Genomic DNA, 104,490 nt, shown 5'->3' with positions numbered 1-104,490 from the left:
AGCTAAAGAGAAGAAGAGCGCATCAGTAAGAGAAAAAAAAAACAATATAGAGCTTCTATGAGCAAAAATAATTTATTCACTCCCTCTAAAAAAGGCAAGATAAATCTGGGCTCTGCGATCACCAACCTCACAACATCTCTTCTTTGATCTCGGATTGGTCTCACACTCCATTAATTTTCGCTAACAATGATATCAGAGCAAAGGGTTGTTATGATGATCTTGGTGCTGTTGTAATTTTCTCAATCTCAATCCGGCTTTTCTTTGCTGTCTTGTGTGCCTAAGCCGTGGGTTCCTTCCTTGATCTTCTATTTATTTATTTATTTAGTTAGTTATTTATTATCGTTCCTTTTGGAAGGTTAACTACATAAGGGCCATCATCATATTTTGCTCTCTCATCGTCTCTGTTTTAGGAAAGTCCCACTGTGTTTTCAAAACTGTAAACCTATGTTGGTAATATTGCAATGAATTTCAGTGCATACCACTGAATACACTACTGTTCTTTTTTTCTTTTCTTTTTTCATTTTTTTCATTTCTTTTGACTTTATACTCGTAGAATATCTTGCAAGCACGTAAAAGTCACTTGCTATTTTACTCGGAATACCTTGCATTCTGATAAACGCGTAAACTGAATTGTTGTTTTTGGACTTTATACTCATAATATCTTGCATTATGATAAGCACATAAAGTCACTTGCTAACTTTGTTGTTACATTATGATAAGCACGTAAGTCACTTGCTAGACCAGGACCTTGTTTAAGATATTGTTGAAAGTCGTTTCTAAGATACTGTTTAAAACATTGCTGAAAGTCATTTCTACGATATTAATGTGACAAAAGTTCGTTGGTATTTGATTGGCTAGACCTTGTTCAAGATATTGCATAGAGCTATATTTTTTTTGATATTGCGTGTTGCCATAGTTTAAGATATTGCGTGCAACCATATTTAAAAGATGGCTTATGATTACAAAAAGATATAAACGATGGGCAGCACCTTTTTTTTTAATCTAAGAAAGTTGTAAATATTTTGGTGGGCCCCAACCACATGTATTAGTTGCGTTCAAGGCATTGCAACCCCACCATTAAATCGCACATAAATCTTATCTTTAATAAATATTTTATGGTAGATTATATGTTATAGAGATACAACCACTCTAAACATATATCTTGTCATTCTGTTGCCTTATATATTGCTCATATTTTTTTTATTAAAAAATTAAAAAATTTATAGAAGACTTATTTTGCTCAATCTTGGTAGTGTTAGTTTTTTTTAATGCACTTACTGTCTTGGTGTGATATAGAAATTGATTTGTCTTCTAAGGTGAATAACATACTTGATATTTGCTCTTTTATTATATGTGCTCACACACCCTTGATATTGCTCTTGCACCCCAAATGAATAATATAAAAGAAACTTTTATCTTCGATAATTGTAGTACTTATAGATTGAGAAATTGCTTATTTCATTTATTAAGGCATCAATTAATAACTGATATTGTTTATGAAGTAATTGCAGCTTTGTCTGTACAAGTATTGACCACATATTAATTTGGTGCCTTGTTTAGCTTCTTTAGAACTTAGAAAATATTTGTTTACTCACATAAAACTTAGCAAAAGGGCAGTAGAATAGTTATGGCTGAGTTTTCTAAAGTTGAAAATTTGAATGGAAATAATTTTAGGATGTGGAAGAGGAAGATGAAATATCTCTTCATTCAAGGTAGAATCATGTATGTACTAAAAGATGTTCCACCAATAGTTGGTGATAAACCAATTGAAGAAGAAAATAAAATGTTAGAATTTTTTTTAGAGGATGACTTCATAGCAAAAACTTCAATGTTAACTTTTATGCAAGTTGGCCTTATTAAGGTTTTCGAACATCATGAAACATCTAAGAAAATGCTAGATGCAATAAAACTGAAATATGAATCAACTTCTGAAATACACCTCCAATTGCTAGTAGAGCAATGTAACTCATTTAAAATGAAGGAGGGTAATAATGTAGTTAAACATGTTAACACGATGCTCGTTATGGCTAAGGACTCAACCATTGCTGGGAATGAAGTCCCCGAGCATATGCAAGTTTCCACTCTCTTAAATAATCTTCCACCTTCATGAAGGATGATAACAATTGCACTTAGGTTGAATACAAAATCTCTTACATTAGGGGACCTACCTATGCAACTAGCCTTAGAGCAAGATTATATGAACAAAAAAAAAAAGAGTGAATTCATGCTTGCTCAAAGACCTCCCAATTTTAGCCAACCCAAGCCAAATAGCCAGAAATTTCAAAAGAAGTTTAATAAGATGGAGAATAGGTTAAAAAATAGAGGAACTAAGCCCTACAACTAAGAAACTAAACAAGGATCGCCAAAATGCTTCTTATGTTGTCAATCAGGTCACTTCAAGAACCGCTGCCTAAATAATAAAAACCCGTAAAATCCACAGAATAGCGGAAATGGAAGCAAGAGGCGTGAAATTATTTGTATAGTTTCTAAGTGCTTGATGGCAGACCACGAAATCAAAGGATGGTGGGTAGACTCAAGTGCTAATTGACATATTGCAACCTCAAAAGATCTCTTCGAGGACTTCAAAGAAATAAGAGCTGAGGAAAAACGCATCTACATGGGAAACAACACCTATTCTGATGTGTTAGGTGTAGGAACCTGTAGGTTATATGTAGGCACAATCGACCTTGTATTGACTGATGTATATTTTGTTCATTGCATGAGACGAAATATTGTATCTGTCCCCTTACTTATTAGAAAGGGCTTTGAAGTCTGCTTTCGATCATTAAAAGAATCAATCGGAAAGCATGGACAAATTTATGCTCGGGGACACTTAGTTGATAACCACAACTTGTTCCTACTTCTTGTAAATGAGAAAGTTGATAATAAAATTTCATCTTATTTTGGTTATATTGATTGTGCAATGGTTATATTGAATGTGGTCCACTCAAACATTTGTGGGCCCCTCAATATTAAAACTCATAGAGGGATGTCATACTTCATCACTTTTATTGATGATTTTTTTAGATTTGGATATGTTTATCTAATTTACCATAAATCAGAAGGTTTAGAAAAATTTAAAATATATAGAAGGGAAGTAGAAAATCAATTGGGTAGGAACATCAAAGTTCTTAGAACTGTTAAGGGAAGTGAATACAAATATGAAACTTTCAATGCTTATTGCCAAGGATATGGTATTAAAAGAAATACCACTATACCTTTTATGCCACAACAAAATGGAATAGCTGAAAGGTGTAATAGAACCATCTTAGAAATGACTAGATCTATGATGACTCATGCTAATATACCCAATACCTTTTGGGGAGAAGCAGTAAGCACATCCACGTATATTCTTAATAGGGTTCCAACTAAAGTAATATATTCTACCCCTTATGAACTATGGACATGTAGAAAACCTGATCTATCAAACTTAAAGAAGTGGGGGTCGACTGCACATGTCCTAATTCCATATCGGCATCGAAATAAGTTATAAAACAAAACTCTAGTTTGTAATTTTATAGGATACCCCGAATGATCAAAGTGATATCGATTTTACAATAAAGATAAGGGGCTCATTGAAAGCAGAGATGCTGAGTTTTTAGAATATTTTATTGAAGAAAACATACCTGTAGTGGATAATGATAATCCACTTAATATCCTAAATGACTTAGAATCACTACCTACTGTAGATATAGATAACCCTACTCAACATGATGATGTTGAAGTCCAATGTTTTCAAAAAAGGTCTAGAGCTCCTCCATCGTACCTTGATGACTTCTATGTCTATATGAGTGAAGACACAGACAACCTTATTGACCTAGATAAAATCCATGGCCCGTTTGACTTCAATGATACTATGAAGTCAAAAGAAAATTAAGAATGACTTAATGTCATGAAAGAGGAATTGGATTCTATTGAGAAAAATAAAGTTTGAGATTTATGTGATTTACCATCAGATAGGAAACCTATATATTCTAAATAGGTACTTAAAAATAATTTAAAATCTGATGGATTAATTGATAAATTTAAAGCTAAGTTAGTAGCAAAGGGCTTCACCCAAAGAAAGGGAGTCGACTATGGTGACACTTATTCCCCAGTTGTAACATTTATATCAAATAGAATAATTTTGACAATCGTTGTATATTATGACCTAGAACTTTATCAAATGGATGTAATGACTACATTCTTGGATGATGAACTAAAGAAAACCATTTACATGAAGCAACCTGAGGGCTACATAATTAAAGGTCAAGAAAATAAAGTATACAAATTAAATGAGTCTTTATATGGTTTAAAACAATCTTTAAGACAATCGTACTTAACAATTCATGATGCCATCCTACAGATGGGATATGAAGTAAATAGATTGGACCACTGTGTTTATATGTTGAAGAGTGGGAGTAAATTCACAATACTCTCATTATATGTAAATGATATCCTGATAGCTAGAAATGACTTAGAAATGATTGATAAAACTAAGTCATGGCTTTTTTCTCGGTTTGAGGTGAAAGATATGGGAGAAGCATATTATGTCCTAGGCATAAAAATAACTAGAGATAGATAATAAAAAATGTTGTGCTTGTATCAAGATAGATATCTTGGCTCTGTTATTAAAAGATTTCAAATGGAAAATTGTAAGCCATTATCTACTTCTGTTGCAAATGGATAAAGTTGTCTAGGAAGGATTGTCCAGTAGAAGGACAAGAAAAACCTAATGTTCCCTATGCACACTTGTTAGTAGATGTATCAAAGTAATTTAGGCATAGTTTATTGGAAAGCAGTAAAAAGAATTTTAAGGTATATTAATGGAACAAAACATCTAAAATTGTGCTTTCAAGCAAATAAGTTTGAAGTTATAAGATATTTAGATGAAGATTTTACTAGGGATAAGGATGATAGTAAGTCCACCCCAAGATATATTTTTCTCTTTGGAGGGGCAGTTGTTTCTTTGTCTAGCAAGAAACAAGGGTGTGTAGTTAGATACACACAGGAAGTAGAATACATTACATGTAACACTGCTTGTACTTTCGCCGTCTGGATAAAGTGCTTCATAGATAGCTTGAAGCTGTAAATAATCGACAGATCGATCCAAATATTTGGTGATAATCAAGCTACAATTAAATTAATTCAAAGTTGAGCAAATAGCTCTAAAGGAAGACATATAGATATCCAATATCACTACATTCAAGATGTAGTTGAGAAATGTGAAGTAACCGTTAGTTACTTGCTCTCATCAGATATGATCACTGACCCATTAACAAAAGGTCTGAGTGTTGAACTACTGTCTAAGCACACTACTTTAATGGGACTTAAAAATATCTAAGTCAGTCAATTTTTTTTATGAGTGACAAGATCCGCATAACCGTGAAAATCCTCATGATGGATATTTATTATGAGAAGCATATCTGCGAAAGCATGAGAAAAACCTCTTGACAAGAAATTTTTTAAAAGGTCATACTCAAAAGTGGGAGTATGCATGTGACTGATTATTACACTCGGCCGTCATGGCCAAGTGGGAGATATTGACACGTATAGTCATAAGGCCTCACGTGACTTTACCTATAATTGTGGGATGGGAAGCCTACAATTGTAGGAGGAATGCTATGGCTTTTTAATGTTCACATAAACTAACGTTCATATGAACGTTGGATAGATATCCCTAAGATCATGAAAGACCCTTCTCAGAGACCCGTTGGAAAGATAACTGTTAAAGCCCTTTTCTTCTTCTTATAAAAAGGGAAGCTAGAGAGAGGAAGAACGCATCAGCAAGAGCAAAGGAAAACACAGAGCTTCTGTGAGCAGAAATAATTTATTCACTCTCTCTCAAAAGGGTTCACTCTTTTTCAAAAGGGCAAGAAATATCTAGGCTCTGTGATCACCAGCCTCACGACATCTCTTCTTTGATATCGGATTGGTCTCGCACTTCATTAATTTTCACTAACAGAGAAAACATTGAAATGTGAAATCGCTAACACATAGAATCACCCTAACTCTTATCAGATTCAAAGAAAATTTCAAAATACTAGAAATTTCGAATGTATATTAACAAAAAAATCACCTTCACCATAGTCTTTAAATAGATCATTAGAAAACCTAGATCTGCCAAAATTTCACCCAAAAGCTCTTGAAAAACACTACAAATCCTAATCTGAACAAATAAGCCCTAGATCTTACCCAAAAAAAAAAGCACAAAGAGGGGGAATATCTCAGAAAAGGGAGATATAACAAAAATGTGCAATAGAACCAAAGGAAGAAGGGGAAAAAAACCAGAAAAAAGAGGTGAAAAGGAGCATACAAAAGCTCACCTTGAGAGTTAGAGAACTTTTTCTCCTTGTCTTCAGGGGTGAAGGAAGAGAGAGAGGCCAGAGAGAGTGACAAAAAGGAGTGGGGAAATGAGGCTTACATAACCCAAAACCTAGTCTTACAGATCTGGGGTCATCTTCTTTGACCTTTAAAAAGTATAAAAATATGAAAAAAAAGAACTCACTGTATTTTTCTCTAAGCTCCAAGTTTGCAGCAATGGGGGCGATGAGGGCAAGAGACCTGGGAGAGGAAGAGAGGATGAGTTGCTTATGATTGCGAGGGTGATGATGGCAAGAGACCTGAAGAGAGGAGGACTGTATTGGGGCAAAACTTTTATCGGGGGTGAAGTTTTATAAAAACTTCCCATTTCAAGTTCCGACCGTTTGGTTGAAGCTTTTTTAACACACAAAGAGGGGAAGATCAACAGTGAAGTGATGTTCCTTATTTAACTTCTATTTTTTTTATCAAACACCAAACATGAACAATAATAGGTAAGTTCCAAGTTCTTGGAAGATACTTCCTGTTATCAAACAGGCCCGAAGAGCGAGGGTGCACAACCATAAAGGCATGGTTTATGGGCTTGTGACTTAGAGCTTGTCTATGAACGAGGTCCAATAGCTTCACCCCAGTAATAAGCAACCCACTTATATGCATTCTATTTTTCACAAGAGCTTTCTGGGTAGGCATCAAATCAGTTCTAATATAGGATATGCATCTTAGCTCTACGACTACGGATGCATCCGTATGCCAACTACACGCCTGATAGATGGGTGTAGTTTGTACACGGTTGCATCTGTAGGAGTAGAGGTAAGATGCACCTTCAAATTTTATCATGGTATATAATTTTGATGTAAAATGTTCTTAGGATTATCTCAAAATCTATTTTTATATCTAATTATAAAATTTAAAATTTAAAAAATGGTTAAAATCAAGTAGATCTATAAACATATGAACATCTTGAAAATGGATGGTGTAGATAATATGTTGTAAAATGTATTATTTCTATGTCTTAAAATCTTTTTATTTTTTATGCTCATACATCTCGATGTCAAGATGATCAATCAAAAGGATTTTCAACATTAAAACTATTTTTCCGATGGATTTTTTAGGGCATCCGTAGTTGGCATCTTTATATAATCTTTTTCCCTCGTAGAAACTGTGTCCTAAGAAAATGTATTAAAAAAACACTCAAGGGATACATTCGTCTGTCTAACGTAGATGGGGCCGTTTCGGTTGTTTCATTCCCGCCATACGCTGAGGTGTATAAATAGAGAAGGTTAAAGCCGAAATTCATTTATTTCTATAGCATCAGTACTGAGAGAGTTGGTAATGGGGTTAACCGCACTGTCCAGCCCAAAGTTCTTTGAGAAAAAACCGGTACTCCCTCTGTTTTCTTTGAGTTCTATCTTTTTCTATTTCTCAAGTTTTTCATTATTCCATTATATCACATTTCCCCCCTCTCTCGCTATACTATTCATCAAGTTCTTGATTCTTTTTTTAATCCATTGTTGACTGAGTTTTGCAGGTTGTTTTGAAGAACTGGTACCTTATGAAGGTACCCAGTGAAACTTCTGGCAAGAGATTGGCTGTTGGTGGTTTTCATTCGAAAACGTGAGTTTTGAAGGGTTTCTGTGACATTGTATAATTGGGGTTGTTGGGTCTTGGGTCTTGGGTCTTATGGTTTCAGTTACGTTTGAACCGTATTGATAACTCAATAATTTATTACTTCTCGAATAATTCTGGTAAACTCCAAACAAAGAGTTCACCTCTTCTTTTTCCTTCAATTTTCAAGAATGTTGTTTCTCATTGGATATTGGGGTTATGAGTGCAGAGCTAAAAGTGGGTTTCAACATCTTCTCTATTAGCCACTAGGAAGGTTTGGACGTTATCACCTGGTTTTTGGTGGGATACATGTATAATTGGATATTAGTTGTGTCCTAAATTGCTCAATTTCTTTAGCTATTTGGGGAACTAATAACTTTTTAATGACTCGCTACAATTTATTGTTTCACATTGAGGATCAAGTTTTGGCTTTAAAGTTCATTGTTCATTCCTGAATGATTTGCAATGTCGCGTTTGATATTTTAACATTTTATTGGGCCTAGTTTGTTTCTTCCCGAGTATTTTATTAAATATTTTTGAAATATTTCCCCTGAAGATAAATTGTGTCTAGATTTATAATTTGCATAATGAATCAGATCGTATTACATGAAAAAAAAAAAAGCCTCCGCAACTATTCATTTGTTGACTTTTCTGGTTGTAATTTATGTTGTTTCATGCTGCCTGTAACTTTGGTTGCTACAGGCACTTCCACTCTTGCCCCATTGAAGAGAGAATCAGTGCATTCAGGCTTAGGACTTCTGATGGGGCAATACTATTGCTTGAAGGATGTATTGATGAACAATGGACTCTCGAAAATGGTTTTCCTTTTGAGGTATGATTGAAAATTCATTTTTCCTTATAATTTTCCTTTGAGATGTCCTTTTGCTGATATTTTTAGTGCTTGTGAATTCTTAACCAGATCAGTGGCCTTTTCCGGATAGGATTCCCTTATACTTGGAAAATTCTTGTTTCCCAATTTCTTTCTGAGGACTCTTCAGGTATATCTGCTAATAAATTGTCTATGTTGTAAGTGATTAATTATCGGTGTTTTCATTTGCCTATCTATATGTGCAGGCTTCTCCATTCGTGAAGTGGAAACAAATAATGGTTCCAGTACATTCTTGCCCATAACTCATCTCTTTGGTAGAAATCTTTTCCCAAGTGAGACAGAAAGGTTCCATAAACAAAATGAAGAAGAACGAAAAGCCTGTGAGAGTGAGAGACAGACAACTAAGTCAAAGTCTAGTTCAGTGGCCCGCATTCAACAATACGAGGTTTGCTTGGGTCAAGCAAATGTGAATGTGAATGACTCGAGTTCAAGTAAGGTGAGATTTGGATCAATCAATGAGGAAACTATATCAAAAGGAATTGACAATGAACAACCCAAATGTGCAAAGGGGTTTGGCTCTCTTTACTCTAATAGCAAAGTTGATGTAGTGATCACTCCCGAAGGTGTAAAATATCATGGTACAAAGTTGAGTGATTGGGATGTTCCCTCTCCTTCTGGTGTTTCTTTGAAGGTGCTTGAAAGTAACAAAAAAGCATCTCAGGTGGCTGGTAGCAAGGTTAGAAGAAAGCGCACTGCTGCTGTATGTTTTTTAATACCTATAATTTATACATGGTTGTTTCAATGCTTATTTATGAGAAGGTGTGTTATATTGCACTAGGATATTATCATAAGAACATTTTCAATTGTATATTTGGAGCTTCATCTTAGCATCACATTGGTCTTACTTGGAGCCAAATTTTATTCGTTTTTTAAAATTAGAACATATACATATATATATATAGATACACATATGGAATGCATAAATACAGACATAGATATATGTGTATGTCCTGTATGACTTTGTTCCTCAGAGGAGATGGTGTGAAATGTGCAGATTTGTGGTTGTTGTAATTGTGGGCGTAAATAATTGTGAAGCATATATACATCTTACAGAGTAACTTTTATGATTATAATGAACATTAATTCAAACCTAGAATTTTACATTGACATGATTATGTGATTCAACAAAAAATTTTATCTATGGAAATGTATAGAAAAAGACCATTTATTTTTGGTATAAGTCACGATCATTATCAGTTATTAGATGCGAAATTGGGTGGCTGGGAGTGTGTCATTGAAATAGTTGTGGGGGAAGGGAACGGGAATGGTTCACAATGTTTCAAAAAGCACTAGGCGGGTCTTAGGCGGCCTGGGGGGTCCAGGCCGCCCAACGCCTAGGCGGGGGCCCATAACCTGGGTGGCCCAGTTGAATCCAAATAAGGATTATGCAATTATGTCAGTATCAGTTGTATGTATTGCAATACATAATTCAAATTATACTACATACTAGCATTTAACACACACTTTATAAGCATAACCATAATCTATAAGTTGATTCATACTCCATATCCAATTAAAACTTAAAATTTTCCAACCAACCAAGTTATCAAATAGTATCACACCAGTACTGTAGTACACCACCATGAGGAAGAAAACAAAACTGAATTAAGAAACTATGACAGTAATACTTGAAGACTCAAAAGAATCTTCAATAGTTCAATACACAATACTTCAATCAAAGTTCAAACTTCGAAGTTTAATAATTATTCAACAATCAACATTCATCATTCATCCATCATTAGAAAATCTTAGGTCAGCTGCATTGGCATCATATTCATCGGAGTCGATGGAGTTGTCACTCTCCTCGACATATTTGTCGTCCCTGTCATCCTCCGTCTCTTCTGAATCAACCTCTTCTTCGTCCTCTTCCTCCATCTTTGTTCTCTGTGCAGCTGATGTCCCTGAAGAATCCATGACCATGTCCCATGTCAATCCTTCATGCCTCTTGACCTCATCATCATCAACTAACCACTCCATAGTATGGTCCATATTTTTTGATCTGACGGGGTCTCTCTTATCTCGCTTAGCAAACCTGTCTTTCAAGAATAGATTGTACTTGACATAGACTAGGTCATTGAGCCTCTTTGATTCAAGCCTGTTCCTTTTCTTTGAATGAATCTAACAAAATCAAATGAAACTAATTAAAATCTAATATCTATGGTTCATGTATTATTTATAAAATTATACAAATTACCCTTACGGCCTTCCCCTTCAAAAGTACTCCAATTGCGCTCACAACTGGATGAAGAAGTGGTTAAGTTTAAGATCCGAATGGCCAACTTTTGTAAATTTGGAGATCTACACCCATGTTGGCTCCACCACTGGGCTGCAAAGATATAGAAAATATCATAAATAAATAATAGAATTACTTGATTACTTGAACTTGATGAAGATGAACTTAAGAATATTATTAATAGCTGGATTAATTTTGGTCCTTTGCCTCTTCGCCATTGGACTCCCAAAAGACTTTAATGAGCACTTGTAATTTATCAGCTCATCAGCACATATAATATCCTACATATCAGGATCAGGGACTAGCACCTCTACACACTCATTAAATCCATTCATAATTGTGTCATTTATTTGTATATCCTTGTCAATATAAAAAAAACTGGGTTCAAATAATAACCAGCTACATGCAATGGCCGATGTAGCTGCCTATCCCACTTCTCATCAATAGTCTCTCAAATAAGCTTGTAGTGGGTTTTTTCATCATTGAAATTTTGGGCTATCTCTCTTTTGCATTTCTCCATAGCATCATATATGTAGCTCATAGAAGGCTTGTCACTATCAACCATGCGAAGGACTTTGACAAGAGGAAAAAATACCTTAAGAGTGCCCTTCACCCCTCTCCAAAAAGCCTTAGAAAGTATAATATCTCTCACCTTCTTCTCAACCTGATCCTTTGACCACTTGCATGCTTTCCACTCATTCGAGATAAACATTTGCCTCAACTGCACTCTCCTCGAATGTATGCTATCTAGGCATAAGTACCAGGTCGCAAATCTTGTGACCCCAGGCCTCATAATCTCTTTCTTCTTTGTAAAAGTACGCATCATGCTGAGGGTGAGATGGTGGCTATAAATGAAATTTATAACTAACTTGGCCTTCTTCACTGCACCGGATATCTCAATCAAACCGCCAAGAGCCTCAAGCATGAGGTCTATACAATGTGCTGCACATGGTGTCTAAAAGATTCTAGGATAAGCTATGCGCAACAAATTAGATGCAGCAATATTACGAGCAGCATTGTTGCTGCATATCACTTGAAATATGTAATGGGCATCATGGATATGATCAGAGGCATCATGGATATGATCAAAGGCATCAATAGATCTCAAAAAGACAGTCCCTGCAGGACAATTCACAAGCAAATTCATATGACTTCTTCTCTTCCTATCACTCCAAGCATCAGTCATAATAGAAACCTCATACTGAGCTCATGTATCCTTTTTAAGTTCTACAGCTTCCGTTGTGGCACTCATTGCCTTTTTTAAAAAAGGCTCTGAAAGCTCATATGGGATTGGGGGTTTCATCCCAGGGCCAAATTGGCCAACGGCCTCTATCGCAGCATAGAAGTTGCTTAAGCGAGTGGTATTGAAAGGAATGCCTGCCTCATAAAACCATGTACCAAGATAATATGCAGCTTTATCTCTCTCTTCCTTCTTGATTCTATTTCAATGGTGGTTTACTTTTTTGTTTTCTCTCCTGCAACCTCGGGATCAGGTCGAGGTAAAAAGCTATTCATAGGGTCTCTAACCCGATGCTTCTTAGTCCCAGAACCAAAAGCAATTACAACTCCCTTCCCCTTTCCCTTAATAATGGATTGCTCAACCTCTTGACATCCCTCTCCAATCCTTTCTTCATTCTTCATCACTATCATCATCATCAAAATTGGCCCGAACTCCAAACCTGATCTCTGCTATAGAGGCAAATCTCTCATCTTTTTTCATTTTCACCATGTTCAAAAAATTATTTATTTCCTCTTTAAAGCATCAAGAGTCTTTTTACATGGGGCAACATCCCCCCTGATACCGACAAGATGTTTCTTGAACCAGTTTATGCCCCTTTTTTTATCCTTTTCACAACTTGCATCTTATGCAATTTTTATCATTAGGATTTGGGTTATAGCCATTTTTCCAACTGGGATCACCACTCCTATTAGATCTCGAAAAAACATCTTAAAAATAATGCAAATTACTAAAGCAATAAAAAAAATCACTTATTTTGAGTTTGATTTATCAGTCTTCAAACTTCTACCTCAAAGATGCTTCTAAATACTAAAAATTTCTAAAAAACCCTCTAATAACTTTGCAAAACATCACAAAGTAAATTTAATATCAATGGGTGATGTTTTGATCAATTTTAGTTAACTTCGAGAAACCCTTCGATCCTAAAAAATTCACAAAAACTAGATTTTTGGGAGCTCTCTCTCAAAAATTGGCTCCAACAAGTTTTAGGGTTCAAATGAACTTAAAACCCTAAGTTTTAGCCTTTAAAAACAAAAACAAAAGACCATAATTGCCCCTATCAAAATCAATTTCCGCCCCTGGGCGCCCGCCCAGGCGGGTTCCGTACAGCCTAGGCGCCCGCCCAGGGATCGACCGCCCAGATTGGCCGCCTAGGCCTGAGCAATGCGCCCAGGCCTTTCCGACCGCCTAGGCGTTGGGCGGTCCGCTTTTTGAATCATTGGTTCCGGGATCGGGGGAGGGTCGGTGGATCGAAGCTATACTGAAGATCCTTGTGTTAGGGATCGATGCTCGTACAGCCTCAAAAGTAGGGATCGAAGTCCGTGTGTGTTGGCGATCTAGCCCCTTTTTTTACATAGGATCAAGTATTATTATATAAAGGTGCGAGATCCTATACGTAAGAAGGAAAGTTCCCAAGGGCATCTTTTTGAGTTTCTTAACTCAAGGAGTGCATAAGTAAAAGTGCTCCAACATATTATGGAGCGAGGAATAACTTTAATAGGAGTGAGCTTCATTTTCTTTGAACACGAGTTCCTCATGTAGGTTTGAATAAGGATCCATGGCTTTAAAATGTAGCTCTAGTATTGTTGACCAATAACATGTAGGCTTAATCTTCTATGAAATAAATAAGGAACTTCAAACTAGTCCCTTGTTCATTATATTAGTATAGTAGATAGATCATGTCATTAAACAAATTATGACACTCTAAATAGTTGGGTAACGAAATACAACTCAACACCATATGTGCATGGAATAATTGTGTTGTTAGTATTGCTTTCTAAAAAAGAAAATAAAGGTGAGTACTTATTATTGAGGATCACGAACAGTTATTTATTGCTATAAACTTGCCATAAAATATCGTAACTATTGATGAAAAATTATGATAAAATATTAGTGGGTGAGGATTTGGTGTAATTGTATGGTGGGGGGGCGGGTTTTATGGGGGGGTTGTACACAAGGAGGGAAGGAGGGAGGGCATTGTATAACCTTGCAGGAATGGAGGGGGGAGAGAGAGCAATGTCCAAAACCTTGGCTTTGCACCTTAGCATCCAATATCAGGATTTAACAACCACTTGAAGGGGGGGAGAGAGATATTCCATCATTTCACACTTGCGATCCCATATTGGTGGGATCTGGATGCCGTATATGGCGATGCTTGTGATCCGTTATTTTGGAATCTAGATCCCAATACACTTTGGAACGTGAACCATAAGACTAGGGAACTAGATCATGTAATGTTTAGGAACGTGAAATTAAATTGTAAGGAACTCGTTCCCTTAGAAGATGGAGCGAGATCCCGAAGACACTAAATTGAGTTTCAGACGAGATCCACTCGGGGAGCGTGAGAATTGAGGTTCTGCAAGGGATCTCCAAGCAAGGGAGGCAATCCCGGTAACTATGGTCATTGACTGGGCACAATATCCAAGATATAATTTCTTGAATTATGTGACACATGTAGCTGTGGATTTTCATAGCTGATGGCTATGAGTGATTGTGACCTCCTTATACGAAAAAGAAATGGTCTTATAGTTTATTATCCCTTTGTATATTTCGTTAATACATGATATTCATGTAAAATGTTGACTGGCAATATGTGGTTCAAGAGAATTAAAGATTGAATGTTGTACCACTGGATTGAGGACTTAGGTTTAGTCTTTCAAATGCTTAAACGAGCTGCCGCTTGGCTAGATCTTTTGAGGTGGATACATTATCGACAAATGGGTCTGGTTTGTATAAGGTATCGAGCAATCAAAGTAACGTACACCTCTAAATCTTGCTTCAATATGCAGTTCTGGTGTGGCAAATCCTTACAATGACTAAACAATCTATTTTCACCTCTAATTATGAAATTTAAAACTCCATAAATCTTATAAATCCAGTAGACTTATAAGCAAATAAATTTTTTAAAAGTGGACTATTTAGATAATGTGTTACAAGGTTCACTATTTTTATGCCATAAATTTTTTTTTGCATATCCATAAACCTCGAGGTCGAGATGATCAATTATAGGGCTTTTCGACATTGGAACCTTTTTGGGTGGATTTTTAGGCGCACCTTACTTGTATAGTATAAGGTTTACACCTTATATAAACTTTTTTCTTGACAAATATTGGTTTACAAGTGGATGTTGTGGCATTGCTCATGGACACCTGCTAATGGAGCTCTTACTTGCTAGCATGCTCTAGTTTTTATAATAAATTTTGAATGGTCAAGGTTTTGTTTATTATATTGTTAGTTTTAGTATGTCATTCATCATGGTGTGTGGGCAATATGGAGCATGGAGTTTAAGACAAAGAAATCACAGAGATTAGCCATGTATTCGTAGGTATCAATACCATTATCTATAATCGGATTTATGGGCACCTCACACGTCAACATTGTCATCATCGTCATCATCATCATCATCATCATCATCATCATCATCATTCGTGCCTTCTCCCAACTACTTGCGGTCGGCTCCAAGAATCCTATATCGCTATTCTGCTCTATCAAGGGCCATACCCCTAGTTAGACCATAAGTCACCATATCTCTTCTTACTACTTCCATCTAGGCCTTTTTGGGCCTTCCCTTTCCCTTTTAAAGCCCTCCACTTGAACTAAATCACCCCTCCTAACCAGTGCTGTATTAGCTCTATGCTGCATACGGCCAACCCATCTAAGTATACTTTCCATCAGTTTATCGCCTATTGGAGTCACCCCTAAGTTCCCTCGTGTGTATGCATTCCGAAGTCTATCCTTTCTTGTCTTGCAACTCATCCATCTCAACATTCTCATCTTCGGTGCACTCATCCTATGACTATGTTGTTTCCTGACCGCCCACCATTCCGTTCCATAAAACATGGCTGGTCTTACAGCTGTCCTATAAAATTTTTCCTTTAGAGTTTCATTCGTATGCAGGGATCATATAAAACTTCGGATACACATCTTCATTTTACCCTCCCAGATCTAATTCTATGCATGACATCTTCCTCAATCTCTCTATTCTCTTGGATTATCGACCCAAGATATCGAAAGCAATCTCTTTTAGGTATTTATTGGTCATCAATCTTAACTACTTCATTTTTTCTATTCCTATTATCAATGTTCAAAAATTCACCTGCCCAACCACCTAGGCGGTCGCTTAGGCGGATTTTTTCAAAAAACGACTAGGCGCTCAGGAGGCGGGACTATTTGGCGTCCTGCGTTTAGGCACCTGCCTAGGCGGTCAAGGTGCCGCTTAGGCGCTACAGTCTAGGTGCCTACCTCGTAACAACTTGCAAAAAGGCGGAAAAGTGTCTCGGTGAAGCTTAAAAAAAGTCATTTTTTCCCCTATAAAGGGGGGAAAAAGGTTTTGGGGGTATTCTAAACCCCAAAACCAAAACCTTGCCTTTTAGGGAGAGAAAAACTCCTCAAAAACCACTCTTTTGTGATTTATCGAAAGATTGATAAAGCTTTTATTTTTTTGATTTCTTCCAAAAATAAAGGCAATAGTTCGTGGGTGGATTTGAAGCTTCTAGTAATTGATTTTGAGGACTTTGACAACCCAATAGTTGAGGTTTGCACCAATATCAATTTGATTTTGATATTTTAAAAGTATTATCATATTTGAAACAGGGTTTTGATTTGATTTTGCTACAACGTATTATATTGTGAATCATTTGTTTTTTCTTTTATTTTTTTTCCTTTTACGATATATTTACATATTTGTAGTTGAAAGATTGATTTTTTTTTTTGTGATTAATTGAATTTTTCCTCATTTGGATGATGAAATTAGGCATATATCGTCTTGTTTTATGAATAGTTGATTCCTTTTTTGTACAATATGTCATGTTTTTATATTCTTATTGGATAAATTATTGATTATGTGATATCTTAATGAGTTAAGTATTATGTGAAAGTGAAACTAAGATCGTATATATTCATTTAAGTGAAACTAAGATCTTATATATCCATTTAAGTCTTAATGTGTTAAGTCTTTTTTGTACCCTGTTTCTGGGCGGGTGCCTGGGCGCCTAGTCGGCCAGGCACCCAAAATGCATAGGCGGGCGCCTGCGCTTTCTTGAACACTGCCTTTTATTACTAAATTTGCATTCCAAATGTTTTGTTTTAGTCCGTCTAATTTTAAAACCTTTAGAGTCTAGAGCATCCTCCAAAGTTCTAACTTTGCGTTGACGTCGACTCTGGTCTCATTAATCAAAACTACATCATCCCTGAAAAACATGCACTATGGTACCTCATCCTGTAGACGCCTAATTAACTATTCAAAACCAAAACAAAGGGATATGGGCTCAACATTGACCCCTGATGTAAGTCTATTATCATTGAGAACTCACTTGTCTCTCCACTAGTTGTTCTTATATTGGTCAGCTCTCCCTCGTACATATCTCTCACCACGTCACACATGATGAACTTAATTCATTCATCATGGAGTATGGGCACTATGGAGCATTGAGTTTAAGACAAAGAAATCACTGATATTAGCCATATATTGGTAGGTGCCACTACCATTGTCTATAATCTGATTTATGGGCACATCACATGTGATGAACTTGAGAAGTGGATAGCCATGGGCTTGATATGATCTTGTATGAGTAACATATGTGACTGTTTTATAGAAAATGATGTAAATGATTCAAGAGTGATCTATATTATAAACTATATAATATAAAAACAGACTTTAATTTACACAAACGTTTCACAAAGATTGAAAATATTACAACGTGTCAATGGGAAGCTCAACAAAATTGCAATTGGCATTTATAACTTGTGAACCTATATCATTAGTTAATGTTATGCATTTGATGCTTATTTCCTTAGGATTTGGAGCCTTCACTAGAATTAGGAATTTCTTCTTCTTTTTTCTTTTTCCCATGATTTCATGTTTACTATCTTCTTTGTCAGATACTGGATCCTGAGCTCAATTGTTCTGTGAATTTAGTGAAGAAATCACGGACTAGTTCATCTAAAGAATTGAAGGCATTACAGACCCCTTTATCAAGAGAATTCAAGACATTATATTCTCCATCAAAAGAGCTAAAGGCATTAAGGATTCCTGTATCAAAAGAATTCAAGACATTACATTTTCCATCAAAAGAATCAAAGGCATTAAGGATTCCTGTATCAAAAGAATTAAACGTATTACAAACTCCATCAAAAGGACTAACGGCATTACAGACTCCATCAAAAGAATCAAAGTTGTCAATATCAAGATCAGGTAAATATGTGGGATTGTTTTAATAAAGATTGTCTCTTAGAGATTATTCAAAAAAGAAAAAAAAAGATTCTCTTAGAGACTTTGATCTTTCTATATTTTGAATTTATTGGTTTCTAACCATTGTTTTAGGGTCTGTTTGGATACATCTCTTATCACTAATAATTCACTTCTACAATAAAAATTATTCATTATAAAGCATTATTTGTTTTCTGAAGTGTTTGTTTTCTGGAGTGTTCCTTGTAATTTTATTTGTGACATACATTTAGTTTTTAATTTTGGCATAACTTAGTCTCTTTCTAAACCTGTTTTTACTTTTGCAGTAGAACATTATCTTTTGTTATTGGGGTCTTTTCCTTTGGTATTCAAGCTCTCTTTGAGCAATTCTTTGGCAACCCAATCTCTCTCCCTCCCTCTCTTTCTCTGTCATATTGTATTGTTGAGGTGTCAAGAGTCAGATCTCATTCTGCAAGCAAGGAAATATGTTCTACATTACAAGTTGTAGTTGTCTCGAAACTTGGTTTTCAGTTCTAGTGAATCTCATATTTCTTGAAGTGTAGACTAACGGGAACATGATACAAGTTTGAACTTGAAATGTAGAATGACTGACATTTTGTCAGTAATATGAGTAGAGCTCAAACTGATAAAAAATGAGTAGTGTATTTCTAGAATTTTTTGTCATGATTCTCCCCAATGAAACTCAATCCTAAGCTGGAAATGGTTCTGTTGACTGCAAGACTAGCCAACTTATGTTTTACGTGTATTTAGATAAAGGACTTAGTTTTTGTGCGTCAGGGGTCGCACCTGTAATGGCGTGGGCCCTGAGTCTGCACCATTCATAGAACTGGATGGTGCAGACCCTAAAAACTAGGGCATGGATGACAGGGAACCAGGAGCCCCAATTGCCCTTTTCCCCCCACTTTGTCCCCAATTTTCCCCCTCTACTCAAATTCTCCTCTTGTGTTGTCCATCTCTTTTTCTTTCTGCTCCCAGATCTCTCCAGTCCCGATGTCCTTTTCCCATGATCCCATGTGATCCCCTATGTCTATCATATTCCCTCTTTCCTTCCTAAATCACACATAGTAAAGAAATAAAATTCTATGTATAACATTCACTTTATTTCTATTATCTGTATAACATTCACTTTCTCCTCTCTCTCTTCCCTGCTAATTATGCACAATAAAATATTAAAATCAAGAGAGGAATTAACTGAATTTGCTCAACAACATAGAGGCATTTCCAAAATTTCTTCCTTCCTGTGAGGCTGAGGAAGAAGAAACAGCAAAACATAAACCCATTTCCCCATTACTTCCCAATTTAAGAAAAGCACAACCACATGAAAAAAGAAAAAGGAAAAAGAAAAACCCATGTCTTATATCTAACCAGTCACCTCAAATCCAAATTTGGGTGAACATATTAAGAAAAAAAAATCCAAATTCCGGTGAAAATTTGAGCCAAAACTCCAGCCAGTTGCAGAAGATCCATAAATTTCTTTGATCCTTTGTACTTTGAGAATGAGAAATAGGAAGCTCTTCAATGAAAGGTGACCTTTATTTCATCACAGCAGAAAAATGAAGTAATGTCCTCTTTGATGAGGTTGATGATGTAGTTAAAAGGCTCACACGGTTTAAATGCAGAGAGAGAATTCGTTTTGTGAGCTTTGAAACCACTAAAACAAAAAGAAAATCAAATTATGAAAAGCCAAGGAGAGGGGACTCCGAGATGAGGCAATAAAAGATTGGTTTTCATGACAAAAAGAGGGCTTAGGTCAGGGATTTCACGGCTATAATTCATCTGAAAATCAAGCAATACAACATCAAATGGAAATAAGTAAGGACACGGTTTCTATGAGTCCATGTAGAAATGAGTCACCTTTTAAAAATATATTTTTGAGATGGATTTTTGGACCTAATTTTTAAGGACATGTAATCTCTAACATGGAGATCATGAATATGAAAAATAAATAAATTTTGAAAATTAAAAATAATAATTCTATTAAGAAAACATTTGGACCGTTCGTTTCAATTGTTTTTAGATGGACCACCTATTTGCATCCATCTTTAAGATGGTTGCTTTATACCTCGGGGACCGCAAATGTGGAAATGCGGTCCTCACTGCATGAAACAATTTTCCAATAAGTAAAGCACTCATCAAGCTCTGCAAGCCTTTGGGTCTTGATGCTCATTCCTTGACCATTTTAGCACCATCACCATAGAGAGAGAGAGAGAGAGAGAGAGAGAGAGAGAGAGAGAGAGAGAGAGAGAGAGAGAGAGAGAGAGGTTTTCGAGCAAAGTGGCGGTGGGAGGGTTTGGCAGTTTTTGAGCGAGAGATTTAGGACCTTCTAGACAGAGTGAGAGGGGAGAGGGGGACTGGGGGCTGCCCATCACCGATTTCCCTTTCTCAATATTCTGGGTGCAATCTCCACCGTCCAATTATTGAATGGTGTAGCACTCAGGGACCACACCTGGTGGGGGCCTTGACGCACCAAAAACTTTTCTTGGACAAATGAATCCATCTCATTTTCTAAAGAGCAAATTTTGAGGGAATTTTCCTCCTATTTTATGTCTTATTTCCTACTTAATTTTATGGTCTTTTAGCTCAATCTTAAGTGAATTCATTATCATGAATGGAGTTTGCCGGTGCCCTTCATGCCAAAGGACTTCTGCTACGATATTGTGACTTGTTTAATGCAGTAGTATCTCAAGTCAATATACCTGCGGCACTTTGTGTTGTTTTAGTTTCCATTTCACTTCGTTCCACTGTTTTTTTTTAATGTATTTTCTCAACTTTAACTATCAGAGTATACAATCTATAATTGCTATTTGTCGTGCCAAAGAGTGTTTGAACTCAAATATCTAATATTTGTCTCTAGCTGGCAGGTTGGTTGGTTTGTGCATCTCTCTATACCCTGTGAACATGGAAATCTATGATAAAGTAAATGGTCTTGCAAATTGTTTTATGGTGCTATTATATTTTATTTGGCAAAAGCATATTGACGTCCCCTTCCCTAATATTGACTAAAGGTTTTGTCCTTGTATTGTTATTTATTCTTGCCACTTCTACACATTTTTGCTCACTGCAATACAAATTCTTCATATTGTGATCCAAAAATATGCATCCATAAACGCACATGGTGGTATGGAATTCAGACATGTATCCTGGACCTTCATGTCACTAGTCTGTGGGGGTAGAAACTCGATTGGTTCCCTTTTTATAATCATTTTCATTTTTTATAACATTTCTTTGCCTTAAATTTTAGTTCTTTTACATCTGTATCAAGTTCTTAGTTATATTCATTTTTCTCCTGGGATAGTGTAATCATCCACTTCATGTGGATTACTTAATAAAGCTTATAAAATGAAGTTTTTGAACTGAATAAAGTGTATACTTGATTCAAGCTTATTAAATGAACTTTTTCGGTCATGCAATGCAAACATTAACCACTGTGGGTAGAAATACTAAATTCCTCTTGAATTTGAGATATTGGTACAATGACTACCTTAAATGGTGGAATGACTTCTGAAATGTTGATCTTTATTGGCACAATAGTATTTTCCCCATTTGAATGGTTATTTCCATTTTACATAATGTGCTATAATGCAATATTGCTAGTCATTTGATTCTTAGTAGGTCAGTGCCCTAACCTAACTTACCCTATCTCAAATTCCCATGACATGATCTCAAGGTGATGCAGATGTAACAACTCTTTTATTACTAATATGATCATATTACTTGTTTTCACTATGCCTAGGATGTTTTCTACTAGAATATCTAGTAACCATTTCATTCTAGTTTTATGAAGCATCCTATTTGATCTTGTGCTTGTGGTGTTGAGGCTTTGACATTTATTTCAAGATCATATGGGGTATCAATGGAGCTAATTGCATTAGCTAATACTCACATATGTAATGTTTATTTTGTATTGGAACGCCAATACCTGAATGTACCTGTTGGCCCCATAACTTTTTGAATGAATAAAACACATACCATTTGATCAAAATACCCTCACCTTTTATCCAGCTGCTAAACCATCCAAAGAAAGCATTGTTATTGTCATCATGAGAAAAGAAAGAAAGAAACTGATATGGTTGATAAGTAAACATGGATTGTAGAGTATAGAGATACTTTTTTCTTATTTTTTCTTACACCTGGAAGAGACTAAGTAATTGGCCAAACACGTAGATCTAATTAAGGTTTTTAAGCCATACTCTTGTATATGTAGGATATGGGCAGTTTCTGCATTGGCTCTTGTGGGAATAGTTTAAGCTTGTGGTTTATTTTACAATAATTTGAGTTTACTTTGATAGAAGGGCTTCATCATCATCATCATCTGAACCTTATTCCAACTATCTGGGGTTGGCTACATGAATCCTATTCTGCCATTCTGCTCTATCACAGCCTTACCCTCAATCTGACCATAAGCCATTATATCTTTTCTTACTACTTCCATCCTTGTCCTTTGAGGCCTTCTCCTTGCTCTTTTAGAGTCTTCCACTTAAACGAATCACCCCTCCTAATTGGTGTTGTTCGAAGTCGATGTTGCACATGACTAGACCACCTAAGTCTACTGTCCCTTGTTTTATCATCTATTGGAGCTACCCCTAAGTTCTCTTGAATGTAGTCATTATGAATTCTATTCTCCTTTGTTTTGCCACTCATCCATCTTAATATCCTCATCTTAGCTATTCTTTGTTTGGATATGTTGTTTCTTGACCGTCTAACATTCCATCCCATAAAGTATGATTGGACTTATAGCTGTCTTGTATAACTTACCTTTTTAGTTTCATTGGTATGCTACGATTAAATAAGTCTCTAGAAGCACATCTTATTTCGTCCACCCAACTCTAATTCTATGAGGAACATCTTACTCAATCTCTCATTTCTCATGGATTATCATCTCAAGATATTGAAAATAAGCTTTCCATGTACTTGTTGGCCATTAAACTTAACGAACTCCTCATTTATGCTCCTATTACTATTAAAACATTCCTCCAAAGTTCCCTATATTCAGTCTTAATCCGATTAATTTTAAAACCTTTAGATTCTAAAATGTCCCTCCAAAGTTCTAACTTTATGTTTATGCCGTCTCTAGTCTCATCAATCAAAACTATGTCATTTGCAAACAACATACACATGGGACGTTGTCCTGTAGATACCTAGTTAAGTCGTCCCTAACCAAAGCAAAGAGATATAAGCTCAACGCTGACCCCTGATGTAGGCCTACTGTTACTGAAAACTCAGTTGTCCCTACTAACCTTAATTTGATTTATACAAATCAAAGTGATGGAGATAACTGTCAATGGATAATATTATCTTTCTGATCTATCTCTACTTTCTATTTTCTCACTTATAATGTGGTTCATGCTGCAAAAATTTGAACTTATTTTGATTGTTGGCTTCTTGAAGTGCACATTTTTCGCATTTTATATTCTATGGAAATTTTGATATGTCTACAACACATATACTGTTTAAGTTATTTGGTGTCACATTATCTATGCTTCTTCATGGCATGCATTGCCAATAGGTTCAGTATGCTTCGTTTTTTTCATTGTTGATGACATGGGATGTATTTTAGGCTTTCTTTGTCTTCTTTTAATTTTTTGTGAGTTTGTTTCACCTCTAAAAGTATGTTTAGTCCGTTGTTCTTTCAATAGTATCATGGATTTTTTGTTATTTATGTTCATCTCTCTTGATTTGCTGGTGATATCTCTGGTATTTATAATTTGAGTAGATTTTCTCTTTCTAGGATTCATTGAAATACCAACTTTTGGGACTTTATTGCTGCTTCACTCGGTTAAAATTTGTTCATTTCTCTCTAAATTTCTTGTGGGTTTCTTATCTTTATTAGAGTTAGTTATTATTGGGCTTTTTCACTCTTCGTCGTTCTTATATAGGTCTATATATCTTTAACATGGTATGATGGCCTCAGCCAAACATCATATGACATTAAGTTTTTGTATATTTATGATGACCTTAGCAAAAACACATAACATCAAGCTTCTGTATATAATGGTGTCAGCCAAAGAACTAACAAATTTATGTTAATCCAGAATATACTAATCTTAAGCAGGATATAATATATGTGAAAATAAACTTCTTTTTCATCTGTACAGGCCCTTATCATTATCTTAGGTAAGTTCCTAACATACCTTTGCTTCTTTACTCAGGGCGGATTATTGTTCGTCCCCTTGCATATTGGTGCAATGAGCGAATTGTGTACGGAAAGGTTGGTGAGATAGTTTTTGCAATAGACCTGCTCTTAGTTCACTATTTTCCCAATCAAAGTCTTGCAATAGCTTATTCATGAAAGTGGTCTTTTAAATTTAATTCTGGTTCTTTACACCATTTGCACAAATTGCTATATACTCTATTTATTGAAATCTCGATTAAGTATAAAAAACTCATTTTGATATTTTTGTGGGCTCACAAGAAAAAATGAGCCCAATAGCCTAGATTGAATTTGGGCCGATCTGACGATCACGGATGTCCGATAGTGTTTGAATTTTTATTTTTTTCCTACAAATCCAAATCACTTAAAATTTTAGGCGTGAGTTTTTCTTATCAAGCCGCACCTAATAAAATATAAAAAAAATAATTTTTGATGAAGTTTACGGGGGTATTTTGGTCAAGTTTTGTCATGTAAAATAGTTTTTTGATATTTTTCAAAGATTCACTTATTTTTGATGAACACATGCCTAAAATTTTAAGTGATTTGGATTTGTAGAAAAAACATTAAAATTCAAACACTATCGGGCATCCGTGATCGTCAAATCGGTCCAGATTCAATCTGGGCCGTTGGGCTCATTTTTACTTGTGAGACCACTGGCTCACAGGATCATTTTCCTATATATATATATATATATATATATATATATATCGACCAATGCCATATATTGGTTTTCTTTACCCATTTATTACTTTTTTGCATGAACTTTATTGACACATTATCAGTCATTGAATCAGAAAAGGCCACCCTCCAAGGGTTGGTGGGCTTGGCCTAGAAAAAGAATACAATAAAAAATAAAAATCAAAAGATCCAAGTTCTAATAAAATGAAAGTTTATTTTTCAAAGAAATTCTTGAACTGATTTTTACATGTTTCGTTTATTAGTTTAGTGCTACATCTAAAAAATCATAAAAATGACTAAGCACAAAAAAGTCTAATATGTATGTTTATAATTCATCCTTTTGGAGTTCAGTATTCTGAAAAACTTCAAAAGAATTTCACTGTGACTCCCATGTTCAATAAAGGAAATTCCAAGAATCACTGAAAGTATCTTATTGACAAGTGATGATAACAGAGGCCTACATAAATTAAGTTATGAACTGAAATATTGATTGAGGCTTAAGCTTTTATGCGATTTCTTATTAAGATTTTTCTTGGGGATATGCTATTTATTCATGTGGTGCATGTTGATTGCGGACGACGTAGTTTTGATCGGTGAGACCCAAAGCGGTGTTAACACAAAGTTAGAACTTTGGAGGGATGCTCTAGAATCTAAAAGTTTTAAAATTTGCCGGACTAAGACAAAGTATATAGAATGCAAGTTAGTAACAATAGGAGTAGAGACAATGAAGTAGTTAAGATTGACGGACAAGAAATACAATAAAGAGTGCACTTTCGACATCTTGAATTGATAATCTAGGAAAATGGAGAGATGAAGTGATTGACGAGGATGTCGCACATAGAATCAAAGCTGGGTGGCGAAGTGGAGATGTGCAATAAGAGTTTTATGTGATTGTTGCATGCCAAGGAAGCTGAAGAGCAAGTTTTATAGAATAATTATGAGGCTAGATTTGCTTTATGGAGTGAAATGTTGGGCGGTTAAGAAACAACATATGCATATAATGAGTGTAGCTAAGATGAGGATGTTGAGATGGATGAGTAGCAAGACAAGAAGGGATAGAATTCAAAATGAATACATTTGGGAGAACTTACGTGTGGCTTTAATAGGTAATAAGATGAGAGAAAGTAGACTTAGGTGGGTTGGCCATGGGGAGCGCAGACCCAATACAACACCTGTTAGGAGGTGCGAGTTAGTTCAAGTGGAAGGCTTAAAAAGGGTAAGGGGTGGCCAAAAGGATATAGTTGGAAGTAGTGAGAAAATGTGTGGGGACTTATGGCCTTATTGAGGGTATTACTTTTGATAGAGCAGAATAGCGGACTAGGATTCATGTAGCCGACCCCAAATAATTGGAAAAAGGCACTGTTGATGTTGATACTGATGGTGATGACGATGCTATTTATTCCTGTTGCATTGGACATTTCTGGTTCTCTAGTCTTGTTAGTGGAAGTCTATTTAGTCTTCCAACAAGTGTTGGTTAGTTAGTGGGTTCCTCATATGGTTTGTTTCATCAATTGGTAAATGATTTCATAAATTCTGCTTGGTTTTGGTCGTAATAGTCTGCTCTTTGTTAAATGGTTCATTTCATATTTCCTTTGGGATGAAGTCCCTTGGTTTGCCTTTGAGTTGGCAATCTCAATTCAATTAGACCTTACTTGGAGCTAATGCTGATTTTTTCAATGCAAGTTACTTTTCCACTCCTAAGTTCCTTGACTGTACCATCTGGGAACTGGTATGTCATTCATTCATTTGCTAGGGTTTCCGACAAATTGGAAATGATTCACATTTGCTTTGTGAAAACCAGCTTTCTACATCGCATTGCTGAACTTCCAAACTGAACTTGCTTTCTTTGAGCTATGAATATTTGAAGGCCAACCATTTGTTCGTTCTTTAGGACAAAGGAGCTCTTGTTTAGACTACAAATAACCCGTTGAAATTTTGATTGTAGTCAGGGTGGGACTTGAATATCCATGTAAGCTTCCTCTAGATTTCCATGTAAAATGTATTTTAATGTCAAGCTGCAAAATGTTAATTTCTTTTAGAAAACTTGCTATTTGGCAGCTAGTGTGAATTTCTCAAGGATACACATTTCAGAGGCCTGTGTGTTATCCTTTGGTGTCCAATTTCGTCTTGTATAATCTATGGTGCCATCTGACTTGGATTATTACATTGTATGCCCACTTTATCGTCTGTCGCTTTTCCTTTTGGGAAATGATGAAGAAATAAGAAAGTTTTGTTGACATTTTGTGGGCTGCATTTTCTCTATAGTTTTTGAGGGGTATTTTGGGTATTTTTTTTGTAATGGACATTTCTGGAATTTACAGAAAAGACAGGGGGTTCCATTTAAATTTTGAGTATGGGAAAACTTAGGAGGGAAATATTAGAATTTGAATTTAAAGTTTTCCTTAGGAAGTGATGTGCATGGAGATAGTATCTATTAATACTCCTAGAAACTTTAAATGTGCATGGCTTGGAAAAGGTATTTCGCATGACTTGAGAAAAGGTAGAGTCCATTATTGTTCCTAGGAAAGTTAAGAGGGCTTTGACTTAGAAGCCAAGCCAAGTTTATTAAAAGAGGGACACATTACCCTGCTGGAATCAATGTGTTTTGCTGTAAAATTCCAGAAATTAGGAACCAAGTTCCCATTTTGGGGTGCTTTTTTGGACCCTTAGACAAGTCATTGAAGCTAGGCTTTGTTAGCTTGAGCCCATGATCAATGAATCGTAGTTGAGATCAACCTGATTTTGAGCTATTTCTCTCTCTTTTCTCTCTGTTCTACATCAAGTTGTATAAGAACAGGAATCCTCTCTTTTTGGACCTGGAGATATGGCCAATAGAGGAAGGCGTGGAACCATGGGGGCTGAGAAAGAGGAAGTGCTGTGCCAAGGGCAGAATATGAAGAATTGTCAAGGAGATTCCAATGAAATGGAGCAGTTGGTGGGTCGTCTAGCCCACTTTGAACAAGACTTGGTTACACATGAAAGTGAAGAATCAAATGAAGAAAGTATAAGTCCTTTCCATTACAAAAGGGACAACCCTTCATTGGGGGATAGGTTGGTTTGTGCCCTAGCCGGATTGGATCAAGGAGTGAGAGTGGATGCCCCTGAATTTTTTGGGAAATTTCAACTGGTGAATTCTCGGATTGGCTAGACAGTGTGGAGGTTTTTTTCGAGTGGAATGATTTACCGGAAGAAAGGAAAGCAAATTTTTGGCTACTCTACTCCAGGGGTATGCTCAAATATGGCGATGCAGGTCAGTCGAGTGCGAGGAGGGAAAGAAAAGACTTGGAGGACAATGAAGTCGTCTTAAGGGGCAATTTGTATCTACTGGTTATGCACAAGAATTGTCTCAACGGTTCCATCATTTGCGGCGAAAGGAGGGTGTCCAGGAGTACACAAATGAATTCTTCCTCCGTATGAGTCAAAACAAAGTCAATGAAGGTGATGACCAGCTCGTTGCAAGGCAAATGGACTGAAACCTCAAATTCAAACCAAACTAATTCTACACAGGATTTTTCAGTCTTGATGAGGCTTATCAAATAGCCTTAAAGGCTGAAACCAAGTTGAAAAAAAGTCAAACTAGTGGCTGGAAATGAACCACAGTTCAGAGGGGACAAATGGAAAATCAAAATCCATGAGAAGTTGGATCTAACTCGCACCCAAATGAGGCATCTAAGGGGAAAGCTTCAGCTGCCAAAAGGCCCCTACAAGCCAGAGAACAAGGTTTGCTATAAATGTGGCGAGACTGGTCAGCGGTCGTATGAGTGCTAGAAACGGCAAGCTAGAACACATCTCTTAGATGGGCATGATGCAAATGAAGGAGACCTTGTCACGGGGCCGGTATTCGATGAGTAGCCAATCAGGGAAATGAGTAAGATGTTGCTGAACTTGAGGCTAGTGATGGGGGTCTTCTTATCATTAGACAAGTACTCACTATCCCAAACGTGTTAGAAGAGTCGTGTCTCCAAACCGACATCTTCTGGACTCATTGTACAGTCCTTGGGAAGGTGTGCACCATTATCATTTATAGTGGCAGCTGCGGTAATATGATGTCTCAAGAAGTTGTAGACAAGTTAAAGTTGACATATGAGCCTACAATATAGCATGGTTTGGGAAAGGTAGTGAGACTTTGGTAAGTTTCTTAATTTTTCCATTGGTAAAACTTTCAATGATTCAGTTTGGTGTGACGTCCTTCCTATGGATGCATGCCATATCCTTTTGGGTCGTCCTTGGCAATATCATCGAGCTGCCATACGCCATGAGTGACACAATATATACTCTTTTTGGAATGATGGGTTGAAAATTGTTTTGAAACTGTTAAAGGAGGAGAACAAACCTAACCCCAAGAGTGGGGAGGAGATATTGTCCTTGCTGTAAACCAGTTTGTTGAAGAAAGTAAAGAACAAGGGGTAGTGTACGCCTTGGTAGCCAAAGAAGGGTCTTGCCTTAATGAAATCCCTACAAAAGTTAAGCCTTCAGTTGAAACTTTTAAGGATGTGATGCCCAATGAATTACCCAATGTGTTGCCACCCATGAGAACCATTCAACATTGCATTGATTTGGTTCCGGGTACTACTCTTCTCTTCCTAACTTGCCACATTATCGAATGTCCCAAAGAACAAGAGTTACAAAGGGATGATATAAGAAAGCATGAGCCCATGTGTTGTTCTCACTTTGTTAACCCCAAAGAAAGATGGCTCATGGGGAATGTGTGTGGGCTGTTTTCCTATCCCTCGATATGATGACATGCTTGATAGGTTACCAGGATCAAGGGTCCTTTCCAAAATTGACTTGAAAAACGGGTATCACTAGATTTGTATAGGGCCTATAGCTGAGTGGAAGACTGTGTATAAGATCCAAGAGGGCTTATATGCGTGGCTGGTCATGCCATTTCGATATATGGAAACTGATCAATTTGCAAATACCATTGAGCACAAAAAAAAATTGCATGGTAAAAGATAGCATCTGTTGTCTCAACCAATTTGGCACACCGGATTACTAGTAATCCATGTCATTATCACTTAGTATATTCATGTTCCATGGAAAGGAGTAAATCACAACAACTTTGTTGTTTGATTCGAAACTTGTTTACTTACAAGAATTCACTTTTGTAATCCGCCACAAATCAGGAAGCCTAAACAAGGTGGTTGACGCTTCAGTTGGAGGTGTCAACTCCTTGGTACGTTTGCCACCTCAGTGGTGGGTTTTGAGTCGCTACCTCAGGCTTATACTACTGACCGATACTTCTCTAAGATCCTTGAGCAACTTGCACGAGGAGAAAGGGAAACATGCCACGTTTTTATTTTGCAGGAAGGCTTTCTCTTCAAAGGGAGTCAGCTTTGCATTCCTAAGGGATCACTTCGCACCCAAATCATGGGTGAGATTCATGGTGACGACCTCAGCAGACACTTTGGGTGAGATAACACCACAATCCTTGTGGAAGAAGTACTTTTGGCCCAATCGAAAGGGAGATGTCGGCCTGTTCGTAGAGTGCTGTCGAGTATGCCATTTAGCGAAGGATCGGTCTCAAAACACCTTTACACTCCCTTACCCATCCTTGACCGACCATGGATGGATTTGAGTATGGACTTTGTGGTGGGGCTTCCCCCCACCTCGAAAGGTTGTGACTCTATCTTCGTGGTGGTAGATAGGTTCTCTAAAATGGCTCACTTCATTCCTTGCCGAAACACTTTAGATGCGTCTCAAGCAGCTGATCTTTTCTTTAAGGAGGTAGTCTGTCTTCATGTGTGCCAAAGACCATCACCTCCGATTGAGGCATGAGATTTGTGAGCCATTTTTTGGAAATCCTTGTGGAAAAAGTTAGGTGCTAAACTGCACTATAGCTGTGCTTATCACCCTTAAAATGATGGCCAAATTGAGGTAGTCAACCAAAGCCTTAGAGATATATTGAGAAGCCTTGATGGGGACAAGCCTTCTCAATTGGATCGAGTTTTACCTGTTCCTGCCTGAGATTGCTTTTGTGGCTCGCTCTTTCCGCTCTAAGCTTGCGTTTCTTTCCAGGCTCGCTTTTTTCGCTCGCACTGTTAGTTAAGTGATGCGCTTACTCGACTCGTAGAAAACTCCTTGCTGTTGTTGAAAGCGAAGCTAACAAAAGAAACTTGTTCTTGGGAAGGGCACCGGCGGCGAGTGGCTTTAGAGAAAAAGTCCCTTTTGTTTTGGTAGCAAGCGCTTGGCACTCGTGATAGTAAGTTTTGGTTAGCGGGTGCGGTGTAGGTTAGGCACCGTAAGAAAAACGATGAAAATAGCCCTTGACCGGTGTGGTTAAGCCAATCCATAATCACCAGAAATGAGTGACGAGGGCTCCCTTCGGCTAAGAATAGAGGGCCAACAGTTCTCTTGATCAGTCCATTGGGAACACTCCATTTGAGGTGGTGTATGGTTGTCCACAATGCAAGGTGCTTGACCTAGTCCCTTTACCCAAAGGGGTGCGAGCTAGCAATGATGCAGAAGCTTTGGCTGAGCGCATCCAAGACCTCCATTAAGAAGTTTGGGAAAGAGTACAAAAGCGCTACGACATGTACAAAGCCGATGTCGACTTGCACCGATGTGAAAAAGCCTTTGAAGTATGAGACGTGGTAATGGTGTGCTTTAGGCATGAGTGCTTCCTAAGAGGCACTTACCATAAGTTTAAAATACAAGAAGATTAAGCCTTGTCAAGTACTTTAAAAGATGGAAAGAATGCCCATGAGGTCGAGCTTCCCGAAGGATATGAAATTTCTCCTATTTCAACATCTCCAACCTATATGAGTATCATAGGGAGGCTGAGATGGAAGGTGATGCTAGGTGGAAGCGCATCTGCCTAAGCGAAAGGGGGACAAGGTTGAAAGATCTTGGACAACCGTCTCATCTCTACCCGTGGAGGGGACTACGATCTATATTTGGTACAGTGGAAGGACCAGCCTGATGTGAAGAATTCGTGTATTTCTAAAGAAGAATTGATGAAGATTGATCCAAAAGCCCTTGAGGAGTTCTTTGTCTGTTCGAACTCGAGGATGAGTTATTTTTAACCTGGGGAGATTGATGAAGAAAATAAAAGAAAGTTTTGTTGACATTTTATAGTTGCCGGTTTGAACTCGAGGATGAGTTCTTTTTGACCTGGGAAGATTGATGAAGAAAATAAAAGAAAGTTCTGTTGACATTTTATAAGTTTCATTTTCTCTATAGTTTTTTTGGGTACTTTTTTCTATGGTGGACTTTTTTTGGAATTTACATAAAATCCAGGGGCTCCTATTTAAATTTGAGTATGGGAAAAATTAGGAGGGAAAGATTAGAATTTGAATTTAAATTTTCTCTTGGGAAGTGATATTGTGCATGGGGATAATATCCATTAGTACTCCTAGAAAAATTTAATTGTGCATGGCTTCGAAAAGGTATTTTACAGACTTGGGAAGGGGTAGAGACCATATTGTTTCTAGGAAAGTTAAGAGGGCTTTGACTTAAAAGCCAAGCCAAGTCTATTAAAAGAGGGAGACTTTACCCTGCTGGAATCAATGTATTTTGCGATAAAATTCCAGAAATCAGGAACTTAGTTCCCATTTTGGGGTGCCTTTGGACCTTTAGAAAAGCCATTGAAGCTAGGCTTCATTAGCTTCAGCCCATTGTCATTGAATTACAGTTGAGATCCTTCATATTCTACCTGATTTTGAGCTATTTCTCTCTCTTTTCTTTCTGTTCTACATCAGTAAACATATAAGTTCTCATGAGAAACTCAACACTTCCAAAAGAAAGAACATGAGGTCTCATGAGTTCAGATCTTCCTTCATAGCCTCTTGCCTATTCTTTAATGATATGACCTCTTCAAAGAACCAGGTTCAACTACACCATATATGCTGTTAGCAAAGGCTCATTGAAGTGTTGGAAGGGAACCGGAGGATCCAAACCATTCTATGGGATACTGACTTGTTTAGATGTGGCGAATTAGGGTTATGCAGTTGGATCTAGGGCTTCAGTACTTATTTCATGAGGATGCTTTCTCATTCTGATGATACTATATGTTTAAAATTTGAGTTTAATGGTTATTTTATACCTAGAAAAGATGTATTAATGCATCAAACCAAGGGAGCAAAATATTTCAGTAAATTTGACTGCAAGTTGGGATTCTGACAAATCATGCTTACAGAAGAATCCAGACCATTAACTGTTTTCACTGTTCCATACAGCCATTACCAATGGAAAGTAATGCCATTCGGAGACTGCAATGCACCACAAATATTTTAGAGATGGATGGCTGGTATTTTTTCAGATTTAAAGATTTTTGTGCTGTATACATAGATGACATTTTAGTGTTTTCTAGAACCATAGAGTAACACCAAAATCATTTCCAAAAAATTTCTTGAGCATGGAATTATTTTAAATCCCAAGAAAATGGAGATTGAGAAAACCCCAATCGAATTTTTAGGCATCGTCTTAGACCAAACAGGTATAAGACTTCAGGAGCATATCATTTCCAAAATTAGGAATTTTCTAAATGAGATTGTAGACAAAAAACATCTTCAAAGCTTTTTGGGAATCCTTAATGATGGGAGAAATTTTATTCCAAACCTCTCTAAAAAGGAGACCTCTTTTGGAAAAATTGAAAAAGGATAAAGAATTCTCTTGGAATGCGAATGACACAAACAGTGTCATATGTATAAAAGAAGAATTGAAAAATATTCCTTCAATTTATTTTCCTAAACAAGGAGATAAACTAATCCTTGAGACCAACGACTCAGATGAAAATTGGGGAGCCGTCTTAAAGGCTGATATTGAAGGAAAAGAGTTTGTTTGTGGATATAATTCCGGTAAGTTTAAACCAAATGAACGGAATTACATGATCTACGAAAAAGAGCTTCTTACAGTTATACATGGAGGAAAAAACTTTCACATATACCCTGCCAGAAAATTTTGTTATCAAAATTGATAACAAAGCTGTCCAAGAATTCTTGTCACCCTCGACGCATAAAATGGATGAACCTTTTGCAGATGTACACCTCACTGTTGAGTTCATTAAAGGTTCTAATAATATATTAGCTGATTTTCTGAGCAGGGAGGATAGACAGACAAAGACGAAATCCTAACCAAGGATCTATCAACAGTTTGATGGATAGACAAAGACGAAATCCTAACCAAGGACCTGTCAACAGTCAGAAACAAAATCCTAAACAAGGATCTGTCAACAAAGGAAAGCGGCCTCTGATAAACAATGAAGGAAGCGAATGGTCTAGAGTGAATAACCAATTTGCTCAAACCCAAATTCCAAAAAATATTTCCTACAAAGAAGTTTTAGAATTGCAAAAAGACCTTCACCAAAATTACCTTGTAGAAACTAAACAAGGTTTTAGCTTTTTCAGAAAACTCGATATTCCAAACAATATTTATGAAGAACTAGACCAGGTATGGATAAACCATATCCTAGGAAACAAAGCCCAATTTCGAAAACACATGAGTTCACTCTCAGACTTGATAAACAATCAGAGTCGAAATTTCGAAAAATTGAAAGAGAAAATATTTCTATCCATTAAACAAATGGACTAGAATGAAGACTTCTCTTTTGACAAAATAAATTCTTTTCTTGAGATTTCACAACTTCTCGATCATCAAATAGGTGATCCGGTTTTCGAAAAGATCAAAAGAATCTGTCTTTATGAAAAGGCTTAACAGGTCTTGCTTAGTGACATATTTTCAAAAATATCCCAAATGGTGGACAAAGGTCAATTTTCGAAAATTCCATAACTCTTGGAAAGTCAGTTTGAATACTTATATCTTGACCCGCACCAGAATATGAAAGTTGTTTTGTATCTCGACTACAATCAAAACTATGATTACGGTGAGATTATGGAATGGGGCCTCACAGGAAAAATCATATTTTAGTACCTCCAGTCACTATCCCTCAAGTTCCTTCCCAATTTTATCAAAAGCACGGTCTACAGAGTTTCCAAATCATGGATTCACAATTACCACCTTACCTTTGACATAACCAGTACCCCTAGATGGTTTGCCAAAGAAAAATTCTACCAGCCATACCAGATTTGAGAATTGAGAAAAACAGAGCAAATGAATTTTTACTTCTCTAAGGAAAAACTCGTTACTGTAGAGGAGATAAAAAATCTAGATATTGCTGAATATGACGTCAAAAGTATAATAGCATTCACCAAAAAATTGTATGCTATTAAAGAATCAAGAATGGCCAAATTTACAAACGACAGAAGACTGTAACAGACCTTTCTTTAGCTTACACAGCCAAAGAAGAGTTAGATATAGATTTAGAAAAATATCTAAATCTGTATCTTATAACAGTACTCATGGATCTCTCCTTTGATCTAGCTAATCAAGCTGAAGGGAGACTCGAGATCTTTAGAGATACATTGCTGAATAATTGGGAAAACCAGTCATTCGGAAAAGGCAATATTGTTAATATGATGGAATGTTAAAATAATATTTTATGGGACGGCACGACTACAAAATTGTCCAGCACACGTGTCCTGATGATGCAAGGATGATGCAAAACATGATGTCATCAATGACACAGGCTGCTAAGTAGGCCTTGACGTCATCAATGCCACCTCATCTGACACCTCACCGACCACAATTAATACTGTTAGGATGAATCATCACTCATTTTAATGAAGCCCAGAACACCTCACCAGTCGCATTAATGAAACCCTGACAACTCAACCACTACAAATAATGCAACTTGGACACCTCATCTACTTTTCTTGGACACCTCAGGTAACTTTTTCTATCCACGTCAGTACTTTTGTACCTTCCACATTAATGGTGCAACCAACCGCTTATTGTGGAATTCAACTAGAGTTTGTAAATGTTTGAAGTCCGCCCTCTATAAATAGGGGCTCCGTTTAGTTGTTTGAAGCATCGAAAATCAGAGCTTCACTCTGAGTTCAAGCCTTAGGTTTTTTGTCTTGGTTGTTTGCTCTCTCATATAAGCTGCTTGCTCAGTTCTTCTGCTTTATCCTTCTCTTTTGCGTGCCTGGTCTACACAAATTATCTTTCCTTATCATCTTCATATTTCTTGTACAACGCTGTAATACGCTTGTCTCCTTTGTCTGTTGCAACTCTGGTGTAACTGGTATCATTAAATGTTGTTCTGACCTTTAATGATTTTAAAATAATTGAAATCTTACCAGAAGTTTAGCAATCCAACTCTGTGTTTTAAATAAAAAAGATTATGGTAATCCTCAAAATGTTTTAGCGTCATTGATGGAATTTTGATGATGTCAAAATGGTTTGTAACATCACCATTCAAGTTGGATGGCGATGTACAAGAAATTTTGTAATGCAACGACATATGGGAATCTACAGTTTCTACAAGCCTCAATGTACAAGAAACTGCGTGCATTATTCTTGAACCATTGAAGTGTAAGAAATTATTCTTGTAAGAAATCCCGTAACATCCATATGGTTTGAGTATTCCTGTTACAATATGGAATTTATGGATTACAACATCCATAAATCTTGTAAGAAATTCCAAGATTACAGGAATACATCATAAATTTTGTTACATATGAGTGACAACACCCAATGTGCCATAGTTGCAGGGATTTCTTGAAATTATATGATTTCTTTTACAAGACATTTATGGATTTCTTACTATACAATATGACATAAATCCTACTTCCAATGGATGTACATTCTACACCAAATATTGACAAGAGTTTTGCAATGTGGTTTGCAAAACTTATATGGTTTGCAAACCAATGTGGTACACTAAATTCTGTGTTTCGTACAATGGCATAAACTTGTGTACCATGTGTCATAAAACACATTGGCACATGAAATCCTTGGCGCATTGTACATGTGTACCAATGTGCAAACCATTACATTGGTATGTACCAAACAATGCTGTACACATTATGTAATAAATCCCTTGGTACATACCAATGTACCATCATAATGATGTACAATGTGCCAAGGGATGTACCATGTACAATGTCTAAGTACATTGGTATGTACAATGTGTACAACCCAATGTACATACCAATGTTGTTTGGTACAACATTGTACACATACCAATGTACATTGAAACCCTACATTATGTGCACATACCAATGTACATTGGTTGTACATTGTACAACATTGGTATGTACAATGTACATAATCTGACACCTCATCTGACACCTCATTATGTACAACATACCATCATGTGTAGGGTATGTTGCACATGATGGTACATCCCAATGTACAACAATGTACATTGGTAATGTGTACAACATTGGGATGTACAACATACAAATGTGTAGGGCTGTACAACATTGGGATGTACATCCAATTTATGTTGTACATAAATTGTACACGGAAAACATACCGTGTACATCCCGTGTACACGATATGTACATACCGTGTACATTGGTATGTACATACCAATTTATGTACCAATGTACATCCCGTGTACATACAAATTTATGGACATATCAATTTATGTACCAATGTACATCCCGTGTACATACCAATTTATGTACCAATGTACATCCCGTGTACATACCGTGTACATACCAATTTATGTACCGTGTACATACCAATTTATATACCAATGTACATACCGTGTACATACCAATTTATGTACCAATGTACATCCCGTGTACATACCGTGTACAATTTATGTTGTACATAACATAAATGTTGGTATGTACATACCGTGTACAACATTTATGTTATGTACAACATACATAACATAAATGTTGTACATACCGTGTACAACATTTATGTATCGTGTACAACATTTATGTATGTACAACATACATAAATTGTATACATAAATGTTGTACATACATACCGTGTACTATGTACAACATTTATGTTGTACATACATATGTACAACATGTGTACAACATTTATGTTGTACATAACATAAACCTAAACCCTACACCCTAAACCCTAAACCCTAAACTCTAAACCCTACACCCTAAACCCTAAACCCTAAACCCTAAACCCTAAACACCTGTGTACATATGTGTGTACATATGTGTACATATCAGATATATGTGTACATATGCGTACATGTGTATACACATGTATGCACATATCAGACATATGTGCACATATGTCTGATATGTGTACATATGTACACATATACCATTGCTCTTGTAGTGGTGTTTCTACTGAAGCGCTCAAAATATCTAATATTCCAGAATTGAAACTTGGACATCTTGTAGATTTCTTCCTTTTTGAGATATTTCAATTTCTCAATTTTTCTTCGTCGATGAAGAATTCTTCTTGAACTACATCACCGAGTTTTGCAACTTGTTCAGAAATCTCAGAGTTGTTCTCCGAGTTTTCTTCAGGATGCATCATGAAAACATATTTGTCTTCTTCTTCCGACTCGCTGTCAAATTCCAAGACTACTTCAAATTCAATTTCATCTTCAGGATTTCATCTCCGAAGAATATTTCAAAATTGTTTTCATCAAGCATTTTGAACATCTTTTTGGAATTTTCCCCTTTTTGGGGACAATTTGGTGCTATGTGACCTTCGTTGCCGATGTAGCAATGGCATGAACTCTTAGACTTCAAACATTTACAAACTCTATTTGAATTCCACAATAAATGGGTTGGTTGCACTATTAATATGAAAGGTACAAAAGTACTGACGTGGCCAGCAAAAGTGAGCTAAGGTATCTAGAAAAAGTAGATGAGGTGTCCAAGTTGCACTAATTGCAGTGGTTGAGTTGTCAGGTCTTCATTAATGCGACTGATGAGTCAACTGGTGAGGTGTTCTGGGCTTCATTAAAGTGACTGATGAGTCATCCAGGCAGCATTAATTGTGGCCGGTGAGGTGTTAGATGAGGTGGCATTGATGATGTCAGCGCACTTGCATTGTAGCTTGCGTAATTGATGACGTCATGTTTTGCGTCATCCTTGCATCATCAGGACATGTGTGCTGGATAATTTTACAGTCGTGCCATCCCATAAAATATTATTTTAATGTTCTATCATTTGACAATATGGGTTTTTCCAATACTGCTCAGATTGTCACTGCTTGTAAATGATTGGTTTTCCCAATTATTCAGCAATGTATCTCTAAAGATCTCGAGTCTCTCTTCAGCTTGATTGGTTAGATCAGAGGGGAGATCCATTAGTATTGTTGTAAGATACAGATTTAGATATTTTTCTAAATCTATATCTAGCTCTTCTTTGGCTGTGTAAGCTATCGGAAGGTCTGTAACAAACAGTCTTCTGCCGTTTATAAATTTGGCCATTCTTGATTCTTTAATAGCATTCAATTTTTTAGTGAATGCTGTCATACTTTTGACGGCATATTCAGCAACATCTAGATTTTTTATCTCCTTTACAGTAATGAGGTTTTTGTCAAAGATGTAAAAATTCATTTGCTCTATTTTTCTCGATTCCCAAATCTGGTATGGCTGGCATAATTTCTCTTTGGCAAACCATCCAGTGGTACTGGTTATGTCAAAGGTAAGGTGGTCATTGTGAGTCCCTGATTTGGATACTTTGTAGACCATGCTTTTGATAAAATTGGGAAGGGATTTGAGGGATAGGGACTGAAGGTGCTCAAATATGATTTTTCCAGTTAGGCCTCATTCCACAATCTCGCCATAATCGTAGTTTTGATTATAGTCGAGGTATAATACAACTTTCATGTTTTGGTGTGGGTCAAGATATCTGTATCCAAACTGACTTTTCAGGGGTTCTGGAAGTTTTAAAACATGACATCTGTCCACCATTTGGGATATTTTTGAAAATATGTCGCTAGGCAAGACTTGTTTAGCCTTTTCATAGAGATATGTTCTTTTGATTTTTTTCGAAAACTAGATTACCTGTCAAAAGAGAAGTCTTCATTCTAGGCCATTTGTTTAATGGATTGAAATATTTGAAATATTTTCTCTTTCAATTTTTCAAAATTTCGACTCTGTTTGATTATCAAGTCTGAGAGTGAACTCATGTGTTTTCGAAATTGGGCTTTGTTTCCTAGGTTTGGTTTTTCCATACTTGATTTAGTTCTTCATAAATATTGTTTGGAATATCGGGTTTTCTGAAAAAGCTAGCACATTGTTTAGTTTCTACAGGGTAATTTTGGTGAAGGTCTTTTGCAATTCTAAAACTTCTTTGTAGGAAATATTTTTTGGAATTTGGGTTTGAGCAAATTGGTTATTCGCTCTAGACCATTCGCTTCCCTCATTGTTTATGAGTGGCCGCTTTCCTTTGTTGACAGATCCTTGTTTAAGATTTTGTTTCTGACTATTGTCGGATCCTTGATTAGGATTTCGTCTTTGTCAGTCCATCTGACTGTTGACGGATCCTTGGTTAGGATTTTGTCTTTGTCTTTCTATTCTCCCTTCTCCGAAAATCAGCTACTATATTATTAGAACCTTTAATGAACTCAAAAAAGGTTCATTCATCTTATGCGTTAAGGGTTTTCCTCTCGCTTTTTATTGGACAAGAAGTCTTTGACAACTTTGTTATCTGTTTTGAACCACCTCATAAGATTATTGCTACTTTTCCTTTGAACCACCACATTTTGCTGTGCCATAGAAACACATAAGGTGTTGGCTATGTGGCATTTCAAGGCCTTAAAGCCAAGAGTCTTTCACTCAATGGGAGTTAGAGAGAGAGAGACTGAATCTAGGTGCTTGGCGCACTAGAGCCCAGATTCATATACTTCGAATATTTGAGGCATTGAGAGTATGTGTTTTGAGAGAGTGATCTCTCGTGGAGGTGTGAGGGTCACCTTCGAGTCAGAACTGTATTGATTAGAATGCCTCAAAGTTAATGCGATTAGCCAAGGCTTGGAGAATCCAATTGAGTATAATAGAACTCGAGTATTTAAAAGAGTATTGGCCTTGTATGGAATGGTCATGACTCATGGGACATGAGCCTATATCCTGACACGAGACCGTTCCATGGCATGTGCACTTTCCTGACACGAGATCGTTCCATGGCATGTGCACTTACAGTCAAGTCGCATGGGAAGTCACTCTTCCAAATGATATATCCGATATTGGAAGAGCTAGTGCAGATGTGCTTTGTGAGGATCCTTATAAATTGAGTAAAGAACATGTCCCACAAGGGTGCACCTAGAATCCATTGAGAACCAGATGATGGGAAGCTTTGATTCAACGATTTTGATGTGACCAATTATGTGTCCCTGCTATAGACTATGGAACATAGGTCCATTGGGTTAGCATGAGACACCGGTGGAATATTATTCCGGACTAGCCCAATGGAGTACTCCGTTACTTAGAATCAAACCCCGGAGATCTTAGATTACCCTTAGTCTGAGTTAATTTTAAAGAGAAATGATGTAAAAATGTTCATAGATACTTAAAATATTTATTGTGATTTTTGGAGAATTTTTGGGAATTTTTTTGATCGCCTAAAATGATTTTTTATTACTTGTTTGGACCTATTACCATATAAAGACAACCTTGTAAGTACCACATGGCATCCAAGTGGCCATAGGCTGGCCATGTGGCACCCCAAGGACCCACACGCTGATCACTGCCCATTTGGGCATTGATCCCAAGGTGTGGGGACCCCCTTGGGTTTTGGTCCTTTGTCTTGTTATGTTATGTTGTTTTGAGTTGTTATTTAAACTTGTTATGATTGTTGTATTATGTTATAACTAATAGTACCATTTAGTCACATGTCAATTAGGCTCTCACATGTGACAACCTTGGCATGTGTGCGGCCAAGTGAATTTGGTTTTGAATTTAAGATTGAATTTGAGTTTGAAATTCATTTCCATATTTTTGAATCTACTCACATGTGTGAAAGGGGACATTGGTTATCATTTGATTGGATTGAGAAGATAGATCTAAGTTTGTGATTGGTTTTCATAAAGAGATTTTTTTCGACACATGTGGGTTCCCCTTTTATTCTTTTACCCGTTGTCCTTTACAAATCTCTACTCTTATGTATTACTTAATAATAAGGGCAATGTTGCAAGTATTATTATGGATGAACTTGGAATTAAAATATGAAGTCAAGGACAAAAAGGGAATGTGTCTTGATTTAGGTTTATGGAGTGATAATCGTAATTAAATCATGAACTGATTTTGTGGTTGAATGAGGACCTAATGAAGTGTTTTTGAAAGTGTTTAAGCTTCCTTTTTGGATGAAATCCCCTTGAGTCAATTAACCACTCTTGTACTAACTAAGGGACAAAATTAAGTCCTTCAAAGGCCCGATTGTGGCCTGGGCATATGGGTTCGACACCTTGGCTTCCTAATTAGTTTTTGGCACTCTAATATCTCTGTTCTTATTGTTTAAAGTGACTGTAATCTCAGTGGGATACTGGGATCAGATGTGTTATGTTTTTTGTTTATGTGAAGAGAAAAGTGCATAGTTTGTAATTAATTGCCTTCAATTTGAGCTAGTTTAATTGGCATGTAATTTGCTGCTAGTTTAATTGGCCTGTAATTTGCCCCAGAAGGTGACTGTTTGAGAGTTTAGTTTAAGTGGTTGTCAGAGTCTTGAAGAGCTTATAAAATTGATTCATAGAGTTGTAATTGTGTCTTGGCTCACTTTGGGCAAGACTCTTTATTGGATAGGATCAAGCTTCCTTGATTTCCAGCTTGTTTTTAAAGTTTCTAGACTATGTACCACATCATAAGGTTTAGTGTATGACACCATACTGACTTAGATAAGCTCGATTAATTTCACATGTAGACTATGTACAACATCATAAGGTTTAGTGTATGACACCATACTGACTTAGATAAGCTCGATTAATTTCACATGTATCCCTCCATTATCCACTATCCTTTCTGAAAAAAATTGATGAATTCATATTAAGAATACACACACACACAGATATAGATAAATAGATAGATTAGATTAGATTAGATGATAGATTGGTAGATTAGATAGATTATATTTGATTAGGTTAGATAGGCAGGTAGATAGATTGATTAGAGAGAGAGAGAGAGAGAGAGAGAGAGAGAGAGGGTGAGTCGTTATATCAAGTATAATAGATGTACAGATTACTCGTACAGATTGGATATGCGGATGGCCCACTAATATATAAGTAAAGTGGGCATGTATGCTTCTGCTTTTGCACATGGCTCTTGTGTAATTTGTAATTTTTTAAATATATCTTGCATGTAATTATGGTCCATGTTTCATGTTATGTTAAATGTCGTGTCTAACTTGGGTACCATGAAAGCTATCTTCTGTCTTGTGCATCATTATGGATTTTAAGCTCGTGTTGCAGGATGGTTCCATCACTTCTATTTTAGATGGTGACAAATATGATGAGCAATGTACTAGAGGTTTTTTCTGCCAACGAACCCCCAAATTGCTATTTATTTTTTTGGAAGCTGTTTTGATGGATTATGATTATAAGAATGATGTTTGTTTTTCGTCAGGTTCAAAGTCAGCCCCTCCTAAAAGAAGGCACACAAGGAACCAAAACTCTAGTAAGTCCAAGCAGGGTGAGCGCCCTTCTGAAAGAAAACTAACAAGGAATGAGAAACCCAGTAAGCCCAAGGGGAGCCCGATGAAATTAAGACGAAGGTGATTGATACATGTCTGATGCGTCACATATCCATATTTTTGTAAAGTATTCAGTCTTTTTTTTTTGTTTTTTTGGGCTAAACTTCATATCCCGCAACAGGTCAGTCACAATGTAGTTTTCTTGTAAATTATTTAGACTTCATAGCTACACAGCTTACGGATGTAGCATCTGTCCACTTATTGTAAAGTATTTAGACATTTCATTCTATTTTTTGCTTTCTTTTTTGGGCTAAGCTTCATAACTCTCAACAAGTCAGACACAACATATGATTGTTTTCTTGTAAGTATTTAGGCCTCATAGCCACAGCTTACAGATGTAGCATCTGGCCACTGATTTCAAAGTACTCAGACTTTTCAAGTATCTAATTAGTGAAAAGTGCTTAACGTGATTATACATTGTCTCAAAAATTTTAAAAGTCCTAAACTGTTGTTTTTGTCTAGGCTGACAATTGCTTTCAATCCATTGGTGGATTATGATTTGAAATTAAGGAAAAAAAAACACTATATATAGCAGGTGGGTGCTGTATGGTACACCATGGTGACATCTGCCGCAGTTCCTGATGACAAATGGTAGAGATTAGCTGTGATTTCAGTGACAGATATTCAAATAGGGTATTATGAATCTTTGCTGTCTATCGCTGGGAAAGGATGGTAGATGTTATAGTAGTGTGCCATAATTTCCTACACGAATTACAGTGTTATTTTACTCAGATCAAGGCTCTGATGCTGTTTTTTGTATGCATAGCCATGCCCATCGAAGCAATAATTGTCTAGAGAAATAATAACAATTTTAAGGTCTGGGAGTCCATGAAGTTTTTTTCATTTCTGCGGTTAGGATTTTATCCTTTTGCTCTTGTTGTCACTTTGGAAATATATTGTTATCAAAGAAAGTCTGAACAACACATGCAAAGTGACTTTAGTCGTAACCATTTGATGATCATGTACTTCCAGAGAGAAGAAAGAGATGGGTGGTATTTGTTGGAGGTCTCTCTCTTTTTATTTATCTACTTTCACGACTATCTTGTTTTTTTATTTATTTCCATAAATCTCAAGTTCGAGAGATCAATTGGATAGTTTTCTAGTGTTGGAACAATTTTTCCCATTGGAGTTTCGTTGTATACCTTACAATTGGATAGTTTTCTAGTGTTGGAACAATTTTATCCATCGGAGTTTCGTTGTATACCTTACTTTCATAGTATAAGGTTGAAATCCTATATATATATATATATATATATATATATATATATATAAAAGGCATTAGCTCACTAACTCATATGAACATATGAGCTCAACGGTTTATATTGAATTTGGGTTGATCTGACGATCACCGATGTTCGGTAGTGTTTGAAGTGTATTTAGTTTTTTACAAATTTAAATTACTTGAAATTTTAAACATGTGTTTATAAAAAATAGGTGAACTTTTAAAAAATATCAAAAAAATATTTTACATGAAATAAATTGATCAAAATACCCTCGAAAAATTTTAGGGGGTATTTTGGTCATTTTATTTTTTACAAATAAAATTTTTTATATTTTTATTAAGTGCGTCTTGATTAGAAAAATAAACATCTAAAATTTCAAGTGATTTGGATTTGTAGAAAATAAAATAAAATTCAAGCACCGTCGGACATCCGTGATTGTCAAATCGGTTCAGATTCAATTTGGGCCGTTGTGCTCATATGTTCATATAAGTTAGTAGGTTATATTATAGGAAAATATGGGATTAGCCCACAAGCTCATATGAACATATGAGCCCAACGGTTCAGATTGAATTTGGGTCGATCAGACGATCACGGATGTCTGGTAGTGTTTGAATTTTTTTTTTTTTTTTTCTACGGATCGAAATCACTTGAAATTTTAGTTGTGTGTTCTTCGTATCGAGGTGAACTTAATAAAAATATAAAAAAAGGTATTTGTAAAAAAAAAAAAAATCAAAATACCCTTCGAAACTTTTGGGGGTATTTTGGTCAATTTATTTCGTATAAAATATTTTTTTTATATTTTTCGAAGATTTATCTATTCTTGATGAACACACGTCTAAAATTTCAAATAATTTGAATTTGTAAAAAAAAAAAAAAAAAAAAAAATTCAAACACTACTAGACATTGGTGATTGTTAGATCGGCCCAGAATCAATATGGGATGTTGGGTGGGCTATTCCCATTATATATATATATATATATATATATATATATATAGACCAAACATTCTATATATAAATATAAGGATTGTCTACAAAGAGACCATTTATCTTTGGTACATGTAGATCAGAATCATTCCCACTCATTAGATGTCAAATTGATAGATTAGGGTGAGTCACAAAGTTTGATAAATTTTTTTCTTGGAACTTTGTTTCTTTTTTTTTTGACCAATATTACTAGCTTTATTAAAAGCTATTCAAAAGAGATTACATCGTCAGAGACAATAAGGGACTGCAAAGAAGCTCCCCATTTAGCTAAAGAATCAGCAATACAATTAGCCTCACATTAAACGTGACAAAAGGAGATCGACAAAGATGTTGCAATATCCATCACTTGCAACCAAAGAAATCGAACCACTTAATGACATTCAGAGAGTTCCCTTCGAAAATACAGCTATTGCCCAAATTCTTAGAGGTGAAAATCTTCAACCCACAAAGCAAAGCACTCAAGTCAGCACAATTTGCTGTGGCCTCACCTATCAAGCCAGAATAGGTAAAAGTTACATTGTGCCCCCCCAATTCCAGCTAACCGATGATTGCCAAAGGAACTTCCATCAAATATAAACTTCAAGGTACCTGGACTCGGAGCCTTCCATATGCATCGAATTCTCAAACTACCAGAACCCAGTTGAAAAAGGTTATGCAAATTAGCCTCCACATCCACTTTGGAAATCCCCTTTCTGTCCTTTGTCACTGACATCCACGACTAAATGGAACATTTGATAATATAGATGAGTTTGACAAAGGGAACAACCTCCTCTTCAAAAGTCCTCATATTCCGTTCTTTCCAAACCTCCCAGAGAATAGCTGCTAGTGCAATTTTCCATAGAATTCGACCTGTCTTAGGCAAAAAAGGAGCTTTCAAAGAAGAGATAATCCCAGCCACATTTTGAGAGAGCACCATCTGTAATCCAACCATTTCAAACAACTAATACCAAATTCGTAAAGTAAACGGGTAATGTAAGAAAAGATTCACACCAATCTCCCCATCTTCCTTACACAACAGACAAACATTTGGAAGAATTTTCTCCCTTTTGATCAAATTATCGACAGTCGGAACTCTATCCTGAGCGGCTAGCCAAATGAAAACTTGAACTTTGTTTCTATTTAATGGTATTCGTACAACCGCTCATTCTAAAATACATAAGACAAGAACAATTGTGACCTCCATGTACAAAAGATAAATGGACAATCCCATAAAAATATTGCAAATATTTATTGATTTCTTTTTTCTTTGAAGGGTTCATTAATCTTGCTTCTCTTCTTACCTTTTTACATGCAAAACACGTAAATATACGAATGTATAACATACACTGAACACTTAGAAACCATAAATATCAATTTGTGGCTATCCACCTGTTTACTACTCAAGGACTTCACATATTTGCCTGTTGTATGGATCCTGGCATTGAGGTCTCTGACGACGAGGGTCATCAGGAATGATCCCATGCTCACAATTAAGCTCTCTGGTTTAGAAGCTAATGACTCGTTGACTGTACTCAAAGACGCCGTTATTGAACTCGGTGTTTGAAAAATTGATCCGGCCTCAGAAATCGGCCAAGGGCCGGATCCGAGTAATCGGTTAACTAGCCAGTTCAACCGGCCTAACTGGGCAGGTCTTGGCCTATCCAAAAACTGTTAATTAAAAAATAAAAAAGTACATAACAAATCCAAAAATATATAGAAAGTATATTTAAAACGTGATTAAAGGCAAGCACATCCAAATGAGTTGAAAAATGAAATTGAAAAAAAATATTGAAAAAATGGATTTTAAAAAAGAGAAAAGTTTATATAAGGTTGGACCTTAAAATGTAGAACTACGGTTGCACCTAAACAAATCCATCGGAAAAGGTTATTTTAATATTGAAAAACCCTCTAATTGACCATCTCGATATCGAGATGAATGACTATAAAAAAAAAACAGGATTTTGAGTCCCAGAAATGATGCATCTTATAACACATTATCTAGACTGTCAATTTTCAAGATTTTCATATATTAATAGATTTACTTGATTTTAATCATTTTTGGAGTTTAAAATTTCATAATTAGATATAAAAATAGATTTTGAGATAATCTTAAGAATATTTTACCTCAAAATTATATGTTATGATAAAATTTGAAGGTGCACAGTAAATAGATTGTTTAAGATTGCAACTTTATTAAAACCACACCTTTTCAAAAGTTGATTTGTGTCCAGGGGTATTTTTGAAATTTTTCAAAAATATAAAAATAAGTATTCTTGGCAAAAACACTTTTCAATCTTTGCCAAAATGATAAAAAAAAAAAACATTTAAAACACATTACAAACAAATCCCTTATTTTTTGAGATTATATATATATATTCTTTAAAATACCCTGCCTGTTCCGAGTTGGACTGGTCGAGTTTGCCAACACTGATTGAACCTTTGGGTGCTCAAGCGATCAATGTGTTCATTTATGGCATTGAGCAGTTGGGCTACAAGTTTGATCACCTATACCACTGTTAGACACTTTAAGAGGTCTGGCATGGTTCCATTACTTGATACAAATATTGAGTACCTAGATGATTCCAGTATGGACTTGCTCTTCAGTGGGATGTTGAGCACTTTAGTGCTTGAGTTGTCGAGAGTGCCGACATGCACTGTCATTGGGTGCTCAACAGTGAGTTTTTAACCAGTTCATGCGTGGAGTACCAAAACGATCTAATTATCAGTCTTTTTGTTTACTGTCATTGAATACTTGGCAACTTCATGCCTTTCTTCTACATGCACGCCGTCGTCGGATACCTAAACGATCCAGATATCAACCTTCTCATTTGCTCCACAATTGCATACTTGAGAATACATTCCCTATCCTTGTTGGTGAAGTACTGATGAAGCACTAGAGCATGGGACACTGACAAATGACATGAGAGAGCAATGTTTGGGGAAACCGGGAAAACAAGGGGTAAAATGTTTCAAAATTTGTCAATCTGGATAAAAAATCACCATAGACTGAACATATTCGTGTTTGGAATTGGCAATTTGGTCGATATATTATATGTTGTAGACCTCTTGTAGTAAAAGAACTTGTGAGGAAACCTCCCTCACTCTATTTCATGACAATGTCGGGTGTTCGAATCCTTCCATTGAGACTTTCCTCTGGTTTTTTAACCTGTCAAAGTTCGAACTTTTAGGATATATGTGCGTCTTGTTTTTAAGGCTAAAAAAAGTAACACACATGCAGGGGGCCTTACGATCACAACACACTTAGGAATCAAAATGAAAATTCAAAGAATAATAAAAATTGGAATTCAAATCAATGGACATAGAAAAGGTGTACCTATCAATGATCCTTGGTATGAAACTCGGAGAGGGAGTAGACTATGAATTCCCGTGATGAGAATATATTGAAAGTTGCCAGAACATGGTTTCTTTGATTTGGATAAAGCTAGCTAAGGCAGATCTTTTATAGAGGTAATGGTTTTTAGAGTATATAAAGTACATAGTTTGTATAGGATAGGATAGGATATAGAAAAAATAGGGGTATTTTTGGTATGAAGACCATAAGAAGCGGGTGGGTGGTTTTCATAGGGTTGCACTCCTATCAAAATAGGTAAAGTGAAAATTGTAATTCTAGCATCGAAAAACCTTTAAATCAATCACTTCGGCCTTGACAATTATGGTTGTAAAAAGAAATTAGGATTTTAAACCCTAAAACTAGTATATATAATAACACATTATCCAGGGAGTCTATTTCGCGCACAAAATAAGTCTTAATGGGTCTAAGATCTCTACCATTTTTTGAACTTCAAATTTCATTGTATGTATTGGAAATTGATGTTAGAGCCATCATAAACATTTGAGATGCCCAAAATGCTTTCTGGACGAAAATTTTGAAAGGACTCATGTGATCTAGTCGGAGTATATAATAGTTTTTTTTTCTTTCTTTTTCAATTCTTTTTCTTTTTTTCACGGCCTAGATCACTCACAAGCAGTATCTACAATATAATAACCTTAAATAAAATAAAATAAAAGAATACAATAGGATTTCAAGAACTTGAAATCATTAAAAAAAACTTTATTTCAATAACAAAGAAAAGACACACTCTATGCTTGGGAATAAAAGGCATAATAAATAAATATGCAAGAAACAAAAGTGGGTGCCGGAGATTATCTCAAACGACTTCTTATACCCCAAGTCACTACCTTCTGATGGCGCGGGATCTAATGGTCAGCCTTCAATCTCAACCAGAAAAGTAAGTATTGGACAAGCCTCACCAATGAAATATAAATCCTTTAATCATAAATCTCAAACCCTTAGGTTGAGAGAGATACTTATCTTTTTACTACAACCCTATGGAACTTAACCCCAATGTGAGATGAAAGAAGATGATAGATACCATGAGATGAAAGAGAGTAGGGTGTGCCCCCCCTTGGGCCTTTCAAGAGAGAAAAACTTACGAGAGAGTGATATATAACTTAGAGTAGGCATGCTCTTTTGGGAGGTTTTAAGAGAGTGCTGGAAAGTTATGAGGTGTAAGAGATATGGTGCAGAGATTTAAGTAGGGTACTCTCTTTTTTATAGTGCTTGAACAAATTTAGGATCTCTTAGAGTTTTACTTGGCTTGCCATTTATGTGAGATTGAATATGCACCATTGATCTTTTGTGATTTGTGGGGTGAGAGATATGAGCTCTCCATTCCATAGATGGGCCATCAATATCCTATGAACAGTGTTAGAACCATTATCCTCCACTCCCTAAACTATTTTCCTATCAATTAATTTAAATACGAAACTAGTATATGATAGTATTATCTTTTCTTATTTTATGCCTAAGCTTTCTCAAAGATACCAAAATATCATTCAAAATTTCCTTAGCGCTTAAGCTTTCTTAAAACTACACAAACTTATCTCTCAAGCTGTAGAGTTTGATTATAAAAAATAGAAAGTGTCCTAGTTATCCCTAGGTGGGGCGTGCCACCCATTGGGGCACACAATGTGCCCCACCCAATTTACAATGGTGGGCCCAAAATTGGGGCTCTCATGTAATTATATTATTTTTTATATTTTTAAAAATACACAAAATCATTATTTGAATATTTAAATCATTATAAAATCAATATCTCTGTTTTTATAAATCCAAATTTGATAAATAAAATATCCAGAGATTTAAAAAAATTCAAATAATAATTTCTAAAAATCATATGTTATTAAAATAAATAAAATTAAATACTTTGAGAGGAAAATGATTCATATGGTCTATAAATAAATATCTACTGTAGCACTCCATGTCCAACTGCGAACTATGAACCACAGATGTTTTTTCAAACCGACTCAGCGTTGCCCATGACCCAAAGTTTATGCAGGGGATTATTAGTGGGTCACCAAAGTTTAGCCAATGGGCAAGAGGTTGCAGTCCCAGTATATGGAAATCAGGTCCCCCTAGAGACGAAATCAAGGTCATCCTGACCTGATGCAATCCATTGCTCAATGGTGTACATGAGGTATCTTTCGCACGTACACATGCTTTACCCTTAAAAGTGGTTTGCTTTCCCGAAAACAGCTATCAATGTGTATGTCGTATGATGATACAAATGATGAGGCTTTAACCACGTCTCTGAAGGCTTTTCATCACACACAAGAGTCATATTGTTTCTCGGCTCACTCTTCCAGACATACTCTAGCATCATCAAGGGATAGCACATTTAATCTCCATTGCTTTATTTCTCTATACTCAAAGAATGTGGGTTTTTATCAACCAGACTGACTTAGCACGTTAAGCACAGTTCAGTATCAGCAAACATCGTTTGCTTAGTATAGTCAACACGGTACCACACTCCTATTGATTTAATATTCCACTATATAATTCATTTACAAATACTCATAAGGCTTTTAATGGCCATATACACCCAACAAATTCGAGGTGAGAATTTACTTTATTTTAATAAAGCCTAGACCTTGTAGAAAGAAATCCTTTTAGAATTCATAGTAAAGCTTCAAGACTCAAGCTAGGGGGTTATGATCTATGTTGACCTCCCATGGCTTAATATGGGAGGGAGTATTTTTAGGTCTAAGGTGGGAGGTGGTTAGGATTTTTCTGATGCAATTATGGCACACCTATCATGGTGCAAATATTCTTTCTAGGTATAAAATTTATCTATTTTGTAACGTTCAACTAGAGTAGGATCCGACAAGGACTTTAGGGTAGAATACTTATTGAAGGGGCCCTACAAAATAATAGTTTAGGGTAGCCTACCTCCTAATCGAATTGAATCTCTCTCTTATGATAATAAATTCCCTTATTACAAGCCTAGCTAGAAAGATATAATAAAATATATAATTGGAAAAGGGAAATCTCCATTTTAGTGAACACCTTATCTTTATCCAAACATGTGAATCAATATTTAAAATATGTGTACAAATAAAGCGATGTGTTCTCCTGCAGTGAGGATTATTGTCTTCACTAGAAACATAATCCTTAATCCCCAAATTTTAAGAATTTTATTTTTCAAAAGTAAATTTTTATGTATTTTTATGAATATTACTAGATGTTACAGCGAGTGAACTTTGGTTAGTGTGTTACGATACTTAGATTTTATTATTACACAGATTATTCGATCTTGCATAATGAAACAAAAGTAACAGAGTTTTGGCATTTTGAAGATTATTAGATGATATGTAATCGGCTGATTAGTCCCCCATCTTATCATTAGCCCAAATCAATGAGCTTTCCTTCAATGAGGAGCAGATTTAAGCAAGGTTTAAAAGTTCAGGAACTCATATAAAGCCGTACCAAACTATAGAGAGAGATCCTTTTATCTCAATATTGACCTTTTACTAGGCCTTTAATAAAGTTAATTGAGAGTTTCTCTTAAATGAAGTAAAAAATATGGTTTCAGGATATCTTTATCAATTCGATTAACATGTGCATCACCATCCAGAGGTACTGCATAACCCTAAATCAAACCCCTTTTGATTACTTTGAAGGACAAAATAAACTAAAACAGGGAGAGACACTCTCTCTATTTCGTTATTATAGCAATGGAATACTTCAAAATCATTAGAAAGAAGGCAAGAAAATGGAGATTTCAATCACCTAATATCCCGAGAATCACTTCCACTCATTCCCACTCAATTTATGCAAATGAGCTTCTCTGTTTTTGGAGAAATTAATCCACATACCAACCAATCCCTTGAAACCACTCTTTAACACAATCCAACATTTTAAAAAGAAAACACACTTCCCCAATCTTTCTATGGATTACAAAAAAGAGCCCTCCAAAAAAAATAGGGAAAATTTTATATGGAGCTAAGGCTCTAAAAAATTTCACTAGAAGAAATTGTTTTGACGCTCCAATTGATCATCTCGACATCAAGATGCATGATCATGAGAAAAAAAGGATGTCAAGTTTTGGAAGTAGTATATTTTGTAAGGCATATTTGGACCGTCAATTTTCAAGATTTTCAACTTTTCATAGATTTGTCGATCTACACTATTTTTAAAGTTTTAAACTTTATAAATAAAGGTGAAAATATATTTTAAGGCTATCACAAAGATTTTCAGTGTTGAAACCACGTTTCTCGATACTATTTGAAGGTAGGCTCTAATTTGATTGTTTAGAGCCTAGGCTCTATACAAACAGCACCCAAAAAAATATATTATTATTCTTCCCAACCAATTTGATAAAATTAAAATTAGTGATTTTTTCCTTCTCATTGTCCTTTTAGAGCCTTCCACTTGAACTAAATCACCCCTCCTAAGTAGTGTTGTTATGTGTCGATGTTGCACATGGCCAGCCCACCTACGTCTATTTTCCTTCGTCTTATTGCTTATTGGAGCCACACCTAAGTTCCCTTGATGTATTCATTATGAATAAGATCCTTTGTTATATTGTCACTCATCCATCTCAACGTCGTCATCTCAACTACACTCATTCTATAGATATATTTTTTCTTGACCACCTATTTCATCCGATAAAACATGGCTGGTTTTACAACTATGCTATACAGCTTCTCCTTCAGTTTCATTGGTATGTGGTGATCGCATAAAACTTAAGACTCATTTCCACTTCGCCCACCCAATTCTAATTTTGTGTGTGATATTTTATTCAATGTCTCCACTCTCATAGAAGATCAAACCGCCTCATAAAAACTTAAGAATATTAAAAATGGATGGTCTATATAATATATTGCAATGCGATATTTTTAATATTTCAAAACCATTTTTTTCCTATATTCATACATCTCAAGGTTGAGATGATCAATTTGAGGGTTTTTTGTTGTTGGAAAAGCTTTTATTGATGGATTTTTTATGTGCATCGCAACCTTCATTAAGGTGCACTTCAAAATTCCAGCAGGAAGAGTGTTTCGAAGTTGAAAAACTTTCTTATGGATATTCTTGACCTCAAGATCTATGGCATAAAGAAAAAAGAATTGCAAATATAAAAAATAGTTCATATTGTAATAAGTTATCTAGACAATCTATTTTCAAAATTTTGAAGTGTTTATAGATCTGCTCAATATGCACAATTATTAAAATTTTTAATTTCATAATTAAGTTGAACATGGATTTTCAAGCCATTGTAATATATTCGATACTGGAAATACATCATCTGCCAAAATTTAAAAGTACTCCTAGCTCGTATAGTATAAGGTGTGCACCTTAAACAAATATAAGCGAAACTAATTATTCAACGAAGAAGTTGGATAAGGTGTCTACCTTATACTGTAGAAATAATGTGCATCTAAAAATCCATTTAAAAAGTTATTCTGATGTCAAAATCCTATAATTAATCATCTCGATCTCAAGATATATAGATATAAAAGAAAAAATAAATTTAAAAATAATACATTTGGTAGTACTTTATCTATGCTGTCAATTTTTTAGATTTTCATGTACATATAGATCTGCTTGACCTGCACTATATTTGAAATTCTAAATTTCATTACTAAAGGTCAAAATAGATTTTTTATCCATCCTAAAAAATATAAGTGGATGTGGTGTTGGCGCACCTTTGCAAGGTTGACGCCTTGTACTAATCACACATATTCTTCAATGCATATCATATTTAAGGGAGGCAATGGACCCGGATCTGAGACGGGATTGAGGGGTAGACCCAATCTGGGTCCAGGTATTGTTCCATACATTAGACTTGATGGGTTGGATCTCAGTCCAAATCTTGAACCCAAGCATGGTCTGTATCAGGTAATATTTTTTTAGTCTTAATATGTAAAAAATATTTAAATATAGTTAAATATATAGATATTTTATTTTTGGATAGGGTCCGATCGGCTCTGGGTCCCTTATTATATTTTCGGATCTAGAGGCAGGAGCTGGATCGGAACGGACCCGACCCGTTGCCACCCCTATTTCAGACGTAGGGATAAGGTTAGTCATGGCCGCTTATTGGCTCGCTTGGCCTCTATGCGCTGCTGCTTTCATATGATTTACTGAAAAATCTCTCTCTCTCTCTCCTTTTCTGAAATCTCTCTCCCTCTTTCTCTCCCTTACTGTGTTCCCCCGTTTGAGATGGGGAGTACAAGCATTTGGGGCTTCCTAAACTTGGTTGAGTTCTCTGTGTATGATACCTACTCTCATCTCTAAATTTGTTTGTGGGTTCTTCACTCTCATTGCAACTTCAAAGCATGGCTCGGGTTATAGGAGGCCCCTTCCATGTAGCTTGCTCTCGTAGAGCAATCACCTCTAAAAGGCAGCGTTTTGATAGTAAAGAAGTTCCTGTTTCTTTCTCATCTTTGAGAAACTCTGGGATATGGGGTGTTCGAATTGTTCGAAGCATTTGCGTTTCAGAGTGGTCGTTTCATAGGGGATTGGTAGTTGCGGGAATTGGGGGATTTAGGCAATCGAGAAATAGCAGGTCCAGCGACGAAGATTCTGATCCAGCTATTGATATTGGTGGGATAAGGTGAGGTGTAAGTGTTTTTCTATATGTTGGTTTTATGGGTTTCTGTGTAGTTTTAAAATTCTTCCCCTCAATGATTTGGTTAATTGAAGTCAATTCCAATGGATTTTGTTTTAATTGTTACTGAAATAAAGCCTTTTTGTGTTACTTTGTGTTGAATTCAATTTAAGTGTAAGAAAATTATAATAAATCAATGTTGACAGGTTCTTTTTGAATTTGAGTTAGTTTTATTGAGATGTTGTTGTTTCATATTTTGGTGTATCTATATTGGAGGTGTTGTGCTATTTGTATGTCAGTGTATCTATGTGAGAATAGGAGTTTTATTTTTGGATTTTAATTGTGCATGTCCATTTTGAAAGTTGGAACTCTAATATGCAATTGTTGGTATGTCTTGCGCCTTTTGAAATTGGTTGCTCTACTAAACTATGTCTTTATGTTTTTTACAGCATTTTCGGACTCCGCTGAGTCCACTCGGACGACTGGACTCGGCAGAGTTACTCGGCCTCCACCTATTTGGGGCGAGTTCCAGGGCAACTTGCAAAGCCCCTAAAACAGGCACTAAAAAATATTTTAAAAGTTAAAATGCAAATTTTTTTTGAAAGGGCCATTATACTGTTAGAATTAAGTTTCTAGATGATTTTGATAGTTTTTAAGATGATTTGGGAACTTTCATATTTGTTCCTTGTTTTTTAGTTTTTCTGAAATATTCAAGATCTTAATAAAAAATTTCAATGTCCATCTTTTATAGATTTTTTATCTTCTTTGGTCTTCTAATGATTTCTATTGCCACTTTCAATTTTTTTTGATTTTTAAATATTTTTTTGCAAATCTCTTTTTTTTTTTGACTTTTTCTTTTTATGTAGTTTCTTGGACCGTTCCTTACTGGGCCGTGTTACACGCCTCGGCCAAGGGAGGAGTACCTTGGCCTAGGAGAGTTAAAAAACGTTGGTTTTTTAACAATCAATCATCTATTATTTCTGTTACTTATAGTCTTTATTCTAGATAACCAAGAGCTACAACTGTTGTGTTTAAGATGTGATAAATAATGCTGTTTTGATTGGGATGGTAGTCTTAGACTTTTAGTCAAGTTGTTTAAAATGAGAACTATCCGGATTGTTCTTCCATTGACCAATTCAAAGGTTGAGAATTGTCTTATGGCCTGAAACAATTCTACGAATCTGTTATGGGAGCTTTTTTTGAGTCCTAAAAGTCTCATGGTTTATTCACTGTTTGGTAGAATGCCATCTGTTGGGATGTCTATAATTCTTCTTTATCTAGATGATGTCATAGTTATAGCGGATAGCAAAGAGAGCCTCAGTACATCAACAGATACTGAAAATTTAATAGGGAAGACTTGGGATCATTGAAGGAGAGAAGGTATGAAGTTTCTCCACATAGTAAGCATGCAATGGCCGACTGTGATCCCATTGCTCATCTTATGAGGTGGAATAGAAATCATTCACATAGGTTTTTTTTTTTAATTTACATTAACGTATGTTTTATTACTTAATTAGTGAGTAGAGTTGTGCAGGAGCACCAAAAGAATCCACCTTATGAACTATGTAGGAGCACCAAAATAACCTATCTTTTGAGCTATGTGGGAGCAACATAAGAACCCACTTTATGAACTCCGCTAAGAGGCACCCTAAGAGCCCACTTTATGTTATCTGTGGCAGCATAAAAGAACCAACTTTATGAGCGAGGTTCGTATACTGCCCGAGGGATAATGTCTTCAACCCATGTGGGTTGAAACATATCAACGTTTTATTTCTCCTTTGTACTGATGTGAAATAATTTTTTTTTAATTAAGTTTTTCATGAGTGAGAAGTAAATATTTTATAACACTGTGAGTTTGCTTTCCCTTTGTATGTAACCTGGCACACTGTCTAAGGCTGCTTTCCCTTTATGAGTAATTAAATGAGGTTGCTTTCCAGTGAGGGATAGGTTGGAATTGGACAGGGGAGATATTTTGGTGTACCATGTGTACGGCCATACTTTAGGATCATTTGAAAGGAAGGAAATGATTAAAACACTACCTGGGTTCATCAGGCAAGTCTCAGTGTCCAGAGATGAAAAATAGTTGATCCAAATGGTGTAGAACTATCGGGAAATACCGAAGTCATCTCGAATTAAGAATTGAAACCCCAGCCTTGGATACAATATGTAGCACTCCAATATTTGCGTCACTGCATTTTCCTTCAATGGGTGATTTATAATTGAGAACACTGGAGTGTTCGGAAAATGTTTTCTCACAAAAGAGAGTATATTTTTTGAAAATCATTGATGGAGACACCAGCAATACTGATGCAAATAAAAATCGGGGTTTGCAGGAATTTTTTTTGCAAGAATTTTTCTTTAGGGTTATTATTGTCTTCTTCAGTTGTAGAGATTTAAAGGTTAGAATAGTAAATTCTCTATGGGAGTTGATTTGGATAGATTTTTATCAAGATATAGTTTCTATTTTTGTGAGGGTTGAGGTTGTTATCTCTTAATGGGTTGAAAGGAAAAAGGAAAAAGAAAGAAAGAGATAAGAGAGAGTTGGAAAAGATATCAAACTTTCTTTTTACAAGATATGAAGTTAGAGAGAGATAATGGTGGGTTGAAAAGGTGGTACGTGGAGAATAGAGAGAGAGTGAGAGAGAGAGAGAAAGAGAGAGATAAATTTATTTTTGTTTATGGGTTTTATTTATTTATTTATTCAACTAAATGTATTTAAAAGGAAGATGGCCCTTCTTTGTCAATGGAGAGAATTTGGTGATTCAGTAAAGAGTTGATCTTGTGAAAAGACCTTTAGGGTGGATTCCTTTGCAGATCCTGAGAGATGCTATATTTTCAGCTTTTATTATTATTTTTATTTTAAATATTTCTTCCCTCGGTATATTCTCAGCTTTTATTATTATTTTTATTTTAAATAGTTCTTCCCTCCATCTTCTCTGCATCAGTTGGTATCAGAGCCGTGTTATTGTTTCTCCCTACATCAGTTGGTATTAGAGCCCTGAGATCCATGCTGATGACAAAGAGCCATGAGATCCGTGTTAATCACAAATAACTGATGATCTAGTTATGGAGCGTCTAGATCAAATATTTGTGTGATTGGATATTTGAGACTCAAAGAAGACCTAGTAGAGCATAGCAAAGTAATAGAACAGGGTCTACAAGATCTATTCAATAGATTGCAATTGGAGGAGGAAGAACATGAAGAGGTAGAAGATCAAGAATCAACCACCAGTCCAAGCATTAGTCACACATCACAGCTTGCTTTAGAAATTGAGTTAGAGACTCATGAAATACAAGTGGTGGAAGGTGCAAGAGATTTTGGGATCACAATTGATTTTTTAAGCATATTATGACTTTGTTCGATTAGGATCAACAATCAAAAGTTCTAGAAGACAAGGGTGAAAGTTTCCAGTTGGAACAACGTGAAGAAGATAATGAAGGAAATTTTTTGAATTCCATAAGCTTGAGGTTGAGCTTCTCCCAACCCAAGGAGAATGATGCAAATAAAAATCGGGGTTTTTTAATTTTCTACATTATATGTTTTAAAATTTTAAAAAATGTATTATTTGAGAGTTTGGTTTTCATTAAGGTTATTATTGTCTTCTTTACATGTAGAGATTTAAAGGATAAAATAATCAATTCTCTGTGGGAGTTGGTTAAGATAGATTTTTATGAGGATATAGTTTCTGTTTTTGTGGGGGTTGAGGTTATTATCTCTTAATGGGTTGATAAGTATCATGAAAGGAAAAAGAAAGATAAGAGAGTTGGAAAAGATATCAAACTTTCTTTTTATAAGATATGAAGTTAGAGAGAGATAAGGGTGGGTTGAAAAGCTGGTATGTGGAGAATAGAGAGAGAGAAAGAGAGAAAGAGAGAGAGAGATATAAAGTTATTTTTGTTTGTGGGTTTTATTTATTTATTTATTCAACTAAATGTATTTAAAGGGAAGATGTCCCTTCTTTGTAAATGGAGAGAATTTGGTGATTCAGTAAAGAGTTGATCCTATGAAAAGATATTTGGTGTGGATTCCCTTGCAGACGCTGAGAGAGGGTACATTTTCTTACCCTTTATTAATATGTTTATTTTAATTATTTCTTCCTTCCATCTTCCTTGCATCAAATACAAAAATGTTGGCCTATTCTTCTCCACTTTTTACTTTATAGGATGGGGAAATGCTCAAATAGATAAATGGTTGTTTGGTTCATTCCACACTGTTATGAAACATGTGTTATACTTTTGAATGATTCCTTACTTGGAAGGTTATTTTCCTTTTCTTTTGATCTTTTTCTAGGAGGAATTTCAATGTGTTTCCCTCCAAGACATAGTATGTGCATCAGATTTCATTATTCCTTTGTTGGTAAACATGGTATTGAAGCCACAACCTAATCATTGAGACAAATTGTTCAATTCTGGTTGGCTTTTACTCTTTTTCTAGGAAGAGCTCACATGCTTGGAATAAGATTAAGAAGGCAATAAAGCGTAACTTGTGAGGACTTTGCTTTTAGAAAGGCAAATAGTCATGGTTACTGGTTTTCCCTGTTAAAATGAAGGGTCCTTGGATTGTTACGTACTTCTGAAATCTGAATATCATGCTCTAGGTGATGGATTTTAATTTTCTAAAATAAATTCATTGAAACTTATGTGATCCAGCTTACTAAATGCGAATCAAAAGTTACATGTAGATTCAGTATTCTTATTCTAAGTGGGGTTTAAGCTTTTTTGGTATTTCTTATTTTTTAATTTTGACACTTTTAGTTTTCCAATGAGTAGCTTTTTTTCACTCGATGCCAATGTCAGTTGGGGTTCTGATATTGCAAGGATTAACAGCAATCTTGCCAAACTTCCCATACTTTTTGTGTCTGTATGTTCATATATTGCCCAACACCTCCATATCCGTTCTTTCTACTTTGGTTATGGTTCCCTAGAATTTAAGTTGGTTATGCGGCTAATAATGAAGATATGTGAAACAGGTCACCTTCTGTGCGGCTCATAGATGCACAGCAGAATATGGTTAGTTGATTCTGACAGAATTAGTTTCTTCTTAGAATTATGCTACCGAATTTGGGTTGATGTTTAGTTCTTAGGCTGTATTTTATGTTAGATGCACTGGGTTTTCTACAGGTTGGAATAATGCCCAAAAGTGAAGCCATCCGCATGGCGGAAGATGCTGAGCTTGATCTGGTATGCTTTCTTCTGATCGTTTTGGTTAGTTACGTGGTGTATGAATTTAAAAAGGTTTGGGGGATAGTTTTGACCTGAATTTTTTTCTATCTTTTTTTATTCATCCTGTGGACAGTTCCATAAAAAAGAAAAGAAGAAAAAAGAAAAATAGAGTTCTTACTTCTTAAAACCCTAGATCTAATCATCCATTAAATGGACAGTCACAGTCCAGAGTCAGTCTAGGAAGCGGTAACTAATTTAGATATTTTCAAGCTCCAAATAAATTTTCTTTAAAATTGATTGCTAGAGATGAGGAAAAGCAGTTTGAAAGCTTCAGGGGTCAAATAAATCTCCATAACAGTGTCTTTGGGTGGTGGGATAGTGTATATTTTGGTACTGCTGTACAGCGAATTCAGTTTAAAAAGAAAAAAAAGAAATGTACCATGGGATTCATCCCCCCCGGCCCCGAAAAAAAGGAAAAGAAAAGAAGCAATTGCTAAACTTTGGCCCCATTTGGTCCAACTTAATAATGACTTCTTTTACAGGTTATATTATCCCCAGAAGCAGATCCTCCGGTTGTCAGAATAATGGATTACAGGTATGGTTATTTTGTTTTTTTTTTTCTTAGGTTTGGTTGTTTGGATTATATGTAGGATTTGTTCTACCATTCTATTGATTTTTGGATTTCCAGTCATCAGTATAGTATGCGCTCTCTTTAAAAACTGGCTTGGGTTTTAGGGCTTGAAGTTATTTTTTCCATGTGAAAGTATTGTTTAAGAATTCCACGCTACTTCTTTGGATTATTGCAAACTTCACTAGGAATGCTTATATTGGGCTTCATTTTATGGCTGGTTGAACAGTTTTTTCCCATTCAAGCCAGCATTGCTCTATATATTCACTGGTTTTTAACCCCTTCTAAAATTTTCAGTAGTCATCTCTTATATGAAAAACATTAAGAAGAATTAGGCTCAGAAATGAATTAATTTTGTGTCCCTATCTTTACAGGCCTTTGAACGAGTCTTAGAATTTTTTCCCCTAGATACTTATTTTCATTATTTTCTGATGAAATACGATTGCTCTTCAGCGATTGCTTCAAGCCAGTTCCTTTGGGTCTTTACTTGGGACAGGTATTCTTATAGAAGATGATCTCATAAGGGGTTGTTTCTACCAAGTACCCATATTCCTATCAATGTGTCTTACTTGATTATCCATGGAGATTACCTTTGTAGAGGTCTCTTATTGAGCATATCTGCTGAAATGACTATTAAACAACATTGTAAGTTTTCATTTGCATGAATGTAGCTGAAAATCACAATCATTGCTTGCCTTGGAAATTAAGTAACAATATAGCAGTTGGATAATAAGGGCTTATCACAAGGCTCAGTCAATAGGTCACAATCACAAACTGCTTGCATATAGCAAATGTAGCATTAGAAGTCATACATAATTGGCTTTTGTGGTTATAAGCTGCATGCTATAAAGAAACTCACAGGTTATTTAATTATAGGCACGAGAATAACATAGGAAATATCCTTGCTTGAAATGGCGGGGGTGCTTTTCTTGTAGTTAATAAATGTCATGTATCTTCTTTATGTTAAACAAAAGAGGTCCAGACCAAGAGTATATCTATTGTTGCTTCTTAGGTTCAGTGCCGCTTTATCAGTTGCTTTGGTTGGATGGGTGATTTGGAGGTGGCTTTTGGCTCCCATTTCAATGAGTAGTTAACAGTGAGAGAGAGATGCAAAAGGTTTCCCTTCCAGATATAATGAAAAGGTTCTGTTATTAAGTAGAAAGTGGAAAAAAACGCAGAATTTCCAATCCATTATAGGAATTTGATACATACGTTTCTGTGCATGTGTATCACATACACCTGTAGAGCAATTAAAAGAATTTGTACTTTACATCTGTGTTTGATGCAAATGATCTCTAGACAATTGTTGTCCTTGACTTTTTGTAGTGAACAAACTTAAAAGATGTTCATATGTTAGTGAATGTGTGCTTACTTGAGCTAACAGTTTCTTAAATTTAATTGCTCCATGAATCTAAAGGCTGACAATTGACCTCCAAAGCCTTCAAATCCAAGATTGCTAGGCTGATTGCTAATCAGCTGGTCATCTACTCTTGTTCTTTTTGGGTTATAGATTTATTAGGAAACCTGGTGGTGCCTTCAAGCTCTCATTGAGAGGTACAGATTGAATAAAGATGAGTTGCTCTTTCACAAGAATTGAATGGTTTTAACCATTTAGGATACCAAGTAGGAGAAGAGATAGAAATGAGTTGTACAACCAAGAGGAAGCAATAAGTTACTTTCCGTTTCTTTATTTTTTACAGGGTGTGAGTCCTTTAAAAACTCCTATGAAAATCAGGTTTTTTCTTTATTGGCTGTTCACTTTCTTGTGGTGACAGGATGGACATGATTTCTTTTTTATATAGATATTTTTTGTGGATTCGGTTAATTATGGATTTTTTATTTTATTGGTTGAAACTTAGACCATAGAGTTTCTTCTCATTTGCCGCCCTGACCACTAAGTTAGAAGGCCGAACCCCGATTTCTTTTGAACTACAGAAAAATTTCATTGTAGGATCGAGCTGTTCATAGTAATCAAGTATAAATGAATCACATTAACACTAATGCTGTTCTATTCATTGATATCTAAAGTTTCCCCTTTCGATGTTTCACAGCAAGTATAGGTACGAACAACAGAAGAAAAAAAGGGAACAGCAGAAGAAAAGTGCAGGTAAATGATATTCTATTCTCAATTTTTTTTTGTCTGTCTTACTCTCTGATCTTAGCCTCTTATTTCCTTTTGGAGTTAGGTGTAATTTTTTGGGCATTTCCGTTGTGTGTTCGAACTTAAGATGTGTTAGTATTTGTTGTTCATTATACATGATAATTGAAGAAGGTGTTTTGAATGTTGCAGCAAGCCGCATGGATCTCAAGGAGCTCAAAATGGGGTAAGTATTTTTAAATTTATTTATTTATTGATTATAAGAAAAACCCCATTTTGATTTTTCACTTCTCTTGCTTCAAAGATGTTCTGCTGTTGCAAGTGTCCATTATTAGGAATTATGAGAAATTTCTACCCTTCTATTGTTGATAACAGAAGGTGGGTGCCCTGGTGATGTATAATAAACCATATTTTACACTGCCTATGTATGGTATTATTTTGTTTACTGGAACTTTATTGTAGGAAGCAGTGTTACGGGACTTACCTGAGTCCACTCGGACTCAGGCGAGGCCGAGTAACCCCGAATTGTGTGTACAACTGGGGTATATAAAAAAAATAAAAAAATAAATAGATAGAAATGTTATATACATTTTTTGTATATTATTTGGATGTTTTTGGCAAAGATTGGTGAGTGTTTTTTTGTCATTTTACCTATTTTTATATTTCCCAAACTGTAAATTAGTTTATTTTATTTAAGTCTATATTTTCTGTACTTTAAAGCTTATTTTAGTTTTTTAAGGTTGCTTTTGGTTTTATTTTACTTTTACTGCCTTTCTTTTGTTTTTCAATTTTTTTTCTATTTTTTTTATTTATTTAGAGCTTTTTGGCCCTGTGCAGGACTCGGCCAAGTAACTCGCCTTAGCCTAGTAGGGCTGAGTACCTTGGCCGAGTTGAGTCCCATAACATTGGTCGGAAGATATGCAGTCTGTGTCTTTTTACCCAAAAAATGACAGGTTATAAAGTGTTTAGTTTTTGCTACTACAACAGCAGCAGCAATAACAACAATAATAATAGAAACTATTCTTAAAAAATAATAAAAAATAGCCAATGTGTCTTGCTCATCATGAAGTGAAAAGAAGAATATATTTTAAATTTCCTAACGATTGTCGTTCATTGCATTTCAGTTATAACATTGACTCTCATGATTACTCTGTAAGAATCAAAGCTGCCAAAAAGTTTCTCAACGATGGGGATAAGGTGGGCTCTTAGCTTCTGCTTTATATCCAGGACTTCCTATTCACATATTCAAATCCTTCATGCTTTGGTAAATGTAAAACTGAGATCCTGTGGACAATTCCACAGGTAAAGGTCATAGTGAATTTGAAGGGCCGCGAAAACGAGTTCAGAAATATCGCTATTGAACTTATCAAGCGATTCCAGAGTGACATTGGAGAGGTACATTTGTTTGCTCTTTCTCACTACAAAGCAGTTGTGCAGTTGGCTAACATTTCGTCAGAGAGAGATATTAAGATTTCCATTCCCGTATCATTTATTTAAAATGGGTGTTGCAGCTGGCAACGGAGGAAAGCAAGAATTTTAGAGAGAGGAACATTTACATTGTCCTGGTTCCAAACAAAACAGTGCTTCAAAAAAGTCAGGAGCAGCCAAAGAAGAAGCAAGATTCGGAAGTCTCTGCAGGCGTCTAAACAAGATAATCCATTAGTTGGAGGAGGATAGTAATAACTGGATGTAACTAATTTGTGGTTTTTCCGTTTATTTTCTTCCAATCCGAGGTGTATAATATTATCTGAGTTATGAGTTCATATATTATTAGAATTTACACACACACTCTTCCTAACCTTCCCACCATGTCATGCATCCATTTTGGCACTTTGTAAAATTTTTGTATGAAATTTATGAAAGCCATCAAGAGTAATCCTGTAGATGATATGTGATTGATGATAATATTTGCGTTATGAAATCTCAAGTTTTTTTTTTAAGAACTCTTGCTGAGTCGTTGTTTCCTAAAGATGGCTGAGAAACAAGTAATGGTATTGTTTCACTCATGGAATGAGCAATGGACTGAGTACTTCAATCTGATCTTTTGGCAATTGATTTTCTCATACCAGAGAGGTTTGGCCTCAAACTGAGAAATGGGCATAGACCAGGTCTGGGCCCACAAACTTGACTTATTATGCAAATAGGCAAGTTTTGGGATCTAAAACCCAAGGAGTTCCAAATTCTTCACAAGGTCTCTCTCTGAACAACTGTGTAGCTGATGCTGGAAATTTAGAAGGGGGCGTGGATGAGATGCAGATATAAAAATAGTTTTGTGTAAAGCTTATGAACACAAGATGGAAGGCCCTCCTGATTTAAGCCAATGTTTGCCGTCTACGGATTAAAATCAGATGGAAGTGTGAAGGGACAGGTGGGTGGGTATGGGGGAATTCTCTGTGATCATCGTGGGGCCTTGTTATGGGCGGTCTCAGGAAGAGTACACACCTGTGAGATTAATGAGGCGGAGTTATGGACATTGAAGATCGGAGTTCTAAATCTAAATCTCTCCTACCCAAGGATGCATATCAAGGAGACTTGGCTAATGTCATTAGTTGGTGTTTGGCCCCAGATTCCCACCCCTGGTATCTTAGCAGCCATATGGCTGAAATTTTAATCCATCTAAAGGACTTTCAAGTTTCTTTTTTCACATGTACTTTAAGAGTTCAATTCTGATGCTAACCGACTGGCTAACTTGGCCACCTCTTAAGCTGTGGTCACCTTTTGTCTTTTACCTTTAACAACCGACAACCCCAGCCGGTCCCGTTGAAGACTGCCTTTGTTTTTTTTCTCCTTTTTTGCTCTTTTTCTTTTTCCTTATTTATTGTACTTTTCATTATCTTAATGAAGCTCACATTTACTCAAAATAATAATAATCAGTACGAAGGATACCTAACAATAGAATGTGGATAACTTCATGTATTGGAGTTGATTAAAATCAATATGCGAGATGCCTGAAAATAGAATGCAATGCAATCTTTGACAAGATGGCCTTCAAAGTCTAGGAGAGAGAGGAGTCATCTACTAATTGTTGGAAGAAAGGTTCTCTACCTAGAAACCCTTTCACAGATAATAAAAAAAAAATGCAATGTCTTTAAAAATTTTAATTAAGATAAATAAAAAAAAAGTGGAATAAGTGAGGCCCCATGGCTACACAAACACCAATATCTCCTATTTGGTCATGACTACCGAAAATATTAATATACCTTAAAGCTTATGCCGCTTATTGGATTTAACATTAATATACCTTAAAGCCTATGCCATTTAGTGGATTTAACCTTTATAAGCACATCTTTGTCATGACACTTTTCATGCTAGTGCGATTATACATCTTATGCGATTATACATCTTATGACCTAAAATTATTTGTCATGTGGTTTTTCACGCTAATGTGATTCTACCTCTCATGATCAAGACATTAAAATATAATACCCCATTTTAGGATTTCCTGACCTAGATGTTCCTATATCATATCAAAGTTACATGTTTTGAAAATATTTCAGTAATTAATTGAAAATTGGACAAGATGATCTAGCACTAGGTATATAGTTTTTTTTTTTTTTACTGACTAGAATACTTACAAAGGTTCAAGTACAATATAATTTACTTGAAATAAAAAAATAGATAACCAAAAGTGGTTTTTACTTGTTGTTACTAATTACTATTTATTTTATTGAAGCATAAAAAATAAATTATTACAAACCATAAAGCAAGATGCATGAAGATTTTCTCAATCCGACATATACCCCACACCGGTTATCCTCCTCCAATGGTGAATGAGATCAATAGTCTATCTCAGACCTTCAAAAGCATGGGAATCGAATCTGTCTAGTTCTAAGAATTTATAATATCGCTGAAGCACTCAATCTTCTACTGTGGACTATAATCCATATTTGTTTTATCAAATCGACTCAGTAGTTCTTATGACCCATAGACCACTGTAGCGGTTCATGATTGGGCTACCAAAGTCAGCCAATAGGCAATAAGACACAATTTCAGTCTACATATTATAGGTTCTCCCCTAGAAATAAACTCATGGTTACCTAGATCAGATGCAACTATAGTTCTATTGTGCATAGGGTAATTTCTCACATATGTATATACTTCACCCTCAATGGTGGTTTGCTTTCCCGATACTGTTGTCATATTGATATGCCGTGTGATGGTTCAGTGATGATGTTTTGGCCCTCATCTTTAGAGGCCAAGCACCACACAAAAGGATCACACAGTCCTTTGGCTCACTTTTTAAACACCTCCAACTTTATTAAGAGATAACCCAAAAACCTCATCGATTTTTTTCTATGCTTAGGTAATAGGGGTTTTCTAACTCGACTGATCTAGTACGCCAAACCAAATATGAGTATCGACAAATAGCATTTGTTATCTTGGTCCGTTTGGACCATACTCCCACTAGAGTTCTTTATTTCACCATATCAGATATTGATTATAGGCTCGCATAAGCTCTTTGATGGCCACAGAAACCCAACATTAATCCCTTTATCAAAGGGTCTACAATCATATCAAATGCTGGTGAAAAGCTTACAGTTAGTTCATTCTTTTCAATAATATCATAATACAAATCAATTTCAATATACTTGCCCTTGGAGCTATATGTTCCATTCTTAATTAATGAGATAGGACCAAAATCCACTACACTCTCTCTGTAGTAATACCCATTATAAAAACTATAATTTGAAAGATATTATTATGAAATGACACCTACCATTGTTCAAAACAAAGGTATAAACATTTGAAGTCAGAAGTCTCAATTTGGATGTACAATGCCCACACTCACACAAACAAAAAGATCCTCTTTCTCTATCTCATGCTTGTGACTCTTGCGCACACATTGTTTCTAGCTAACGGCCCTTTTAGAAGATACAACTATTCCATTAAATAACTGACTTAATCTGAACTTTAGCTAATCGATTAAGGGTGCGGTTTCTATAAGGTTGCAACCTTAAATAATTCAATTAAGGTGCACCTTTAAATTTTATCATAACATGTAATTTTGAAGAAAAAAGTTCTTAGGGTTAACTTAAAATCCATTTTTATATCTAATTATAAAACTTTAAACTCTAAAAATGGATAAAATCAAGTAGATCTATAAACATATGAAAATCTAGAAAATTAACGGTCTAGATAATGTGTTGCAAGATGCACTATTTATGGGACTCAAATCTCTTTTTCTTTTTATATTCATACATCTCGATGTTGAGATGATCAATTAGAGAGGTTTTCAACATTAAAACAACTTTTTCCGATCGATTTTTGAGGTGCATATTTAATTCTATAGTTTAAGGTTGCGACCTTAAATAAACTTTTTCCTTCTATTAAATATGGACTTAATCAGAACTTGTCATGTTAATATATATTTTTGAGGCAGTTTAGCAATAGGAATCGAACTTGACATATAATATTGCTAATGTCAATCGCTAACCACTCAAGCCCAAGCCTAAGCTTGATTACTGTGATAATGGCTAATTCGTGACATGCATGTGAACAAAATAATGTGCCCCAAGTCAAGTAATGTGCACGCATGGCCAAGTGATTTAGCAAGAACACGTAGACGTTCTACTCTCACGTAAATACACTCTACTGCATGCAGCATAGTCCTGTTGGAGTACATTGTACACATACTCTCTCATTGACACGACCTCTTTCGAAGGATTTTCGATTGGAAATTATTGGATCCAGTCCAACTTATAACCATTAGATGAGTATCTTGAAAATGTATAAAATAAAATTTTGAATACATCGGTACCTAAATCTCACATTCCAAAAATTGAAACGGTATCTACCTGCTATTATTAGGTTAATCACATATAAAATGTGTACCGCATCTTTGAGGAGGCTAGGTAACATCAAAGAATTTGAGGTCGTAAAAATACTCCTAACTGTTCAGTCCCATAGATAAATGCTCCCGCGCGTCCACATAATTTCCTGGAAACACACTCATTCAAACGTACAATCTAGGAAACTTTACCTCCTTAACATATATAAATATAGTAAATGTACATACGTCCAAAATTTGTTAAAATTTAGAATGTGCACGAGTCTGACCTTTTATTACTTTTTCCATTTTTTCCATCTGGGCGCTTTTTTACTTTTATTTTTAAAGTCCTTGAAGTTTTTGATATTTGTCCGAGGTTTGGATCCTTGGACCGTTTGGCTGACGTGAAAAATGTAGAAGCCAAGCAGTTTTTGAACTTCAGACCGGTCCCTAGACCGTGAAAAATTCACATTTTAGGTACACATCTTAGGACTACGGACCGCTTGGCTTACACAATATTCACGTAATCTAAAGGTCTAAGTATCCAAACATCGAACCCAGCCCTACAACTCAAAAAATTAAAAAATAAAAACAAAAAAGCAATCCGATATTTAAAAAAAAACATGTAATTGAAAAAAAGAAAAACCCAAAAAGATCTTCAAGTAAAATTTGCAAAATTTAGACCTTTCTCTTTTTTTTTTTTTTTTAATGACGTAATTTTTCTATAATGGATGGTCTTTCTAAAAATGTAAATGCACCCTAAAAGGGTGAGAGAGGGAAAAAGTTGGGAAGAGAGAGAAAGGTGATAAGATGTGAAACGTAGTGATCACACAAGGGTAGGAGGGACGTTATGAGAGGAGTGGGTGGTGACATGGAGACCCCAACTCTTATTTGTCTGCCTTTTAATGCAAGTTCCCCTATACATACATTCCCTAAAAAGCAAACATCCCATATACACCTCTACTCTTCACCTAAGCTCGTATTATCTAATCAATATATGCCTCTAGGGTTTAACCTTAATCTTGCTTTCTTATCCAAACAGGACTGAAACAAAACCTAAATTACAAAAAGGCCTCCTTAATTTCATTAATATTACAAAAACACCACATGACTTTATGCCAACCTTCAAGTGCATTATTGTCATATCCATGGTGCTCTACAATGCAAGAATGAGAAGATGGTAGTTAGGAGGCAACAATGCTTGGTGGCCAAGGCAATGGCGACTGGGCAACTAACCGAACCAGGCCTTCATGGAATTAGGTGGAGAATTTCAGAACCCACCAAAACAATGAAGCTTCATATAAGAAGATGCTGCCTTTAAAAGAAATAGGATAACCACTGGTTTTTCCGGTGTGTCTTTCGACGGGAAAATGGAGGCGAGCGCCGGACTAGTGGCTGGATCACATAACCGCAACGAACTTGTTGTCATCCATGGTCATGAAGAGGTATGAGAGAGAGAGAGAGAGAGAGAGAGAGAGAGAGAGAGAGAGAGAGAGAGAGAGAGGAGTGTTATTGTGAATGTGAGAAACTTGATTATATGCTTGTGCAATTAACAGTAATTTCATTTTATGAATTTCAGCCAAAGCCTTTGAAGGCTTTGGATGGGCAGGTGTGCGAGATCTGCGGTGATGAAATCGGAGTTACAGCTGAAGGGGAGCTCTTTGTTGCATGCAATGAGTGTGGGTTCCCTGTGTGCCGCCCTTGTTATGAGTATGAGAGAAGAGAGGGCACTCAGCTTTGCCCTCAGTGCAAAACCAGATACAAGAGACTAAAAGGTTAGTGATATTCATGAAATTTCATCTCTATGGTTGCATATAAGAGATGTTACTGGTTTTATTTATTTATTCATTTTTTGCTCATGCCATGCATCTTGGTCTCGAGATGATCAATTTAAAGATATTTGGGCATCAAAACAACCTCTTCGAGTGAAATTTTTTAGATTGGCTCTAATTTGATTGTTTAGAGCCTCTGCTCTATACAAACTTTTTTGTTAAGAAAAAGTAAAAAAAAAAGGTTTACAACGTCTTAAAAATGTAAAATTAAGGTGCACCTTAAAAAATATTGAAAAAGGCTGTTTTGATGTTGGAAAATTATAATTATCTCGACATTGAGATATATGAATGAAATAAAAAAAAAATTATAATTCTTAAAAATAGTACATCTTTAAAGAAGGGCTATTAGGATTAGAAGTTCAATGACTCCCTTTTACTATAGAATGGCAGAAGCAGATCAAGCTAAGAATGGTTTTCTGATGAGGTGGTTGTGACGTATATAGGAAGTCCAAGGGTTGAAGGGGATGAAGATGAAGAGGACATTGATGATATTGAGCATGAATTTAGCCTGGAAGATGAACAAAGCAAGAGGCAACACCTTGCAGAAGCCATGCTTCATGGCAAGATGAGCTATGGCCGAGGAGTCGATGAAGAAGCTTCACAGACTAGCCATCACCACCCTGAAATCCCACACCCCATCACCGCGAGATCACGCCCGGTGAATTTCTAATGCTTATTTCATCGAAACTCTAAGATAAATTTAGCTTAAAGAAGATATAGTATATGTTAGAAAATACGCAGAGAAAGGTATCCAACGACTGAATCGAGTCCGAATCGAGAACCGATGGTGGAGATGTATATGGTAGAGCATCTGTCTCTCTCTCATTTTTGTTTCTTTATTTTTGCATAAATTACAGGTAAGTGGAGAGTTTCCATTACCTCACCATGCAGACCAGGGTTCATCCTTGCACAAACGAGTTCATCCATATCCCGTCTCTGAACCTGGTATTTTTTTTTCTGTATTATTTGAAAATTTTCTTCATTTATTTACTTCTTCTGTCTTAATCGCATTATATGAATTTTACGTTCTCTCTCTGGTGTGGGGCAGGAGGGAGTGCAAGATTTGATGGTTGGGATGCGAATAGGGAAGGAGGAGGAGAGTGGAGAGATCGGATGGATGATTGGAAATCAAAGCAGGGGCTTCTCGGACCTGATCCGAACGATCTCGATCCAGACATGCCCATGTACACCACCTACACCACTCTATAATCTAGAGAGAGAGAGAGAGAGAGCCGAAGTGCCATAGAACTTAAAAAGTTGGAGAGCTTCAAAGTTCTCTTGACCTTACCAAACATAACCAAATCAACCTTTTGAGCTATCTCACCCAGTGTTCAACTCCAGCGAGTCCACTTAGATTTGCACGAGTAACTCGGGCTCGCCTCGCCAGATGGTGAGCCTGAGTATCCCTGATAAAATTATAAAAAAACATAGTTATTTATACTTTTTTTATCCGTTCTATCATTTTGGCAAAATTTGAAAAATATTTTGGCGAATACTTATATTTACATTTTTTTCTATCCTTTTTAGATTATTTTGGAAAATACCCCCAGTCAAAAATTAAAATTTTAAAATCTATATTTTTAACTACTTTTTTAATCTCATTTAGATTTGTTTTGTTTAATATTATTTTAAATATATTTTTCCTTTCTTTTTGGATTTTTATTTTTATTTTTAAATTTTGCCCGATTAGGGCTGGTTAAGTAGACCAGTTCCAGGTTATCCCAACGGGCCATGGCTGGTTTCCGTGGCCGGTTCATGCAATGGAATATTGATCTCACCTATTGGCCAACTGATTTCACTATAGGACACGGTTTTCATGCAGCCAGCCCGTATATTGTAGAAATACAGGCTCGGCAATAAATATATTTTTTAAATATAATTTGATCCTAATTTTTAGAGAATATATAAAATTTAACATAGTGACTATGAATATAAAAAAAAAAAAATTAAAACTGAATATAATAATTATATCAAGAAAAAATTTGGATCGTGAGTTACAATGGTTTTTAGATGGACCAACTATTTACATCCATCTTTAATATGGATGCTTTGTACCTTTGGACCGCATATTATAGATATGTAGCGCATATTGTAGATATGCAGTCCAGGCTGCATGAAACAATTTTCCTTTACCTAAATGAACAAAACACTCTTATCGATATAGGAATAACGAAAATACCCTTCTCCATGGCAACGCAATAAATGGAAGGAGCCGTGATGCACTTCTTCATGATTTTCTATAGTTTACTCAATTTTGTCGAAGCACCTAATGACCAAAATGCCCTTGTTCATATTTTCATTCCATTTTTCTTGAAGCACAAACTGACCAAATCTGCCATGTTGTATGCCTACACAGTGTGGATGAGGCTAGACAGCCTCTTTCAAGGAAGGTGCCGATTGCATCGAGCAAGGTCAACCCCTACAGGATGGTGATCGTGGCTCGACTCTTCATTCTCGCCATCTTTCTTCGCTACCGGATCCTCAACCCGGTGCACGACGCCATTGGTCTGTGGCTAACATCAGTTACATGTGAGATCTGGTTTGCCTTCTCGTGGATTCTCGATCAATTCCCCAAGTGGTTTCCCATAGATCGTGAGACGTATCTCGATCGCCTTTCTCTAAGGTACATTTGGATGTATAGCTCTGATCAAAAGCCTTACTGCCTGTCAAGGTTATATGGAGAGTTCATCTAAAACTCACTTAAACAAGAGGCTCAAGTCCCCATGCAAAATAAATTTGAAACATTATATGGTTTTGTATATATTTCACAAATAAGACCTTGCATTTCCTATTGAAAATTTCCTTGTTTTATAATTCATGCATGTGCAACAGTACTGGTTAAATACTCGGCACAAGGATTCTAAGGGAGGGGTACTGTCTCCAACTTTTCTCAACAAAATGCATAGTCATATACTATCGTGTATATATATATATATATATATATATATGAACAAGACAAAATATTTTTGAAAATGCATACAATATGATCATTTAGCTTTTATACAAGCATGTCACAATCATTATTAGTCGTTGGATGTGAAATTGGGTGGTTGAGATTATGACATTGATTGAGCACAATATCCAAAAAATAAAATTTTTTGAATGTTGTGACACATTTCAATCCATTATATTCACATTCAATGGTTAAAAATGAATGTGACCTCCTTGTATTAAATATAAATAGTCTCATAGTATATAATCCCGTTAGTTTTTTTGAAGGGTAAATAATAAGACTAATTATTAGATAAGGAGATCCACTTTTCCTTTACTACTTGCTTCCCATTAAGCCTCAAGCTTGTCTAAATTATAAACCCCTCAGCCAACATTGACCTCTTCATGAAAACGAAGAATAAAGCTTTGGTCTTATACTGGTATTCATTTACTGTTTTTAAGAACGTACAATTATTGAATACTATCACTTGCAGATACGAGAGGGAGGGTGAGCCTTCGATGCTTTCGCCTGTGGACATATTTGTGAGCACAGTGGATCCACTGAAGGAGCCTCCCTTGGTTACTGCCAACACTGTGCTCTCCATCTTGGCTGTTGATTATCCGGTCGATAAGATATCTTGCTACGTGTCTGATGATGGAGCATCAATGCTTACCTTTGAGGCCCTATCAGAAACAGCTGAGTTTGCAAGGAAATGGGTTCCCTTCTGTAAGAAGTTTGCGATTGAGCCTAGAGCACCAGAGATGTATTTCTCATTGAAGATTGACTACCTCAAAGATAAGGTGCAGCCGACTTTTGTCAAGGAACGTAGAGCAATGAAGGTAACAAAAAGCTCTGGTGCAGTGAACCAGTAAAAGAACGGATTTTATACTATAGGACCGTTCACCTTTGCGACAAGAAGGTCACAATCTAGTCGGAAAATGTGAAATTATATAGCTAGGAGGGTTTCAGAAAGTCGGATAGAAATTTTCTTGAACTTTAAGCAACATTAATAGTACCCGTAACCATCCCATTTATATCTAGCAGCTAATAATGATTGTGGTCTTTTACTAAAAATTGTGATCTTGTGCTAAAAGTAAATGATTGTGATCTTGTACTAAAAATTGTGATCTTGTACTAAAAGTAAATGAGTGTATTGCATTTATTCCTGAAAGAAGATATCGTAATTTCAAAACCCTTAGTCCACTGACCAACCCACAATTAGATCAAGATATTATTTGTCAGAAATTATTAGTATTTTGAGTATCTCAGGACAATTGATAAAGTTGGATTTCATTTTTCTGTTGAAAGGACTTTTGATACATGCAGCTTTTATCTTGAAAGGAATTTCAGCTGTCAGCCGACATTGGTGCTCTTAGTTTTTATTTTTTGTAGGCAATGTTTTATTGCAATGTGTATTTTTCTTAATCCAAGAATAATAAAAATGATATCTATTTCTTCATTACTTTTGACTCAAAATTCGAATGAATTAAAAAATTCACATGTGAATCTAGTCAAGGACATTATGGTATGTGTTTCAGCTTTAGAAAATAAAGAGAAAACAATTTGCCGCATTTGTGTTGTTACTATCATATATACATATTGCACTATTGTGCAAGTACACTTTCCACATTATATGAAATTTATTAATGAGGACATTTCAATGTTTTGGCGTTTCAGAGAGAATATGAAGAATTCAAGGTCCGAATCAATGCAATGGTTGCGAAGGCCGTGAAAGTTCCTCCGGAGGGATGGATAATGCAAGATGGAACTCCATGGCCCGGCAACAACACTCGTGATCATCCGGGGATGATCCAAGTGTTTTTGGGTCACAGTGGAGGCCTTGATGCAGAAGGAAATGAGCTTCCACGTCTCGTTTACGTGTCACGTGAGAAGAGGCCTGGTTTTCACCACCACAAGAAGGCTGGAGCCATGAATGCTTTGGTATACATGAAAAACCGCATTTACCTTTGTGTTGATCAAGAAGTGATCACTGCTTCTCTAATTTCAAATCTAAAAAACCCATTCTTGTAGTATTTTGGCAGTTTTTCCAAAAGATTTATTACCCAAGTTATTCAAAAGTTTTCTATCATGAAAGACAAACCTTTGCATTTTCAACAATGAGAAATTGTGATCTTTTCTTTATGTGATTATGAGGCGTATGCTATAAGAACTACAAATAGAAAGCTAAAAGAGAGAAACCATAAGTTCTCTATCATTGATCTGTTTTTCTGTCTGTTTTATATGTTATAATGTCCTCACAATGGTCTGCATAGCCATGTCATTTCACTATTGAAACTTTCAATTCCATCATTCTTTTATTTGCATTTTTCTTTATATCTACATTTTTAAGTCCCACCTAGAATGCTTAAAGAGATTCATCACATTGCCATTCGAAATGATTGGTTCATGAATGTTCTTGCAGGTGCGAGTGTCTGCAGTCCTCACCAATGCTCCTTTCATGCTTAACTTGGATTGTGACCATTACATAAACAACAGTAAGGCTGTTCGAGAGGCAATGTGCTTCTTGATGGATGCACAAACCGGAAGAAAAGTATGCTATGTCCAATTTCCCCAGAGATTCGATGGCATTGATACACACGATCGTTATGCCAATCGAAACACCGTGTTTTTTGATGTAAGTGTTGCCGTGTTTTAAATACAAAACATGCATGCCAATAATTTTGTTAGTTTCGGTCTTTGATATAATTAATTATCACCCCTCTTCTTATCTGGTTGGTTTGGTTTTTCTCGTGTTATGTAGATCAACATGAAGGGTCTAGATGGGATTCAAGGTCCAGTATATGTAGGTACAGGGTGTGTTTTTAGAAGGCAGGCTCTCTATGGATATGAACCACCCAAGGGTCCCAAACGCCCAAAAATGGTGAGTTGTGGCTGTTTGCCTTGTTGCGGTGGCCGAAAGAAGGCAAGAAAGAACTCCAGAAATGGAAACGGCAAATCAGGATCAACAGTCGATGGAGGTGAGGGAGGCCTTGGAGTTACTAAACACCAGTTTCTTTCCCTATTAAGACTTTGTTTATGTGAAACCAAAAAAAATTCTTACAATGTGTAAATGAGCTTTCCCCAACATGAGCCCTTAGAAGTAGGAACAAAAAGCTTTCACAAGTCACATTAGAAGTAAATAGAGAACATATATAACATCCAACTACTATAAGTATTTTAAACTGAAATCTTGTGTTTGTCAAATTTTTAGAGGACGACAAGGCATTATTGATGTCACAGATGAATTTTGAGAAGAGGTTTGGACAATCAGCAGTTTTTGTTGCATCTACACTCATGGAGGAAGGAGGTGTGCCCCCATCTTCAAGCCCTGCCGCTCTGCTCAAAGAGGCCATTCATGTCATTAGTTGTGGCTATGAAGACAAGACTGAATGGGGAACTGAGGTAATATGGTTTCAGGAATACCATCTTCTCTCTATCTCTCTCTCTCAAAAATCTCACTCTAAAAAACATGGTCATTTGCAGCTTGGATGGATATACGGTTCTATCACAGAGGACATCTTAACAGGTTTCAAAATGCACTGTCGAGGTTGGCGCTCCATATATTGCATGCCAAAGAGGGCAGCATTCAAGGGCTCAGCCCCCATTAACCTCTCTGATCGGCTCAACCAAGTCCTTCGATGGGCCCTTGGCTCGGTTGAGATCTTCTTTAGTCGGCATAGCCCTGTTTGGTATGGTTACAATGGTGGTCACCTGAAGTGGCTTGAGAGATTTGCATATGTAAACACCACTATTTACCCGTTCACCTCTCTTCCTCTATTGGCCTATTGCACATTACCAGCCATTTGCTTGCTCAGTGGAAAGTTCATCATGCCAACTGTAAGTCCTTTGCTCTATAACACAATTTCTGTTTCCATTTGGGGACTTTTCCTAATGAAGCACCATGATTATTGCAGATTAGCACATTTGCGAGCCTCTTCTTCATCTCTCTTTTCCTCTCCATCTTTGTGACCGGCATTCTTGAGCTCCGATGGAGTGGTGTAAGTATTGAAGAGTGGTGGCGCAATGAACAATTTTGGGTGATTGGTGGAGTGTCAGCCCACCTCTTTGCAGTGGTGCAAGGCCTCCTCAAGGTCCTTGCAGGTATCGATACCAACTTCACCGTTACCTCGAAAGCCACTGATGATGAAGAGTTTGGAGAACTTTATGCATTCAAGTGGACAACTCTTCTCATCCCACCAACCACTCTCCTCATCATAAATCTTGTTGGCGTTGTAGCTGGGGTCTCTGATGCCATCAACAATGGCTACCAGTCATGGGGACCATTGTTTGGAAAATTGTTTTTTGCGTTTTGGGTGATCGTGCATTTATACCCGTTCTTGAAAGGTCTGATGGGTCGTCAGAACCGGACACCGACCATTGTTGTTATTTGGTCCGTTTTGTTGGCTTCGATCTTCTCATTACTCTGGGTTCGTATTGATCCATTTGTGATTAAGACCAAGGGACCGACTACGAAGCAGTGTGGGATCAATTGTTAAGCGCTCTATTCTTCATGATTGTTACAGTCTCTATAGTTTGTTTCGACATATTTGTCAATTGAGTGAAGAAGTTACACACATCAGCAAAGTGGAGTTGTAGAAAGAACAAGCATTAGCAAAGCGGTAATTTTGGTTTGTCGATAATCTGCTCTTTGCGGTTTTAAAGATGCGTGTGAAGCATCGGATTAAAAATCTGTAAAGAGAATTTAAAGTTTGAGCATTGTATTTGACGATGGAATCGAATAAACTGCAGAAAAGGGCAAACGATTTTTGGTTATAGCTCAAAGATGTTGAAGTCTTAAAGAAGTTTGGATGTGATTTTTGTTTATATTTCAGAGACGTTGAAATTTTAGAGAAGTTTATCAAGAATTTATGAAGACATTAAAGAAGGTGTAAAGAGAAATCCAAGTTTGAGTTTCATATTTGAAAAAGAAGTAGAACATTGCTTCGATACAAATTAACCTAAAAAAAAAAGGAATCAAATATAACATAATAAAACAAGGGCATGTAATAAAATAAGGGCACATACATAGGAACGGGTTAAGGCTAGGTGGTCAGGATAGTGAGTTGCCACAACATGATGAGTTTCATTATGGGCGCGTAGTTTATATTTACTACATTAGTCAAAACACTAAAGAGATTTTTCAATTTGAAATCTTGAGAACCATCTAAGAATCACTAGATAATTATTCTCAAAAGAAAACATTTGAAATTTGAGTTTTTTAACCCTTAGATCTTACCATCTAAAAATTGAACGGTCTCTATTTAATGCCGAGTCATTAATTTCTTCAAGTGCGTAGAGGGTGCAATTAAGAAATTTTTTTTATTGAGGATAAAGAGGTTAGATCTCCAAAATTGGACGTATGTACTAGGGAGTAAACGGACAGTGTACTCCCTAGAGAGTGTAATGCATTTTGGTTTTAAAGAGAAACTATAGTATGCCACCCAAACAATACATTGGACCCGTGTTTTTAGACCCAAATCGGTTGGGCACACCGTTCACCCATAGATTCGCGTTGGATTGTTGGATCAGCAACCCGAATCAAGTCTAGATCCGTTTGAATTGGTGATCCAAAATTTATTAAAAAATAGATAAAATAAAAAACTTTAAATAGGGATTTATATTGTTGGGATTTAAGAGGCAAAAAAAAAAAAAAACAAATAAGCTTTAAAAATAAAGAGAAAAATATAAATGTGGGGTTTTATAGGGAACCGGGCTAAGACCCAAACCATCCTAGAACAGGTTTGGTCATGAACAATTCCCATCTAAATTAACATTCAAGATCAGAAATCACTGAATTTTTAAACACTGAATAGTATACCTGAGGGTTCGAGGGTTCGGACCCTCGAAGTTTTCTCTCTAAATATTCAAAGATGGGGAACACTGCCAGGTTCGATTTCCATAACATAAAAGAGAAAGGTCGTGACCTAGTATTCCCTATCACCAACCATCGATGATTGGACGGTGTTGGAGTCGGTGGGTTCCACTCCTAAAATTTTGATTTATGAACTGTACTGTCCTGCTTTCTCTCCATCATCATCCTAACTGAACGGTGATAAATTCGTTGGCCATAGTTTTCATTTTTTGACTAAGATCACACTATATTTTTCCTATGGGTGAGGTTCTATAAGGTGCTCAGACAATGTTAAAAAATAAACAAAAAAAAAAAGAAAAAAAGGTGCTTATCGTTTACTATATACGTACCTCTAAATTTTCACGAAAGATGGAGTTTTGGTATAGGAAAACAAGCAACACTCGAGCCTTAGCTACCAGTCTAGGTTTCCATTCTCATGCATTCAAAAACTGCTAATTATTTCTAAAAACAGGTAGGCGCATGTATTCCCAATTGATCTACCAAAAAAAACTTACAATAGCTTGAAAATCCATGCTCACTCCTAATTATGAAATTTAACATTTCAAAAATAGTATTGTTAGAGCAAATCCATAAATACTTGGAAAATCTGAAATATAAATGATCTAAATAGTTTATTATAAAATATACCACTTTTAGGACTTGAAACTAGTTTTTTTCATTATGGATAAATCTTGAGGTTGAGATGATTAATTGGAGGATTTTTCATCTTCAAAACACTCCTTTCTACTAGATTTCTACTGGATTATGAGGTGCATCTTATTTCCAAAGTTTAAGGTTGCAACCATATATGAGCCTTTTCCATTTCTTCCCGATAATTGTTATGATTGTGCCAGCCATGATCACAAGGGTTCGTGGAAATATAGAAACCTACACTTGATGTTGTCCTTTATTTATTTATTCTTTTATCGGTAGGTCGTTTTTTTTCTCAACCCATCTCTTACTTTTGATCCTCCTGATGATTCCCTTGCTTTGACATAAAATAATAATAATGTTTGGTTTGACATAACCGACCGACCACATTGTTGTCTTTTCAAAGGGGAGGACCATACTGTTTACCCATCTCCACTCTGAATTCGATGACAGAGAAGATCCCTTCTTCCTCGATAATCATCTATGGAGCCTTCAACCGCTCTGTTTAGCTGCTCACTCGCTTTAGCCCCTCAGTTATGTCCCTTCAGCCACTCACTTCTAATAAGAAGCGTTGTCTTTGTAAAACCACAGATGGAATCCGCTCTGAAAAATATTGACCCTCATAAACATTTGAAAAACTTTGCTTCAGAATCGACTCTATGTTTTGTTTTTTTGCCTGAGTCATGTTTTGACTCTCTGATTTGTTTTAAAACTTACTGTTCTCAACTCCGAATCCAAGGTCCAGTTGTGCTTGTTGATCTGCCACTGATTTTTCAAGTGCTTACTGTTTGATGGTCGAATTTCTCAATCCTAGTTGATGATCAAGTTCTCCGTTATTTGATCATGTTTAATGATTGTATTTTTTATTACTTAATTATATTGGATGATAGAGTTTTCATTACTCCATCATGTGTGATGATCGAGTTTAATCGATCATGTCTGTTATAGATGCCTATGTTTAATGATTGAGTTTTTCATTACTCAATCATATTAAATGATGGAGTTTTCCATTACTCCACCCTATGTGATGATCAAGTTTACTCGATCCTGTACGTAGTGGATGCTTGTTAATTTGCTGTTAAGCGATATTGATGATCTCAAGCTTCTTCTGTTAATTTGCAGTTATTCAAACTTCTTCTGCTCCTGCTTTGTTGAGGGGGAGTGTAAAAATATAAAAACCTGCATTTATTTTTTTAAATAATATTTTGTTTTATTTTATATGTACCCATATTAAAAATATTGTTCATTACATATATTAGTTTCTTTAATAATACACAACTTTGTAACCCTCAAAATTGATGATCATGTTCACATATTCTAGAAGCTCAATAATACATCGTCCATGAAGCTTAAGGGCCAATTATACATAAATATAGTTTTCAACAGAGCTATCACCGCATAGACAATGATGGAAGAGAGTGGGATTCATAAGAGGATGATTTGGAGAAACTTGCGTATATCTTCTAACTTTTCTGCTATTTAAAATTAACTACATTTTTTATCATTACATTGATACCTTTCTTTTCACAGTATTTTTGAAAGGACCGGACTGCCTATAGTTCGAATGTTCAAGATCCAAAATTTAATATTTTATAAGTTATAGTTAAAATAAAACTTTGATTCTTGAAAATCTAAAATTTAAAAATTAAAATTTATAAAATTTGAGATATGAAATTAAGAGACTTCAAAATTTATAAAATTAAAAAAAATTGGTTAAAAAAGAAGCAATCTAAAGCCTTTCCCTTTTTCTTAATTTTGCTTGAACATAACGCTTATCCTCTCCCTTCTTCTGACTCTCTCCTCAAAATCTCGACTTTCCTTGAATACGAAAACAAAAAAAAAATTGCTTATTTGCATTTTTTGTACTTTATGTTAGGAGGAAGTAGGCTCAATTTTGTAAAGAATGATGAGCTGTAAAGAATGATGAGCCTGCTTAATTTCGATCTTCAAGGTTCGAATATCAAATTTAAAATTTAAAATTTTTAAAATTTTAGAACAATTAAATTTTGGAAAAAGTTTATATAAGGATGCAACAACTATAGATGTACCTAAAAAATCCATCGGAAAAGATAGTTTTAATGTTGAAAAACCCTTTGATTGATCATCTCGACATCGAGATGTATGACCATGAAAAATAAAAAGATTTTAAGTCTCATAAATAGTGCATTTTACAACATATTATCTACACCGTCCATTTTCAAGATTTTCATATGTTTATAGATCTACTTGATTTTAACCATTTTTTAAATTTAAAATTTTATAATTAGATATAAAAATAGATTTTGAGATAATCCTAAAAATATTTTACCTCCAAATTATACACCATGGTAAAATTTGAAGGTGCACCTTACCTCTACAGCTACGATGCCCACTGCACCCTTAAATTTTAGATATTGGAGATCTGAAATTTTATAAATTTTGACTTACTAAATTTCAGATCTTCAAGATCCGAAATTTTATTCTAACTCTAATTCATAGAATGTTAAGTTTTACGTCTTGAGGATCCAAAGTACATGCAATTTGGTCATTTCCGGAAATTATGGAACAAATTGGTATGAACTTAATAGTAATTCAGGATTTTAAATAAAAGAAAAGTTAGACTGCAAAAAGCCAAGAACCATGTCCATGCATCTTCACTTCATCCCAAGAAAAATAGATTTTGAACTCGTAAAATGACACCACTCTAACGTATCTAGGACCCATTAAAATAAATCATCAAAATGAACCACACTTATCTAGGACCCATTAAAATGAATCATCAAAATTCAATATTGAGATTGTATTCAAGGTGAAGCACTTTTGGAGCTCAGAAACTTTTTTTTTTTTTTTGGAAAATATCTCTGTACCCCTTATTTTTTTTTTTAAGTTTTATATCGCCATAAACCCAATGTTTCAAAATATATCTTGGGGCATAGGAATCTTAGGTTTTATATGGAGAGAGAGAAAGAGATAAAATTTAGGGGAACATCAAGCATAGTTAGCAAATCGGCGTTTAAGACTAAGGCGATTTTATGGAAAACATTTAAAATGGCACCTTTTTGAAAAGTTCGGTAAAAAAATGCATTTTTTTCTTCAGAAAAATGTTGAAAACACAATTATAAGAAAAACGAGTTAAACTTGACCAAAAAAATAGTATCCTTTTTTTTACCTATAAGTTTTTTTTTTTGAAAGAAAATTTTTTTTTTCCTGATTTGTATATTTATTTTCATACTTTCTAAAAAATATATTATTTCCAAAAAAAAATCTAAAATCGATACAGATTTGGCATAAAACCATCCAGATTATCATAAATTAGGGCTCAAGCCATCCAGATTATAATAAATCAGAGCTCAAACCATCCAGATTATTACAAATTAGAATAAACAAGCATGAAAACCATTGAATAAAAAATTCCCAAGTTTTGGCTTGACAAAATTCCACCAAAAATTCAATCCAAATTAGGGTTCAAAGAGCCTCCAGAATTCCATATTACACAATCAATACATAAGCTTAAAAAAAAAAAAGCTTTAAAAAAAAAAACCAGATTAGGGGTTTTTTCATATCGCCAAACCTGTGCATGCTGCTGCTTCCTATGTGCATGCAGCTTCTCTCTCTTACTCAATACCCAAATGGGTTTTTTGTATCCTCAAACCCATAGTTCCTCTGTGTGTGCTGCTTCTCTCTCTCAGTCAATCTCCTAACAAGTTCTCTTATTTCCTAAACCCATAGTTCCTCGGTGATGCTCCGTCTGTGCATGCTGCTTCTCTCTCTGTATGTGCTGCTTTTCTCTATGTAAGTGCTGCTTCTCAGGTTCTCCCTCTCTGCGTGCTGCTCCAATTGGGGTTTTATTCTTTCTCTCTGCGTGCTATGAATGTCCAGACCTCCAGATGCTTATTGCACTTGTTTGAACTTTGAAGTAATGGCTCATTAACTCACCATACCGTAGTTATCATATCTCCAGATGCTTACAACTCACCATACTATAGTTATAATATGGTGTATTTATCATCGTGCATTCATATGGTGTATATTTTTGGTACCTACTAAATGATGTATTTCAAAATTTCTATATTTTTGAACTTAACCAATCGTTTTACTCCAATTTGTTGAGCCTAGTCCGATATATTTGTGATATCTTTAATGAAGTATTTTTTTCGATCCATATTTTTTATCTAATTTTTTCATTTGACTTTTTAAAATAAAAACTATTTATTCTCGATTTTATGGTGAACCGAATTATTGATAGTCCTCGATTTGCTAACTATGATATCAAGTGAAGAGAGTGGATAGAGTTTAGAAAAAAGTTGTCTTTTTAACAATTGTTTGGATTAAAAAAAATATGATTAAAGTGAGTAAAGTTATTCTAAAATGTCAAAAAATATAAAACATAAGATTTCTATGTCTCAGTGTATGTTTTGAAACCTTGAGCCTATGGAGATATGAAACTTAAAATTAAGGAGTACGACGATATCTTTCTTTTTTTGTTTTAAGATCTTGATATTGAGAGTCAACATGATGAATTTGTATGTCTTTGGTTCTCAATTTCTCAAAATATGAATAACTGATGCAACTACATTTATGTTCTTCACTCAAATTCAAACCATTTTAGATGTAAAATGCTACTGCTGGGTGTAATGTTAATGAACTAAAGCGTCTACAGGGTGTGGACGCTTAGATGATCCATCTTTGGATTGGATCTAGTCCTTTGTGAGGCTAAAAATTAATTTTGTTTTTTATTTATTATTTTTGTTTACAAATTGTATAAACATGAAAATTAGGACATGGATGAATCTTTATTAAGCACACTTGATGAAGATAAATAAAAATTTAACCAAAATACTCTTGAAATAAATTATTCAAATAAATAAATTAATCCCCAAGCCGTTGAAACAATAAGAGATATTTTAATTAAAATTTGGATTATTATTTCTTATTTTTTGGATTTGGCTTGGAAGGATGCAACCAAGCCCCAATTTCATGTTTATACATCACGTGGACACTACAATTTTCCTAGTTTTATTCAAAAAGAAGAACAAAAACTTAGGGCTCCTTTAAATCGCCAATTTTCTAAGGATGTGGTTAGCATAAGGCTTAGGTTTCATGTAACAAAGTAAAGCCGCACTTTAAAAGCCCATTGGGAAATGCAGTTTCCGTGTTGAAAATCCAATGACGGCATTCGAAAAGAGAAAAAGAAAGAAAACGAGAGAATTTATTTTCACTCTTGATTATAAAATTTGAAACTCTAATAATGATGTAGATTTGATGGAGATTCTGAACACTTTAAAATCGATAGTCCAGATTTATAAGCTATAATATCTTTTAAGGTTTTAGATTTTTTTTTAATAAATCCATAATGATCAAAGTCTAAATGATCATTTTGACAGTTTTTTAGCCCCCAAAACTACATTTTATACTTTTGAGGTGCATCTTTATTTATTTTTATAAAGTCTAAGATTATAAACATTTTGCATATATTAGCCATGTGACCAAAATTCCTTTTGCAACTGAATATGTGGTTTGCCAGTTTCACATGTATTACAAACATGTCGACTATAGTTTTTTAGAGCATGTTGATACACCAAAGACATGATATTTTCTTTCATTGTGAAAATAATTTAAGGTCACCTAAAACCACACCACCCCATTATCCTAAAGACAACGTTCATTTTTTGCACAAGGTCACGAGCATCCTTGGTTGGTAGATTTGAAATTAGGCAGTTAGGGTGTTGCCACGGACTAAGCCCAAATTTTAAAAGAATTTTTTTTGAGCTTTGCAACATACGGCTACCTTTCAAACAAATTTAACATATGATAGATAGGATTGATTATGACCATCTTTATATCAAAAGTTAGTAGTCTCACATAAGTAATACCATCCAATACATAATATATGAACATATCATATATCAAAAACTAATTTTGGACATTATTAAAAAACTCGGCAGAGTAACTTGGCCCTAATAATTAGCTAAGGCCTGAACAATGTACATATACGAGTTACTGTACAAACGGAATACGACACCCATCAGAGTACTATGAAACTAGGATGACTCGCTTGAATTTCACAACACTCGAAACAAACGCAATGCGACACCCATCAGAGTACGATGAAACTTAGGATGACTCGCCTAAATTTCATAATGCTCGGATGAGTTGCTACAACAATCACCTGACTATGTACACTTGTTAGTTTAAAGGAGGGTGAAAACCATCCACCTTTCTTTCTTCATTTTTACAATATTTGGGCCCTTGGGTGTGCATTCTACGCTCAATTTGAGCCTATAACTAGATTTTTGACTGATCTATAGATTAAATACATTCGATTTGAGAAAAACATATTTGCAGAGCCTATAACTAGATTTTTGACTGATCTGTAGATTAGATACATTCGATTTGAGAAAAACATATTTGCCAAATGTTTTAGATCAAAATTTTAACAAGTTTTTGAGCGATCTTGAAGACTTGGAATTTCAAGTGATGGTTGATCTTCCATGAAATTTGATCCTTAAGCCTATTTTTGTGTTTGTGATCGAAGCATTTTTTCATAAAAAAATTTAAAAAAACAAAAGATTCGAAATTCAGATTACTATTTTGAAATTTTCAAGAGCTTGGATCTCTTATATTCGAAATTTAAAATTGGATTGTGGGTTTTGATTGGGCTGCCTTAGGAAGCTTTGATGAGGATTGGAGGCATCCATTCGCACGAAGATTAGGGGATCAGCATGAGAATTTCGGATGAATTATATATATTTTAATTTAAATTCAAATGTTTGTAATTGTTATATATTTATCTGTTTTTATCAATGGTTTAAAAAACGGATCGGTGACTCGGATCGGGCTTCCAAAAAATCGATCCGGATCGGCGAATCGGCGATCCAGATCGGGAATCGAGTGAATCGGTCAGAATAAAGCTTAAAAAAAATCCTTATTAAAATTTATTATAAATATTATTTTTTAGGAATTTAATAAGAAATGAGGGTACTCCATTAAGAATTTTCATGTTTTTGAATGAATATGCGAATATTGATATGTTCTTTCCCTGCATGAACCGTCATTCAGCATTTAATTTACATCACACAAAACGATAAACATATAATTATCATGGAATAAGTATATCAACATACATGGACTACAATAAAGCATAAAATTAGTAACATATGATCTAAAAATAAAATGATAGACGACGTTATTGTTCTTCTTGGTCACGCTGGTGCTATTGATTGAATTAGTTTAACAATTCATTGATTCGATCTAAAAACAAATCATCGATATTAGCAGGCGTCTGACTATTCCCAAATCCCTGAGTGTTAGTGTTTTGTTGTGTTCCCAATCTAAAATCCCTGAAGATTGTCCATCCTTCATGCTCACCTGCACTGTCGTGCTCATCCCTACATTGTTGCTGTTGGGACTCGATATGTGAATAATATGGGTGGGATAAGGTGGCCTCAGAATCATCATCTCTCTCATTTTCTCTTTGAATAATATGGATTAAAAAAAATAAATAACAAATTTTCAAAAAAATCTATCATAGATTAAAAAAAAAAAATCACAAATTTTCAAAAAATTCTATCATGGATTACAAAAAAAAATTTGATCGTGGATTAAAAAAACAAAATCACAAATTTTCAAAAAATTCTATCATGGATTACAAAAAAAAATTCGATCATGGGTTAAAAAAAAAAAATCACAAATTTTCAAAAAATTAAATCATGGATTACAAAAAACTCGATCATGGATTACATAAAATTCAATCATGGATTACATAAAATTCGATCATGGATTACAAAAAAAAACAAACAAAACAAAAAATTCAATCATGGATTACAAAAAAAGAAAAAAACAATTCGATCATGGATTACAAAAAATTCAATCATGGATTACAAAAAACTCTATCATGGGTTACAAAAAAAGCAAAAAACGAAAAATTCGATCATGGATTACAAAAAAAAAAACAAACATTTCGATCATGGATTACAAAAAAAAAACAAACATTCGATCATGTATTACAAAACATTCGATCATGGATTACAAAAAATTCTATCATGGGTTACAAAAAAAAAAAACAAAACAAAAAATTCGATCATGGATTACAAGAAAAAAAAACAAACATTTCGATCATGGATTACAAAAAATTCGATCATGGATTACAAAAAATTCTATCATGGGTTACAAAAAAAAAAAAAAAACAAAAAATTCGATCATGGATTACAAAAAAAAAAAACAATTCGATCATGGATTACAAAAAAAAAAAAACAATTCGATCATGGATTACAAAAAAATCATCAAGTATTACAAAAAAATCTATCATGGATTAAAAAAAAATTAATAAATAAATAAAATAAAATAAAATAAAATAAAATAAAATAAATTCCGTACGGGACTCGCCGATTCACTGTACGGACTCGCCGATTTCCGTACAGTGAATTGGCGAGTCACTGTACAAATCGTCCTGTTCTCTCTAGAACAGGACGATTCCCGTTTTTTTCGCCTATTCGATCCGTCTATGGCGATTCCCGAGTCAAACCGAGCGAGTCTGGTTCGACTCGACGCTTTTTTAAACACTGGTTTTTATAATATTTATCGTTTGCAAGATTTTATGTTTTCCGATTTTCTATTTTTTCTATTTTCCCGTATCTTTGGATTTGTCATATTATTTTCAATCGTAAAACATCAAGTTTTCCATATTTTATGTTTTACGCCTTTCAAAATTAATAATTAGAAAGGTATATAACAAGACTATTTATTTTTTTAAATAATAATGTAACAATTGTTATAACAAGACTATTTATTTATTTTTAAATAATAATGTAACAATTGTTATTTGGTTGTGAAATCAAATATAGTGAATTAATCGGGTACAAAATCTTAAAAAAAAAAAAATTCAAATATCATAATACACTTTAAATTAGTTATTTAGTGAGATTTCCTCTGTTTGATTCACGGCATGGTAGGAAAATTCAGAACCCATTATTTTCCCTCTGTGCTGGTGAAGGAAAACTTTATAAGCGTCTCCCAACCCACTTCTCTCCTGCAAACCGTTCGTACTCACTCCACTCTCCCTCCCAACGCATCTCCACCTGAGGTAAGCTCTGAGCATACGAGCTGTCTCTCTGCTTAATATCTCTTATCTTTTCATACATAATTTTCAGAGCTTGTGTGCTCTGATATATATGCAATGTCTTCTGGTTTTGGATTAATTAGGGTTTGGGATCTGGGAGATAGGGCCTAGTGGTCACAGAGCTACTGGATTTGGAATTTAAGGGTCTCAAGTTTTAAGAAAATACGTTTGGTCTTTAGAAAATGGGGTTTAGTTTGTGGATTACGGTTTCATGCTTTGAGAGCTTTATGTTTTTTCAGTGTAGTGTTTCCAGAGCTTCTGTTTTTTTGCGCTTTCATGCTGATTTTTGTGTTACGGAGGCATTCTGATTAGAAATGTATTGTATTTTATGATGAACTAGGATTAAGTGATTATAAGGATTCTGTTTTTTTCCATTGGATTTTCAGGAAATAAGTTATATTGCTAAAAATAAAAAAAAAATAAAAAATCATGCAGTTTAAATTCTTTGTTGTAATTCATATTTTTGGATCTTCCAACTGAAATTTTCATTTTTATTGCTCTATTTTGGATGTAAATTTTGCTACCCATGTTTTCATTTATGCTACTCGCAACCCTAACCACCAGTTTTGGGTAGTTGATTAGGATCCAAATAATGCCTCTTTACCTTTAGTTGATTATGAGATGTTTTATGTATATTTTTTCTCTGTTTTGCGCAATATAGAACTTCATTGACATGCTTCAATTGGATGAATGAAATTCCCTTTTTTAGTATGGTTGCCTAGTCTTCAATCAATGTTATATATGCTATTCTGCAAGAACTTAAGAATTTAATGCCACTATTGTATTCAGCTGATTGGACATGCTTTATTCAATTTTTGATGGTCAATTTCCTAGCTTACTGCAATTAGTTCGCACTATACTCTATCACGTATATACAGTTAGATTCCTTCTTCTTACCATTTGCAGTAATTAGAAGATTGGAAGTATTTAGCAGAAGTATAAATTTCTTTTTTGAGTTGATTTTACTCGTCCGTCCTGGTTTTATTTCTATATTGCTCTTCATTGCATTTATTGGAAGCATAATATCTTCTCACTTGAGATCCAACCAATCAAAAAATAAATGTGAAATACCTGATTAAATCTCCTTAGTTATGTCTAATTTGTTGGTTGAGGATAGGTAGGGCAAGACATGAGATTATCAAAGTATAAATTTCTAAAACCTTATTTGTGCTTATGATATTACGAATTGAATGTTTAATAGCTTCATACTACTTAGTTATAGGTGTGAATATGGCAAGTTCATCAAGTAGCAGTACCGTAGTCGTTGGTGTGAATATGGCAAGTTCATCAACTAGCAGTACTGTATCCTATCCATTTAAGTTATGTCGCACCCAACCATGCTTAACATTTACATCTAGGTTTGTAAAAAATCCATATAGGAGGTATTATAAATGCCATTCATGTGGTGAACAGGTGAAATACATCATGAACAGTTAAGACAGGCAATTTCCAGTTTTCCCACTACCAAATAGGTGAAAATACCAGCGCCAGATTCCCAGTTTTCAGGCTACCAAGTTTAACTTCCCTTTCAGTTTCCTGGAAACTCAGCAACCAGGATTTTCCTGGGGAAACTGAAACCCTCATATGACCTCCTTGTACTGAAAGTCAATGATCTTATGGTATACAACCCCAATATAATTTTGTATATTTTTTCAACAAAAGATTTTTTTTTTAATATATTTTTTGTAAGATTTTTTTTGGTCTTTTCCCTTTTTTTTGTGCATTCTTGGTTTTTTGCTGACTCGATGCACTTGATTGAGGGCTCGGCTAGCCTGGTAGTGAGTTTCAAACCTGAGTCCTGGAATAGATCGATTTTTGTTTTGGGTTTTACATTGGCTATGGATCATAGTAAGCTTGTGAGTGCAGTTTTCTCTATGCAAAAAACACTCAAATTCTTATTCGCAATATCCACCCATTATTGCAACCCAGGAACTGAGTCTCCTGCAAAAGCACATTCCCCATCGCCAGAAAAATAAAGGCCTCCCCTTCTCAAATTGAACTCTTCTAGTTTTCTTGTTGTATAATTGAACTTTCTTTCTCTACTTCTAAAGAAAATTTTTCTGTTTTTTCTTTTTTTTCAGTTTTTATTGGATGTAGGGCCTGGTTTTTCAGTTCATATCTCTATATAAAGAAAGAAAATTCCCTTTTTTCAGTTTTTTGTTTTGAATCTATGAATTAAATTAGGTTCATCCCTCCAAAAGAAAAAGTTCCTTTTCTTTTCTTTTTTCAGATTTTCTTCGAATTACTGTCAAATTTTTCACTTATCTCTCTACTTCGAAAGGCAAAGTTCCTTTTCTTTTCATTTCATTATTATTGGAATTCCAAAGATCATAGTAGGCCTTAACATGAATTCCTTAATTCTATTGCTGCTTTTACTTTGTGACTGCTTGAACTATGAAAAGGTAATGTTAACCATCACAAAGATGAACGGAGGGAACTTCAAATGTCCTTCTCCCTCTCAATCTAGAACCAGGAATCATGGTTGGCCCTTGCAAAAAGGAGAAAATTTTGTTTGCCATTTATATTTTGCAATATTGGATGCATTGAGATTTAAATTTTTTATGAGAAAATTTGAATTTTACTGTATTTTTTTGAGTTCTGGGTCGATTATGATGTTTCTGATCAGAAAGAGATCCATAGCTTCAAATTTTGGTATAAAATAGCTATAGGAGAAGCCCAAGCTCGTATAACTAGGAAAGAAACGATAGAATTGTCTAAATCCACTACGAATTTTGTTTATTCATTGAACTTTTTTTGGATAGTTATCTATTTTTATCCATGAGTTTGCCTAGGAAAAACCCATTTCTTGGATAATTCATACTCACTGTTTTGCATAAAAAGCAAAAGAATTATTTCTTTGTGGTTCTTTATTGAGCTGTTTGTATATGATTTCATATAGGAATGGAGACCAACACAGATAAGAGTGAGAATGTTGAGGAAGAGGAAGAATACATATTGCTTGATTTGGATAGCATTCGTCCCAATATCCCAGCCAATGCATCATACACGCTCTCTGTAAGTGTATAATATGCACTATATAGTAGTTCTTTTTCTTTTTCTTTTTTCTTTTTTTAATTCTTTCGCTTCAATGGTGTGATTTTTCATCATAATATTTTACCTGAATTGACACGAAACTTGGCGTATTATTTAGTATTTAGGGCTTTCTCATTTTTCATTCCTAATTGGGTGAACATTGTGTTTTGACAAAACTAAGTGCAAGATCATTTTTAGAAAAAAACAAGAAAAGAAAAATTGATTTCTAGAAGTTCCTTTTTTTCTATAGTTGCATTGAGACATGAACTTACTTTCAGAGTTCTCTATTTTTTTTTTGTTCTTTGGTGACAAATAAACATACTTTTAGAGGTTAGTGTAATTGCTGTTCTTTTACTTTAGAGATAATAAAGGCACTTGACAGGAATTAGCAAACGATGTCATTTACTAAGTTTTTGGCATATATATGAAACAAAGTTTTGCTATCCTTAGAATCCTCAATGAGGTAAATTTTATATGTTGATTAGCTGCGTAATAAGCATACAATTTATTTGTAGTTCTTGTTTTTTATAAGTAGGAATGCAGGAACTATTTGCAGTTATTTGGCACTCATTATTAACTGCTTAAGTGGGATGATTTTCTATTGCGAATTTTAAGTTGAAGCACAATGATATGCCCCCAGATAAATGAAATCCTTTAAATTTACCCTGTCTAACAAAAGAAGAGCCAGTTTTGGATATAAATTCCTTTTTCTTATATGTTGTGTTGTTGGGACTTGGGAATAAAGCTCTTGTATGTAACTAGCATCCTATCTCATGAGGCATTGGTACTTTGAACACACAGATGTGAAAGAGGATGGTTAACTATTTGAGAGTACAATGGGTGCTTTGATCATTTGTAATATGATACCTCATAATATTTAATGGCGTGAAGAAGTACTAGGAATGAGTATTGTTCAGTAGTGGATAACTTATAATCTCTGATTTCTAATAATTTGTAGGAAATCAAGAAAACATAACAAAGTTATAAATTATTAGAATGTCCCATAGCAACATTGTGCAGTGTATAATCATCATAAACTATACCTTACAAATTTTCTCATAAATTGTTATAGCAGGGAGCCTAAAAATAAAACTTGAATGTGACATTAAACAAAATATTATATAGATCAAAGATATAAAAAGCTATAATGCAAAAGATGTAACTGATTGTTATGGAAATTCATAATTGTCCTTTCAATTAACTTCCCAATATAAGCTTTTCGTGGATCTCTCTCTCTCTCTCTCTCTCTCTCTCTCTCTCTCTCTCTCTCTGTGTTTCTATCCAAATATAACCATAAATCATTAGAGAGATTCGAAAAACTATATATTCTCTCATATTTGATAAAGGGAAAGCATTACATGTGACCCCGCCTACATATGAAGCATATGTAACCCTTACTCTTATCTGTCCGATCTAATTAGAGTTGGCTCTTGAGCATCAGGTCTTGATCCGATGGCTTAGAGTGCTTTATTTTATTTTATTTTATTCTATAAATCATTGTACAATGAAATTTGGGGTATGCATACATGATACAAATTTACAAAAAATCTGGTGATGTAAATTACCAGAATACCGCTGAAACTTTTGGAGGCTTTGGTCATTTATTTTCATACGAAATATATTTTTTATTTTTGCTAGGTGTGCCCCAATAAGAAGAGGGGATGCCACTCAAAAATATTTTCGTAAAAGGAAGATTAAAAATCAAACAGTGTTTAACATGACACCGTAACATGAGAGGATCCCAGCCCTCCATTCAGATCGAATGGCTGAGAAGTGGGGTCACATATACTTTTATGTATGTGGGGTCACATACAGAGCTTTCCCTTTAATAGAAAGTGTTATCCAATGTGGATATTAATTACTAGAGTGCCTGAATAAAATACCTATGAGGAAAGCTATATTTTTAGGAAGGATTTTAATGGTAGTATGTTCTTTTCTTTTCTTATTATTATTATTATTATTATTATTATTATTATTATTATTATTATTATTATTATTATTATTATTATTATTATTATTATTATTGACATGTTAATGGGGCAGGAATGTAACCCTTGACATGATGTTGTAGTTCAGCCCCCCTGAGCACCCAGGCTGAGGACCCATTCCTATTAGTGGTAGTAAACTTCCAAAATGGATTAAATATAAAGACATTAAATATTTTTTTAAGACTTTAAACATTTATACTAAAGTTTTATATGTATCCAACTTGTAATTAATGTGGTTATCAAGAATGCGTAATTTTAAATTCTAATAAATCCCTTATTTTATATAAAGCTATGATCAAATTTGAAAATATTACACAAAGGAGTCATCTTTATATGAATCAACGTACTGAAACAAGGACACTTTAGGAACAAGATTTGTACATACCAAATTTTCTTTCAGCAGGATGGTATAGATTCTGATGCGGGTGTTTGCATAACTGCCCTTCTCATAACTACGACTAAAATAAGTCATGATAATAATAAACAAATATGCATCTATGGAGATAGGCAACAACCTCCTTGTTCATTAAGTACACATGCATCACCTCTCCTCCTCGAACTAATACTATTTCCATCTAAATGGGGCTGAACTTTCAGAGTGGGGAACTGGGGATTATGAATACAATCCACATAATTGCATGTATTCAGATTCTAATTATGCAATAATAACCATCTCTGATTTTGTCAAAAACATGGAACAATTCGCTAGGTCCTAGGTCTTTGAAACCATGCTTGTGGCCTTGTGGAGACCATAAAGATCTTTACAGGGCTGACATACATGGGCCTTTTCTTCAATGATCACCCCTGGTATAAGTCCCTTGTACACCTCTTCCACTCCAAGTTCCATCAAGGAATACATTGCTGACGTCCATTTGAAATGTAGTCACCTTTTCATTGCTAACTGCATGGTATAGTGAACTATGGTTCATCTATCCAAAGCAAAAATTGTGGTCATCATAGCTATTGAACCAAAGCCTCTTAAGAGCAATGATCTACCCTTTCTTATATTGAAAACTAACCAATCTAATCATATATATGTATATATATATATATATATATATGTAGGGAAATGACCTTGTGAGACCCTCCCGCACCCATGTGTGTAGGACCCCAAAGGATCACCATTAAATTTGGCACAGATATCTAAAAAATTCAAGTCACACCCATGTGATAACTTTTCTAGAGATTTGTGCCAAATTTAATGGTGATCCTTTTGGGTCCTACACACATGGGTGTGGGAGCGTCTCATAGGATCATTACTCAAATATATATATATATATATATATATATATATATATATATATATATCACACATATACATATACACTGAAAATGTTAATAGTTTTAGTCATATATTTTTCTATATATCCATTTTATTTTTACCTACAGTTCCATTTTTATTTGATTGCTTTTTTCATGCTACTCATGCCAAGGTGAAGGTCTTGTTTTGATGAAGTGCTTACTGCTCCTCTGCCATAACCTTTATTCTGATATGGTTGACATTCAGTTTCTTATGTTCTTCAGTTCACAAATGGAGTAAGGAATGCTAGAAAAGTGTGACTGTGAATGGCAAAAGAGCATAGGATAAAATCAATCTGGAGGAAAAAATGAGAAGATGAATGCAATATTGGTTTCCTTGCGCATTTGAATTTGGAACCAATTGAAGGTTATTTTGAATGGTCCTTCAACTTCTTGTGGCTGTGTAAAGCATCAACTGTATATGTATCTAAGTGGAGAATGTTTTAAACGACTCACAGATGCATCCTCTATAGCATTTTCATCATTTAGAGTTTTCTACATCGATAACTAATTGACAGATAGTGGTTACCCATAGGTTTTGGAAAAGAACATCAGTTAATGGATAAAGAACATTTCTCTCCAGCAATCGCATGACCTTTTAGACTCATCATGTGTAATGTACTCGCAATTTTTTACTCCTTCCAAAACAAAGGCACTGTTGAACTTGCACTTGGATCATGGATCAAAAGCTTCTGAAGAACTTGCCAACATTCAGAATTTCAGAATAACTGTATTATTCTTCCATTATTAAGAGGAGTATACCTTGATTGACTTGTAATTTTATATTCTTCTGACTATAGATTACACCATCTCACATGGGACAAAGGCACTAACCTGGACCCACTGGTCTTTCACACACTTCGCACTTTTCCATGTGACGAATTTAATATGTAGGGCAACTGTAATCAAACATCCTTCTTTATTGGTTCTATACCCCATTGGTCCTGGTTTCCTTGGAATCTCATTTACATGACAGTATAGATTTTCTTCAATGATGACTAGATGTTAATTAGATGTTTGCCTGAATACACAAACATAGATATGTTTTATATGCATGACCATTCCGTCTTTGCTGGATTCCTTGCAGATAATGCCACACCTCTTCTTTTCAAATGCAGGGTTTGAATACAATGAACCCGGTTCTGACAATAGGTGGTAAACTGAAGCTGGTGAGTTCTTTGTTTTCATGTTTGTTTGAATTTTAGTTTTTGAAGGTTTCTCATTATGTTCTGAAATTTCCTTGGAAGAAAGAAGTAGACCCATTTTCACAAATTTCCTTACAGTTTTGCTCTCTATTCTATGTGTTTACTGGGTATCACATAGACATTTCTTACTTCTTGCTTCTGTAGCATGACTATTAGCTGATATAATAAGTACATAGCTGCTGATATGTTGCTTACTGAGGTGAATATATTCGATTTTTAACTTGATACTGGTATTGCAGATAGGGGAGTGGCAAGAAACAATAGGAACATTCTTTGTTTTTTCTGAAAGTGGTAAGAGTACTTTGTTTATAACAGTATATGATGCTTTTCTTTTTCCCGTTTTTTAGTCATGCACTGCTTGCATTATCACATTTTTCACAAGTATGCAAGACACTGGTAAACTTTAAGATATCTTCCAGGTTGTCATCGCTCCTTAAGTCACCTTTTTAATGTTGTTCCTTTTCTGTTGACTTTTTATTTGTTCATTCTTTTATGGTTTCTCTTCTGTCTTCTTCCCCTTCTTTTTTCTCAATATCAGTGAGAATTTGTTATGCAGATGAGTCAACACCTGTGATGCACGAGGAAACAGGACCATCAGAAACTAATATGTTCAAAGGAAAATGCATTGTTGAATCTGATGAAAAACCTCGAAAGCAAATTAAATCTGTTTGCAACCTTCAAAAGGTTCTCAAATTCAGGTTGCCTTCCAACAAAGGCAACCATTGAGAAAGAAGCAGCAACACCATTGGACCACCAATCCTCTGTTTATGTTCTAATCATTTCTGAATGTTACAGGGAATAAATACTTTTTTTTTTTTTTTATGCTGTTAACAATTACAGGGAACGAATGCTATTGATCCATATAACCATAGAAAATTCATGGTCGTTAGTGTTCATCACTGCCCATCAAGTAAACAGATAGTGATCGAGTGGGACCTCCACTTGGATCATGTGTACTCATTGATTAGATGGAGATGACTCTGACAACCATTAATTTTGATTGGTCATACAAATCATAGTGTCTTCCTTGTCATAATTGTAATTTTCTTCTTTTTTTTCTTTTATCTCCTTCATATTTCTTTTAGTTTCAGTAGTTTTTGGCCCTTTTGTGGGGCAAAGCATATAACTCTGATCCGGATGACATGCCAACAACTGTGACCATTTGCTTGTATCAAAGTAGAAAGCATTGGAGGTCACTTTTTTGTTGTGGATGCTTTATTTCTATGAAGAAACTATCATGTTAGAGAGAGAGTGAGAGATGCAAAAGAAGAAAAGAAGTATACAGAAGTCTTATGGCTAAATTTTTATCCAAAACACTTTTGAGAACCTTTTGGAGCTTATATATTATGCATTCTGATTTTATCACTAAAATACTTCTATACTATCATAGCATGACAAGATTATACTCAATTTTGTATATACGTCGTTAATGCCTGACCTCTATGTTGATGCAGGCATGAGTTAGGCATAAGCTTATTCATGAGAAAATTATGTTGCTTCTAAGCTATTGGCTTTGTGAAAATGTGAACATTTTTGCAGTAGAAGAATCATAAGTGAAAGGGTCCATCCAGATGATGATTATATAGTGATATCTATATTAATATGCTTTCTTTGCTCTGACATACTGGATTAGATGCAATCTTAATGGCTCTTTAGTTATATGCATACAAGGGTGAAAACAAAATATCAAAGTTACTAAGGAGAGTATGAAACTAAACATTCTCTCTGGCAATAGAGGAAATAACATGGCATTTAGCTTCAATGCTTGCTTATAATGTCATGTTTCTTCATCTTCCACGAGTTCAAAAAAGAGTTCATTAATATAGAATAGCTAGTAATAGAGTAGCATCTCTCAATTGGCATCCACATAGTCAGTAAGCTCTAAAGAGGATGTGGATAAGAAGAACCATCACCAAATGGATGCACCTTAAACATTATAGAGGATTTGGTGAATGGCTTAGAGATGGGGTAGCCAAGGATCTGATAAAAATGGCGCTCATCACATGGAGGGTTGCGCTATATCTGGGCATGTTGTGGTGAGATACATGATAAACTCAAAAAAGGGATCTGCAACATCAGTAGATAGTTTGACATTCAGCTCTAACGGAGTGTTGAAAACCTTGGCATTGGTAAATCTAGCACTAGAAACATTGCAAGCACATTTTTTGTTGGCTGACGTAAAAACCTTGCATAGAACCATTGATATCGAGGCTAAAGAAACAGGAGCTTCCCAAGAATCGTTCATCTAAACTGTTCTTGCACTCTAGATTCACATCTTTGATTGAGATGAGGTGATCTCAAGAGATTGAGAATATCATATAGTAAAATAATGTGAACGCTGCAACTTGTCATACAAACAAAGACGGATTAATCATATCCTAGTTGTAAGAATGGTAATATAAAAGCGTTCAAACCATTCACACAGAGCCTGTAATAGCAATGTGCTTTATGAAGTCAATAGACCAAAGAGGGATCTCAAGTAGCAAGTGTGAGTGCTTGACACATGTAAACTTCCTCCTAGATGTCTTTATCAAGGAAGGCATTTTTGGCATCCATTCATTATGTACTCCAGTCACAAAGTGATGTCAGTCAAGAAGAGTACGAATAGTGATCTTCTTGACAATTAGGACATAAATTTTTCATTTATTAATTCCATACTCTTTATGCATATCCTTGAACAACTAACTGCACCTTGTCACAATATCCTTTTCTGACAATGAGTTCAGTATTTTGACCTTAAATAATGATGTACAATAATTGCATATACAACTCTGAATCTATGGGGGTGTTTCAAGCAATTATCAATTGCATAGTTTATAGTAGTTAAAGAAAATTAGTTTCTTGCAATGATTAGTAGTGTGTCCTTGTTTTTTTTATTTATAATGAGTGTCCTTTTTGTTTGCATAAGTTGTATTGCAATTGCTCATAGTTGCAACCTTTATTGAGACTTTAAGAACGTGTAGAGTGTTGGAATTCCGGTGGAATTGCTAATGCCCTGCATCAGGGCGAAAGCACTGTGGCTCGGTAAAATTAGATACACAGTCAATCTTAGAAGGTGGACATGAATGTTCTTAATGACTTGCCACGCTCGGAAAGGAGTTTTGAGTCCTCATGTTGTAACACAGAAAGGCGGTCACTTATAGCCATGGCATGATGGTCTCAGACCTTAACCATCAGGCGCTAAGCCATCAAGAGGCCCTGGAGGATAACAAGATACCTGCATGACCTGGGTAAAAAATTCATAAAAAGTAGATCCTTTACTTAATGTAGCATTCATTCTCTCAATAGGGTTGTAAAACCGAAACGAATTGAATGACATTGTTTTGGCGTATGTCTAGACTGCCGCTGAGATTCCAATCCGGAAACAGAATATGACACCCTGTGGTTGACATTTCGACCCTGCCATTGGTGCTTGAAAAGTGGACCTTCATCTTCATATTCAGAAGATGAACAGTGAAGCCTATACTATTTGTATTCATGAGATGAACAGTCAAGCCTAGTATTTATTTCCAAGGATGGACTCTTAGTAATTGGAAAGGATAATCCCATTATGGAGTCTTCATATTCGTACATGAACAATCTTTGGTGGATTCTTCATATTTGGAAGGTGAAATGGAATTCAAAATGATAGGACTCTGCTACGCATTCAGAAGGTGAAAAGTCCTTTGTGGAATTTGAAGGGAGAGTTTCATGAAGTTGGGCAAGTCCATGAATGGAATATGAAAAGATAAGAATTTGGAAGGTCATTTGCCTCTTGGGATTCTAGAATATGTGGGGACCTGTAGGGACCTCGTAGAACTATCAGTAGTGGACTGGTGGACCAACTCTCATGGTTTTAAACTCATAATGAAGGTTGTATCTTGGTGTCTACACCTAGAACCTCCGTTCACCATAGTTGGTTTTCTTAATAGGTGGAGAGGGAGTGCTGATCTTAAGTCCTCACAGGTTAAGCCCTAAACTTCCATCCATGTGAATCTAAGTCCCTAGAGGTCATGCCAGGTTATCTATTGGCATTCTATTCAGTTTCCCTATGAGTTGGGTTTGTGTTCTACAAGGTGCAGAAAATTTATAGATGGCATATAGAAATTTACAAGTCATTAATTCAAGGACCCAGAAGTATCAAATTTTTGCAACTTCTCTCTCGTTGAATGATCTCCAAGTCTAATTTGTGCTATTAAAGTTTAAAATCTTTTTAAGTCTACTTTGCTGTTAAAGTTTCGCCATAAAATTCTCTCTCTAAGTTGCGAACTGAAAACTGGTTATATACTGTGCATAGTTGTTAACAGAATGTGACGTGATAAATTTAAGTTCGGCAGAAATTTGTTTCTAAGGAATACTTTACTCATTTGAAAAATATTTTAGTCTATTTTATGCACACCAAAATTCAGATAAAAATGATTTGCGAGTTATGAGATAGATTTGTTTTAGTATTTGATGCTCCTTAGATTGCATCTAGAAGCTTCTCCGTTTCGTCACTTTTCGGTTTAGGGAAAGCTTTCTATGTTCCCCCTACAAGATAGAAGTTCTATTTTCCCCCTACCATCCAGCCGTCCATTTTTTAACAAGAGAGCCACTCACTTTTTGATCTTAGATCCGACATCCCAAAGTATTTTATTTTTAGTTTTTTTAATACATGTTTTCTGAATATGAAATTTGGTATGTGTCATCTTCTCATTGGGGCGCACCTATGAAAAATATTAACAATAATTTTTCGTTAAAAAAACAATTACCAAAATACCTTTTGAAAATGCCGGGGGTATTTTGGTCATTTTATTTTATTGAAAATATTTTTTTTATATTCTTTGTTAGTGCGAGTTTAATAGATGAATGGACGTCCAAAATTTGGTGTCAAAATAGTTTATAGAAAATCAAATTAAAAGTAAAATAGTATACAGACGTGACATTGTGATTGGGGCAATCTTAACCCTCCATTAAAAATGGATGGTTGGATAAGGGGGAGGATAGAACTTGTATGTTGTAGGGGGAACATAGAAATTTCGGTTTATACGTAAACTCTAAAACAACATTAGTGTTATATAGGTGAAATTTTCTATGCTAGATTTGCAAGCCTCAAGAAATGCTAAATGTGTCTCCTAAGCAAGGAGATCAAAGAGAGCATCATCCAGTGATACGGTAGGATTGTGATGCATAATTGATGCTCTCACGCTTTTAAACTAACAAGCATAGCTCCACAAGAAAGTAAGAATGGATTTTTGCTTTATCAATACCCTCGAGCAATATTTATTTGAGAATAGATCTTCTTTAAGTCAGCTCACATGATTTTATTACTTAAACTAATTTGTGTAGTTGAACTAAAATTTGTGCTCTATCGGATTCATGATTAATGTCACAATCTATGACAATCAAACGATTGCACCCATTCTCACCAACAGGTTACGGCATGCACCAATCTATGGAAGCCCATAATTTTCTTCTTGGGAGGAAACATCTCATTTGAGGACTATAGACTATTGTTCTTTCCAACGAGACACACTGTGTGATTGTTCTCTTTGTGGCACCCATAGACCAATACAAGATAGGATGATGCCTTTGTCTAACACCATAGGCATCTCAATACAACATAAATGAGCACAAGAACAAGATATACGAGGAACACATGGAGGTGATATACTTTGCACGACTATGATTTCCCTTTTTAAAGCTGATTGTTTTTTTTTTTTTTTGCATGTCGAGCGTTCGATGCTACTCCTTTAAGTCTCTCTTTTGATTATTAGAACTAGGTGGATACTACACAACATGAATCCCTAGTGTTGATAGATAACTCTAAGAGTTCTCACTTTTTCCGATAAGGGGATATGTTGCAATGATTCTTTGGAAGATGCACTTTTACTGACAGAGGTGGGTAAGTCTAGGAAAGTTACATCCAACTAACTCCTTTTATTTCTAAAAGGAGATCCTCACTTTTGTGATTCTCTGCACATGTAGGTGCACATAAAGATATCGGCCCCAACCTCAACAGCGATGCATTGGAATGCAAGAACTCTCTCGTACGGTATTAGGGATGTGCCATGTGAGTAACCACATTAAGCTTCTCTCAAATTTCAAATTAACCTAAAACACCTCTTCTCTCTTATCCAAAACAACTCCAACCTGCCCCACTAGATATACTTGGCCACACCAAATTGAGCATCTCAATTAATCCCCCTGGGCTATTTAGTGCTTAGGCTCAACCCTTTTGTGCACACATGGTTACCTCGTCCAAGAAATATAGTTCTAATGCGCATCAAGAATTCATTTGCAAAATATTTTATACTTTTCGAAAACATTTTGCAAAAGAACATCTTGGATAAAAAGAAATTTTAAATAGCTGATCAGCTAATGAGCATCATGTGTACTAGCTCTTTGAGTGTCAATTGTAGTGTGATGTCAAAGGCCTTTTCCCGGTTTTACTATTATTCCATTTTGACTTAACCACTTTCTTAGTTGTGCTCCTAGCCAAATCATGCATGATTATAGAGAGAAACACTAAAATATTGACATTGAGCCTCCACTTCTTAATATAGTTTCAAGTTTTCTGAGGGAACCTAAGGTCATATGGTGACCCGATATTCTTGTACGGTGTAATAGGGAACATGGATCATCATACATACTACTTTATATAAAGTAATGACAGTCTTTTAAGCACGTGTGTTGTGAGTCACACATGACGATGTCATGAGCGACAACCCTTCCTGCAATGCTTCACATCAACCCATATACTTTGATTCTAAGTTGGACATGCCGCTCATGTTTCTTTCTAGTTGCACCAAGAAATCACTTCACTTCCGAAGTGAAGACAGTTGCTGATGTGAACTATCTATAGTCTAGTTCACCTATCCAATTAGACTTACTCTATCCTCATAGTTTGAAATCATTTTTCAGAATGATCTACAAGGAGTCTATGATTATCTGGACATATCAAAGTATTCTATTCACAACCTACCACGCTTCTGGACCTAGATTGCATTGGTCACTACAGTGACAAGTCCTACGGGACATCCGGTCATGTTCCCCAATTTGTTATACATAAGACTGCCTACTGTAGGGTACACTAATTATCTTTTTCATTTATTAGCATCCATC

At 35.3% G+C, this 104,490-nt stretch overlaps 4 protein-coding genes across 16 annotated transcripts; all 4 read left to right on the top strand.

The window, feature by feature from the left end:
• Nucleotides 1–7,410: 7,410 nt before the first annotated feature.
• LOC18421804 (hypothetical protein) lies at nt 7,411–44,178 on the top strand. Of its 6 annotated transcripts, none has more exons than XM_020662457.2 (9): nt 7,411–7,680; nt 7,829–7,914; nt 8,608–8,737; nt 8,825–8,903; nt 8,980–9,470; nt 18,145–18,457; nt 24,622–24,680; nt 43,485–43,542; nt 43,639–44,178. In XM_020662457.2, exons 1-9 carry the CDS (start codon nt 7,633–7,635, stop codon nt 43,788–43,790), a joined length of 1,416 nt encoding a protein of 471 aa, XP_020518116.1. In that variant the 5' UTR covers nt 7,411–7,632; the 3' UTR covers nt 43,791–44,178. The 6 variants fall into 6 exon arrangements, with proteins under 6 accessions (XP_020518116.1, XP_020518111.1, XP_088709768.1 ...); XM_020662452.2 differs by having other exon boundaries at nt 8,980–9,494; XM_088853642.1 differs by lacking the exon at nt 18,145–18,457.
• Nucleotides 44,179–55,359: 11,181 nt separating this feature from the next.
• On the top strand, nt 55,360–65,635 carry LOC18421805 (translation initiation factor IF3-4, chloroplastic). Of its 2 annotated transcripts, XM_088853639.1 has the most exons (10): nt 55,360–55,869; nt 56,313–59,913; nt 60,834–60,873; nt 60,985–61,044; nt 61,569–61,621; nt 63,706–63,761; nt 63,945–63,978; nt 64,877–64,949; nt 65,055–65,147; nt 65,264–65,635. In XM_088853639.1, exons 3-10 carry the CDS (start codon nt 60,871–60,873, stop codon nt 65,396–65,398), a joined length of 507 nt encoding a protein of 168 aa, XP_088709765.1. In that variant the 5' UTR covers nt 55,360–55,869; nt 56,313–59,913; nt 60,834–60,870; the 3' UTR covers nt 65,399–65,635. The 2 variants fall into 2 exon arrangements, with proteins under 2 accessions (XP_088709765.1, XP_006826668.1); XM_006826605.4 differs by lacking the exon at nt 56,313–59,913.
• A 5,253-nt stretch (nt 65,636–70,888) lies between these two features.
• On the top strand, nt 70,889–79,065 carry IRX3 (Cellulose synthase family protein). Its single transcript, XM_020662807.2, has 13 exons — nt 70,889–70,964; nt 71,099–71,294; nt 71,795–72,009; nt 72,209–72,296; nt 72,400–72,535; nt 73,708–73,974; nt 74,777–75,122; nt 75,961–76,224; nt 76,706–76,918; nt 77,045–77,261; nt 77,495–77,685; nt 77,767–78,120; nt 78,198–79,065. Exons 1-13 carry the CDS (start codon nt 70,890–70,892, stop codon nt 78,777–78,779), a joined length of 3,144 nt encoding a protein of 1,047 aa, XP_020518466.1. The 5' UTR covers nt 70,889; the 3' UTR covers nt 78,780–79,065.
• A 10,610-nt stretch (nt 79,066–89,675) lies between these two features.
• Nucleotides 89,676–98,778, top strand: LOC18421809 (uncharacterized). 7 transcript variants are annotated; one of them, XM_088853638.1, is made up of 6 exons: nt 89,795–89,846; nt 92,782–92,897; nt 96,428–96,569; nt 97,290–97,371; nt 97,647–97,698; nt 97,964–98,778. In XM_088853638.1, the coding sequence occupies exons 4-6, from the start codon at nt 97,315–97,317 to the stop codon at nt 98,131–98,133; spliced, it is 279 nt and encodes a 92-aa protein (XP_088709764.1). In that variant the 5' UTR covers nt 89,795–89,846; nt 92,782–92,897; nt 96,428–96,569; nt 97,290–97,314; the 3' UTR covers nt 98,134–98,778. The 7 variants fall into 7 exon arrangements, 5 of the variants coding, with proteins under 5 accessions (XP_088709762.1, XP_020518094.2, XP_088709764.1 ...); XM_020662435.2 differs by lacking the exon at nt 96,428–96,569 and having other exon boundaries at nt 89,684–89,846; nt 92,778–92,897; nt 97,321–97,371; XM_088853635.1 differs by lacking the exon at nt 96,428–96,569 and having other exon boundaries at nt 97,321–97,371.
• Nucleotides 98,779–104,490: the final 5,712 nt, after the last annotated feature.

Source organism: Amborella trichopoda, chromosome 12 (genome assembly GCF_054954075.1).
Source record: "Amborella trichopoda isolate Santa Cruz 75 chromosome 12, AtrichopodaSantaCruz75HAP2 v2.0, whole genome shotgun sequence".
Taxonomy (NCBI): Eukaryota; Viridiplantae; Streptophyta; class Magnoliopsida; order Amborellales; family Amborellaceae; genus Amborella; species Amborella trichopoda.
The sequence above is the reverse complement of the archived record's forward strand: the minus strand, read 5'-3'. Positions and strand labels throughout refer to the sequence as shown.

Excerpts from the sequence above, each read along its gene's own strand:
- LOC18421804 (XM_020662452.2), top strand. The coding sequence starts at position 7,633 with ATGGGGTTAACCGCACTGTCCAGCCCAAAGTTCTTTGAGAAAAAACCG. Across the intron at positions 7,915-8,607 it reads GGTGGTTTTCATTCGAAAAC|GCACTTCCACTCTTGCCCCA; the intron begins GTGAGTTTTGAA and ends TGGTTGCTACAG. Across the intron at positions 8,738-8,824 it reads AAAATGGTTTTCCTTTTGAG|ATCAGTGGCCTTTTCCGGAT; the intron begins GTATGATTGAAA and ends ATTCTTAACCAG.
- LOC18421805 (XM_006826605.4), top strand. The coding sequence starts at position 55,592 with ATGGCTCGGGTTATAGGAGGCCCCTTCCATGTAGCTTGCTCTCGTAGA. Across the intron at positions 55,870-60,833 it reads ATTGATATTGGTGGGATAAG|GTCACCTTCTGTGCGGCTCA; the intron begins GTGAGGTGTAAG and ends TATGTGAAACAG. Across the intron at positions 63,979-64,876 it reads CTCAAGGAGCTCAAAATGGG|TTATAACATTGACTCTCATG; the intron begins GTAAGTATTTTT and ends ATTGCATTTCAG.
- IRX3 (XM_020662807.2), top strand. The coding sequence starts at position 70,890 with ATGGAGGCGAGCGCCGGACTAGTGGCTGGATCACATAACCGCAACGAA. Across the intron at positions 70,965-71,098 it reads TCATCCATGGTCATGAAGAG|CCAAAGCCTTTGAAGGCTTT; the intron begins GTATGAGAGAGA and ends TATGAATTTCAG. Across the intron at positions 77,686-77,766 it reads AGACTGAATGGGGAACTGAG|CTTGGATGGATATACGGTTC; the intron begins GTAATATGGTTT and ends GGTCATTTGCAG.
- LOC18421809 (XM_020662435.2), top strand. The coding sequence starts at position 89,709 with ATGGTAGGAAAATTCAGAACCCATTATTTTCCCTCTGTGCTGGTGAAG. Across the intron at positions 89,847-92,777 it reads CCAACGCATCTCCACCTGAG|ATAGGAATGGAGACCAACAC; the intron begins GTAAGCTCTGAG and ends ATATGATTTCAT. Across the intron at positions 97,699-97,963 it reads CTTTGTTTTTTCTGAAAGTG|ATGAGTCAACACCTGTGATG; the intron begins GTAAGAGTACTT and ends TTTGTTATGCAG.